A 132,238-nucleotide genomic window follows, 5' to 3' on the forward strand; every position below is an offset into this window, starting at 1 on the left:
AAGGGAATGGCTGCGTCTACACTACAAAAATAATTTAAATAAGTTAAACTTTGAAGTAGGGCACTACTCCATGCCCAGGAATGGAGTAAGGACTTCAAAGTTGGGCACTCTACTTCAAAGTTAACTTCAAAGTAAGGGAAAATGTGTGTAGACTCTCTACTGGCCACTTCGAAGCAGTGCCTAACTTCGAAGTTAACTTCGAAGTTAGTTCCTAATGTAGACACGCCCAAAATGTATTATAATGGGATGAATCTGGCAGATGGCACAATGGTCAGTTAGCCAGCTCCACTCTAAGGCACAAAATCCTACATGGACAAGTGGAAATGCTGTCCACCGTGAATCTCTGTCTAAAAAGCATTGTGGGGCTTGTGTGCTCTGATTCGTTTGGCTCAAAATCTTGCTCTTTTAGCACCAAACTCAACTTGTATTGGCAATTGCCTCTCCACTACAGTCTATCTTCTTCTCAAGCCTGGACCCCTTCTAGTGCTTCATGGGGTTGCTGGGCACTACAGCCATACTACAAAATTAAAAACTAGAAAAACTTCCTTATCTATTAGTAACAGAGAGATAGCCGTGTTAGCCTATATACTATTAAAACAAAAAAGCACTTTGAAGACTAACAAAATAATTTATTAGGTGATGAGCTTTCGTGGGACAGACCCACTTCTTCAGATCATAGCCATACCAGAACAGACTCAAGATTTTGGTTCTCTTTGGTGATCTGCTTTTATGTGTGGATACAATCTGTCAACAGAAGTTTTGTCAGAACATCTCTTCGAACAGTAACTTCTGCAGACAGATGCTTCTAGTGTAGACATATCCAGACTGCAAGCTCTTTGGGGACAGGAAACGTGTTATAATGGTTTGTGAAGTGCAGTGCAACTATAAATGCTTTGTAATAACTTGTAAGTGCCTTGAGACAGGGACTGAGGCAAGTTGGGCTGAGCACATGTCCTACACTGGAATAATAATTACGCTCACATTTCATAACCAAAGTTTTAGCACTTTGAGGAAGTCATCATAGAAGAGAATACTGCATCTCTGCCAGTTGAAAGGACAGTGGTTCCATCACTTTCTGAAGCTAGTGCATGAGAAGTTGCTGCTGCCACCTTAGTCTCCGCTACCCTTCAAGCTTGGATGAGATCCCAAGAATCAACTGTGATTCTGAGGGTGCCAGGAAGAGGGAGTCTAATTTTAGCCTGGACAAGAGTAAGATGAATCAAAAGTTCAGCAAACATTTGTGGACTTTGAAAGGACATTCCCTCCAGACGTGAAGTGAGAGCCAGCAGTATTTTTATTGGTAGGGATTTCTTACGTGAGGTGGTGAGGGAGAGGAGGAGTGGGTGTGCTCCAGGTATTGTAAAACCAGCTAAGACTAAACCAGGTGGAAGGCACCCAGGAGAAGGAAATGGGATTACACTGCATTAAAAGAGATAGGTGTTTAAGAATCTCTCTGTCACACACCACCTGCAGACAAATCTCTTCACTCCCACTTAGAGCTATCTGATTATGTGTGGATATTGAAGAAAGAATAATACTGAAACCTAAGTAGAAAAAACCCTCTGTGTTTAGTAATTTATGCCAAGACCTACCCACATCAGCATAGCCTGCTGTGCTGAAAAGCACTAAAGAGTCAATTGTCCCACACAGATTCCCCATTGCTTTCCTAGTGGGGGCATGATGAAAAGTGATTCTGGGCAAGGTTTCAGGTGTGTATTCCATAGGCGAGCAGGCAGCTAGAGCATTGAATCTGGAGAACTTTGCCTAGCAGTAGCTGTAGGGATGGTGCTTGTACCTCATGGTGTTAGTCCCTCCTGTGGCTATGTAATGGCAGTGCTGCCTGATCCACCTCAGTCCCTTCCCATGGCTGGCAGGTAGCAGCACAGCATCTTGTGCCATGATTTACCTTATGCTGTGTATTGCAGTTTTCTCTGGGATTTTACTGTACATAATTCATGTTTGGTTGGTGTAGGTTGGTAGTATCCTCAGACTTTGTTATTGTAAGCATAGTTGCCTTGGGTGATGCCCTCACCACTGTTTAAGCATTGTCTGTTATGGGAGATGGCTCTCTCCAATGGTGACCCCCGCATGAGTGTTTGTTGTACTGAGACAAGGGCATATCAGAAAAAGGTGAATTGTTTGCAAGTTGCAATGGATTTCTTGCATCTGAAACAGCACCTGGAGAAGGTCATAAAGCCTGCTCCAGCACCAGGGACCTTTTACACTTGTTCAGCTCCAGGCTGTCCTGTGTAGCTGACACGAGCTGTTACTCCTCCTGCCTTGCAATCCAGTACTTCCCCTAACAGGAGGAGAGATTATTCGCCTTCCTTTGGACTTTCTGAGGCTTCACACCCTGGGGTGAGATGATGCTTGGCATTCTTGCCTTTTTGAGCATCACCTTCTCTGGCTGTCTCCTGTGGGAATAGGATAAAGAGTCAGGTGTTCTCTGTGCAAACAATTTCCAGATGAATGACTTCCTACCTTACATAAGCATCTGAAGTAGCTCAGATTACATCTCCAACAAAGACTGCAGACCCATTCAAACAGATCTCCAGAGACATCAATAGCATTCCTCAGTAATGTTTCAGTACTGGATATTTGCAGAGCTGCTCTCTTATCTTCTGTACATACTTTTGCGAGGCACTATGTGATTGCCACTGCCTTGAGGTTAGATGCAAGCTTTGGGAAGGCAGTTCTGTCATTTGTGAGTCACCTAAGTAGAATACACATCTGCAGCCACTCAAAAAAGAAAAGAAAGTTACTTACCTGTACTGCACCTGTTCTTTGAGATGTGAGTACAGCTGGGTGCTCTAAAACCGAGCTTCCGTCTCTATTCATGATGCTTGGTGAGAAGGTACTGAGACCCTTAAATAGCCAGAAAAGGAGCTAAAGCTGAAGTGCATGAATGCTGCTCCTACAGCTACTATGAGGCAAAGTTTTCCAGTTTCACTGCACTGAGCACATGCACATGTTAGTGAACTCACATTTGTATCCACACCTAGGAGAACAACAGTTATAATACAGGTGAGCAACTCTCTTCAGCATGAAGAAGTGGCAAATGCTTCTGGTGGCCCTGAACCTTCATGGCCTGGAGGCTGAATGAACTTGGTCCCAGCTCCAGACAGCCAGAAGCCAGGGAGCTTGGAGCAGTGTGTATACATTCTATGGGGAAGCCCCTTGCTTTTGGCTGTTGATACAGCAGTCTAGTCTTTCCATCTTGTGGGAGGAACAGTGACATTTTGACTAAAATCCAGGGCTGGGAAACTCCGGACCAAGATCAAGGCCAACTTCTGAGCATGTACCCTTTGGCTGTGTCTGTACTAGCCCCCTTCTTCAAAGGGGGCATGGTAATCAGCCTGAGCGGAGAATACTAATAAAGTGCTGTGATGAATATGCAGCACTTCATTAGGCTAATTCTCCCCACAGCAACTTCGAAACTGCAAACTTCAAAGTGCTGGTATGCCGTGTAGCTGCAGGCATTTTGAAGTATCCATGCAACTTCAAAGTGCCCTTACTCCCCAGAAGTTGCAATGTGTTACTTGCATCTGAGATAGCACCTGGAGAAGGTCGTAAAGCCTGCTCCAGCACCAGGGACCTTTTACAATTGTTCAGCTCCAGAATGTTCTGTGTAGCTGACACAAGATGTGATTCCTCCTGGCTTGCAATCCAGTACAAAATTTTGGGGACTAAAGGCACTTCAAAGTTGCGTGGGTACTTCGAAGTGCCTGCAGCTACACAGCATACTGGCGCTTCAAAGTTTGCAACTTCGAAATTGCCACTGGGAGAATTAACCTAATGAAGTGTTGCATATTCATTGCAGCGCTTCATTAGTATTCTCCCAGCAGGATGATTACCATGCCCCCTTCAAAGAAGGGGGCTAGTGTAAACATAGCCTTTGAGGATTAGAACAGACTACATTTGTTTCTGATGGGGTGTTGAGAAGGTGTGAGTTAGGCTGTGGGAGAGGGGTTATGTGGCTCACCATCTTGGCGACATAAAGGGAGTTCTGTAGGTCTTCCCTCACCAGTTTTTCTGGTTGGTGGTATGTATCTGGAAGTTGTGTTTTAGCCATTGTGACGTCTGAGCCTGTAAAAGGGAATCTGAGTTCCTTGAGCTCTGATAGAGAGAGCTGTAATAGTGGATGGTCACTGAACCAGGAACCTCTATATCAACATAGACCCTATGTTCCCACGCTGCCACAGCCTCCCCAAAACCCCTTTTGGGGTCATGGCTTGACTAACTTGGTAGATTTCACCTGCTTGTCCTTCCTCCCATCACGGTAGGGGCTTTAGCACAGTCGGCCTGCATTTGCTCTTCTACAATTAACAGTCCAATCCAAATTTGTAGGTGGTGTCTAAATGATCTTCAGTAGGACAAACAATGGACAAATACAAGCATTTATTCTTATTTGCTTGTAAATGCTGCTGCAGGGAGAGGTGCTGTGGTGGGTTGGGAATACATGTTTTACCACAATTAAAGGTTAGTAGTGGGATCCTTAGAAGCTGTTGGCTCTGTCCCAGTTATTATTACTTAGTAGAGCTGGTAGCCCTGTTTACCAAAAGTCTGTCTCCCTAGCCTAGCATAGCCCTACATGGAGAAGTTCTCCATCTCTCTAGTCCTTTTCTATGAGCTCTGTCTGATATGGGTCTCTTTAGCCGTGTCTACGCGTGCGCGCTACTTCGAAGTAGCGTCACTAACTTCGAAATAGTGCCTGTCACGGCTACACGAGTCAGGCGCTATTTCGAAGTTAACTTCGACATTAGGTGGCGAGACGTCGAAGTCGCTAACCCCATGAGGGAATAGGAATAGCGCCCTACTTCGACGTTCAACGTCGAAGTAGGGACCGTGTAGTCGTTGCGCATCCCACAACATCGAAATTGCGGGGTCCTCCATGGCGGCCATCAGCTGAGGGGTTGAGAGACGTTCTCTGCAGCCCCTCAGTTCAATGGTGGCCGCGTGGAGCGGCCCCTTAAAGGTCCCCTCCCCCTCCCTTCCTGTGCAGGAAGCTGAGGGAACGTGCAGGCAGCAGCCCAGACACGTGGCCAGCCCACACGTCCCTCAGCAGCCACAGGACCCTCAATGGCCGCCCGGCAGCCCCCCCAGCGCCCCCAGGGGAAACCCCCCAAGGGGAGCGAGGGCAGCCAGCCCAGCCAGGTGGGCAGCCAGGCTGGCAAGCGGCAGCGGGGCTCCTCCTGGACGGAGGCCGAGCTGCAGTACCTGCTGGGGCTCTGGAGCGAGGAGGAGGTGCTCCAGGTAATGGGGAGCAAGAGGCGGAACGCGGATGCGTTCGCTCGGCTGGCCGACGGCCTGGCTGCCCAGGGTCACCCTGCCTGCACTCCTGATCACGTCAGGAGTAAGGTGAAGGAGCTGCGGCAGGGTTACTCCCGGGCCCGGGATGCGGCCGGCCGATCTGGGGCTGCCCCCCATCACTTGCCCCTTTTACAGGGAGCTCAGGGACATCCTGGGCCCCCGGCACACCTCCTCCCCTCCGGCCACCCTTGATACTTCGGCCGACGAGCCCCAGCAGGCCCTTCAGCTGGAGTCCGCCCCGGAGGTAAGCCCCGCACCCCAGGGCCCCCCCCGGAGCCAACCCCCGGGACATCGCGGCAGAAGGAGGGGGGGGGGGCTCCTCCTTCGCAGAGTCTGGGCTGCAGATCCTCCTCCTGCCATCCCAGAGCAGCAGCCGGGCCTCCGCCCCCCGGGGATCTCCAGACCGTGGGAGTGGACCAACAGGTATGTCCCCTTCTCTGGTGTACACCCCTGGCCCTGAGGGGCGGGGGTTAATAGATATGTGTCCAGGGCCCCCCACATGCTCACATGGCCATGGCCCCAAGGACAGCAGGGCCATGTCCCTCACAGCAGTGCATCAGCCCCTGCCCCTGCCCACCCCGCACGACAGTGCCATGCCCCATCCCCAGGGCAGGGGGGAGCAGAACCTCGAGGGGCCCCCGGGAGGAGGGGGTGGGACACCCCGCAGCAGCAGCAACAGCAGCAGCAGCAGCATGTGATTGAGTGGGGGGAGTGCAAAAGGGAGACTCACGCTAGATATGAGCAACAAGAGCCGAATAGCTCCCAGGGGCAAAGGAGGATCGTGGGGCTACAGCTGGCAGGTGACACCTCTGCCCTGAACAAAGAGGAGGGAGGAGCCGAGCTGGCTTGGAATTGTGGGGGGAGGGCGGGGGCCACAGGTAGAGGCTAGGGGAAGGGAGAGCTGGAAGGCAGCCAGCCTGAGGAGGGGGAAAGCTGCATCCCAGAGGGGCACCCCTTGGGGTCTTCTCCCCAGGACGGGTTGGAAGGACTGTCTCTTCCGACAGCTGGTGCTGTCACTCCTGGGAGAAACTGGGCATCTGTGGCCTAAGAAACCTTTCCTGTCAGACCCTGCGGAGTGAAGTGAGAGTCGCTCCCACCAGGGGACGGGGTGCAGTGCAGGGAGACCCCTGAACCCCATCCATCACAGCAGCATCTCCCGGGGACGGGGATGGGGAACCTGCAGCACAGGGCTGGGGGGACAAAGGCCACGGCTCGGGGCCCACACTAACGCCTGTCTCCATTCTTCTTCCTCCCCTCCTCTCCTGTGTCCCGCACCTGCACCATCGGAAGGACCAGAAGAGAGCGCCAGCGAGGCATCAGTGGTCCCGGAGACCCCTCCGGGGCCATCGCTCCAGGCAAGCCCCTCGGTCGAGGACCGACCAGCCCCACGGCGGGCTAGACGGCGGACCCCGCACCACCACCAGCCAACGGCGACAGACCCCCAGCTGCTGGCCATCCACCGTCGGCAGCTGGAGGTAGCGGAGCAGCACCTGCAGCTGCAGGAGCGGGCGCTGGCCTGGCGCCAAGAGGCATGGGGGGCCTAAATAAAGACTTTCAACCGCCTGGTGGACTACCTGGCTCCCCATGCTGCGCCGGCCGCCACAGCGTTCGCCCTGCCTGCTCCACCCGCCGCACCACCAGCTGCTCCGCACGTCGCCATCCCGTCCGCCGTCGCCCCGCCACCCACCGCCGAGGGCCGGAGCGCCGAGGGACCCCTGGAGCCAGCTGAGACTCGCCGGGCATATCTTCCGGTCCGCCCCGCCCCCAGCCAGCCCCGGACAGGGCTGCGGCCGCGGCGGGGCTCCCGGCCGCCCACGCCCAGTGCCAGACTTTAGGGGCGAGGGGCCCGGGACGTGGCCCCCACCCCTTGTATATAGTTGGGACTTATTATTTTGTGCCCCCTGTTTGCCCCGTCCCCCCCATGTAAATAGTTCTCCCCTTTATCATCCCTGGTTTTCTTTTTATTACTGAACACACTTTTTTATTACTATTGTTTTATTTGTACATATTACTTTGGTTCCACACATGTTGTATATAGTTTGTTCTTGTTTTATTTATAGTTAAAAAAAAACGTTCTAAAAGAAAAAGCAGTTTAAGTTCAGCCACAAGTGCGTGCTGTCATTTGTCCAGGAAAAGTAGGAGGGGGGTGCGGTTGGGTGCTCCATGGTGTGGGCGTTGGGGCAGGGAGTGTGGTGGAGGAAGGGGTGGGCAGTGGGGAGCCTGGCAGAGTTCACCCCACAGCCTCATCATTGAAGTGGGCCCGCAGGGCCTCCCGGACCCGGGTCCCTTTGGGGTCCACCTGCCGACTGGGGGCAGCAGGTGGCTGGACGTCTGCCCTGCCGGCCTCCACAGCCCAGCCCTGGAAAAAGGCCTCCCCCTTGCTCTCCACCAAATTGTGCAGGGCGCAACAGGCACCCACAATCAGGGGGATGTTGTTGGGGCCCGCATCCAGGCGGGTCAGGAGACATCTCCAGCGTCCTTTCAGGTGGCCAAATGAGCACTCCACCACCTGGCGCGCGTGGTTCAGGCGCTGGTTGAAGCGCTCCTGGCTAGCGGAGAGATGGCCCTTGTACGGGTGCATGAGCCAGGGCCGGAGGGGGTATGCCGCATCTGCGATGACGCAGAGGGGCATGGTGGTGTCCCCCACAGGGATCTCCCGCTGGGGGATGTAGGTCCCCGCCTCCAGCCGGCGGCACAGGCCTGAGTTCCGGAAAACCCGGGCATCGTGGGTGCTGCCAGGCCAGCCCACATAAATGTCCTGGAAACGGCCCCGGCTGTCCACCAAGGCCTGGAGGACCACAGAATGGTAGCCCTTGCGATTCATGTAGCGTCCTCCACTGTGATGCGGGGCGCGGATGGGGATGTGAGTCCCATCCAGAGCCCCGAAGCAATTGGGGAAGCCCAGGGTGGCAAAGGCCGCGATGGTGGCATCTGGGTCCCCCAGCCTCATGAGCCTGTGCAGGAGCATGGCGTTGATGGCACGCACAACCTGCAGAGAAAGCACATGGGACAGCACCAATGAGGGGTGAGCAGGGTGTGCGTGGCCCTGCCCTGCCCTCCCCTCCCCTCCCCTGCCCTGCCCTCCTCTGCCCTCCTCTGCCCTGCCCTGCCCTCCTCTGCCCTCCCCTTCCCTCCCCTCCCCTGCCCTCCTCTGCCCGGGCCCCCCTCCCCTGCCCTGCCCTCCCCCCGTGGGTTCTCTTACCTCCATGAGGACAGCCCCGACGGTGGACTTGCCGACACCAAACTGCTGTCCCACGGATCGGTAGCTGTCTGGAGTGGCCAGCTTCCAGACAGCGATGCTGACCCGTTTCTCCACTGTGAGGGCACGCCGCATGGCGGTGTCCTGGTGCCTGAGTGCGGGGGTGAGCCACTGGCACAGCTCCATAAATGTCTGCCGGCTCATCCTGAAGTTCCTGAGCCAGCGGTCGTCGTCCCACTCCTCAAGCACCAGCCGCTCCCACCAGTCGGTGCTGGTGGGGTAGCTCCACAGCCGCCGGCATGTGAGGCGGGGGTGGGGGCGGGGTGCTGCAGGGTTGGGGGTTGAGCCCTGCTGCCCTTGGGGCAGCTCCTTCTCCAGTGTAGCAAGGAGGTGCTCAGCTGCCTCCCGCATGGCATGGATCAGGGCGAGCCCTGCTCCTGCCGGGAGGGCTGGGTAGACGTCTGGCTGCTGCTGCTGCTGCTGCTGCTGCTGCTGCTGCTGCTGCTGGGGGTCCATGCCTGCGTCGCCCGGGGTCTGTGTGCCTATGGCTCCTCAGACCGCGTGCTGTGCAGGCTGAGTGTGTCTGGGAGGGGCCCTTTAAGGGAGCGGCTAGCTGTTGCCCCAGAAGCGCTAGTCCACCCTGTGACCCTGTCTGCAGCTGTGCCTGGCATCCCTATTTCGATGTGTGCTACTTTGGCGTGTAGACGTTCCCTCGCTGCGCCTATTTCGATGTGGTGCCGCACAACGTCGAAGTTGAACATCGACGTTGCCAGCCCTGGAGGACGTGTAGACGTTATTCATCGAAATAGCCTATTTCGATGTAGGCTTCACGTGTAGACGTAGCCTTTGTGCATTGTCTGCAGTGAATGTGCACGAGGTATGTTTAGAGCTTGTCCCATCTAGCCCCACTTGCTCAGGGAATCATCCTGCATACAAAGACTGTAGCTTTTCCCCTACTAACGTCTTATACATATTATATTTCATCTTGATTTTAAGGCCTGGTGTGCACCTAAAAATTGGGTTGAACTCATTACATTGCTCAAGGCTATAAAAAATTTCAGGTATTATGGGATATCGTTACATCCAGCTATCCCCCACTATGGCAACAGTAGATCAAAAGAATTCTTCAATTGACCTAAATACTGCCTCTCAGAGAGGTGCATTATCTACCTCAGTAATGGGAGGGGTCTATACTACAAGCCACAATTCTGTAGCTATGTCACTGTACCAGCTGTAGTGTAGACATGACTAAGAGGGTAGCAGTGATAAATGAGCTGTTCAGGGAAAGCCATCCATCACAACAAGTTAGCAAGAATTAACATACTTTCATAGTGGGACAATTTTTTTTTCTCTTACTGTGAGAACCCTAAGAGTACAGGTGAGAAATTGTCAGGACTTCAAATGATCTAGCCCCAATTCAATGTATACTAATGGACCAGATCTTAGGGACTGTACTGGAAAGAAAGACAGGATGAGAGGCAATGGGCTTAAACTGCAGCAAGGGAAGTTTAGGTCGGACATTAGGAAAAATTTCCTGCCAGGGTGGCTAAGTACTGGAATAAATTGTCTAGGGTAGCTGTAGAATCTCCAGCACTGGAGATATTTAAGAATAGGTTAGATAGATGTCAAGCAAGGATGATATAGACGGTGCTTGATCCTGCCATAAGTGTTGGAGGCTGGACTTAATGGCCTCTTGGGGTCGCTTCCAGTTCTAGTATTCTAGGAAATCTGTTGAAGAACTATGTTTTTTAAGAATGACTCTTATTTACTGAAACTTTTGGTTCACAGGCTCTGTTTTTATGCAAATAAAGAAAGCTCTTAGCTGAGAACCAATGCTACTAAATGAAAAGGTTGGACAAAGCCAAAGAACACCGCAGCTTGTGATTATCATAGTCTGTCAGCATTATCCTCTTGAACTAAGCAATGAGCCAAAGTTCAAGGCCCTATGGGCTATTCCCATTAGCAGGAGGAATTGATTGTAAGCTCAGATATTGTTGGGTTAATACCATTTATTGACAGGGAACGTACAAAGTCCTGTTTCCATGAATGTAGTGGAAATCAAACACCAAGAGACTGTCTCTTCACTTGCAGCTCCAAACACCTTTCACTTAGTACTCAGCCCCCAAGGCACCTTCTCTAGTTTTTTTTTCACTGCTTCTTCAGGCAGACTCTGGCTTTCTGCTTCTTTGTGTCTGGTAGGGGGTTCACGCTCTCACTCACACACCTCTCTATTCAGAACAATGCTCAGCAGAAACCCTCTGGCCACACGTGCCCATGTTTTAGTTGAAGACTGCTGTTGTTTCAGATTTCTGGGTCATAAAAGAACTGAGTAGTTTCTTACTACCATCTTAAAGGGTGGGCATGGACCCTTGTGGGGATAGCTTGTAGGTCTTGCTCCTTCTGTCTGAGCACCAAGCCTCCCACTCCTCCCCATGGCTGGAGGAGCTCTCACCCACGTGACATAGCCACTCTGAGCTTCTGGCCAGTTTGCTCAAGCCATTCTGGCCAGCCCTAGCCTCATGCCGTCAACCCAAGCTGCTAGGCCAAGCCACTGGCCCAACCTCCAGGCCAGCCCCCCTTCCCCAGTCCCTGGATGACAGCTGGCCCAAGCTTCAGGAAGACTGCTCAGTCTGCACTCATGTGGGCCTCCGAGGAGATGGGGTGGGGGCAGATCCTGGGGCAGAACATGGGTGGAGCCACAACCAGGGTCAGGACATGCTTAGACCGCCCTGGCTTTTAATACCCAAGCCCATGAGGGTAGCAGTTACACCCAGCAGCTTTCTATGATGCTTCACCCAGCAATGGGTGACGGTTAAACCCACCAGCTTCAATGATGCTTAACCCAACCCACACTCGTATAAAGCTAGAGATGATTTTATCATTATGAAATTATACTGCAATAGGACACAGTCAGGGTCTGGCCCCACTGTGCTTGGCATCATTCATACAACATAATTACAGTCCCTGCACCAAGCAGCTTAAAGTCTAAGTGGGATGTTCCCCCACCCTGAAGACTGGGCAATATTTTTATCTGGTGTTGGCATCTGAGCACCTCTGTACAACAAACAAAAACTCACTTATTATGATACAGCCCCTCCTTGTCTTCCTCCTTTCTAAACTGGCTTTGCTGTCTTGGCCTGCGCCTCACTGAGACTCTGAATGTAATACCGCTCCTGGGGGAACCATTTAAAACCAGCCAGATGTAAATGGTAGCAATTCTTATCGACTCTGTTGTGGCTTTTGGCCACTGGGCTTGCCCCCTTTATCATATCACCCTGTTCCCTGCCAGATTCCTGACAGCTCCAGTGCCACTTCATTATCTCTGAACACTGTGTTCAAAGGGCTGCAGCAGGTCAGCACATGCTTTCGGGTGCTCTCCTGGTGAATTGGCTGAGAAATAGCCTCCCTGTCTATACAGGACTGCAGAGGGAGTGTATAATTCAGTATGTGTTGCAAAAGTGTTTTCCTGAAGCAACCCTCAACAGATCCACTCATCTCCTTGAGTCCAGCGAGTTAAAAATCCTGGATGGCAAATGCAGGGGAAGAGCAATGCTTAGAAACACCCCTGGAGCTGGGGTTTTAAACTGCTGCAGTGCTTGTCAGCCAGACAGGTGCTCTGACCTGTAATGGGAGGGAGCTTCACTTCTGCAGCGCTCAGGAGATCTTCAGGAAGGCTCTCCCCACGCTTTCCTGTGGAGCTCGAGATGCCGAGGACAGAGCTAATGTTCGCCCCACTTCACCTCTGCAAAAGAGATCATCCCTGCATGATTCATCATGGGTTTTGTCAGGTCAAAAATGCTTCCTCTGTTTACTGTGAGTGGCACAGTGGAGAAACCAGCTGCCATCCAACAAAGCAGCCACACCTGAGTTAAATAAATTGATTTATTTGAACTGCAAATGCCAAAATCCAAAGAAGCTGAAAGCTAATGTTAGTAATGTAAGAATCACTTCCAGGCAAACATTTGCTTATAAGCTGGTCCTGTGACATTAGAGATTCGTAGCATAAATGTGCTAGGGAGGATTGGATCTGCGCAAATCATAGGTTTGGTTAATTAATAAACATTTTGTCACAAGTGTACAGTTTGGGGAATCAGTTTGTGTACAATTTATGAATGGGTGAGTGTAGGAAACAGCTGATCCCTGCCTCAGTACATGTGGAGAGTCAGTCTCATGCCTAGGACTGTGCCACATATCTCCCTGACCAGGGACAATGGATGGTTGTTAACCTTTGACAGCTCCCATTGGAGTGGCACCAATTTAAAATCTCAGCTGGGATGGCTGAGGTCTAAGGAAACCAGTTTGACCAGTTTGTGCAGGACTGGGGTTTAGAACAATGCAATTTCCCAGCAGCAGAGTTAAGAGATCAGGGGGTTTACAGTGCACAGTGAAACCCACAGAGTCTGAGAGACTCAAATGGAGCTGAGGGAGACCTACAGATGCACAGAACATTTGAGCACGGCAGGACTCAGAAGGAGGAAGAAGTGAGCGTTCTTCAATAGCAGGGGAATCCCATTTAACTGCTGGAGCAGCAAAGGAAGAAGGAAATTGTTTGCACAGGCAGGGTTATCATACTTCAGGTTCCCTAACAAGAGGATGTTACTGGAAGGGGAGAAGATCTTGAGGGAGGGGGAGGGAGGAAGAGCTGAAGTGAGGACAGTGGAGGGTGCTGGAGGGGGTACCTGCAGCAGGGTACTCCCTGATGGTGAGGGGCAGGGTTGCTCCCTGTCACAGTAGTGGCAGAGGGGCTGGCACAAGCCCAGGTTGCCGTGATATTTGTCAGTTAGTTCCTCTTTGCAGGACTCTCTCTGAGAGTCCGAGAGCCAGAGCCTGGGTGGGTAGGATGCAGCAGCTGTGGCTTGCACGGCAATTGACCAATGAGCTGCAGATACATGGGGAGGAACAATCAGGCTCTTTCTGAGCTGAACCTCCACTTCCCCAGAACACTTTGTGTTATTTGAAAACTCCACCCAGGTGGAGAAAAGAATCTCAGAAAAGAAGCCGTTTCTGGGAAAATTGAACATAAGGCAACTCTGTGCATGCAGAGAAGGAGAGACACTTCCTGACTTGGAGAAGCCCTGGGCAGTACTGGGTGGATCATGGACTCCTTAGTGGATTATGACCTAACCTCGGTGAATGCTCCAGGGTGGTGAGGATGCTGCAGCAAGGAACAGCAGACAAGTGCTTTTATTGTTTTGTCTAGATCTGTGTCTCTCTTGTGCTAGCTAGAGCGGTGGCTGGATTTTGGAACCCTTACACAGCTGCACGACTGTTTGCTCTCACTGTCCCGTGTCGCTGAAGAGTTGACTTGCAAACCTAGAGTGCCCATAAAATTGAAGTTCTGGGAATGGGTGTTGCTTAATCTTGTGTGGGCGTTGGGGGGTGTGGGCTTAGGGCAGCTGGGCTGCAAGGCCTCATGTCTGTGAAGGGATGACAGAGAGAGAGCTTGGGATCAGGAAGTGTGCCTCTTGCTATTTACCACTGGTTTGCTCCACCCTATCTAGGAGAGTCAAACTGCTATTGTTTGCACCACCCAGAAGGCTGAAGGGCTACTGGCTGCTCGGGCGCTCTCGTCCCACCTAAGAGTTCCTGAGTGTGACAGCTTGACTTGGCAGGGAGTCACACAACTATGAGAGGGGTCGGACTGCGCCAAAAGAGACAGCCCCAGAGAGACTAACTGAGCCTCTGTGACACATGGCAGGGAACGTTGGCAACAGTCAGGTCCCAGTAAAGAGGGGCAAAAGTGGTAGCCAAAGCTCAGTGATCAGCAGGGAAACTGAAAATGGAGGCTGGAAAGCCAGCAGCAGCCAGCAGTCCGGCGATAGCCACAACAAGCCCAGACACTGCAGCAGATGGCCAGGCAAGAGCAGCAACAGATGTCCCAGCACCAAGAGGAGCAATGACAGCTAGTTAGCAGCACATCACGTCCACCTGGTTCAGCAGATGGCAGCAGTCCTACACCGATCTGGATTTCCTGGCACTGCCATGTTTGTCTGGAGGACAGAGAATATCTTAATGAGGGTTTAAGGGTTGACCCAGAGACCTTCTTGGACATGTTTGAGTGGATCACCATTGTGGCCCACTAGCCTCCAGAGCACTGGGCTACCATAGTACCCCATATCTGATCAGACCTGCACAGACCATTTACTGGAACCTGGATCCCACAGACACGCTACTTTATTCCAAAGTGAAGGCAGCCATCTTGGGCCACACTGAGTTTAATCCTGAGACGCACCATCAGTGATTTCAATGAGAAAGATACCCCTGGAGATGGACCCTGGGCCGGGGTTCAGCATCTCCAGGACTACCTCTCACTGTGGTTGGACACTGAGAAGCTGGCAGGACTACAAGTGGTGGAAGGTGTTATGCTAGCACAGTTTACACAAATGCATCAATACCGTACAATGACACTCATGGAGGTGGTATCTCGGGTGGATGATTACTTAGCCACAGTGGGTCCCAAACAACAGACTCCTAATCTCAGGAGTCCCAGGAGCTGTAGTACAGATTCAAAGAACAGGGACTTTGGATTAGATCTGTAATGTGGATAGTAGCCCCACACCTAGAGCTGTCTAAGATGTTACACGTGTAGGCCAAGAGGGGCACTTCAAATGCTATCGCCCCTTTTGGATTGTAACTATGACCAAGCATTGGTGGCAGGCCCACAGGCCCAGGGGAGGAGCCCATCCAGCATACAGAGGCTTCCTAATTCGCTTAACAGACACTTGCAAAAACATTTTTTCTTCTCCTTTCCCTCCCACACCCTTTCTTCTGTCCTGTCTAGCTAGTTTGTCAGGTTTTATGTAATTTTTTTCTTTTCTTTAATTCTCTTCATCTCAGTTATCAGTTATCAGTATTCTCCAGATCTGAAGAAGCGGGTCTGTCCCACGAAAGCTCATCACCTAATAAATTATTTTGTTAGTCTTTAAGGTGCTATAGGACTGCTCTTTCTTTTGTGAAGATACAGACTAACAGAGCTACCTCTCTGAGAGTATAAAGATAAGTTTATGAAATATTGTGGTTTGGAAATGTTCCCTCATAAGGGGCAGTGTTGTGACTATGCAAACTTGGGGATATACCCTGGAGATAGGGACTGGGAGCACCACACGACTACGTGCAATAGCTCATTATAGAAGCACTCCAGTTTGGTTTGTTAAAATTGTATTCCTTATTCACTCATTTGTTATGTAATGAAGCTCAAGATAATTACGAATGGCACCCAAGTGACTGGTCTATTGACTTGGGGTGCAGCCAGACATTCATCTGGGCCAACCTTGTGAAGTCACCAAATGGGGAAGAGGCACCTATGTATCTCCATTGCACCCTGGGGGATGTGTAACCTTGTAGAACTTCCATGATAAAGCTGGTAGACGTTCACAAAGGAACGTGTTGGGTTGGGTTGGCCCTGATGCTAGCATAGCATGGTTCAGGGAAGTCATGCATGAGTGGGAAGACTTACTTCCAATGGAAACAGATCTGAGGCCATGTTAAGGAGATTCCAAAGCCAAAGCAGGATGAAGGGTTGGAGGAAGAACCCCGGACCACACTCTGAAGAGACAGAGGCACCAGCCAAAGCACGGCATGAGTGGCTAAAAGTCAATGGAGATTTCATGAGGGGGCAAAAAGAAGACCCAGTATTGAGTCAGGCATGGGAATAAGTGACTGATGATGAGGAGGAGGGGGATGATAACCAATGAGTACCTCATGGGACTGGCTTCAATGTCCTCAGTGATCACTGGGTAACAAGGGATCCTCAGACCCAAGACATACTCCAACAGCTGCTGGTGCCATGAGGGTCTGCTGTATCTAGCGCACCTTGGATGAGAGAAGGCTTTATGACATATGGCATTTCTTACTTCTGACATGACATTCACAAGGAATTGAGTGATTTTTGTGCTTCATTTTGAGAATGTCAACAAGCTAGTTCTAAAGTAATACCCAGGGATCTCTGATCTCCCTCCTACTGTGGGGAATGCCTTTTGAGAGGCTCAGTATGGACCTGGTGGGTTCCTTAGAGAAAAGTGGGGTCAGATTTCCATCACATGCTAATTGTGGTAAGCTACATGACCCTGTACCACAAAGATGTTCTGCTGTTTGACAACTACACTCACCATAGCAAAGGAACTCCTGAAAATATTCACTTGAGGTGGGACCCAGAACTCTGTGTCAGTGAAGCCTGAAGGTGAGATATTGGGTATCTGTGCTCCTTAGTGCAGCATAAATAAAATTTCCACTGCTTCCACCTTTGAAGTGCCAGAAGGAAGACAAAGGTGAGGGAGGCATCTCTGGATAGGCATTGAGTTACTGACCAAGAGAAACCCACCTGGGCTGGGAAAAATCAGAGATTAGCCCCAGAAAGGGGTAGTCCTCTCCCAAACTGAACTGCTCCAGAGCCACACAGACCCTTTCTGATTGGATCTTGTTTCTGGGTCCTCAAGCATGTCTGCCCTATCCCTTCCCTTTCTGTATGAAGAAAAGTCCATTAAGTGGAGACCAGACAGGTGTTTTCCAGGGTCTTTTGTTCCTTAACTGAAGTTTCCACTTCATTATTGACTTGCTCCATGCCTTCACAGAATATAGAATACTAGAACTGGAAGGGACCTCAGGAAGTTCGGTCCTCTCCTGGCTAAATACCTTGCATGCATTTCTTGGCACTCACTTGATAATGAGTGCAATGTCTTCATGTCACCTATTTGTAAGTCCATTGATAGTTGGTCAGCCCAATTCTGGAGTTGCAGATCTCATAACAGAAAAGGCAGGTGTTAGTAACTGTTGGAGGGGCACCAGGGCAATTTTTGATGCTCTTTTGGCCTTCTCCACCTCTCCTCATCTGCACTTCAGGAAGACCTCTCAAACTGCACACCCCCTCGTGGATAACGGTTCTCCATTGGAGCAATCTTGGGCAAGTTTCTCCCAAGTCTCAACATCAGTGTTGCACTTTTTCATGCATGCCTTCAGCACGTCTTATATCACTTCTGCTGGCCCTCAACGCTCCTCTGTTCTTCCTCCAATTCGGAAAACAGAATCTTTTTTTGGAGGCACTGATCACACATCTGAACCATGTGACCAGTCCAACAAAGTTGTTGATCAATGATCATGACTTCAATGTTCGATTGTGACTTCATGATCAATGATCATGACTTCAATGTTCGAAACTTCATGATCGATTGTGACTTCATGATCAATGATCATGACTTCAATGTTCGAAACTTCATGTTCGATTCTTCCAGGACGCTAGTGTTCATGCACCTATCCTCCCAAGAGATATTTAGGATTCTCCTGAGGCAGCGTGGATGATATTGTTGAAGTGCCTTCAAATTACGCTTGTATATTGTCCAGGTTTCATATGCATATAGTAGCGTTGGAACAACCACTGCACAGTATGCAAGTATGCACAGTATGCAAGGAGATTTGTCTTGGGTAGATGTCGTAGTTCTCGAAGACCCTTCGTCTCAGGCAGGTGAAAGCAGAGCTTGCATGGCTCAGATGATGATGGATTTCCACATCAATGTCGACTTTAGTGGGAATATGACTTCCAAGGTATGGCATGCTCCACATTTTCCAGAAATTCTCTATTGACTTCAATAGAAAGTGCATGAGATTGTCCCATCGGTGAAGATTGGTGGAACACCTTGGTCTTTTTGATGTTCAGTGTGAGGCTGAGATTCTCATATGTTTCAGCGAAGGCACTTAAGATGGTCTGAAGAGTTATGGGAGAAAGAGCAACAACCATATTGTCATCCATGTACTGGAGCTCCATGATTAAGGTCATGGAGGTTTTACTATTAGCCTTCAGTCTCCTGAGATTAAAAAGTTTCCCATTCATTCTACAGACAATCCTCACACCATCTGAAAGCTTGCCATCAATGAGGTGAAGAGTCCTGGTGATGAAGATGTAGAACAGTGATGGGGCAATAAAACAGCCTTGCTTGACTCCTGTTTTGACTTCAAAGGGGTTGCTTTGGGATCCATTGTTGTTCAACACTGTGGCAGTCATATTGTTGTGAAGTAGCCTTAAAATGCTAATGCATTTTTTGGGGCAGATGATCTTTGAGAGGATGGTTCACAGGGCTCTACGAATGACTGAGTCGAATGCTTTGGTCAGGTTGATGGAACTCATACATAAGGCTTGGCTGTGTTTACAACATTTTGCTTGCTGTTGCCGGGCGGAAAAGATCATGTCTGCTGTTTCTCGGAATGGTCAGAAGCCACACTGGGATTTTGGGAGAATTTCTTCGGAGAGTGGCCTCCTCTCTAGATCCTCACCTTGTCGTGGTGAGTGGGCTTGCATGTCCCAGTGAACCCAAGAGCAATGCCGCAGGGCATCTTGTGCTCCCACAGGGTCACCCATGCATGCATTACCACAGGAACAAACATATATACCCAACACAAAGCTGGAAAATGAGGCATTTGTTTGCTTAGCTTTGCTGCTCCAATGTGGGCCCCCCTGTCACCATATGTTTCATGGTAAATCTGCCCCTTATGCTAGGAAATGACCCAGAGAACATATTGGGAGCCAGTGGTTCAAACCCTAATAGAAAGCTTACTGGCAGCACAGAGGACTGGGTTATAAGCTGGTGGAGTAGCATGGCTTGGGTTCTCCAAGTTGGTACAGTCGATAGCTGTTATCTTTAGCTTGCTCATTGCATGGGTTTGTTTCAGAAGCTGCTTTTACGTGGAGTTATCTGTGGCCACCTCTCACAGAATGGTGTTTGTAGGGTGTAGCAACTTACTTTTTAATAATGATTGCTTAATGCTACTTGCAGTAAATCAAAGCTAGAAGCAAAATTACGCTAGTACACAATAATGAAAACAGGTGATTCTGCTTTCAGCAGTTGTGCCTCATGGTTACCTTAAGCACATACACATGATATCTCAGCAACATGCTTAAGGACAAGAATGCAAACAAAAAGATGCACATAAATATTAGCATGCACATCACATAAAATGTACCTTTTTGCAGCTACAGGGGGGCATGCACAAGGATCACAGTGGTAAATATACATATGATACCTTCTGATGTTACAGAATGTGAAAGTGGCCATTTATCTGCAAGAAGATAACCTTTACTAAGAAGAAATACCACTTAAAGGTCAATCCATGCTACACCATATTGCATCTGTTGACTATTTTGGCAATTAGATATTTTTCAAATCCCTTGTCTGAATCTAATCTGCTTCTGGGCTGGCAGTGCTACAGGTAAGCAAATATAGTTTCATATGTGCATTGTGTTTGCTACAATCACATGCTTCTGCAGTTATAATCTCTTCCTAAATGTCTCTCACGCGCAACCACAAACTATTAAAATTGATATTGTATCCCTCTATCAGGTTGACTTCTGGTGCCCTGCGTCATGTGCCTTTATCCACTGTGTATGATGCGTTAGAAATATCCTGCCAGCTGGAGGGTTTATGTTTTTTACATTTACTCTAAGAAGCTCAACCAGTCATTATGCAAATGCTAAACAAAAGCAGTACTGAGCAGTACTTCCATCTCTTGCTGTAGTCACCAGCATAGGGACAAGAGGGTTGATATTCCCCAAGGATGCGTAAGGTATTCTCTGACCACAGATGCCTAACCACAGGATTTTTTAGAGGTCATGGTAAATTGCTTAGATGATGCTGGATTTCCACATGGTAAACTGCTAGACACTAGGGATGAACCCAGCAACTGTTCTGGATTTGAATTTGAGTCAAACTTATTAAAATTCGAATCCAGAACAGTTGCTGGGTTCATCCCTAGTGTCTAGTAGTGCTAGAATTTACCATGACCTCTAAAAAATACCGTGGTTGGGCATCTGTGGTCAGAGAACACTGTGTTGATGTCTTTCTCCTTCATTGTCCCTCTGACTTTATGTAGTTCCTACCACGTTTTCCGCTTCCTGTTACATAATATACTTAATCCAGAAAGTAAAGAGTTAACTAGTATTAATGCATGCACATGGACAAAGCAGAAAGCCATGTGAGCTACTGTGTTCCTGTTGATAAGTTCCCCAGGGACAGTGAAAGGTGACACACTTGCAACTTGTGCAAGGCTGCAGCCGTCTGTTTAATTATTCTGAGTTTGGATCTGTCTGGAGACATTTGTGCTGAGAAACTGTAAGAAGGGGAAGAGTCTTTGCTAATTACAACCATCTATTAGTGACTTCCAGCTACTTGGGATCTTCTGTGCTTTAAATGAAAGTGGAGCATTTCATTAAGGATATCCAGCCAGGTTTCTTGCCATTCTGCAGTAAGTAACAAAGTACAGCGTTGCTTCATCTCTCTGCTTCAGAGCTGGGCAATCCCTGGCCCATGGCCCTGATCCTCCCCCACCCTTGAGTCTCAGGGCTCCCCTCCCCCAGCGTCCAGCCTGCAGTGGGTGACCTGATCAGGCAAGCCAGGGTTGGATCTGATCCATGGGCTCTGCCGAGGAGTGAAGGATGGCAGGAAGCGGCTCTGCTCAGTGCTGCTGCTGCTCACTGATGTTCCCCCAGCCAGAGAAGGGGGCAGGGAGCAGCAGTGGTAGTGCTGCCTGCAGGCTTCCTCCTGCTGCTCTGATTGGCTGGAATTCTGGCCAGTCAGAGCAATGGAGAGCAGCGCCCATTAATGAGGCAAGGGGCCACAGAACCATGTACATCTGTGGGTGCTGCCCAGGTAAGTTGCATTCCCATCACCCAGACCCCATGCACCAGACAGCTCCTGTACCCACCCCATTCAGATCCCTAGTCCCATCCCTTCCTGCACCCTGCCTCCACAGCAACTCCCTCCCCCTCTCTCCCAGATCTCTCACCCCCAGCCTGACCCCTTGCTTCCACACCCTGCACCTCAAACCTTCCTGCACACCCCTCCGCCCCGCACCCCCACCTCCCTCATGCATCCCCTTCTGGTCAGACCCTCCCCCCAGCCTGCTCCTGTACCTCCCTGCTACAGCCCATTCCCAACCAAATCAACCAGAGCACCCACTCCTGTACCCCCCCACCTACCTAAATTCCTCCAACTCCCAGCCCACTCTTGTATCCTTCCTCCTGCCCAGACCCGAGACTCCAAGTCCACTTCCTTCTTATTTGTGTGGCCCTGGACTGATCTGGCTATGTACCAGTGGGCATTGACATCAGTGAATTAGTGCACATTTCACAGGATGCCTGACAGTGATCACAGGATTCTATTCAGGATTGTTCAGATACTGCTGATCCATTATCTGATACCTGATGGATCCAAACTGCGGTATACAGATTGGTCGCACACCTATTAGTCAGGTATTTGCATCATGACAGCTAGATCAATTTTTACCAACTGCATGGTTTAACTCAGAGAAAGATGTAGTTCAAACTAGGCCTCTTAGACATGTTCAGACATCTCAAGTTGTGGAGAGCAAATATTATTCCAAATACGACTGTGTCTCTCTGACTTATTCTCCCAGCTGTCCATCTAGACTGAAGGTTAGAAATAAGCATAGATAAATGCCATATGTATCCGGATCAAGGACATGAGGTGAAATCAGCAGGGGCATTGCCATTGGCTTCAAGGACACTAAGATTTCAGGCATGCTGTACAACACAAGGTCCTTCATGGAAATTATCTCTGAATGTTGACTCTGCCCTGTCATTCTGGAGTAGGATGATTTTGTGGCTAAAGCTGAGCGTTGGGAAGTCAGAAATTCTTAGTTTTTACACCCAGCTCTGCCCAAGATTACCTGTGTGATCCTGAACAAATTATATTTTCAAAGTTAGCCACTGCTAACTTTTTGCTTCAGCTCTAGGTATACGGGTTGAGAAATATATGATGTAGTTTTGAGAGTACGTAGGACAGTGGTAATCAGGATAATCTGATTGCAAGTCATGAGACATTCTGCTGACATTGTTTGTCCACAGCCACTGCCCTCTGCAGCTCTCAGTGGCCATCGTTCTCCGTTCATGGCCAACTGGAGCAGTGGGAAACAGTAAACAGCACATTCCCTGCGCCCCTTCCCCCAGCTCCCACTGCCTGAAAACAGAGACTCACCGCCACTTGGAGCTGCAGGGGTTGGTGCCTTAGACAGTGTAACAGGCCAGTAGAGCCTGTTAGAAAGGGGGAAAGGAACCTCAGGATGCAGCCTGGGCTAGCGGGGAAAGGGAACAGCAGTTTAAGCATGCAGGTGAAAGCAACAGAGGACTGGAATTAAGTATTGAAAGCCAGCGGATTTCACAGCCAGCATGCTGGCAGGGCTTTTAAAAGCCATCCCAGTCAGAGAAGGATTTGGGAGAAGGAGAGAGGAGGTGAAAGAAAGACAGACAAGGAGATGAGGAAGTGTTTGCAAAAGAGAGCAGGAGGGAAAGAGTGCCTAGGCTCCCGTCCCCTAGTGAGGCTGACAGCTCTGGTCGTGCCTAGGTGAGGGGAAGAGACTGACAAGCCAGCCCAGACAAACAGAGGTGGGTGCAGCCTAAACCCTCCAGACAGTGGGAGAGGACCAGGAACTGGGCAATACAGGGGGGCACCTTGCCACAACAGTCAATGTCAGCAAAAACATCTTGCAGCTCACAATCTGATCCCCTGGTTGGGCCATGTGTGGTTGCCCACCACTGATTTAGGGCTAATAAAAATTGGGCTCACAGAGTCACAATTTAAGTTGCCAAAATCAAAGGGCAATTTTTGTAGACTTTTGACCTTCATTTCTCCATGTCTTAGTTTCCCTAGCTGTTAAGTGGGAATAATTTACTCACCTCATTCACTTATTTTATTGGTTTAGTGTATTAATGTTTGTAAATTGCTTTGAGAGCTTCTGAGGGAAGGTTCCAGAGAAGTGCAAGAGTATACGAAACAAGGAGATAATTAACATTAAGTCCCATGTATGTACAGAAGTATTTTGACCCCAAACGAATTACGGCCTCTCTGAAGCGTTACACAACAACTTAGCGTAAGTAAAGAAAAGGTCATGCACTTGACATAAGAAGAGGAAAATTAAGTTGGCAGAAGGTGATGGTCATGGGCATTTGTCTGTGACTGAAACCTCTACTCCGGTAAAAATTGCACGGAATCTTTAAAGAACACAGATAATAAGTACCCTTGCTTTTTCCTATCTAGTGTCTCTCTCCCTAGCTTTGGGCCAGCAGCAGCAACAGAAATGCAAAGAATTGTGTGTGGGTCACTGAGGACACAAACTATTTTTTAAAAAAACAAACAAACAAACAAACTATGTTGAATATGTTTAAAAAAGCATCCATGAGAGACTGGGTGTGAGATATGCTTTCTATTAAAGGAGGCTACATTTTCAAGTCCTGATTGGGCTGATGGTGTTCTCTAACACTAAACTCTTCCAACTATTTTTTATCTTTTTTGCTTTCTGATTTTTTGTCTTTAACTATGTAGGGAATGTGGCAGAAGGAACCGCAATGCTGCTGAAGGCTGGGAGGAATGTGCCTCCCAGAGGTCATCTGCATGAGAATGCAAAGGGCTGCAGGTGTGATACTGAGGCTGGGAGGAGTGTGTCTCCCAGAGATCATTTGCATGAGAATTCAAAGGTGTGCATGTGTGATACCTTTTCAGGCAAAGCCTAATGGGTAGCAAGTAAGCCATGAGATCTGGTCTATTGTAAACATGTAGTTGTAAAATCACAATTTAAGCTGACAATGCGGGAGTTGTGAGATCCCACCAATGCTCTGGGTTGTTGTGGGGGACAGGGCAGTCGCCTTAGCTGTGTAAGACATTGATTACACAGGGCTCCCTGGTTTAAAGCATTGTGAGAAAGGAGGAAAGGGGCACTGGTTGAGCCAGCTTGCTGAGTGCCATGGCCCTGCCTATGCCTTGGCCATATAGCTATAAGCCTGGTTTGACTAACCTGTCCTGCCCCCCCCACCCCCCGTTGAAAGATAGAGCTGGATGCTAGGGTGTTTGTGAAACCACATATGAGAGATACCAGGAGCTGAAATCACAAAGTGGCAGCTGAGGCCACGCAGAGCTGAAATCACAGGGTTCTGCCTTAGGGTGACCCAAGCAGTGGGGTTGGGAGTGACGACGGTGACCGGAGGGCAGCCGGTAGGAGTGACGGCGACCAGCGGGCTACGGCGGGTGGCTGGTGGCAGCACGGGGAGGCTGCAGACAAGTGGACAGCTAGTACTAACCTGGTGATGTATCTGTGGGCTTTGGGTTTGGGACTGCACCGCAGAAGGTACACCCTGTAACTGTGTGTGGGGTAAAGGGCCAAGAGCCCCAGCAAGAGACTGGGTTCTACTGCATGTGGGGATGGTATCTTGGTAAAGGGGTTTGTCTCTTCTTTGCTTAAATATACTGCATCTGTCACTGTAACCTTGGGGTAGGTTATGGTAATTAAACGAGCCATTTCTATCTCAGACTCTGTGCTTGCGAGGGGGGGAGAACCGCCTTACAGGCATCCAGCACAGGGGTGAAATTGTCCCAGGCCACTGGGTGGGGGCTCGAGCCAGTTGGTTGTATCCTTGACAGGAAAACCCCACAAGAGTTGAATCCGGCCCTTCTGGCAGGCATCTGGCATTAATAGAAGGGTTACAACTAGATCAAATAAGCACATAAACAAGACTGTTTGCAATAGTGTATGTGATGCCGTTGTGCAAACGCCAATATAAATCTCAAGCATTTCCCCTTGAATCCTGCTTAAAACCTGAAACACAAAATAATTTAAAATCTCAAATTAAGCTACAGTAAAATCTTGTTAATCCGGTGTTTGATCAGCTGGAACTCTCTGATACCTGGCATAATTCTGGCAAACCCTGAGCCATGATGAGGCTTCCATTTTTTTTTTTTTTTTTTTTTTTTTTAATTCAGACAGTCCCAGAGTGCTGCATGAGGCTCCCCACACTGTGCAGGATCTCCCACCCGGTGTCCACTGCCCTGCAAGTGTCTCCTCACAGTACGCGGCTATGTCTGGAGCCCTGTAAGCAGCTCCCACTGTTCCCACCAAAAGGTAAACAGGGCAGCAGTTGTATTGGAGCTGGTGCTGGAGGGTGTGAGGAGCTGAATTTTCTTATTTGGGGGACCACTGAGCACTGCCTGTGCTTCTCCCCACCCCCCCCCTCAGCAGCTCTCTAATGACCAACGTATTTGACTATCCGGCAACCTCCCAGTCCTGGCGTTGCCAGAAAACAAAGAGTTTACTGTATACTGAAATGTGTAGCTACTGGTTTCAGGGATTACACATTGAAAAAAAATTGAAATCACTCTCAGAACTAAGGGTCATGCTGTTATAACCAAGGCATGGATTGTAGCTGTTTGTCTGAACAGCACCTAGCCTAAGGGGGACTTAATGCCCATCAGGATTTCTGAACCCTACCACAATCCAAATGGTATACAGTCGTAGTCAAATCTTAGTGGAAATTACAATAACATGGTCATACTCAAACAATTATAATGCAGTATTACAGGTTACACAGTGACAGAATATACTGCAGCTTAATTAATTGCTCACATTTAACAGAAGACACTGCTTTTATTGTCCAAATGTGTAAACAAAAAATTAAAACTACTGCTGTGATAATGGTATGGTTCTGTACTGATCTTTGGAGCAGTACTTTGTGCTGTAATCACCTCCTGGGATAAGCTGATCACATGCCCAGAGGAGCTTCTCCTATAATTGCAATAGCTCCTCTTGCAGCTGCCAAAATCCTGTGCCTTAGGAGCAGTTTGTCAGTCTTTCCATGGTTCCTCAAACCTCACTCCCTTTCCCCACCACAATGCTTAGGATGGAAAGCACTTACCCTTTTCAAAATAAATACGGTGGTATATACAAATCATTTTTCAGGGTAACATTAACATTTCAGATCATTATGAATAAGACAGATCATTTGTTTTCCATGTTCACTGAAGATAAGACAAGTTACCAGCAGCAAGTGAGGGAGATTTAGGTTTGCTATACAGGAGACTGAGGACACTTGCTTAACTGTCCTGAAGCAGGCTTCCAAAGGAGGCTGTAGAATTCCTGTCACTGGAAGTGTTATAGAAATATATATGTCTGATTGTGAGAGAGAGAGAGGTTTTATAGGCAACTACACCCAGCAGGTCTTTGCCCGCGAAAGCTTATGCTTCAAAGTATATATAAGTCTATAAGGTGCCACAGGACTTCTTGTTGTTCTCTACACCCAGATTGTCTCTCAAAAGTCCTGCCAGCCCTACATTCCCATGACAATTTCGTTGTCATTGAATTGACCAGACTTGGACTATTTCAGAAATGTAGCCACAAGAATTATTATATTATATTATATTATATTATATTATATTAAGGTAATGTTCCCATTCTTACATATGAACACTAATTTGTTATGTTAAATTGAATGAAAGGTTTGATTGTAGCCAATGTTTCAAGTCAAGTTTCAGCAGGAGTTTAAGAGGTAGCCAGGGGATAGAATCCTGGAACAAGCTTTGGGTTGAGGGAGAAGTACAGAGGATGGTGTACCTAATGCATGGGATTAGGTGTATAGTGGGTGAGGTCAGTCCGTGCAAACAGTTTATGTATATCTCAAGATCACGTTACATCATGGATCAACTCAAATTTACATGGCGGATAAGATACGTAGGTCCTGCATCACCCCAAATGTATGCTAGTAGTAGTGTGCATGGGTTAGTAGATGACACAGGCATATTCTGTTGGGTGACAGATATGGGATGAGAGGTGGGGAAGGTACATGGATTGGGTTTCAAAGGTCCTGATTTATGTCTTGAGTGCAACCCATGTTGCTCCAGATGGAAGCGGGTGGATGTTTTAAAAAAACTCAGTCCCTATGAGACTTTGAGACTCAAGGAGTCCATTTTGAAGCACTTTGAAGAGGGGGAAGTGATCAAAAGTAGCCAACATGGATTCACCAGGGACAAGTCCTGTCTGACCAATCTGATTAGCTTCTATGACGAGGTAACAGGCTCTGTGGACATGGGAAGACAGTGGATGTGATATACGTTGACTTCAGCAAAGCTTTTGATGCAGACTCCCACAACATTCTTGCCCATATGTTCAGGAATTATGGATTGGATCCTTGAACTGTAAAATGGATAGTAAGCTGGCTTGACGGTCGGGCCCAACAGGTAGTGGTCAGTGGCTCAATATCCGCATGGCCACCAGTTTCAAGCGGAGTGCCGCAAGGCTCGGTGTTGGGGCCAGTGTTGTTCAACATCTTTATTAATGACCTGGATGGGGGACTGGATAGCAACTTTAGCAAGTTTGCGGATGACACAAAGCTAGGGGGAGAGGTAAATACATTGTAAGGTAGAGATAGGATCCAGAGTGACCTGGATAAATTGGAGGATTGGGCCAAAAGAAATCTGATGCCGTTCAACAAGGAGAAGTGTAGAGTCCTGCACCTGGGGTGGAAGAATCCCAAGCATTGTTATAGGCTGGGGACCAACAGGCTACGCAGCAGTGTGGAAAGGGACCTGGGGTTATGGTGGATGAAAGGCTAGATATGAGTAAACAGTGTGCCCTTGTAGCCAAGAAGGGTAATGGCATATTAGGGTGCATTAGGAGGACCATTTCAAGCAGATCTAGCTAAGTGGCTGTTTCCCTCTATTTGGCACTGGTGAAGCCACTTCTGGAATATTGTGTCTAGTTTTGGGCCCCCCCCGCCCCCGTATCAAAGGGATGTGGATGTGCTGAAGCAGGTTCAGTGGAGGGCAACAAAAATTATTGATGGGCTGGAGCACATGACCCAGGAGGATAGGCTGAGGGATTTGGGTTTGTTTGGTTTACAGAAGAGAAGACTGAAGGGTGATTTAATAGCAGCCTTCAACTTCCTGAAGGGGAGCTCTAAGGAGGATGGTGAGAAACTGTTCTCAGAGGTGTCACATAGCAGAACAAGGAGTCATGGTCTGAAGTTAAAGAGGGAGAGGTGTAGGTTGGATATTAGGAAAAACTGCTTCACCATGAAGGTGATAAAGCACTGGAATGCATTGCCTATAGAGGTGGTGGATTCTCTATCCCTCGAGGTTTTTAAGTCCTGGCTTGACAAGGTCCTGACTGGGATGACTTAGTTGGGGTTGATCCTGCTTGAAGCAGGGGGCTGGACTAGATGACCTCCTGAGGTCCCTTCCAGCCCTATGATTCTATGATTTGTGGACACTTTACCTACGGCAGAAAGAGTCTGTCTCTGTTCTTAGGGTTGTTGTAGAGTGCACATCCTATGGCATGGTGTATTGAGAAGCCCCTAGTGATCCCGAGTATAGTAAACATAATCCATCGGGGAGGAAGCATGCACTTTCCCCAACTTTGTCCCTCATCAGTCATCTTCTCCCACCCTCTGTGGGAGGGTACATGGGCGGGCAGGGGATAAAGCCAGTTATGCCCAGGGCTAGGAAAGGATCTCAAGAATAATCAAGGCCTGAGTCACTGTCCATCCGAAATAACCTATGTTGGGTAGAGAGGCATCCTTTTAATCTGAAAAGTTAATGGGAATCAGGGGCTTTCCTCCAGAAGCGTTAATAGAACTTGAGAATTGCAAGATGAGTAATAATACAAAGGGAATAGTCTCAGTAGTCAGACTTCTTACCAGAAATTTCCTTCATGGCTGAACACAGTATCCCCTGATGGTGATGATATCAGTGGCATATATCATAAGCACGGGGAAGGCTTTGTCACATCCCCACCCCCAACTCCTGCCTACTGTTCCCTTTGTGACAGAAGCTGGAGCAGGCAAGAAGCGGGCTGCACCGTGCTGCCCATCCTGCAGGCGCTGTTCCTTGGGGCTGATGGATGACAAAGCTTGTACTGTATGTTTGTTTTAGTGTTTACCTTTACCAGAGAGTTTGCATGATGTGTGTGACAAATCTGCATGGGTTTTACAGAAGCTGGTGCATGTCCACTTCCATTGATGAAGTGGTGAAACATGAATAAATTAGACAGTACAATCTGGGCAACCTCCGTGTGAATCAAATTTTGTGTAAATGTGGGGGTAGGAGGGGCTGGGGAGATCTTCAGAACTTCTCCAGCTGGGGGAAGAGGATGGCTGGAGCCTCTGCTCCAGCCACCAGCCATGAGGAGCAGCCATGGTGCCACTGCTGCTCCCCAGCCTTGGTGCTTGGCCCCAGGGCTGCTCCGGTGGCGGCAACTCCAGCCGTGGCACTGGAGCCCTGGGCAGCTCCATCCATGGCGCGGGTTGGTCCCAGGGCTGCTCTGGAGGCAGCAGCTCCACGGCTTGGCTTGGCCCCAGACAGCTCCAGCTGTGTTTGCCCCTCTCTGCGCCCTGCATTGCTGTGCTGGGAAGCTGCAAGGCGGGAGCTGCCTTCTAAGGTGCCCCCGAACTGGCCAGCAGTGCAGGGGTGAGCAGAGAGGTGGGGTACAATAAAGTAGGGTCCCCCCAGACTCAACTCACGCTCATATGAAAGCACGTAAATTGAGTCCTTGCCAAGCAAGGGTCTACTCTACAGTACTGGGAGCTGGGGGATTTGGCTGGTGCGTTACTTGGAGAGATTCATGAATTACCCTGGGGGCATTCATGCAATCTGGCCAGGTGTGAGGGTCCACATGTGACTGATCTGAGTGATGATGTAATCTACACACTGGCTGGGCGTGGTTCACTGTCCCATGTAGTGGCACCTAGACCACTTACACAGAGAAAGAATGAGCTTCCTCTACAGCCTTAGCTGAGAACTATCTAGCTTTTCACTCAAACTGTAGAGGCATCTGCACCATGCTCCAGAGGTCCCAGGTTTAAGTCTGCCCGTGGGTGGTTACAATGATAGCACCTAAAAGAGTTACTGCTGGTCACTAGCAAGGTACTGTGAGAGACAGGCCAGGCTGGAGAGAGCTCAGAGGGCACAGCAGTCCCACAGTCCCAGGCTTCACTCGGAGAGATCCTATCAAAGAAAGGCTCAGGATGTTGCAGGACGTAACTTGCTCCAGCATGTTCGGCTAACATAGCTGCAGATACAGTTGAAAATTGTAGTTCATCTGAGAGGATCTTCTGTTTGGTTTTATGAGAAGTAATCCCATTCCAGGCACATCCCATTTTCCTGGAACAGTCAAACCCTTATGACCCTTATGTTGCTTTAAGATATGAGACTCAAAGAGCTAGTAGATAGAAACAAAATACTGAGTCAGGGCCATGTATTTTTTTTCTATATGCTGATGTACTATTTTGTTTTTCCTTTAACACCTTTTCCTGGATAACACTAAAGAATATTATAGGCCTGAGCCATCACAAAATAATCAACTCATTCCATATTACCATAAACTTAAATCAAAGTTTCCTTCAGAAATTTGATGCTTGTCTTGTAGTCCCCAGGCTGTTTGTTAAATTTAACTTTGGTTCAGGAGGAATTTCATTTGAGAAAAAATGACAGAGACGAATAAGATAATTTTTACTGGAAAGTACCTCTAGACCTCTGACTTACCATGAGTCCTACTGTACGTTGTGTATCATGAGCTTCAGGCTCTTGTATTTTTAATTTTGGGGAGTGATGTGGTTCATTTTTGAGGCAAGAAAAAGTACAAATATTTCTAATTGATTTAAAAGAGAAATTGCCAGCCATGTAAGTTGCTTAGAAACTTGGCAATATTAATATCAGTATGGAAAATGGATTTGTGGGCAGAGCACTGGTGAGACAAACAAAAGTTCATGTTAGCTGCGGATTATCACATTTTCATGCCCTAAAAATCCTGTGTGCAAGACCACACATCTACTATTTTAGAGAGTTTGTCTGTCTGCTTGAGCAAGAACTCCTCCTAAACAGTAAAAAATTTGGGCTAGTGTTCTGTTTCAGCACAGCTAAGTCAATGCTTAAGGTCCGAAAACTAGAAGAAAATGCAATTGGAAACCTAATTAACTATAGCTTTTTTTGTTAAAATATACCAAATGATAAGAGTTAATAGGGATGAATGGCGAAATTTTAACAATACCTTTTTTAAGAAATCCAAAATAAAAAATAACTTCGTAAGACTAATGCTGTATTTTTGAAAAAACAAAATGATTTAAATAAAGCCGGTATATTTTCCTTTTTGTTTAAAAGCAAAAGCCTTTGATTGAGTTAAGAACCCAAGCAATGCTGTGTAAATCTGCTAGTTAGGGATTATATGTTGATGTAGCATGGTGCAAAGACATATACTGAAATTCACAAACTCCCATTTACACCTGCCCCCTCTTCCATTCTGAAAAACAATGAAGAAAGGACAATTTTGTAGTGTGTCCAAAAGATTAACAATTCCAATCTGACATGAATATATAAAATTATATCTAAAGACATCAGAAGCTGGCTGTCAGACATTGGCTTTAAGAAGGTAGAAGGTCAAAGTGACCTTTGACCAAGGCTCAGTTTATACAGCTCAGGAGCCCTGCTGAATATCTGAGAGATAGCAGTAATGAAATTTGATTCCGGCTGATTTGGGTTCCACACACATACAAAGTATAAATAGATAGCCTAGGGTGTTGAAAGTAACACTAAATAATATATACACCAGAAAGCTCAGTGTACAATCAAGCATGAGACTAAATGTTGGTAAAATGTAAAAAAAATGAAATATCTAAATTATTAATTGCATATATTTTAATAATATCAATAGTACCTGGTATTTAGTCCTTTAGAAATAAAATCGTGTGCTAGTTTCGGCTTTATCCTGGCTATTGTATGAAGTAGTCCTGATATTTCGTTTTCATTACATACTGTATTCAGTTTCCTTTTACAAGTGACATAACAAATCACTTTAAATATTAGAGAACTTGGGCACCTAGTTATGGTTTTTTGTGTTATGGTTAAAATAAACATTTTCACATTCTGATTAGATGAAGTACAAGAGAGACTATACTGTTCAATAATAAATAACACTCATTTGTTTATTGAAGATGACTTAAAATGACAGCAGGGATTTTCTTTTTCATTTCCATGTAAGATGATTGCCTCCTTCTCTTTGAGTTCATGTGGGTGTTTGTGATGCTGTTCAATGGGAAATCTGAGGAAGCCATGAATAACTCAGAGGTACCTTAACTGATGAAAACAAAGGCCCGCATCCCCCAAGGCGCTTATTTGTCTCTTTAGGCACCTATAGTCTCCATTTAGGCACCAATGACATTTTCAAAACTACCAGTAAGTGATCAGCTAAACTAGGAGGTACCCAAGCTCTCCAATGACATAAGTTTCTACCAGTTGGCATTCATAATGCTGCCTAAGCTTTAATGCTATTGTAACACTACACTCTATATTCTTCTTAGTGATATCACAATTATAGCATAGTTGTGATGTTTTAATGCAAGATGTCCTGTGAGGTGTTACTAGAAAGTTACGATTTTCAGAATATGATTATCCTCTTTGCATGCATGTATCATTTTTGTAACTGAAATTATTAATATTGCCTATTGTCACAGGGTATCCCATGCTTATGAAAATTGACTCATAGCTATGAATATGAGTAAGTCAAAGATGCTTTAGACTAAGCACCTCATGTAACATCAATTTTAACATTACAGTCTGATTTTTAATACACGTTACAACAAATATATCCTATTTCAGTGCATGTATCATTCTTTTATGTGATGTCAGAAGTTGGATGGCTCAGTGATCAAATCAACATCCTGTGACTAGCCTTGTTTGTCCTGTAAGCCAAAACTGTGGTTGGTCCTAGAAAGAGGTGACTATGCCATCTGGTACTGGAATCCATCTTGAACCTGGCATTTTTCAGTGTGTATGGAAGGACACCAAACAAAGGATTCCCACCCTGGGGGAAAGTCTATTTAAGCAATGGGATACAATAAGCCATTGTCTTCAACTGGCTTTTGAAATTGCCTGGCCCACTCTAAAAGGATACAAAGGACTTTGAAGAAACTGTAGACCCATGTCAGAATAAAAACCATCAACTCTGGCATGATACTTTTGCGGGAGATAACAGCTGTTTTTGGTAACAATTTGCATGTGACACATTTATTAGTGGATATGTTGGAGGGTAGGGATAGGATCCAGAGAGACCTAGATAACTTGGAGGATTGGGCCAAAAGAAATCTGATGAGGTTCAACAAGGAAAAGTGAAAAGTCCTGCACTTGGGACAGAAGAATCCCAACCATTCTTATAGGCTGGGGACAGACTGGCTAGGTAGTAGTGCAACAGGAAAGGACCTGGGGATTACAGTGAATGAGAGGCTGGATATGTGTGAACAGCATGCCCTGGTAACCAAGAAAGCTAATAGAATATTGGATGCATTAGGAACAGATCTAGGCTGTGTCTACACTATCCAAAAACTTCGAAATTGCCATGCAAATGTACATTTAGAAGTTTACTAATGAAATGCTGAAATACATATTCAGCGCCTCATTAGCATGCGGGCAGCCACAGCACTTCGAAATTGACGCAGCTCGCTCCCGTGCAGCTTGTCCAGATGGGGCTCCTTTTCAAAAGGAACCCGGCTACTTCAAAGTCCCCTTATTCCTATGAGCAGATAGAAATAAAGGGATTTCAAAGTTGCCAGGGTCCTTTCCAAAATGAGCCCCGTCTGGACGAGCCGCGTGGCAGCAAGCCACATCAATTTCGAAGTGCCGCGGCCACCCGCATGCTAATGAGGCACTGAATATGTATTTCAGCGCTTCATTAGTAAACTTCGAAATGGCCATTTGCATGGCCATTTCAAAGTTTTTGGCTAGTGTAGACATAGCCCCAGAGAAGTTACTATTCCCCTCTGTTCGGCACTGGCGAGGCCACATCTGGAGTATTGCGTCCAGTTCTGGACTCCCCAGTATAAAAAGGATGTGGATGCATTGGAGAGGGTCCAGTGGAGGGCAACAAAAATTATTAGGGGGCTGGAGCACATGACCTATGAGGTGAGGCTGAGGGATTTAGGCTTATTTAGTTTGCAAAAGAGTGGGGTGGGGGCAATTTAATAGCAGCCTTCAACTTCCTAAAGGGGGGCTCTAAAGAGGATAGAGAGAGGCTGTTCTCAGTAGTGACAGATGGCAGAACAAGGAGCAATGGTCTCAAGTTACAGAGAGGAAGGTATAGTTTGGATATTAGGAAAAACTCTTTCACCAGGAGAATGGTGAAGCACTGGAATGCATTAACTACAGAAGTGGTAGAATCGCCATCCCTAGAGGCTTTTAAGACCTGGCTTGATAAAGTCCTGGCTGGGACGATATAGTTAGGGTTGATCCTGCTTGAAGCAGGGGGCTGGACTCAACTTTGCCTGTAAACTCAGCAATGCCACCAGATATGCCTGAACTTGTGTTTTCCAAGGACATTGACAGAGGGTAGAAAAACATAAGAACAGCCATACTGGGTCAGGCCAAAGGTCCACCTGGCCCACTATCCTGTTTTCTGACAATGACCAATGCCACAAGCCCCAGAGGGACTGAACAGAACAGATAATCATTAAATTGATTAAGAGAAGCTAAGGACGCCATTCCTACCCATCCTAGCTAACAAGTATTGATGAATTTATCTAGTTCTCTTTTGAACCCTGATCAAGTCCTAGTCTTTACAACATCTTCTGGCAAGAAGTTCCACAGGGTAACTGTGCTGTGTGAAGAAAAACTTCCTTTTGTTTAAGTCTCCTATCTATTAATTTAATTTGGTGGCCTGACCCCTAGTTATGTTATGGGAACAAGTAAATAACTTTTCCTTATTTGCTTTCTCCATATCTGTCATGATTTTATAGACCTATATCATATCCCCACTTGTCTCCTCTTGTCTAAGCTGAAAAGTCCCAGTCTTTTTAATCTCTCTTAAAATGGCACCCACTCCAGACCCCTAATAATTCTGGTTGCCCTTTTTTTAACCTTTTTCCAATGCCAAGGTATCTTTTTTGAGATGAGGTGACCATATCCGTATGCAGTTTTCAAGATTTGGGCATACCAGGGATTTATACAGAGGCAATAAAATATTTTCTGTCTTATTCTGTATCCCTTTTTTGACGCTTCCTAACATTCTGTTTGCTTTTTTGACAGCTGCAACACCAAGCGCTTGTCTTCAGACTTCACTATGGCCCCTATTCATCTCAAGAGACTGTGGTTAGCAGTGGTGGTGAGGATCTATGGGCAGTGTTTGAGTCTGCAGCTTCTCTCATGGCTTATCCATCCAATATTGGATTTGCATGGTCGACTGCAATAACCACATGTCAATCTATTTCTGAATTCTTGAGTCTGAGAGCTTTTCCTTCAAAAATGAAGTTGTTTTGCGTGGCTTGCACATATACTATCAAAGGATGATGTGCCCTGTTGTAGAAATCATCACCAGGTATTTCGATCTGATGATGTAGATTCCCATGATTTTGGATCAATGTTGAACTTTTTCATGGTGTTTTTGTACGTATCCTTGAATCTTAGCTTTGGTCTTCCTCTTGTTCTCAACCCACATGACAGTTCACCAAAGAGGATTTGTTTGGGAAGACATTTGTCACCCATTCTTCTCACAATACTCAGCCAACGTAGTCTTCTGCTGTTGAGGATCACTGTGAGGCTGGGTATGCCAGATCTTGACAGGACATCTGCATTTGAAACCTTAACTTGCCAGTTGATATTCATAATTCTGCAGAGATAGCAAAGATGGAAGCTGTTCAGTTTTTTCTGCTGGTTTGAGTAGGTGGTGCATGCCTCAGAACCATATACCAGGATACTCAATACACATGCCTGGTAGATTAGCATCTTTGTTTTCACTGTCAGCGTAGGATTGTTCCATGCATGTATCATATGTCTGCCAAAAATAGTAGCTGCCTTCCCGATTCTGATGTTCAGTTCTTCATCCACGGATAGGTTTGTGGTGACAGTAGATCCAAAGTAACAGAATTGTTGAACCACATCTAATGGGCGATTATCCAGAATGACATTGGGTTGCTGAGGTGTACCTGGAGTGAATATAACAGTTTTCTTCATGCTTATGTCAAGGGAAAGCAACTTGCAGGCTCTGGACAGAGAATCCTTCAGTGACTATAGCGCATCTTCATTACAAGTGATGAGAGCTGCATCATCTGCGAAGATGAGTTCCCTAATGAGGACTTTTTTGACCTTAGTTTTGGCCTTGATTCCTGCCCGGTTATAGAGAGAGCCATCTAATCTTGTGTGGAGAAATACATTGCTGCATGAGTTTTGAAATGCGCAGTTTAGTAGAACTGAGAAGAATATGCCAAAGACGGTAGGAGCAAAAGCACATCCTTGACTCCACTGTTCATTGCAAATGGTTCTGATGTAGATCCATCATATTGCACTGTTGCTTTCATATTTTCATGAAAGGATGTTATGAGCTTGAGTAGGGTCAGTGGACAGACAATCTTGGTTAATACTCTGTATAGTCTTGATCTACTAACTGTGTCAAATGCCTTTGTTAAGTCCACAAATGCTATGCATAATGCCTTTCCTTGTTCTCTGCATTTTTCCTGTAGTTCTCAAAGACAGGAAATCATGTTCATTGTTGACCTGCCAGCCCTGAAGCCACATTGTGTTTCTGGATAGACTTGATCTGTGAGTTTTTGCAGGCATTTGAGAATGACACAGGCAAATGCGTTTCCTGTGATGTTCAGTAACCAGATGCCTCTGTAGTTGTTGCAGTCACCCTTGTTGCCTTTGTTTTTATAGAGAGTGATGATGTTTGCATCCTTTGTGTCGTGTGCGACATCGCCTGCTCTCCAACATTTTAGGAGTAAGTCGCAGAGGAAGGGGAAGAGCACAGCCTTGTTTGCCTTCAGGACTTCAGCTGGGATTCTGTTGTTTCCTGGTGCTTTTCCACTGGGGAGAGCATCAAGAGCTTGAGAAAAGTTCGTCCTCTGTAAGCTCTGCATCTAGCTCAGACATTTCTGGAAGAGTTGGAATGAGGTTGTCAAGTTCAGGTTGTATTGTACACTTGTGGAAATAAAGACTTGAGTAGAGTTCCACCCATCTGGACAGCTACAGCTTTTTGCCCGTGATCACCTGGCCATTTAAGTGCTCCAGTGGGGTGGCTTTGGAAATGTTTGGTCCAAGTGCTTTCTTCAATCCATCATACATAGTTTTCAGGTCACCCAATTCAGACTCCCTTTGAATATTAGAATATAGATCGGCTCAATACTTGTTTGCACACCGCCTGGATTCTCTCTGAAGAACAGGTCTTGCATGTCAAAGTTGATCTCTTGTGCTATGAGATGGGTTCTTTATGGTATTCAGATGTGCATTGTGTTTTTCTTTGAGAAGAGCCCTAAGAATGTCAGTATTTTCATCGATCCAGTCTTTGTTGGAGAATTTACATGTTCCAAAGGCAGATTTGGCACAATCGTATATTGCATCTCTCAGCATGGATGATGTTTCATCAATGGTTTGCTGGTCAGGTTTGTGTCCCATTTTGTGAGTGAGATCATCTGCGAAGACAGAGCGTTTCAGTGCACCCCTGGTATTGAGGGTATTGATCTTTGGCTTACTGCATTCCTCTGTCATATAGAGTTTCTTTGAGATGATTTTCACTCTGCTGATGATTAAGGAGTGATCAGTGTCACAATTTGCACTGTGATATGTGCATGTAAATTTGACATCATTGAGATGTTTCCTATGTACCAGTACAAGGTCAAGTTGATGCCAGTGACCGAATCTGGGGTGGCACCATGAAACCTTGTGACATTCTTTCAAGTCAAAGAAAGTATTAGATATGCAGAGCTAATTCTGAGAACTGAATCTGAGAAGCCTTTACCATATTCATTCATTTTCCCAATACCATGATGACTGAGGCAGATGGCCCAGGACTGATGGTTCCATCCAACTTTTTCAGTGAAGTTGCCAAGGATGTAAAGTTGTTTGCCAGTTGGAAAGGAGTCGAAAACTTTCTGAAGGTTGAAATAAAAGTGGTCCTTGTCTTCAGTGCACAATGCCAATGTGGGTGCATAAGCACTGATGATATTGACATACACTGACTCGTGGAAAGCTTCAAGGATATAATGCTTTCCGATTCAGCTGTGAGCGCATTGATAGATTTCAGCAGATTGTGCTGAACAGCAAATCCAATTCCGCAGAGGTAGTGTTCCTCTGAATTCATGCCCTTCCGGAAGACAGTGTAGTTAGTTGGTTTCTTTCACTGACCCAGCATCTGCCAGCGGGGTTTCCTGGAGAGCAGTGATGTCAACATTCAGTTTGTGTAGCTGTTGATCTATGACTGCTGTCTTCAGAGAACGACCTACAATAACTCCAAGATCTCTCTCGAGTGGTTATGACTAAATTAGCTCTCATCATTTTGTACAGAGTTAGGATTTTTTCAAGTATGCATTACCTTACATTTATCAATTTTAAAATTTGCTTGCCATTTTGTTGTTCTAACTCCCAGCTTTGTAAGATCCTTTTGAAGCTCTTCACAGTCTGTTTTGTTCTTAACTATATAGATCAATTTAGTATCACTGTCAAATGTCACCATCTCATTGTTTACCCCTTTCTCCAGATCATTTATAAATACGTTGAATAGGATTGGTTGCAGTATGGATCATTGGGGGACACCACTAGTTACCTTTCTCCATTCTGAAAACTGACCATTCATTCCTACCCTTTGTTCCCTGTCTTGTAACCAGTTATCAGTCCATGAGAAGACCTTCCATCTTATCTCATGACAACTTACTTTACTTAAAGAGCATTTGGTGAGGGACCTTGTCAAAGGCTTTCTGGAAATCTAAGTACACGCTATCCACTGGAATCCCCTTGTCCACATGCTTGTTGATCCCCTCAAAGAACTCTAGCAGAAGAGCCCATGCTTGGCTTTTCTCCTCCACCTACCATGCTGCAAGTAAGAAGGATGCTCTGAAGACTCCAAAAGAGGAAACTGAACCAATTAAGGAGTTAGGCAGTATATTCCTGAGGTACACTGCAGTGAGATGGGGGGATATTACCAGTGTGATTCATGAGTGGCTCTGGGAGGATTCATGCAATCTAGCTGGGTTTGGGGGCTCCACATGCAGTTGTGCAGAGCGATAAGAGTACCTAGGCGAGTTGTTGCCAATTACAAGCAAGGCCTTATGAGCAACAGCCGAGTCTGAAACAAGTTAAGGGTGTACAGTGATCCAAGAGTCTCAGGCTGCACCCTGGGGGAATCCCATCACAAATAGGTTTTACAATCCCTCACTTGCAAGACTAAAATGCTAAGAAGATTATTATTAACCAGCACTATCCAAACGTAGAAACAATTTAGCTGAAATAATGTTTAAACTGACTATAAACATGTTTCCTTAACTAGATTCCCTGCTTACTGTAGACAGAGGTGTCCAGGACAATTGGGCACTTTCTTGACAAATCAGGCACCCTGAAGTTCAGCAGACAGGGCTGCCCATTGTCCTGGATGCCCTGTCTGTCAAAAGAAGGCCCCCCCCCGAGTGTCCCCTCAGCTTTTTTGTCAACAGAACTTGTCGATCAAAGTTGCTGTTCCTCATCTGGGAGAGGCATAAGGTTATCAGCGGAAGTGCTGACAAAACACATTTTGTGTGTGGTCATTCCACCAGTTTTGATGATAAAACTGTTTTGTCAGAAAAACTCACTAGTGTAGCCATAGTCAGGGATGTAATTTGGAAGGAGGCAAAGTTATGCAGTATCTTTAAGATAAAGACAAGATACTTGAATTTTATGTTTTGGAAGAAGGTGAGCCACTGAGAGCAATCAAGGCGGAGGGGTGATTTTATCAAGTGTTATGGACTAGAGGAAAGTAGGTGGGAAACTTCAGTGTCAGTCACAGGCCATGGTGAATTAATCCTACATTCAGCTCATTGATCCTCAAATGGCAGCCAGCCGCTTGAGCTTGGCTGCATTTTGTAACTGCTGCCGCCAGTTGTTCTGTTTGCTAAGTGGCACATATACCACCTAGAAAGAATAAATGCACAGGAATCTCAGCTCTCCAATTTCCTTTACCCCTATCCAACTGCTACCATTGTTACCAATGAACTTCTTCCTCTTATAGAATGCTAATTTGTATTATACTCTCCTGTCACTAGGTAACATATATAACATACTTTCTCTATGTTGACTTCAGTGCACCAATTTAAGCCAGAGGACAACTAGGCCCTATGTATAGTAATATTTTTTACTTATTAAATACATTCTAAACAGAAGCTTAACCTTGACATTCATTGGGAAAAATCAAGTTCTATCAAACAATTTCCTGAGAAAAATTCCTTAATACTGGAGGTGTCATGGATGCCTTATACACAGTAAGATGCAGGACTATTAGTAGGTTTTTGTATTCTCAGCTAATAGTGTGATTATGGGATTGTTATGGTACTCTACTCTGTAGAATTAGTCTCTAAATATTTACTGAAAGATAAGAAAAAGGATCAATGTGTTGATTACACTGGTGCAATTTACTCAGTTTTTTCACATATTCTTGTGTGTAAGTTCCACGATGAAAAGCATAGTTTCTGTTTAGTCATTGATTTTCCCTTGTGACTTCAAAAATTGAATATCCATTTGGTCACGGTTAACTGACAGGGAAAATTGGAACAAGCTGTGTTTAGGGATTACAGTCATACCCCGAGATGCACCCATTCAGGTTACAAGAATTCGAATTTACGAGGAGTTTGATTTAAAACCTCTACTTCGTTTCATGAGGCATTTCCTCAAATTTATGAGGACCGATTCGGATTTCGTGTGCCTCAGCGGGACGCAGACGCTCTGCAGTGGGAGAAAGGCTGTGGCTCCAGGCAACGGCTGCCCGCAGCTCCATCCCACCTGGCGCATCTCTCCGCAGTGCCCAGCGGCGTTTTCCCGGAGCCCCTGGCCCAGCCTTTACCTGTGGCTGGTCTGGGTCTCCGCCTCAGTGCTGCAGCAGCGGCGCACCCTGGCCCAGCCGGCGGCCACGGGCTCCCAGGTCCTCCTGCGAGATGCGGCTGCTGGGTGAGCAGCCCATCCCGGCCCCACCACTGCCGCTCGCCCCCCGGGCAGCTAGGGTACCGCCACTGCCCACCCTGCACAGCTGTGCCTCAGGCGCTGCTTGCCACTTGTGGTGTTCCTGTTCATTTAGCGCCTTGGCCGCTGCTGGAGGGGGCTCTTTGCCACACAGCCCCACACGAGTGAGGCATCATCCCTTGCCAACTGGGGGCCCCCTGTGTCTGCACCTGCCTAGCTCCCCACGCGGCCAGCCCCTGGCACCGCCCCCTCCTCTTGCAATACAGTAATCCTTCAGTGGATTTTTATTCAATTTCCTCATAGTCCTCCATCATTTCACAGAACTGTAACAAGTCAAGCTGACAATGCATTAAACATCTGTGAGTGGCAAATGGTTTTCTCTTGTACCAACGTTTCTAAGTCTAGTGCTATTTTATGTCCTTACAGACACATTCAATTTCTAGTGATCCTCACCTTATGGAATCTGTTTGGCAACAAGTAACAAAATCTGCCCTTTCAAGTATCCATTGCAACTTGCATCAGCATGTTGGAACAGTGGAATGTTAGATTTTAAAGATCGTATTGGAAAGAAATGCATTTTTGGGTACTCATTGGCTGCCAATAAATTATGCTACTTACTTATGACAAAAATAATGTGATTGGCCTGCTTTGGAATTAAAATGTAGAAGTTACTCTGTCATTTGCAGTTGCGTACAGTAGTTGGTGCATGTTGCGTTGAGTTCTCCTCTCAGAGTACTCGTGGTTTGATAGTTTATAGCAGTGATAAGTGTACAGTGCGTAATAGCTACGAAAGAGCTTAACAATAGCAGGTAAACAGCCATATTATAGAGTAATTAATGAAGGGAAAATGCCTTGTTAGGTTGTGTTATGATAACTAATGTTAGCTAGCAAAGTAATTGTGTTCATTTTAATGGGATTTGGTGTTGTTTTAGCATAAATGGGTGTAAATGTTGGGGCTCAGGAACACACAAAATTTTTTCCCATTGAAATTAATGGTAATTACATTTTTGACTTACAAAAATTTGCCCTAAGAAGAGTTTTTCAGGAACGAATTACCCTCGTAAGGCAGGGGGAAGACTGTATGTTCTCTCCCCCTCTTCTTTTGCAGCAAGCAGTGCTGTCCCTGAATAAGGCTGCTTTGACACCTAGGCAGGATACAGGAGCTGCTGTTGTTCCAGTTCAACAGACAGTTGACCATCATACTTGGGCTACTTACTACAGGTTTGTGACTAAATACTTCCAGTGGTATCCTCTACCTGCATCCAACGTCACTTGCCTATCTCCATAGGGCTTTCATCAAGAAGTAAATCTTCAGTGTCAAGAGAGAGACCTTCACATAGGAATAGATTTAAGTGAGGCTGGCTTGTGAGTTCCAGCTCCACTCTCTCTTCTCCAACTCCCACCTACCATAAGGCACAGGCACAAGAACATGTACACTGGAGGGAGAGAGCACAGGTTTGAGAGCAGTTCCTCCTTCTAGGCTGCTGCACCTAAAGAGGCTTAGCAAGCTCATTCTGCCCCCGTTTGGAATCAGTTTCCCTTCTCTTAGGTACTTTTGGTCAATGGTGCCTTATTCTGTATTATTCAGGTAACCCCTCGAAATCACTCCAGGTGGCTACCTCAATCTGTCACTCTGAAGATGCAACTCAACGCTTTAATAACCCAGCATGAGGCTTTTCACACATATGATAGTACTAGCAGGAGTAAGAGATGGTGACACTAAATTATAGAGGCTCATACTTCATTAGGGAAGTAAGTCAATTTTGATACATCAGTTCTAGCTACACAAATAACACAGCTCAAATTATGTATCTGAAATCAACATATTTCCCTAGTCTAGACTTACTCTAACAGTTCTATGCTTCAGAGCAAAGACTGGGTTTATTGTGGGCCTGTCTATACTTCTGGGAAGATCAAGCCCCTCAGAGTCAATCTTCCAGAGTTTGATTTTTTCATGTCTGACAAAACAGAGATACAAAATTGATCTCCCTGGGGTTGGCGGTGTACCCCTTTACTCCGGGGAGTAAGGAAGGTGGACAGGAGAAATGCTCTCATTTAACTTCTTTAGTTAGGACAGTCACATAAGTTGATTTCAGAGGTGGATTCTAGCTACACTATTGCCACGGCTAGCAATGAGTACAGGAAATTGACCTATTTCTTCCGTAGAGCCAAGCCCTGGGTGTTGGTTGTGGTCTCTGCACTGACCATCTCCCAATCTAGCACGCATGGTCCCGCCCACAGACACGACCTTTCTGATTGAGTCTCTTGGCGGACAGGCAGCTGGGATAACGCTGAACCCGATCATAGCTGGCAGGGCGCGACCATCTCTCGCTCAAACGTGGCCTGGCAGGGCCTTTCCCTGGGGGGAAGGAGTCGCTCTGCAGCGCAGTTGCTCCGCAGGCGGCGAACAGCGAGACAGACCTACAGAAGGAGGAGGAGGAGGTGGTGGTGGTGGGCTTCCGCCTGCAGAACGCGGCTCCGCCGCTCGGTGCCATGGGGCAGCAGCCGCCGCCCCGCGGGAAGGGACCCCTCTCCGACGCACCGCTCGGTGGGACCCCGCGAGGCTTGTTGCACGCAACCGCGGCAGGTGGTCTCCAGCGCTCGGCGGGGCGGGAGAGGGGCTGGGGGACCCTAACCAAGGGCCCAGGCTCCAGACACTGACTTAAGCATCCGAAGAACTTTCTCCTCCTTTCAGCCCCCGCAGCAGCCCTGGGCCCGCTGCACGTGGAGCTCGCCCTTGGCTGCGCACGTCGCCAGCCCCAGCCAGCGCGGGCGGGGCCGGACACCCCCTCAGCCATTTCCCCGCACCAACGCCGGCTGCGAAGAATCGAAAGCTGCCGCCTTGCGTCAGCAGCGCCCGGCACGTACGATCTCCAGCCCCTCCCACCCCGCTCCACTACGTCATCAGCTCTCCCGAGCGAACTCCCCTCACCTCCCGCCCGCCTCAGGGGAGCCCAGCCAATAGAAGGAGAGCGTGGAGCGGCTGCCCTGTGACGTCTCTGCCTCGGCCCCGCCCTCTCCTTCCAACGACGGTCGAGTTCAGCGCCGGAGCCCGAGGACGTGAAATGTTGACCCCTCCCCCCTCTTTCCGAGGCTGCGTGCAGGCTCTGGCCCCGCCCTCCGCTACGTGACCTCATCGCCTCACCTCCTCCCGGCGCAGGTCGAATCCAATGGGGGGGATGTGGAGCGGCGGCGGCCCCGCCCCTTGGGGAGGCTCTTGGCAGCGCGGGGAGGCGGCGGCGGTGCAGCCCGTTTGTGATTGTCTTGGCTCGCGGCGGCCGCGGCTCGCGCTCGGCGGCATGGAACGTGCAGCGGCGGGCGCCGAGTTCAACATTCTGCTCGCCACCGACTCCTACAAGGTAGGGGCGGCGGGCCTGGCCGGGGTCACCTCTGCGGGCGTGTGCTCGACCGGCGCGTGGCGCGCAGGGCACCGGCCGGCCAGGGGCGAGCGGGGCGCAGGGGGCGCCGTGCAGGGCCCCGACAGAGCTGGAGGCCGACGCCTCTCGGGGCGGCCAGGTTGCTGCCGAGCGGCAGAGGGTCGGGGCTGCAGGTGAGCGGCCCCCGGTGGCGTGAGGCCGGGAGGAGGCTGGGCTGACCCCGGGGTGCCCCCAGCCGGGAGGGAGCTGCTGGCTGGCCCGGCGGTGACATGAGGCCGGGGTACCCGTGGAGGGGGCGGGCCTGGCTGGCTGGCGCCGCAGCGAGCTGCCGGGAAGAGGACAGATAGAAAGTGAAACCTGGGGCCCGGTGATGCTCAGCGCTGGGGGGGCGCGAGCACCGCCCGCAGCAGGGTGGTGGGGTCCGAGATATCGCGGCGCCCGCTGGCTGCGCCCGGGCAGGTGCTGAGCGGTCGCATGGCGCTCGCGCCGTGCTGAGAAAACCCTCGCGTTTGGTGTGCGACTAGCCTGGATTCTTAGGGGGTGTCCCAGCAAAGGGCCGATGCTCCTGCCTGGCCAGGAGCCTGTATGGCTCGTGACAGCTACTCCTGCTAGCTGGGAACGTGGTGTTCTGGGATCCCAAAACAATCAAGCGTGCCGTGTTGAGAAGATTGTCAAGTGAGTGTTACTCTGAGCCCGGGTCCGTGTTATTAACCCCTTAACGCAACTGAAGGAATATTCAACCCTTTGTTTTTCTTACTGCATAGCCCCTTACCCCCGCTCAGCTCCCCATCTTTCAACTTTGGACAATGAACCTGTGCGAGTTGGCTTCATTTCTTTTTGGCCTTGACTTCACAATGTTGTAAGGGAACAATCAGTGCTAACTTTGGGTGTGAGGTTCCCCAGGTAAAACTTTCAAATTCACCTGCATGCCTTCCACTGAATGAATGGGAGCTGTTCTTGCATCGCTAATTGCTTGTGAATATCCCAGCCTTTGTGTGTGTTGGGGTGGGGGGGCTGAGGGGGAGAGGGAAAGGGGGAAGTCTTTATTTGGTTTCACTGTACAAGTTGTTTGAGAGCTAGATTGCTGGGGAGAGGGGAAGAGTGTTTCATTCTAGGGTAATGTAGTATTACTGCTGTTTTGTTTTGTGGGAATACAGACTAACACGGCTTCCTCCACTCATTCTAGTGTAGTGAAAGGAAAAAGTATTTTCAACTGGTAAACTTTGTTTAGATTTGATGTATACTGCAAAATTAGACCTGATTAACTATGCCAGTAGGGATTGGAGTTTACATATAACTTAAAATCTACCCTGTGGTTTATTCCTTGTCATGGTGAGGTGGCTTGTGGTGTCAAATGACCTGGAGAGGTATGCCAGTGGGGTCTACAGCTCCTGAAAGGAAAACAGCAGAAATATAGCACTTTTAGAGACCAACATAATTATTTATTTGGTGATGAGCTTTCGTGGGACAGACCCACTTCATCGGATCAATCTCATTTCCAATACAGACTGACATTAAGTACAGAGGACCAAAACAAAAATTGAAATAAAAACTGACAAATCAAGTACATAGGACTGAAGGAGAGGGCATTACCTCAAGCAGGACATTTAAGATCCACCCCCCATCCTACAGTCCTACATTTCTGCAGTTTTGTTTTGTTGGAGTACAAACACTGATATTACTTTTACTAGTTCCTGAAAGGGTCACCCAAATTGGAGAGGTCAAAGGGTAGAGACCAGACAAATTTGGACCATTTCTTCCTAAGGTAAAAGGAGTTGGCTTAGCGTTAACAACCCTATTTGTAAAAAAGCAAAAATGACAGAAAGATGGGGGGCAGGATAGCTCAGTGGTTTGAGCATTGGCCTGCTAAACCCAGGCTTGTGAGCTCAGTCCTTGAGGAGGCCATTAAGTGATTGGGGCAAATAGATGTCAGGGATGGTGCTTGGTCCTGCCAAGAGGTAAGGGGACTGGACTAGATGACCCTCCCAAGGTCTCTTCCAGTTCTTGAAGATGTGTATTTTCAATTAAATCTAAATTAAATCTGCAAATAAACCTACAACTACACTGCATAATTGCTACAGCAGCACTGCTACAATGATAGTGCTTCTGTATAGGCACATACTTCCCAGAGAAGCAGTAGCTAGGATAATTAGAGAATTCTGTCATCAACCTTTTGCTTGTCTATAGGGGGACTTAAGTCAGTTTAGTTATTTCACTCAGCAGTGGATTTTTCTCATCCTTGACAGATGTAGTTAAGCCAACCTGATTTTTCTAATGTTGACCAGACATTTCGTGGAACTGCTTTCAAAACAGCTTTTAACCCAATTAAACCTAGTCACCTTCTAGGAACTACATCAGTACATTGATCTGGTCTCTTTTGGGGGTAGGAGAGAACCTTCCTAACTTGAACCATGTTTGAGGTGAACCACAAGCAAATCTCAAACACTGCTGTAGAAGAAACTTAAGATGCTGTTCGGAATCTTTGTCGTGTGGATGTAAGTGCTGCTGCACGTTCTTAACCTCAATCTGTACTAGATTTTTTTCCCTCTCAAATTTTCACTAGTGTAGCTCCCCAGGTGCTAACAATGGTGACCATGCCAGTGTAGTGAATCAGTTTACCAGGGTTTAACTGCTGTGTTGTTTAAAACACTGCTGACTGCCTGTGCATCATCTACAGTTGGGATTCCAGTGCACATGCTCAGAAAGGCTAGAATAGGCCCCTATTCCTTAACTTGAGGACCTGTTGCAGCTTCGTTTGCAAGTCAACATTGAATTGAAATAAAGTTGTATACGGAAACTTGTTGTTGTAATACACATCCAGAGTTCAGGGGCCGGATCTCTTCCTCCACCCCCTCAGCACTGTGTCAGCCCCAGTCCCTTCCTTGGCCAGTGGGGTGGGAATGCTGGGGGAGGACACCCCCCCACTGGCCAGGGAAGGGCTGGAGCTGCCACAGCAGGCTGCTGGGGTGCTCCATTGGTGGGCTGGGCATTGGCCAGGAAGGAGCTCTGGCTGGCACGTTGTTTGTGAGGAGCAGACAACATGGTAAAACCTTGCCCAGTTGGACAGACACAGCTAAATATACAATATAAAAATTACACAAGGTATAGCTTAAAGGTGGTAATTTGAACAAAGTTACTGCTACAGTTAGTGTCCTTCATTGTATACTAGGTACAATTGGAAACTTCTGTCTTTTTCATGCAATAAGTTTTACTTGTTCTATGCCTACCGCTAAATCTAATACACTTGTCTGTGTAGTTACATAATATAAGCAATATCACTTGCCTGCTCCCTGAAGTGACCTTATCCCTTCCTAATCAATGATATAGATTCAATGAAAGCACTTTCTGTAACAATCCCACTAAAATATGTGATAGGTTGTAACTCTTTGCAGAGGTTATAAATCAAACACTTTTATATTCATTTTTTTTCTAATAATAAAAAGCCCTGTAAGAGCTGTTACACACTTCCAATGTCCTTCACTGTATTGGCATCTTATAAAAATGGATGCCTAAGTCAGCCTCTCTGGAAGAAGCCACCTCTAGTTTAAGCTGCTTACTTAATGCTCCAATACTAGTGGATGACTTCCAAGCAACCATTGTCACTGACATGATTATTTAGCAAAACCCAGCATGAACAGAATTTACAATATGTCCTAAATGGAGCAAGACTGTACTCAACTCATTTCTGAGTGGAGAGCAGCTTGGCAACCGTCAGCACAGTGCTCTAACAATCCATGAATTTGAATCTGGGTTTCAGTAGCTTTAGTATCGTTGCTGAATGTAGCATGAATAGGTTTGGTCTGGGGAAGGACTTAGTAGCTGGCCCTCTACCTGTATAGCACCTAAGTACTGTGAAATGGACCCTGACGTTTTGCTTTAAGGAATGCCATGGGGACAATCCACATGTTGTCCCATTTTTCTATAAACACCACCCTATCTCACAAACTGGGGTGTGATACCACAGCTTGTCTGGATCCAGACCCCAAGGCTTGGGGCTCCCCTCCATAGAATCCAGCCCATTGAGGGGCGTGAAGCCCTGAGCCTTGCAGGCAGGATCAGGCTACCTTCCAGATCCAGACTATAGGCTCCTTAGGGAGCCAGGAAGCAGCTCCAGGCTCCACTGCTGGTTGCAGCTGTTCTCCCAGCATGCCCAGAGGCTTTGTACCACTGCTCTGCTTGGCTGGAATTCTGGCCAATCAGAGCAGCAGAAGGCCACGCCTGGGACAGGGGAAGAGCCATGTGCCTCTGGGGGTGCTGCAAAGAGAAGTGCAACCCGGTCACCCAGACCGCACCCCCCCAGACAAGTCGTATCCTTTTCCTGCCTCTTCCTTCCCATCCTGACTCACCATTGACACCTTGCTGCTGCCCCCTCCTTCCCAGATACTCCATCACTCTGCACCCCAGACCCTCCATCCAAGCCCACCCAGACCCCCAAACGCTCCTGCATCCTTCCTCTCACCTAGACCCACACCCCAGCCCGCTCCGACATCCCTCTCACTGAGACCCTCCACCTCCCTCCTACACTCTTACCATCCGCATCACGCATCCCAGCCCCCTCCAGCTCCATAGCCGTAACCCCTAAACAGTTGGGAACCACATCAGTGAGGTTAGGTTTTTGTTTTTTGTTTTTTGCTTTTCGCTTCTGTGACCTGACTGATTTGTCTACAGGTCAGTGGCCCCTGACCCTGTCATTAAGAATGACAGAAAAGTCCTCTTGAATTACTGAGCCAGTCTATCTAAAACTAGGGATGACGGGTTATGAAAAAAACTTGTTTTGGTCTAGGTATTCTAAAGAAGAGTTAGCATATGATGGATGATTTCAGAGGTTTGCTGTAGGCCAGGCACTGTTTTTTGCAGTGCTAAGTTGCAAGATCAATTTAGCATTATAATTTGAACCTCCAGAATTGTGCAGCTAGTGCTTCTTGATTTTGAAGCAGGATGCTAAGTTATCCTGTTTTCTTTTTTGGGGCCAATAACAAGGTAAATATATTTGTAATGCTTTACAATGTAGGACACAAAAAACAATTTGCAGAAATACATAATCATACTCAGTCTTTCAAACTTTTTTTTTTTTTTTATATTTGCATGTGTTTTGCCGCCTTGCAGCTAGTCCAAATATATAGTGCAGCTATGTAAGCCATATTCTCGGTATTGGCTACCTGTTAGATGAACTGTGGAGAGGTGCACTGTGTGTACAGGGACCACGATATCTAAGATGTTTAGTTAATGTCTTGCAGAGTGAAAATTTGTCCCTTTAATACTTCATTTATCATTCTTAAGTAAAGCTTTCAAGAGTAATGGGGCACCTCTAAATGAATCTTCTGTGCAGGGGGGAAACTGCAGTTTGACAGACTGAATAAACAAATTCATATCTGTGAAAGCCAAAAGCAGTTTTTGCAAACTACTTTTTAGTGAGGTAATGTTCTAGAGGTGCTAAAGGATCTGCAATATTGCTTCAAAGTGATACATTGTTATGGTTCTATTGTGAAATTACATAGCTGAGAGAAGGAAAAAAGTTCTTCTGATTTGCAGGTGCTAGCGGTTTTTCACTAGAGTGGGGATTCTTAAGCTGGGAGTTGTGGCACTTGGGGTCATGAGGTTTTTGCGTGCAAGCTGTCAGCCTCTACCACCAAACTCTGCTTTGCCTCAATCATTTATAAGATTGTTACTTTAAAATGCTTTTTTATATTTTTAATAGTGGTCACACTCAGGCTTGCTGTGTGAAAGGAGTCACCAATAAAAAAATTTGAAGAACTAGTAATCTACGGGGACATGTATTCCGTTGCTTTCTCTAGACTAACCACAATATATGGAGCTTCTGGTGTGCAGTCCTCCACTGTACCACACACGGTCCCCGTGTTCCTCCCTCTTCCTCTTTATTTTGGGGTTCCCTGCAACTCCCTCTAATGAATCTGTGCCTAGGGCTCTGTGCCCTTTTATTTTACCCATGCTCACCCATGGCAGGGGCCATGTGCAGCCCTAGGTGTCCTATACAAGGGGCTATCGTATTGAGAGGGGCGATAGAACCCTTGTGTAGTTCTCTGTACATCAAAGCGGCATCTTGGAGTTCCTATGTTCAACACTGTCACATAATTATTTGTTGCATACAGCATATGCCTTATGAGGTATCATTCTTGAGCTGTTGAACACTATTGCCATATGTTATATGCGCTGCTGCTGTATGTGACTTATGAAGTTTTAACACCCACAACCAGCCTTTCAAGTACAACAGTGGAGTAGTCGGACCTGGTGATAGCCCATTGAAGGGAAACCACTCCCAAACAACCATCTCAGAGCAAGCATAGAATGGAGATAGCTTGACCCATCTTATAGCAAAAACCTTTCCATCAAGCTGGAAGAAACTATAATAGAAAGGAAAACAATATCATCTCTTCCCCTCTTGTCCTTCTCAAGTCAGCCCTTGAGGACAAAGACTTTTAACGGGGTGACTGGTTTTGGCTTGAAGGACGTTCCAGCCTGTGTACTGAAGATCTGTGAACTGTTTGTACCATCTATCAGGGCAAAATGCTGATAGATTTGACTTCTGTTTAGGAGTTTATAAAACACAGGCTGCAGATTTTATTTTCCCCCTCCCCTTTTTAGGTAACCTACTTGGATCTCTGTGCTTGCTAATTATAATGTGTCTTTCTGTAGTTAATCCATTTTATATTTTACCTAAATAGTGTGTTTGAGTTCTTGGGAAATCTCAGCTCCATTTACAAAGTCTAATGTGGGTCCTCCCCACATTGAGTAGGGGTGGGCTAGGTAACGAACTTTGCTCTGCCTGAAAACCTACCTAGTGAACATGGTACAAGTAGACCCCTGACTTATGGGTTCAGGGGGGTCGGAAGTGTTGTGTTCTCCCAATCCCCGCATAAGTCAAATTTCCCATGCAACTCGGGGGAGCCAGGAAACTGAGGAAGACACCCAACCTGGTCAGTTTCCTGGCTCCAGGGAGTGGAGGGGAGCTGGGGGCCAGGTGGCAGCCTGGCTCCAGGCTCCCCTTCACTGGCAGGAGCTGGGAAACTGACCAGTACATCATTGCCTGGTTCCAGGCTCCCTGCCATGCTGGGAGCCAGGCATGGCTTCCCCCAGCTGATAGTTGAGAAGTGAATGGTGACTGTACTGTGGAAGTGCTGGATTGCTGCCAGGCAGTGGGCAGTCATTTTGGGAAAGCCACAGTGGAGGCTGCTGTCATGCAAGTATGTAAGGCCATTAGTCATTTCCCACTGTACAGGACAGTGACTTGATAACGTGCAGGACTTAGTAGATGGCTTTGCAGTAGTAGTCTTCCTGGACTGCAGTGAGGGAGAATAGATGGCATGCATATTCCTGTTTTGGCTGCAGCTCTTTTGCCATATCGTACATCAACAGAAGTGCTAGCTTCTGTGACTATACAGAATTTGGTGGATCACCTGGGAGTCTTCACTAGTATCACTGTGGGCTGTCTGTAAAAATGCATGACAAGTGTCTTAAGAACCCAGGATTGCTCAGGAAGGGTGCATGAAAGTACTTTTTCCTGTCCAATGGATTACCACTGGTAATGTTGAAATGTCAGCGTTGATTTGGGGTGTCTTGCTTGCCTCTTGTTTCCCTGATATATGAATTAATACTCCTTGCCACTGTGACAACACCAAGGAAAAATTCAGCTACCAGTTCTGCAGGTGTAGAATGACAATTGAATGTGCTTTCAGTAGATTGAAGGAGATACTGGTGGTAGTGTTTAATCATAAGATTGGATGTTGGTGAAGAAAAATATGCCAATGGTGATAGCTTGTTGTGTCCGGCATAATATGTGTGAGGCAGTGGGAGGAAAAATTTGCAGCTGTGCTAGAGAAGAGATGAAGTGGCTGTCATCTGAGTTTCTGCAGTCAGCTATTAAAAGAGCTCAGTGGGAGCTGTGTGGCCATGGTACGCATTGAAAGAGTACTTTACTGTGGCTGACTGTTACTGTGGGGTGTTTGTGCTCTGCCTGGTCCTGCTGTTTCAAGGCCTGTAAAGAGTTGTTCTACTTGATGGACTCTCATCATTACATTGTTTATCACTGATCCTATGAGTTCCGTTCTCTCACACAATAACAAGTAGTGAGTGGGTGTTTTGAGTGGTACTATGCACTCTGCCTCATCTTTCAAAAGAACTAATCTCAAAAAAAAAAAAATAGAACTTTGTGTACCAAAACTAACTTATTTCAGTTGTTTAATGTATTTTTGTAATAGACAGAACTTCACAAGGGGAAAAACATTCATAAACCAAAAGTGCCTGTCATAATCAGTGCTTGTGAAGCTGCGGTTGTATTTACTATGTTCTGGAATGGAATGGGGAGTATAGAGTTGTGGCTTATTGGTAGTACTTGGAATGTTGAGGGGTGAAGGATGCTTCTGAAATGGAGCCCTCCATTGATTGCACCAGGAGGTAAATCTGTGCTTGTTGAGCCTATAGGTCAACAAGAATCTGCAGTATTTTTGTGTGCTGCTGGAGAAGCCCTAATATGTGTTGTTGCATCCCCTTCTTTGTTTTCTGCTGTGACTCCTGGGCCTTTTTTCTGTACATTTGTTCCTCCTCTATATTGTCTGCAGAATTCACATTTCAGGCATTTGTGAAAGGATTGCAGAATGTGTCTCTTGTTGAACTCTTTTAGGGAGTTACAAAGGACTTCCCTATGTACATAAACAACTTGCTCTGCAAGTACTGTCCCATCCCCCCACATACTCAATTCTGGTGCAATCTAAGAAAGGTATGAAAAGCAGATACCAATTCTACCTGTTTTTTATTTTATTTGTACAATAAGACAAGTAAAACAAAAATCTATACTTGGTCCTGCCAAGTTGGGATGGGCTACCTCTGTACATTTAAATGTAGTATTAGAGAGCATAAGAGGATCTAGGATAGAGGGAGCCCAGAGAGAACTTTTAGAGAAGAGACATCCTAAAGGAAAGCTCCTGTGGGAGGACAAAAACATTCGAAATCTTATAAGCAGATGATTATGCCCATCCAGGACTGTGGGGAGTTAATGTTCCTTGCACATGATTTTTCTTTTGCTGATCAGTTGGAAGCAAGATAAACTGAGGGGTTGAAGGAAAAAACATTTTTTTCTAAGGGCTTGGAGTAGAGAGGGTGATGAAAAATTGTGATAGGTCTGTGAATTATGGAGGGGAGGGAGGGAGTGGGAAAAGGGGAGACACCTTTCAGACACCATAAAGTTCCATATAACTATGGGCTGTGAAAGAAAAAACATATTTTATAGGGCAAAAATAGACATTTTGGACCCTGTGCCTAGCCAAAGGCAGGTAGGGGAATATACCCTGATGGTAGCAACAGAGAGAGAGTCATGCTCGTCTATATACTATCAAAACAAAAAAAGCAGTCCAGTAACACTTTAAAGACTAACAAAATAATTTATTAGGTGGTGAGCTTTCATGGGACAGACCCGCTTCTTCATATCATAGCCATACCAGAACAGACTTAATATTTAAGGCACAGAGAACCAACACTGGTAATCAAGGTTGACAAATCAGAAAAAATTATCATCAAGGTGGGCAAATCAGAGATCAGAGGGGCAGAAGGTGGGTGGGAAATTAGGAATTAGATAAAGCAAAGTATCTAGCTCATCATAGGGGCTCTTTTACATAATTTACTTTATCTAATTCCTGACTCTTCTCCCTGCCCCCTTCTGCCCCTCTGCTCTCTGATTTGCTCACCTTGATAATAACTTTTTCTGATTTGTCAACCTTGATTACTAGTGTTGGTTCTCTGTGCCTTAAATATTAAGTCTGTTCTGGTATGGCTATGGTCTGAAAAAGTGGATCTGTCCCATGAAAGCTCATCACCTAATAAATTATTTTGTTAGTCTTTAAAGTGCTACTGGACTGCTTTTTTGTGCTGATGGTAGTTGATTTTGCCACTAGATATCCTGAGTTAGTGGTCTGATGAAGAGATTCAGCAGAATGCTAAAATCTGTGCTAGGAATGTATGTGAGTAAGACGTCAAGACTAGGAGAAATTGTTGAATTATTTGCTATTCTCTTACAGAATGAGGCTTACTGGTTAGTTAACCAGTAGGGGCTAGAGCAGCCCCCTGCCTGCCACAGCTGTTCTCAGGGACATCATGGGTGGGGGGCGGCATGGGGTGCACCAACCCGACTGGAGCAATCCCTGTCATATGGGGTGGAGAGTCGGGGAGAGAGGCACAAGGAGGGGGAATGGGGAAGCTGCAGCTTGGCTTGTCTAGAACAGTCCCCCTGCTGCAGAGAGGGGCTGCTCTGGTATAAGTGCAGTGCCCCCAACTGTGGCAGACCTTGGACCAGATGATTGTGTTAAGCGGTGAGATGGTCTCCCTGCCTTCTAAAGGCGAGATGAGAAATAATCACCTTAATTTGCAGCACGGGAAACCTTTGGTTAGACAGTGAGATCCTTTTTAACTATAGGGATAGTTAAGCACCAGAATAAACTTCCAATGGGGAGTTGTACAGTCCCTGCCACTCAAGATTTTTTAAGAACAGGTTGGACAAACAGCTGTTAGGATTGATCTACGCATCTTGGTCCTCCCTCAGTGGAGGGGGCTGTACTAGATGGCCCTTTGATGTCCCTTCCAGCCCTTGTTTTTATGATGTCCCTGGCTAAGGTGGCTGGTTAGAGCCTAATAGTTTAGCAAACTAGATTGCAATGTTCTAAACCAAAAGCATAAAAAAAAACCTGTTCTAGAACATTTTACAAGGCTGTGAGGTCACATCAGACTGGACTTGGCACTCCCAGAGAAAGCAGTGGATTGAAACAGAGTTTAAAAAAATTGTTTGGCTAACTGGCAATATCTGCAGTAAAAATCCTGCTGAACATGGCTGCCCGTTCTTCCTCTTCTGTCTGCACAAGCTGCTGTTGAAACCCGTCACCCCACTAAAATGATATTCTAGCACTCGTTGCAATGAGTTGACTATTATGTTGTCTTGTGTCAGGTGACAAACTTGTGGGCCTTTTCAGGCTGGGGAAATTTTTCAATTAACTACAGCAGGCTCTGACGTCATGTTAGTTCAGCGGTTCCCAACCTTTTCCAGACAGGGAGTCGCACTCTCAGGGGCTAGGAGTCACTCACAGGCTGGAGGGAGCCAGGGGATGCACAGGGACCCCCACAGCTGGAGGCCCAAGAATCCTGGTTGGGGCCCTGGAGGAGACTCAGACCCCCCATGGCTGGAAGTCGGCCGGGGCGGGGGTGGGGCGGGGGAGCCCTGATATCCCTATGGCTGGAAGCTGGCTGGGGCAGAGCCCTGGCCAGCAGTGCCATCTGGAGGGACCCCACCTTCTTCAGAGGCTGGAAGCCAGGGAGCTGATCAGCTCTGCCCTCCCTCCCAACCTTGGACTCAGGCCCCCATCTTACATGAGCTGGGCAGTGCTCCTCAGGTATGCAGTTCTCTGCCCTGTAGCTGAAGTGGTTCTTAGTTTAACTGATTGGCTTAACTGCCTGACAGCTGTTAATTTGGTTAAGAAGTTGAGAGCCACTTCAGTAGCCAGTACCTGTGGAGCCGCCCAGACCAACCAGTAACCCTTTTGAAATGTAATTGTGACCCATGTTTGGGTCCTGACCCAGCTGTTAGGACACATTGCCTCAGTTGAATATGTGGGAGTCTCATTGTAAACCAGCTGGCCCACGTGGCTTTTTCAGTCGTATTCACATCCTATTTTCCCAATAAGCAGTTTTCTGTGTGATTGTTTCATTCTTGAAACTAGGCCCTACTCATCATCTTGCACTGCTTACACTTGGCTTCCCTCCCCCTTCCCCCCCCCCCCGAATGAATTCTGTCTAAATATGCCCAAATAGGGTCTTTTTTTTACATCCATGTGTGCACTAGATATCTTTCCTTTTTCTTTCCAGCCCATGCCATTGTTCCCTTTTCATGTTACCTCCATCCTTTCCTGTATATTATCTCTCTTAAGAGAATGTCTCAACTAACTCTGACAGGGTTGGCCCAGGTCCACCACCTCATAAACGTGTGACAGAACCAGATAGCCTATCCCCTGTCTGTATTTGCATGTTAATCTGGTGAGAAACAGAAATTGAAAATTTGGAACTTGCAAGAGCTAGTAGTTAGGCTGGACAAAGTCATTAATTCATTTGTGAGAGTTAATGTTTAGCATGTTTGTGGTAAGATTTCATTAAATAATCTTTTAAATAAGAAATTTTATATTATCAATTTTGAAATCAAACTTAATTATTTTTTTAAATCATTGATTTTTATCCACCCTGAGCATTTCTATTGTAGAATGGTCCTTTATTTGTATGCCTGTAGTACTTACAGCAGTATTGTTTGTTTTGATTTAGGGGGAATATCTGTTTATGTATTTCATTTATTTAGTTGCTTCTCTGGGCTGGTCAATATAAATTTGAGCTTGTCTAGTAATCTAGTTTTAGTTTGGGTATTGCAGCAAAGTGTTCACTCAAGCTGCGTGTAGGCAAAGTTTAAACTATCCCCATGTCATGGGATTGGTGTAACCTTTAGAATAGGGAGAGAAGGATGTTATAGCTTTGCAGCTGAGTTCAAATGACTAGTCTATGCCTCAGGTCTAGTATGGCTGCCTTCCTCTGTGAGGCCTAGTTGTATGTGTGCGGGGCTAGGAGGAAGGGGAAATTGGCTGCCACCCGGCATATGTGGTGGCTTGAAGTAGAGGAGGATGGGCCCTGCAGCTCTATTAGGTCCCAGCTCATGGTCCTGATACAAGCAAATGGATTCCCCAATTGTTGAGTGGGAACCACCCAAAACATGCTGCCTTTGACACACAAATGTTTATTTCCCAGGTTGCTTCCTAGCCTGTTTTCCAGAGCTGCCATCCACAGGTCTCCTGGGTCTCTCCAGGGTTATCAGCTGGTGGAACTCCCATGGCTCCATCTCCACTTGGGCTTCTGTGGGCAGCCAGGCAGTCTGGTTCTCAATGTGTCTGGCCGCTGGGGCTCTGGCAGCTGCTGGGAGGGAGCCTGAAATGTGCAACCTCCTCCTTTGGCGGTCAGAGCAAACTGAGCTGGGTCGCTCCCTTTTATACAGAGGCTGCAATTGGAGCATGCCCAGCAGTGTTGAGGACATGGCTTTGTCTGCACTAAATGGGAGGGGAGTTAATTTTAGGGTAGGCAGACACACCACTCATCTGATTTAACTGCATGAGAGTTTTTTTGGAAGTTCCTTGCCTTGTTACCTTGCACTTTTCTATTGATTTTTTAGGTCATTTTAGTCTGTCCCTTTGTATCAGCACATTTTCATCCCTAATATCTACCATTTGCAATTTTTTTCCAGTTATTCCTGGGTGATAGGCTAGCCCACAGGAACTAGAGTGGTTTGTAGGCCACATAGAACATCACACTTGAGTTTCCACACATATCACTCAGTTGTTTTCCTGATAGCAGTTTTTATTCAGTGTTCTGCATTTTCTCTTATTTATCTGGAAATTGGGAGGAAAGAGATTATAACTATGTCAAAAGCATGTTACAATCATAAATGCCTTATAACACTGATTTTTTTTTTTTTGTCACTTTCTTCCTTGTTTGTATCCTTTCTGCAGTGTTTTTATTCAGTAATGTAGTGCCCTTTTCCAAGCTGTGGTCTACTAAATGTAGCCCCTATATCATTCTTGCAGACAGTCACAATGTGTATTGATATGTACTTGTAGCCTATAGACTTTACCAGGACACAAGATTGAGATGCTCTTATGCTGTGTGTTGTACGAGACATCTTGTTGAACAGATCCTTCCCCGAGATTCTGACAACTGAACAAATGAGACTGAACGGGTGGGACAAAGCAAGTGCCTAGTGTCGTCTTTTTGTGAATGAGTAATAAAATGGCTTAAAGATTTGCCCAATTTCACGAGGGCAGAGCTTGAAATTGAATCCAGATCTCCTGAGAGCCAATTCTAGCCACGTTTTAACCCCAGGACCAGTCTTCCCTTTGCTTAATTTCTAATATGTTACTTTAATACGATTACAATAAGCACTTGGAAAGCATAGCACTCTAAGGCTGTGAAATTATAGTTTTCTGAACACCGAAGAATTCTTAGGCACTTCACAAGGACACCTTCTGTTCCCTGAAGAACTTTTAGTCTTCAAATAAGAGAAGCACGTGAGAGCAATGAGCACTGTGAGTTTTAATCTGTGGGAGGAAGTATAACTTGCATAGTCATGCTATTGAAAATATAATTTAAAGATTACATAACTATAATGTCTTAAAATTTTAAAACCACATATGCCTTGTTTTGCAAAGATACAGACTAACATGGCTACCCCTCTGAGACTATATACCTTGTTCAGGCCATTTGAATTATTTTTCAGTAACCAGTGATTTAAGAATTTTTTAGTCTTAGCTCAGTGATTAGAGCATTGGCCTTGTAAACCCAGAGTTTCATCCCTTGAGGGGGCCTTTTAAGAGTCTGGGGCAAACAGATTTAAAAAAAAATCTGTTGGGGATGGTGGTAGGTCCTACTGTGAGTGCAGGGGACTGGACTCGATGACCTCTTGAGGTCCCTTCCAGCTCTATGAGCTATGCATAATTTGAAATCTGTCAATGACTTTAAAATATTTGAGGCAATATAATTAACAATTACACAGCATTTCTTTATGAATAACCCTATTGTCAAGGATTTAAAACTAAATGAAAATTTGTTGGGAAGCAGCTTGATGTACATTTTTAGGTAAGAACATTTTCCCAAAGAAACTTATGAGGGGGAAAATCCATTAAACTTGATTGATTTTTTTTTTTTTTTTTTTTTGACACTAGTAGTTTCTAGATTTAAACTTTTTTTTTCTTTTTCAATCCCCATACATAAAGAACTAATCTTGTTATTGGTAATTCTGTCTGTCTTTAGCCGGATAACTGTAGTTTACCTGTTGTGCCTTGTGTTGTGATCACATTGCATATTTCAAGCTAACCAGTGTTATGCCAGTTGAATATTTCTTTGGGAAATCTCCAAAGAACACTTTCTGTAGCTAGAGCAGGAAGTAGTGTTGCCAGTTCATTATGGCCGTGTTCTCACTGAGGCCATGTCTACACTGTGCAGCTTAAAGTACCACAGCTATGCTGCTGAAGCCTTGCTGCTGTAAAACATCCAGTGTAGCCATTCTTTGGTGGCAGGAGAGAGCTCTCCTGTCAACAAAACACAGTTGCTTTGTCTCTCCTGCCAGCAAACCACTGTTCCCAATAGCACTTCTTATTTGTCAGGAAGTGTGGGGTTGTTCATGGGTTTCTTCTGTTTGTTTTTTTTGGGGTGTGGGGGGGGGTCACGCTGGGGTCAGAAAAAGGCTTTAGAGGCAACGGTGTAGTGCATGTATTGCCTGAGTTTGTTTTGGACCAGTGGTGTATTGTTATACTAGCCTATTGACCCTAATGCCAAATTCATTACCCTGGCTGTAGGTAGTCTTAATACAATTAATACATCAATTTAAGTTTGTGAAACAGCTTGGGATACTTCAGGGTAAAAGTTGCTGTACAAAACAGAAGGTACTAGTAAATACTGGATCAGAGCCCAGTATGTGGCTGAAGTCACGTGTAGCTATAATAGATGCAAATACTAAATTTCATTATGCAGACAAACTTAATATCCATCACGTGACAGTGATGTAAACCAACAAAACTGGAAAAAAATGCCTTATAAGGGCTCTAATCTTTCAAATTTACACCTACAAGAAAATTTAATCATGTGATTAGTCCAGTTAGTTTGTGTGAAACTGTCTGGCACAGAATATCATTTGTAATAGCCATTGACTCCTTGCATCCTCTTTTTTTCTTAAAGACCAAGTAGTGTAATTTTTGTGGTCACACATTTCTTCGGATATAAACATTAAGTGGAAGTGAACATTCTTAACTTTTGTAAATTCTGTCATGCTGTGTGTGCTCAAAACTTAGGAGTTTAAGTTTTGAAGGCCAAAGATGAATAAACTTTCATTTTTTACACTTTTTTTATTATATTAAACATTCCCTTGCAGCATTGGCTACATAAGCACAGCTTTATGCTGGTATGTGAAAACCAGAAAGTGAAACTGGCCATTCTAGTTCACTGACCAAGCAGAATGAAATGCAAAAAATAGAACAGCACAAGTGATTAAAAAGGAAAATTGGATTTTAAAAATCTTTTAATCTACAGTTTTAGTAATAAAGGTAAGGGAAAAATAATTTTGAAAGTATCAGATACTTGCTGTTTAAAAAAGAGCTGGGATATATTTTTCTAGAAAGATATCATGATAAAACAGAAAAATACTTAAGAACTATTACTCAATACTCCTGGGGGTATTCTGCACCAAAAATCTAAAAATTCTGCCCACAATACTCTGAAATTCTGCAAAATTCTCCAAGTTTTTTGTCCAAATAACACTACATAATGTCCATTTTCAGTAATTGGGTAATGTATTTCCAAGTACAGGTTGCAGCTCCCTGGTTCAGTGTGGTTGCGGCCTGACCAGTCCCAAACAAGAGAATTAGCTGGACCAGGGAATGGTCCCTGTCACTGGCTCCCAAGCTGCCTCCTGCACCCTCTCAGCACTGGACTGCTCTCCCTATGTGCAGCTGCTGCCAGGCCATCACCCATGCTGCTGTGCCCCCTCCCCTGCCACCCAGGGCTGCCAGGGGAAGTTGGCTCCAACCCATGCTGGGGATGCAACTCTAGCCCTGTGCAGCTGCCCCCAGCGTCTCTGGGCTACCAGAGGAAGTCGACTCTGGCTCCAGCCCTGGTCCCATGGGGCTGCCAGAGGGCATGCCAGCCTGGGCCCTGTGGGGCAGCCAAAGGATATGGGCTGCACCCTACTGCCTGGCTCTCTGGTCCAGTGACCTCCCTCATCCAGCAGAGTGTTCATTGTAGGAGTTCCAGCCATTAGCTATCAGCAAGTCGCTCTCGCTCTCACACTTTTTCTCTCATATCCAGGAGTAGATTTTAAAAAAGCAAATCCTATGACAACTCGGTTTCCCTTTTCTCTGCCACCTTCCTTGCCCACCAGAACCCCGTTGGAAAGCCCCATGCTCCCTCCTTCCCAAATTCCAACTGCACCCTATTTCTGTGAAGAAAGGACATTTTGTGTGCAGTGTTAATTTCTTCCAAATGCTGCATTTTGCAGCAGCGCAGAATTCCACCAGGAGTACACTTCAGTGCCTTAAAATGGTCTTTGTTTGAAAGAAGTATCAAGAAAAAGTTGTTATTTATACAGGTTGAACCTCTAGTCAGGTCCCAAGAGTGCCAGACCGATTCCAAACGAGAATTTTCTGGACCGGGGAGGTCAGTATTATCTAGCAGCATGACCGACACTTCCAATGCTTATTGGGCTCTTATAAGATACTTAGGGGTAAATTACAGCTAATAACACCACAGAATACTGAAAGCCAAAGCTAGTGGTGGTAAACTTTTTTGGACCGGGGAAACTTGGCCACACCCATGATAAGTGGTTGTCTGCCTGAATTAATTAAAATTAAAATCAGGCTGAATTAATGGATGTTGCCGGATGAGTACCAGACTAGAGAGGTTCAGCCTGTACATATATTATATTGACCAAGCCTAGAAAGCTGTTCATCTAACTACAGCTATCCAAGCAATTCTTGAAGTTTTCCTTCAAATTTCTGTCCTGAGCAGTGGTGACATAGCACCTTTATTTTTCTGCTGTAAACTGTGTAAATGTATATTAGTGTGTAGTATACAATAGTATATTTTGACAAATTGTGAAAATTAGCTGACTTAAGACATTTGAGATAGCATTTACATGGTAGAATCTGTAAACCAATCCAAACTTTTGTAAATAAACTGCTTTTTCAAATTACACCATTGTGTAGCCTTCCTATTTCACATGTGGGTGGACATTATGTATAAATATCATATATTAAAGGGAATGACAGGATTGGAAGTTAAAGGCTAAAGTGGCTCATCTATGGGAAAGGAAGATATATATAGTTAGGCTTGAGGTGTAATAGATCTGTAAAATGTGCATACTAAGAGTTCCCATCAGTAGTTGAGAGAATGCTAGGCACATTTATAACCATTTGTGTTCACATGCTCAGCTCTGACTAAACATTCGCTCTTGGAGTGGAATTCCCAATGCCTGGTTTGTGCCTGAAGATGAGCTTTTGTGGAAAATTTGAGCAAAATCCCTTTAGTAATTTTCAGTGGGGAAAATGCAGCTCTTCCATTGAAGAAAACCAACCCACTTATTTAACACAACTAGCAGCAAAAACTGAGGCTTGAAAGTTGGCAGGGACATAATCAGAGCCTGAAAAATCTGCTTCCCTGTTCACCCAGGATAGATGGGAAGCTTTTTTGGGTGAGTTCCATCAGCTTCTTCAGAATCTGAACTGCTTGAGGAATTTTATCTAGTCTTATGACTATTGATAACTTACAGATGTGAAGGGAGCATAAACTGATTCAGTGCTAACTTCTCTAGAGGCAAACATCTCCCATTCCATTGCTGCTACCAAGTTTGCAAAGGCACAGCAGAGCGAAAACTGACTAGCCTTGGCACTTTTTTATTGCTATTCAAAATCCAAGTCAGTTTCACTTTGCTGACCTAGGAAAACCTACTGTGTGAGCAGAAGCAGAGATGGACACTAAGTGTATTTAGTAGATATAAAGATTGAAAAACAATAGAGTAAAAAATGTGAAATTTAGTTGAGTAACCAAGATATGTGGGGGAGAGGTACATTAGAAGAGATTTCCCCCATCCGTCCTCCCAGCTCTTATGATGGATGGTGTGGCAAAGTGAGTGTTTCTCATTGCTAGGAGCGTGAAAGAGTTGGGTAACTGAATCACATGTAAAGCTGGAACTCTGCTGAAAACGCTAACAAGTATTATTTATCTCTGATATCTTTTTTTCGGTCTGTTTTGCGGTGATATACATTTTGAGCTCTGACTGAGGTTTTTCTTAATGTAGGTTACACATTATAAGCAATATCCACCTAATACAAGCAAAGTGTATTCCTACTTTGAATGTCGTGAAAAGAAGACTGAGAATTCCAAATTAAAGAAGGTGAAATATGAGGAAACAGTATTTTATGGGTTGCAGTACATTCTAAATAAGTACTTAAAAGGTATGTCTCATCATTCTCAGATAAAACATTTCCTGCACATAAATCTCCATATTTTTCTCCAAATGTCTTATATTCTCATAGTTGAGTTTTTGGATTATCTTAGCTCAGTGTTTTTAAAATTTGAAATGTCATCTTATTCTCATGACTCTCAAATGAGATGTCATCTCTTATAAAATGGTCTTCTGCACTTGCTGCCTTCTATTTTTTGTAAGCTATCAATGAGATTCAGCAAACTAAAAACTATACCAAAGAATAACCAGTTTTTTAATCTGTGAGAAGACATTACAATGCTTTAAAGGAATATCAAACATAAGAACTTGAAAATTAGAACAAAAATAAGTTACCTGAAATCATTTTTAAAAAGCAGCAATAGATTTGGAAGAAAATAAGTTTTTTGTTTAAAACTTGAAAAATGTGCAATCTGTGTCTGTTCAGTTAAATGCCCATATTAGTAACTTTTTGTGTTTTAATGTATTTGCCTCTAAATCTAGTCATGATCTATAACAGAATTTTAATGTTTTCTGATAGCTGTGATGCATTTTTCAGACCATTTGAGGGTGTACATCTTAATTTTGCATTATAGATTAAAGTTTGGAGGTACAGTTTGTCTTTTTTCAAGTATATATCTAGTTTGATCAGTCTTCTCATTCTGTTTTCTGTTTATACAAAAAATCCTTTCAGACAGCATTGGTCACAGATTGTGCAAATCTGAACCAAGACTCCTCCAATGCCAACCCCAGTTCTTGCTAGATGTTGGCATTCCAGTAGAAAAAAAAATTTTGGCAGTCCCATATCATTCAATATGGAAAGTGTAGGATCTACATTTCCTTTTTCTTTTATCATCTTGAAATGGAAGAACTGTCCCAAAATAGTCATCTATTGAAGTCCCCAAAACCTCATTATCAGAGGCTAGTTGATGTTACTGTAACAGCTTCTACTGAGCTTTAAAAAATTAGATGCATATTAAACTTAATTCAGTGTAGTACTTATGGAAGGCACGAAGCTAGCAGTCCTGTAGTTTAAGTCTCCTGCTTAGCCATAAAGATTATGATGGAGGCAATAGCATTTGACTTCTTTGGTGTGTCCTGCTAAGGATTTAAACCTGTTTAGGAGGGATCATCAATGTGAAAGAAAAAAAGTTTAGTATCCATGGTAGTTCAAACATTGGGTGTGTTGAGTGTTTTCAGGCTCCTCTGGCCACAGGGCTGAGGGCACCAACTTATCCTATGTAGACACTGACCAGCCATCAGTTGATAGTGAGCTCAAATATTACCCACCTGGTCTGAATTTGAACTACTGATTTATAAGCGAAAGGTCTCCCACTACCATACCAAGTTCCTTAACCAGCCTGTCGTCTTTACAATACAGTTTTAAAGCCCCAAAATAAGGCTTTTTAGCCATAGTATCTGGATACAAAGTAACTTTTTCATGTCTGGGAGGAATCTTTTGATAGTAAAAACCTTATCTTTTATTCATAAGCAGTTGCATAATGCTTGGCAGCAAACAATGCAAAAAACAAAAAAAAAAAAGTGTGTTTCATTGCAGACAAAGTGATAACCAAAGAGAAAATCCAGGAAGCCAAAGAGGTCTACAAGGAGCATTTTCAAGATGATGTCTTCAATGAAAAGGGGTGGAACTATATTCTTGAAGTAAGTCTAAGTATTTTGTTTCAAGGAAAATTCTGCGTATTATTTGTGAGTGAAGGGATTAGTTATTTTTACCTTAAGACTTACAGGAATGTTCTGCTAGAACTAGTAGCTGTCACAGAATATTCAAATAATTGTAAATCCATAAAGCAAAGTAGCTTGTTCTCACCCACAATTATTTCTGATTTGAGGACGATTTAAACCTCCAGATTAGTGGAACTGCTGCGGACAACTGCACAGCCCCACAATATGCTAATATATTTATGGCTGACCTGGAACAACAATTCCTCAGCTGTCATCCCCTATTACCCCTCCTCTACTTAAGATACCTTGATGACATCATTATGAGTTGGGCCCATGGTGTAGAGACTCTAGAAGACTTCCACAGAGACTTTAACAATCTGCACCCCACCATCAACTTATGCCTCGACTACTCCCCACAAAAGATACATTTCCTGGACACCACAGTACAAATCAAGGATGGCCTGATTGGTACTACACTCTACTGGAAATCCACTGATCACTTTACTTACCTACACACTTCTAGCTTCCATCCTGCACACACAACTAGATCCATTGTTTACAGTCAAGCCCTTGGGTACAATCGCATTTGTTCTGCTCTACTGACAGAGACCAAAAACTACAAGATCTTTACCAAATACTCATAAACCTGAATTACCCACCAGGAGAAATACAAAAACAGATCGACAGTGCCAGATGAATATCCAGAGACCAGCTGCTCCAAGATAGGCCCAAAAAAGCCAAGAACAGAACCCCACTGGTCATCACCTACATCCCCCAAGTCAAACCACTGCAACGCATTATTAAAGACCTACAGCCTATCCTTAATCAGGATGCCACACTCCATCAGGCCCTAGATGACAGGCCTGTTCTCTCCTACAGACAACTTCCCAATCTTATGAGGATTCTCGCCTAGAACCAGAGTCTATACCGCAGGAACACCAGTCCTGGAACTTTTCCTTGCAACAAAGCCCGTTGCCAAATTTGTCCATATATCTATTCTGGCGACACCATCACTGGACCTAACCAGGTTATTCACAGGATCACGGGCACATTCTCATATTCCTCAACTAACATCATATATGCCATCATGTGCCAATGGTGCCCAGATGCTTTGTATATTAGACAGACTTCAAACTCTCTTAGACAAAGAATTAATGGGCATAAAACAGACATAAAAACACTCCTGATCCACAAACTGGTCAGTCACCACTTTAATGGAGTGGGCTGTTCTGTTAATGACTTAAAGGTCTGCGTCTTACTGAAGAGGAATTTTCACAACAGTCTTGAAAGACAGGCTGCTGAACTCTTTTATATTCAAATTCAACACATTATCATGTGGTTTGAACCGGGATGGGAAGTTTTTAGGTCATTATAAGGGTTCTTTTGCATACTTGGCTTAATCTAATTCTTGACACACACACACCCTTTCTGCCCCTCTACTATCTGGTTTTCTCACCTTGATAATACTTTTCTGATTTTTTTTTTTTCCCACCTTGATGGTTATTTTTGGTTCTCTGTGCCTTAAATATTGAGTCTGTTCTGGTATGGCTATGATCTGAAGAAGTGGGTCTGTCCCACAAAAGCTCATCACCTAATAAATTATTTTGTTAGTCTTTAAAGTGCTACTGGACTGCTTTTGCTTTAAAAAAAAAAAAAGTAGTTTTTCATCCTTACAAATACCAGATATGGCTTTGCAGGTAATAAGTGTTATTACTGATACAACTGCCACAATGAGTGGGGGCCTGTTAGCAAATTTCAGTGTAGAATACAGTATTTCCTGCCTGGCTGTGTCAAATACATCACTTTCTATAATTAACTGTAGTAATTTTTCTTCTAATGCATAAAGCACTACAACTTTTTGCATGAGTAGATAGTAATTGGAGAAATTACATTCTTATTGGCATATGAAAACTTGGTGTTTGACTTTTAAGTAGCAATACAAAATTTAATTTTATTATGAAATATAGAGAACAGTTAGGAATTTTTCTGAGGTACAATATCTCTAAAACTACTATCTTTAAAAATGTTTTCTTAGATTATGTCCACGCTAGGAAAAGTAAGTAGATTGCAGATATGCATTTCTAGCTATGGCAGTTGTGTAGCTAGAATCGACATATCTGCATTTGACTTACCTGGCTGTCCTCATTGAAGGTTGACAGAAGTTTCTCCCGTTGACCTCACTTACTCCTTGCGTCTCTCAAGGAAGACAGAAGTCAATGCCAACCCTTGATAGGTCCATTTCACGTGTCCCTGCAAGATGTGCGAAATTGAACCTGAGAAGATTGACCCTGGGTAGGTCAGTATTCTAGGCTAGTGTAGACATAGCCTCAGTGTGTAATTTTTTTTTCCTCAGATGAAAGCATCGTCCCTTCAAGTGTGGGCAGCTTTGTCACTCTTTGCAGTAGAATTATTTTAATACTTATTTCATTGATGTCCTGTCAATGAAGCTTCCTGCATTACCAATTTTTAGGATAAACCATTTCTTAGAAAGCAGTGCTATTCCATTAATGATCATGACTGTAGTGTTTGGCATGTGGGTATGAACATATTGGCATGCCTGGTTATCCTATGGCAACCAAAACGGACAATAAGAATGGAAATTCTCAGTTTTACGAATTGTAAAATTGGTGACAAGGTGAATCAAAATGTTTTTTTCTCCATTCTACCACTAACTCAGGTGTGCTTAAAGGGGTTTGTATGTGTATTCTGTTCCTAGGTCCTTTGAATGCATTACTACTCCTGAAGAAATCCAGAACCTAATTTTATTGTCTAATCCCCTGATTTTCTTTTTCTTCTTTAGTTTTTCTTTTTAACACAATTGACTGGTCAATAAATAATTTCTTTTAAAGCCTTCGTTTTCAACAGTTGTTACCAGGCTTCTGTCTTGGGAGGTGATAATAGGCTTGACCAGCTCTGCTCCATCTGGTTAACTGATTCTTTGCTGGATGTATATGTGATAAGATTCTTAAACAGGGAAGGACTTCTAAACATTTAGGCTGTGTCTACATTTGCATTCTTCTTTTGAAAGAGATATGCAAATGAGGTAAATGAAAATGAGGTACAAATTTGCACCTCATTTGCATGCTCTTATTTCAAAATAGCATCTTTCGAAAGAAGAAAATCAGTGTAGACACTGCTCTTTCGAAAGCAAATCCCATCTTCAAAAGAATCCTCCTTCCCTTTTTTTATGGGAAGAAGGATTCTTTCGAAGATGGAGTTTACTTTGTTCCTCATTTGCATTTTTTATTTACCACATTTGCATACCTCTTTCAAAAGAGGAATGCAACTGTAGGCACAGCTTTAGTGACTTCTTGAAAATATCAGGATTTTTTGGATGCGTCTCCATGTAAAAGTTCTGAAATTCTGAATGGAATTGTGTGGTGTTTTCTGTTTTGTTTTAGATTAAAGATTAATCAGTATGATTGGAGCTGTTGAAGCAGCATTTTGGCATACATTGGGATATCACTGGAGACCACATATTGATACTAGTTCTCAAAACTATGATTTTTCTAAATACAGTACTATTCTAGCGCATATGTTCATTTTAACACTTCTGTATGCTCTATGAAAAGATTTCTTTGGGTCTTTACAATCTGCTACTTTATTAATTTCGTTCATGCTATTTCAATGGTTTCTTAGTTCTTTTACAGCTGCTGTCTCATGATTTATTCTATTTGCAAGCAGGCTGCTGCATCGTATTCCACAGTGCTTAACTTTCAATCATGAAAATTATTCATTATTAAGAATAGCTTTAAAATTGAAAGAACATGATGTTGGGAGACTGGCTTCCATGGTCAGTGGACCAAGTAGATGAAACTTTAGTTTTAAGACGACTAATCTTTAAACTTAATCTCTGTACTGAGACATAATGATTCCATTTTGAAAATGGATGATAAATGGACTAAATGTCCAGGTAAAGGACCACAGAAAATTGCGTGCCAAAGACCTATTAAATTCAACTTTTAAAACAAAGTAAAACAGCAGGGTCTCCTTAAATGAGTGGGTTTGAAGAATAAGATGTTTAAATAGCCGTTTGTGGAACTGGTATCTTTTAAATGATTAGGCTTGGGTGCATTTGAGTGGAATTTTTGTCTTTAAATGTTGAGCTTTTCATTGTAAAGTCTTTCTTTTTTTAGCAAATATAAAGTCTGCTTGTATTCCACTGAAGTCACTAGGAGCAGGGCTGGCCACTGAAGGCTGTTAATTTCTCTTGCAGAAGTATGAAGGACATCTTCCAATAGAAGTAAAGGCTGTTCCTGAAGGCTCTGTCATTCCCAGAGGAAATGTACTCTTCACAGTAGAAAACACGGATCCAGAGTGTTATTGGCTTACAAACTGGATTGAGGTCAGTCTGCAAAAATTGAGCTTTCATGAAAAATGGATTCACGGTTATTGTATTTGGGTTTGGATAAGATCTCTGGAACCGGCTAGTTTCTGCTTCCAAAAGATCTGTCCATCAAAGCCTTCTGCAGAAATCTTGTGTGATATGCTTATTTAATAATGGGAGAAATGCACAGTAGTGCTCATATGCCTTGTGGGATTTGACTTTTGTGTTTAAATCTGAATTTTAAGCAAACTGTTTTGGATGTAGACAATATTTCTGGCATCACTTCCAAGAAATGTTTCTCGTTTTTAGAAGAGTCTAGTTGCGAGTGAACAGGATAGATTGATGGGGTGGTACTCTTCCAGAAAGTCACTTGTACAGATGTTGACACTGTTTGCCATACCTAATTTGTTTAGCCTTTGCGGACTCATATGTATTTTCTGTTGGCTTATTACCAGTAGTACCAGTTATGTTTGGCTCATTGCCAAGTGGGGATTTTGCATCTTGACTAAATATATTTAATTTTGTGCACCTGATAATAGTGTTTGGTTCATGGTTGTTTGGTTTGTTTGTTATAGACTATTCTTGTTCAGTCATGGTATCCAATCACAGTGGCCACAAATTCCAGGGAGCAGAAGAAAATTTTGGCAAAGTATTTGCTGGAGACATCTGGCAGCTTAGAAGGACTGGAATACAAACTCCACGACTTTGGCTACAGAGGTGTTTCATCGCAAGAGGTAAGACTAATTGCCCATTAGTTTGCAAAGTCTAATTTTGGTTAATGTTTTATATAGCCAGGAATTTGTGGCATTTTTGGCACACATACTTCTTTAATTATTTCAGACTTCTGTTTTTAATATCTTGCTGTGAAAGTCTGGCTACACGCTGCAGTGTTTGTTGGGAATACTTCATGAGAACATTCTCCTAGTACCTTCTGGTGCAAAATTAAAGAAACTATTGTTTACTTAACTATTGAGACCTTGGAGAGCTTTTCTATTTATGGAAATCTGGAAATTTATTTTCTGCATAGTATAAGTAAAGGGGGAAACTAGAATTAGTTCAGTTCATCAGAGCTCTTGTTTAACACTGTACAACACTTGATAATTAGGTTGGCACTGTCACTCAAAGTCGTGTCACTCTTTCTCAGACAGCAGGAATAGGAGCATCTGCTCACTTGGTTAACTTTAAAGGAACTGACACAGTAGCAGGAATTGCTTTAATTAAAAAGTACTATGGAACAAAAGACCCTGTTCCAGGATACTCTATTCCAGCTGCTGAACACAGGTAAGATCTTTTTCCCCAATTTGTCAAAACATTTGCTGAATTTCTTTGTTCCTAGTGTTAACACAACTAATTTTCCGTGTTCTTTCTTTGCATATGGAAATTCCTGCTTCACTCCATATAAGGAGACAGATGAAAACCTCTTCAGTCTTTCTATATGTATAGAAAACATGTGTAGATACTAATTCAGCTGTTAAGGCAGAAATAAGCCTTACCAGCTGACAAGGTACCAATCTGCTTTTACAAAACGTATTTAGGTTCAAAATAAGAATGTAATTGTGTTTTAAATGAAGTTGTAAGCTCGTAGTTAAAATATCTGGACTATTTGTGTCCCCTATAGTGCAAACAGTTGTTTTGGAGACCCAATTCCATAGCACAGCACTCTAAAAATACATAAGAAGGCATGAAAAGTTGGGAGTGCTGACACTGGCAACTAAGACCTCTCTCCCAAGCAGAGGCAGTTAGAGTGTAAGCTTCCCATCATGTCAGGACTCTGGCTGAAGAATTACCCTATGTATGTCATCAATCTTTGATCTCCACTCACCCTGCTAAGACAGATGGGAATGGTGATCAGTTGTAAGACTGAACACTGTAAGACTGACATGCATTCATTTCAAACATCGTATCTCTGTTACCAGGTAACTTTCAGCCACACCTGCCATATACTGGATTCTGATACAGAGATGAATGTCTCATTAACTTGTAATATCCAGTCTACCCTCGTAAACAGATAAAAATTTTGCACTACTCTGTATTATTCTTTGTTGATAAGAATCCAATGTTTAACTGTCATAAATATCCTAGTCCGGTAAGCTAGCATGCATGAATACAAAGTAAATCCAATATTAAAATTGGATAGTGGTCTTCTCTGAGCAGTAAATATCCTCTGTCCAGGTTAGTGTTTCTGGAGCAATCTAAGTACGGGATTGAATGACTACTGGAAGTAAAACTATTGTATGAGTTCATGGAAGTTCAACAGGCTGACCAGTGCTTTGGCTTTTCTTATTTTAAATTTGACAGAAGCAACTGTAAATTTAAAATGTAACTGAAGGAAGCCTGGGTTATGTCTACACAGCAGCCTTGCTTCAAAATAAGCTATTCTGGAATAGCTTATTATTTCAAAATAAAGCTGCTACTCACACAAATGCATTTTGAAATAGGCCTTAGTTATTTTGCAATAGGCTCTTTGTGTGTAGACACTATTTCGAACTAGCCATTGGATGCACTGTAGCTTATTTTGAAATAGGTGCTGTTAAGACAGGCTGTGTCTACACGGGCACAAATCTTCGAAACAGCCATATTTCGAAGATTATTAATGAGGCGCTGAATTGAATATTCAGCACCTCATTAGCATTAGGACGCTTCCGGCCATGGCACTTTGAAAGCATGTGGCTTAGTGCAGCTACACGGGGGTCCTTTTTGAAAGGACCTGCACCTTTCGAAATCCCCTTATCCCGATCAGAATAAGGGAATTTCAAAAGGTGCAGGTCCTTTCGAAGAGGACCCCCGTGTAGCCGCGCCGAGCTGTGTGCTTTCGAAAGCAGTGCTTTCGAAGCACCGCGGCTGGAAGCGTCCTAATGCTAATGAGGCGCTGAATATTCAATTCAGCGCCTCATTAATAATCTTTGAAATATGATTATTTCGAAGATTTGTGCCTGTGTAGGCAACAGCCACAGGGAATAGAGCATATTTCAAAACAGCTATTTTGAAACAGGCACTATTCATCGTAGAATGAGGTTTACCCATTTTGAAGTAAATCAACTGCTATTTTGAAACTACTGTGAAATAACGATTGTGTTGTGTAGATGCTAAGATAGTTACTGCAAAATAATTGCTGTGTAGATCTACCCATATTGAATTGGATCAGAAATAGTCCTATCTAACGTTCTATGCAGTTCATTGGCATGTTGATGTTAAAGTGAACAGCTAAAAGTAGTCCCTGTTCAAATTCTGTTTGGTAAATGCATACTGCAGCCATTCTCTCCAAGCTAGTTGTTCCAGGATCTCAAGGATTGGAGTTCTGTGCTTGGAGCTGGCAGGTGCAGTGCATGTTACTGTTATTGCCGCAGCCCCTTTAAAGCTACGTCTACGCTAAGAAATAAAATCTTTCTTCCTGCATTTCTTTGCCACCATTGCTGAGGGTGCCTGTTGGGAGAGACCTCCTACAGAGTGGATAAATATCATGGGTTTCTTTTTTTAAATCAGTTAACATTTAAATTAGAACTCCTTGTGTTGATTCTTCCGATGTTGTAGTCTTAAATGACTAAATGGCATGTTTCATACTTGTAGCTTCCTCATTGTGAGCAAAATTTCAGGTGTTCTTTAATTGTGACATTTCCCAGTAGAAAAATACTCATCTATTGCTGAAAAAGGCAAGTTCAGGGCCTCACTGACATCTCCATGTGTTAAGAGAAACACAAATTCACAAAGCAAATAACCTGTGCGTTCTTTAACCAGCACCATCTTCTGAATATTCAACTTCCAGAAGCCATAAAAACAAAGGTTTGGCTTAAACTGGAAAGCTAATGAAGGAGTAAAGCCAAAAGTCAATAAGATTACTGCTTGTAAGGTCACTTGGGTGCTTTTGAAAATCATGACCCTCCCATACATAAATCGGGGTTAAAGATTCTATTTTTGAAAATTTTGGCCTGTGTGCTTGCAAGTTAGCAATTACTTTAATGCTGTGTAAAATCTGGCATCCTGATCCTGCGAATACATGTACATTTGCCTAATGTAACGATCCTGAATCATTCCAGTTCATTTTGTATATGCACAGTCAGTGCTAACAATGTTTCCTTGCTAACACTGAAGCAGCTTTGCTCTGAAGTGATTGATTTTTATGCTACCAGGAGAAGTTTGTTTCAAATGCTACAGACATACATTGCTTATCTTCAAGCACAAGTAGCCTTGTTGTAGTTAATATAGGCGTAGTGATATAAATTGTTCTGTACCTGCATGTTTGCGGTATCATGGTCTTAAATATGCTGGAGTTTTACAGAACTGTTACAGTAAAGATGAATAAGATTCCCACCTAGTATCAGCATTTACGAAAAGTCCAGCATTCCACCCAGTAAATCCCTTCACTGTGCCATGCATCACTCACTTGTGCCACCCCTAGCTATGGTACTCTTGTAGGAGTAGGGGGTGAAACTAAGCTACTGCTGAACAGCCAGTCTTTTTCAGCCTGGAGGTTGAAGGAGCTGATCCAGAGAGGAAGTCAAGTGCATAGCAAAGCACTTACTATCTCATCTACTTCTTAGTAACAGATGACTATGTCCTTCTCCTTCCACCACCATGGCCAGAGGGATGCTCCCTTCAGGCTGGTTTCATAGGCTTATGGACACTTTTTCCCCCTCTAGCTACCTCCGCAAGAATTCTTCCTTCACTCATCTCACCACTTTCTATCTGCAAAAGGAGGGACACAGAACCTCACGCACCATTACCAGCAAGGAGGTTCTCTTCCATCCTATCTTGTAGCCAGTTCTGGGGAACTTGCTTGCAGTCAAAGCGGAGGGAGATTTTATTTATTCTACTCTAATCTACAGAGTGATTTTTATTAGCCACCAATGAGGTTTGCTCTCCAGATTTGAGAAGTGCAGACAGGAGCCCTTTAAAAGTACTGTGGACCTCCAGATTGAAGGAGATATGTGAAGTCTGTTGGGTCACTACCTAAGAAGGATAATAAGATGCTAAAGTGGAATACTTTTGAGAGTGTTCCTTGTAAAAGTACTGGCAGCCATACAATGATTCAGCTCTTTTTACATTTGAAAATATTTAAAAGACTGAGTCAGTTGCATTATCATTGGCTTTAGTTATGGAATAGCTTTTATATACAGAAAAATACAAAATATGCATTTTGGTTGGCTCATGAACTTCAGTCTAATACAGATCTTCAACTGACTTTTCCAGTACCATAACTGCCTGGGGGAAAGACCATGAAAAAGATGCTTTTGAGCACATAGTTACACAGTTTTCTTCAGTGCCTGTATCTGTGGTCAGTGACAGCTATGACATCTACAATGCTTGTGAAAAAATATGGGGTGAGGACTTAAGGCATTTAATTGTATCCAGAAGTCCAGAGGCACCATTGATTATTAGACCAGATTCTGGAAATCCTCTTGACACTGTCTTAAAGGTAATACTTTTACAGTAATCCTTCCTAATAGAATCCTATAGAACATTGAAATGGCTGTCTAACACATTTGGGAATTGTATTGATTATCTAAAACAGTTGCTACACTGGATTGTTTCATGTGGGAGAGATGCAGAAATTTATCATTTTAACCTTATTTGAGGAAACTGTTCCATGTGCCAAATAGCTTAGTTTTTACCAGCCTGTTTCTCTACTGCTTACAGTTCTTACAAAGAACCAAAAATGGTTTTTAGTTGTCTTTCAGAACTCTCTAAGATCAGTTGGTAAATATTGTTCCTGAAGCAGCTATGAAATTCAGTTGTAATGCCGAAAGATTCAATACGGCACACACTTTCGTGTCTCAGCACCTACAATAGGACTAAAATTGGAGGCTGACTAAGCATTAATTAAACACCAAGAAGTGTCATTTCTCACTGACTTTAAGAAAAGCCTGAAAATGAAGTCCCTTAACACTGAAGCAAAGAATTACACATGCTGCAAGTACAAGAAAATCTCCAATGTAAGAGGCTAATAGAGCTAAGAAATCTGAAGGGTTCATTCACTTCTTGCATAGCATGGTTACTCCTCTTTACCTATGTGATTGGATAGACTAGTGCTGCTTTTTTTTTAAACACTATTTTAAAAAAAAAAAAAAGGAGACAGTGCCACGCTTCCATTGGCAGTGTCAGCAGCCAGGTGCCCTGATGAGAAGGAGCTGTGTGTACTGGCACGTACCTCCACAAAAAAGCCTTAGTATAGATCATATTGTTTCCTAACCCATTTTCTTCAAAGCCACCCTTTCCATAATGAGTGGAGTACAGCATGGATTTGTGTTTTGAGCCACGTTCTCAGAATGCGAACAAAAATGAATTAAGTTACGTGGATTTGGTGTTTAACTTTGCTAAAATGGAAGAAGTAGAAATCAGATTGATTCAGTTTTGTTTCCCACAGGTATTGGAGATCTTAGGAAAGAAATTCCCTGTTGTAGAAAATGCAAAAGGCTACAAGGTGTTGCCCCCTTATATCAGAGTTATTCAGGGGGATGGTGTGGATATCAACACGCTGCAAGAGGTATGTGTCTTGTTAATATGTCAGATGAAATTGAAAGTGTCCTCCTTTAATCTGGAGCGTATTACAGTTTGTCAGACGTTAATGTTTTTTTACGGACCCGTTCATTCTGGACACTGCCCAGAAACCCAAACATAGAAAATATTTTTTATCACAAGAAGAATTTTTAAAAGTACATAACCTAAAATGTTTTCTAATCTAACTGTTGTAACTTAATTTTCCCACGTCACCTCACTGTTTACATTAATCCATCTCATGTTGAAACTAATTAGGATTAAGCTCAGGGAAGAGATCTATACTTTTATTTGTATTTAGTATGTCTGCCATGACTTGTTCTGTGGTGATAGTAGGAATTAACTAGTTTGGATTGCTAGGTTGCACATTTTAATACATCTGCATTTAAACTTTTTAGGTGTATTTGTGCTTTTTGAAGGAGAGACAGTTGAAAACAAATGCAGAAGTGTCTACAAACTATTGTTAATATAAAATAGGGTGAGAGACATGTTTAAAAGCCCAGCTAATGAGAATAATTGAGCTATCCAGGTTTAATGTAAAATTATACCACGTTACACAGCTGGTGCATGATAGTCTGATGGGTGCGTAATTTCTTACTGATAAAAGTGAAAATACAATTTTCAGTGATATAGAAGCCAAAGTTTGTATTACCCACTGGAAACTAATTACCTATTGTCTAATGGAAGTGCAGAGCGGGACTGTGTGATCTTATTTATGCACTTCCTTCAGTTGACATGTCACTGGCAGGTCCTCTGAGGACAGTAGAAATGAGTTGTCCTGCAGCTGGTATAGCAAGTAATACCAAATGTTGGAGGGAAGATTGCCTTGTAATGGAAAACAGCTAGCAGACTTGTACTGTGACAGCCCCAAAAAGCAAATCTGATTTTCTTGGTTTGTTTGGAAACAATGATTTGAAGAGAATACTCTTGCTGCATAAAGAAGATCTGTGTTAACAATGGCAAGCATGAAATAACTGAATCTGGGTATTCTCACTTTAATACATAACTTGCTAACATCTAATTTAAGCTTTTTTTCCAGTATCTGTTCTTGGAGATCATAAGCTCCTTTCCTAACAATTGCTCAAACAGAATTCAGGGGTGAATTAGAAATATACTGAGCCATGTTCATTCTTGGTTTTGAGTCCATTGACTCTGATGGAGTTACACCGGCAATGAATTTGGCTGACTAAATTCACAGTCTTTCCAGAGGAAGTCTAGTGAACTTCTGGTAAGACTTCCCTGAATCTGATAAAATTCTAGGAAGCCACAATTAGCATCACATTTGTCTATCACAAAATCATGACTAGACTTTAAAATGTATATGGGAAGAGGGATGGGATGCTATTCTTGAGATTATGAAAATAGTGTTTATGCTGCCAGGTGTAAATTGGACAGGAAACGATATTCTAATCCTGATGAGAGGAAATTGTTCACAAAGGATAAGTCTGTTTAAATTACTTTCCCATTTAGAACTCAAAAACATAGGATATCAAAACGTGTATTAATTTTCCCACCCTACTCCCCACACAAGCCTTTTAGCAAAACAGCATTGCGTGTGAAAGTAGTCGAAGCCACTTGCTACAAGAGAGCCAAGTTTATATTTACTGCAAAGGCATTCTTACTGCTGTTAGTCCAGATCTCCTGTGCTGATATAGAGGAGATCAATGATTGGATTGCTTTAAAGAAGCACTTTACATTTTTATGTGGAATACATTGCAGGTTTCGTATAGAAAAGCTAGTGGGAAATCATTTAAAATGTACTAATCATGATTACTTTTCTTCTGAACTCCTTGAAAGTTTGTTTTAACTTTAAACATTCCGTAGCAATGTTGGAATTTCAAATGTAACTGTCATGTACCAGGTATTGTGGTGAGGGGTATGGCATGAAAACCAGGAATGAGAATTAAATAAGAGTCTGGCTGACTGTCCAAACTAGATGAAACAAAGAGTGTAAGTCCTTTTTTTTTAAATCTTTGTTTTAATAGGGGACACTGCTAGCCCAGGTAAGGAATCTTCTGTTTGACTATTTATTATGACATTCTCACTTTTAAATCATTCCAATCTGCTAATTACAAAACTAGTAGACTTTCTAGAAATTATCTCTGCGCATCCAGTTTTCAGCCATCTTTAAATTCTCATACTAGAGGATCCTCTAGTTTGGGATCATGACTGATGAATTAACAGTGCCTACAATAGAAATGATTAGTTCAGCAGTTCTCAAACTGTGGGACCCCAGATGGTTTGTGACCCTGTTTATAATGGGGATGTCGGTGCTGGCATTAGACTTGCCAGGCCTTGGGACGAAAGGCAAACTAACAGTCCCATGGCCCGTGGCCAAAGCCCTGGTGATACAGCTCAGGTTATAGTCCTGCATCTGGCGTTGAAGCCCTTTTGGTTTTGGACCCCTCCCCAGGTTAAAGGTGCTTAGACTTAGGGGTTCCCGTATCAAAAGGTCATGTAATTTGTTGCCAGGAGTTACAGTGCAATGGTGTTTGAGAACCCTTGGATTAGCTGGTCAAAATCTGGACCCCTGAATTGTTGCCTCCGTGGGGGCTGGAAAGTACAACATGCTGCGTCCACCACAATGAGAAATTCTCTTGCTGCGTCCACCACAATGAGAAATTCTTCTTCCATGTAGCATTGCCCTACCTATGAGAGGAGGGATAGCTCAGTGGTTTAAGTATTGGTCTTGTAAACTGAGGGTTGAGTTCAGCCTTTAAGGGGGGCTATTTGGGGCAGGCTAGGTTTTAAGTGAGGCAGGGATAGCTCAGTGGTTTGAGCGTTGGCCTGCTAAATGTAGGGTTGTGAGTTCAGCCCTTGAGAGGGCCATTTGGGGATCTGGGGCCAATAGATTTTTTTTTTTCTTTAAATCTGTCAGGGATGATGATAGGTCCTGCTGTGAGTGCAGGGGACTGGACTCAATGACCTCTCAAGTCCCTTCCAGCTCTATGAGAGGTATTTTTTTTTATCTGGGGAAAGGCTGCAGACCTTGAGGTTTTAGATTAAAGGAATTTCTTCCTCTCCTCCTCCACATTTGGTGCTTCCAGGGAGGAGCAGTCTGTCACCAGAAGTCAGTGGTAGAATGAGAGCTTTGCTATAATATTAGCCATGGTCATACTCTACAACCCACCCAGTCGCTCTGACCTATGTGGATGGGCTGAAGTCAACTTTTTACCCAAGGGTCTTCTGCTCATCAGCTGAGGTAATTGAGGGTTATGCCAACTGCATAAGAAGGCTCACCACACAGAGATGTTATGGACAGGATGCATGAAACATGCAGCCAGATGCTGGCTTCCAGAGGGTCAATTCAGTAGCTGTGATATCCCCCAATCTCCGCCCCCCCCCCCCCCCCAAACCACCACCACTCCCCAATATGCACAATCTACTACAGCAATCAAGCAGAGCCCAGGTAAGCCACTTTCTGTACTGGTAATGCCTGTTAACCTGGGAGTGTCCCCTCAAAAAGAGTGGTCTTCCTAGGCAGCCTCATGATCCTGGATAAGATGTTGGTGGGTGGCCAGGTTCTAAAAACTTCTGGAGGTTGTGCTGAAAGTGAGTTTGAACATAATCTTCTACCTCCTCCTCATCTCCTTCAGTTATTTCAGAAACTCATTCTTTTTTTTAAATCTATTTGCCCCAGATCCCTAACTGTCCCCCTCAAGGGCTGAACTCACAACTCTGTTTAGCAGGCCAGTGCTCAAACCACTGAGCTATCTGTCACAGAATTGGAAGGGACCTCAGGAGGTCATCAAGTCCGGTCCCCTGCACTCTTGGCAGGACCAGGCACCATCCCTGGTGACTCAATCATTTTATCCTTCACAGACTCCCTTTCTACAAATGGCTTCCAGGAAAGACTCTAATCTCCCAAGGAGGGATACTCCCTTTCAAAGACTTCTCCTCTCTAGGGGACTCTGATTTGGACGTTACTTCCTAGTGATTGGCTTCAGAAGATAAGACGTTCATTGTTAAAAACAATAAAAGCTTTTAGATATTCAGAAGGGAAATTTTTAAGGCTGCCTCAAGGATTTCATGAAATGGAAATACAACAGGGAGGTCTGACATTCCTTTCTCCTTGTCAATTTTGAGGAATCTGTATTTGCTGGAAATGCTGTAGGGATGTGTGTGTTAGAGGGGAAATGATGCCCCTAAACATGTGATGGGAAGAAAGTTGTCAAAGTTGTCTCAGCTGCTGTGTCATGTTTGCTGCCCTTTTTTTTAATATACCTATACCTTTTGGCTTCCCTATCATGGCACTGGACTTTAACCATATTCTGTAAGGGAAGTCAGATAAACTCGGGCGCTTTAAGGCTCCTCTGTGTAGATGGTTCCCTTTTTAATCGATGCAGTGTCTATACTGCAAACTTACATTGGCTCAAGTTACGTTGGCATACAGCTGCTGCAGTTAGTATATTGCTAGGCTCCTTGCATCAGCGGCGTGCATATGTAATGCCAACAGGTGCAATCAAACCTGGGACCTCTGGAACTTAGTTCATGAACCTCTACAACTTGAGCTAAAATCCAGCTGGCTCTCAGCTAAAGCCATAGAGGAGACTCATTCTTTCTCTCTGAGTGGTCTCAGTGCCACTACATGGGACAGTGAACCACACCTAGTATGTCTGAATTAAACATACCACGAGCACTTGTCAGTGCAGAATATGGTATGTCAGGGTAGCTATCTTATTACAATTCACCACCTTCCAGCACGCAGCCTTTTGAGAACTTTTGGCAATGCATGATGGAGCCAAAACAAGTTGCAGGGGTGACTAGGAACTTGGGATTCAAATTCCCATAATGCATTAATCTCCATCCCATAATTTCATATCTCATGTAATATTTGCACCTTCTTTTCAAAATCCACAAACCAACACAGCCATCCTGGCTTTTTGACCATTTCTGATAGAAATATGGAGCCCACACAGCGCTGCACTGTTGTCACGAATGGTGCAAGCACAAGGCACATAATACTGCAGTATTTTCAGAGCCACAAGAAGAGATGTGATACCTTGGAGAGCAGACAGTGAGAAACAGTTCAAGGGTGTTGATAGAATTCATGGAGCAACTCCAGATAATGGAGCACTTGTTCTGTGGCCAGAGAAACAAGCAGTGACTTGTGAGATCTCATCATCATGCAGGTTTGGGAACCTGAGCCATGGCTGGAATAAGGAAATCCATCATGTGCTGTTGTGTGCAGGGCTGTGACTCTTGGCAGTGTGCAGGACATAGCAGGTAGATTTGCAGCAGTGGGGTTCCCAAATTTCAGTGGAGTGATAGACGGCATGCATATTCTTGTTTTGGCATGAAACCACCTTGCCGCAGAATATATCTGAGAAATGGCTACTTTTGTATGGTAATACACGCACCTTGGGTCGCTAAGGATACTTTAACAGTATTGATGTGGGCTGCTAAAGAAGAACTGTTCAGGAAGCTGGAAGCAAGGGGTTTGTTTTCTGATCAACAGAGTAGCATTGGCACCGTTGAAATGCCAATAGTGATACTTGGGAGTCCAGCCTCACATTTGCTCTTATGCTTCATGAAGCCAGACACCTCCACAGCACCAGAGAATACTTTAGCTACCAGATCAGAAAGTGTAGAATGATGTTTGAATGTACCTTTGGTCATTTGAAGGCTTGCTGGTGGTCCTTAGTCACAAGATTGGACCTTGGTGAGAAAAGAAAATATCCCGTTGGTTTTAATTGCCTGCTGTGTCCTGTATAATATTTGTGAAGCAAAAGGTGAAAGTTTTTTGCCAGAGTGTAGATGGCAGTTGGCTGTCTGCTGAATTTGAACAGCCAAGTAGGTATAAGGCTACTAGAAGAGCTCAGTACAGCTAAGAGAGACTATGAAATAGCATTTTAATAGCTAATCCGGATAGTATGTGGTGTTTGTATCAGGTCCTCCTGTTTTGTGGCCTGGTATGAGTCATGTGTCAATAGCAGTATATGTAGGAACAGTGCATGGTCAATGCACTTCAGTGTTTTGTGGATGATCCTTTTGAGTTGTGTGACATTGTGCAGTAACACGTAATTGGTTGCTTTCAGAACTGCTCAGCACCAGACGGTGTATGTTGTGAACTAAGAATGATGAATAAAGCTAAGATTTTGCCATGACGTGGAAGTCACAGGAATTAAAGAAAAATTCAGATGTCCATGACCTGTCCATGATTTTTACTAAAAATATGCATGGCAAAATGCAGGGCTCAGTTGTGGGGCCTTACAACAGTCACCAGCTCAGTACAGCAGGGAGACCCTGCAGCTTCTGGCCACAGTAGGCCGAAGTAATGGAGGTTTGCCAGAAGTCATTACATCTGGGGGCGGGGGCGGAGGCAGAATCATAGTTTTGACAAGTAATTGTATTTTCAAGTATAGAATTTCATTCTGTAACCATCTGTATAAAAGTAGTCAATTTAAAGCCTTTGAAACAAGTAAGGCCTGTCCTGTTACTACAGGGAAAGAATATTCATGTCCATTTCAACTACATAAACATGGCATGTGGCTTTTGCAGGTTAGCATATGATTGTCTTCGGTATGCTTGGGTGGAGTGGTAGAAGCGCTTTCAGTGATCCCTAATACCAAGTAGAATGTTGAGTGAAGTAATAGGGAGGTTGAATTTGCAGAGGCAGGCAAGCATAGACTTGTTGAACCCACAGGTGTACCACCATCTGCAGCACCTGTCTGCTCCTTGAGAAATCCCAGTATGTCCCGTTACATATCCCTCTCCTTTTTTCCTGAATCTTCGTCCACTCTATATCTTTCTCCACATGACAGGTAGTGCTGATCCTCCAGGCTCTGTGCTCATTGTTCAGTGCTGCACTGGCTTGCAGGAACTCCTGGAATGTGTCACCCTGAGACATCATCTTTCTCCTCCTTGTCTGACTCAGGCATTCTGCAGGTGTGGAGGGGGAGAACCTGAAGGCCACAATGGCAGCAGCGGCAGATAAATCAGAGGTACTATTAGTATATTTGTTAAGGAAGATGAAATTTAATATGCTGAACTCACTCCCTTTGCTCCCCAAAAGTTGTAGGTGCTGCATTCTCACTTCTGCTTGCAATTGTTTGTGCACTGCTCAGCACTAACCATGTTGAGTATGAGGTAGTAATAGCTCAGTTGATTGATTCCAGTGTTTCGGGACAGTGACAGTGAATACTGGCACTATTTTATACAGTTGGTGGTGGCTTTAACTGAAATTTTGCTCCTGTGGGCACCAGAGGCAGAGAACCAACTGCTGTTTCTGGTGTCCCAGTGTTGTCTAGACCCATATGTTGCCAGCTTGTGCCTGCTGAATTTATCAATGGGTAGTGTGGGAAAATGTTCTACTGCAGCGGAAGAAACAAAGGCAGTCCTGCCTAGAAACATGTGGCAGAGGATTGCAGAGCACTTCCATGTAAGATTATCAATAACTTTCTAGAGGATTTAAGGGATACCCCTGTGCATATACTGCTCCATGGGGACCCCCTACCTAATTCCAGAGTGGAATGAAAAGCAGAGGGCAACTTTCTTTCTTGGTTGTACCACTCAGTCTCTTCTAGCATGAGTGAATTAATGAAAAATCAAAACTTTTTTGGGAGTTGGGATCCTTATTTTAAAATTAAAACACACGCTTATCCAGGGTTCCTTCCCCTGAGTTGGGCTTGTCTGTGTTCAGTTAGTAGGACTGGTTGGACCATGGTGAGTCAAAAACAGACAGAGCTGAGCAGTGAGCCTGGATCTCTTCCATGCTCCTCTTCTACCACATCTTCCTTGTGGTTCACAGCAGGAGGGTGTTGGAGGGGGGGGCCTGTTAGACTCCTCAGAAGTATCCACAGTGCTGGTGGGGTGGGCTCTCCACTGAGGATAAAAAGTAATAGATCAATTGTTGGCCTTCCAATATGCTGGCTGTGTAGCTCCTTGGCTTTCATGTGGTGCTGCTACTGGTCGTTGTCGCCCTTCTCCTTCATCCCCCAGAATGATCTACTCTCTAGCGGTCCAAGCACCTATGGCTGGTTCAGAGATGTGATTGTACCATCTCCTCTCCCACTAGACCCAGGAGATCCAGTGCTATCTGCCCATCCAGGTTGCTGGAGGCCAGTAATGGTTGATACAAGTAACATAGTGTCTACCCTGAGGCTGCCTCAACCTAAGCATGTCACTCTGTTGCTCGGGAAGGTAGTGATAAGTTGGTGTAATAGGGTACTTCTATCAGTAGCAGCCCAATTGAAGTGAAGACACATGCACGGTTAGGTCAGTGCAAGGCAGTGTGCATTGACCTGGTTTGATAGCCTAAACCAGGCCTGAGACTGCTTGGAAAAGTCTGCCATGATCAGAACATTATCCCTGAATAGTGCACCCCTTTGTTGTATTATCTCCTCATACAGCAGATCTGTCTCTTAGACGGACTTTGCAGCTCTGCAAAACGTTATGTTCAGTGTCACTAGCCTCAGGCTTGCCTATTGGAAGTTAAGACCCGGAACAAACCATGCAAGGGGACAGCTGGGTGTGGTAAATATCCTGAAAATGCTGCTGAGATCTTGCTGCTTTGCTTTGCCAGATCTTTCAGTCTGCCCTTCTCCCCTAGTGAGAGAGACAAGGGGAGTGAGTGAGGCAATATCTTTTACTGGATCAACTTCTCTTTGGTGAGAGACAAGTTCACAATGAACTATTCGTCAGATCTGGGAAACATGCTCAGAGGTTCACAGTAAAACATAGTTGTTCAGCATAAATAGTTAACGTGTTTCAAGGGACAGTTCATAAATGCATAACCCACTAAACATACACTCTATCATGGAGGGGTGTTGGACTGTCTGCTTCATCTTGAATAGTCCCTTGAGCTGTGTTAACTAATGCTAAACACCTTGTTCTGCCTTGTATTTAGCTGTGATACTTAAAGCATATTTCCCAGACCAGAAGAGCCTAGAGTTACTCACCTGCCTTATCTCTAATATCCTGAGACAGATACCACAATAGCAACACTGCATATTCTCCCCCAATCTTTTTACTGTTAGCTCTTCTTCTTCCCTTTTTCTGGATGGCCTGGTTGTCATTTCATCAGTCATGACTTCAGACTTGGGATTGTCTGTGTGAGGGAATAAATAATTGTGATTGTAAATTATTTTTAATTGTGCCTTCTTAACAGAAGAATCCTCTTGCTAGGGACTTTCACTCTAGTGGTCTGTTCACAGGTAGTTAGGGGTCCAAGAATGGGAAGCTTCTTCACCTGGGGTGTAATTTGTTTTCCAAGCTCAAGTAGAGGCAGCAGTTCAGGGAAACAGCTCTTCAACCAATCCACTTCTCTGGCTATTGGAGGTAGAGCTCATACGTCAATAACGACTCTGAACTAGAGGATTCTTGTGTTATGGGAAGATTTATAATAAATAAGTCCTAAGTTGTCTGTGGATCGGATTGCAATTTATATTTTTTTCTGATAAGTCTCCGAAAACATGTCAAAACCTCTGAATATGCCAAAAAAGTCTCTCAAGAACTTTGGTTGAAGAAAAGGGTAAAGCAAATACTCTGCCTCCTGACTACCATCCTGGAGATCTCTAATACAACTAACTCTAGTTTTCTATCCTTAGGAAGAATTGCTCTATTGCAGTTCTGGGTAGAGACAAACAAAGCCCCTCTCATGGTGCGGGTGGGTGAAATGATCGCTTTGTTTCAGAATACATCGTACAACTTGAGCTTCTTTGACATCTGAAGTTGTCCCACAATTTCGACAGCCAACAGAAGGCTCTTGAACATCACCATGGCCATGTCTACACTAGCCAAAAACTTCTAAATGGCCATGCAAATGGCCATTTCGAAGTTTACTAATGAAGCGCCGAAATACATATTCAGCGCCTCATTAGTATGCGGGCAGCCGCAGCACTTCAAAATTGACGCGGCTCACTGCCACACAGCTCATCCAGAGGGGGCTCCTTTTCAAAAGGACCCCGGCTACTTCAAAGTCCCCTTATTCTCCTCTGCTCATAGGAATAAGGGGACTTCAAAATTGCCTGGGTCCTTTCAAAAAGGAGCCCCGTCTGGACAAGCCGCACAGCAGCAAGCCGTGTCAATTTTGAAGTGCTGCGGTCGCCCACATGCTAATGAGGCGCTGAATATGTATTTCAGTGCTTCATTAGTAAACTTTGAAATGGCCATTTGCATGGCCATTTCGAAGTTCTTGGCTAGTGTAGACACGGCCCATGAAGGATTTAGTTTGGGCAAGGAAACAATATTGTACTACCCTACTCTTGGGAAGTGTTTTGTATGGAGTTTATGTTGCATATTACAGTACAGATAATAGTTCTCCAGCAGTAACATTTTATAATTCTCTGACTAAAAGTCTCAGTTAAAATTAAGACAGCATGCCAAGTATTGATGTTCTACATCTGTCTTCTGGAACCTGAATGCTAGATGACTTGATTGTCTGTAAAAGAGCATCTTCTCAAAATGTGCAATAAAAAGAGTATAGAAAATGGCACTTTTAAAATATATTCCTTTCTGAGTGTTTCTTTTTCTCAACAGATTGTGGAGGGAATGAAGAAGAAGAAATGGAGTATTGAAAATGTTTCCTTTGGATCTGGTGGAGCTTTGCTGCAGAAATTAACTAGGGATCTCTTAAATTGTTCCTTCAAATGCAGCTATGTAGTGACCAATGGTCTTGGGGTACGTCCTGCTTCTTCATTCATTTTATCATAAATTGCAATAGAACCTAAGAGTTAGACATCTCAGAAATAGAAGTTATCCATAACTCTGAACAAAATGCTGCTTTGGCTCCATCAGTTTATATTCTTAGTTGAATTCCAGCAGCAGCGAGGTAGCTCTTCCAGGCAAGCATTTCCCTGGCTGAGGGGCTCATGTGGGGGAGTGGGAAATGAAAACAGTATCCGCAGTTTACTGAAAAACAAAAGTGCAGACCCCAGTGCTGCTCCTGCTATACATGCCTTGGGCTGGCAGCAACCACTCACAGCTTTACCTACAAATCTTGGCATCTTCTACTCCCTAGCAGTAAATGGGTCCCGTGCATGTGGAGGGAGCCCATGTGTGCCTACCTTCTAAGCTGCAGTGCAGGCACAGTACTGTATTTTACTTTTTTTTCATCTCCACTGCTTCCTCTTACTTCTGGTTTCACATTTGGTCAGTGCTTAGCTCTGGTGTCTAATTCTGAGGTTCTGCTTTATTTGTATTTCTTCACATTTTAATCACTTGTTAGCACCATGTGCATGAGCATTCATTTGACTGTCTCCTGTTAGACAAATGTCTTCTCACTTTGATTTCCAGGTGAATGTCTTTAAGGATCCAGTGGCGGATCCCAACAAAAGGTCAAAGAAAGGTCGACTATCTTTACATAGGACTCCCAGTGGAGATTTTGTTACATTAGAAGAAGGCAAGGGGGATCTTGAAGAATATGGTCATGTATGTATTCTGATTTATCACTTTTTCACCAGAAGTAGATGACTTCATTCCCAAACCTGAGAGAGGGAGAGAGAGAGTAGCTTAGACAATCAAGCTTGATTTGAATTTTCGTCTTGACATTCAACCAAGTAATCCCGGAAGCTCCACCTGTAGCAAATTTAACATGAATGGTATTTTAGTTACCACTTAGTTTTACGCTCTAGTATTTTCAGTTGGGAAAATTTCCTGCTTTTTTTTCTGAACCAAATGGCGTGAAGTGTAGGATGTGCTTACAATGCCACCTGTGTAATGCTCCTTTGGCAAGTGAAATATTTAAATGGCTTTGTCAGCTGGAGTATTTTTTTTTTAAATGGATTTTTAGTAATCCAATTTCTGGTAAAGAACACTCCTGGGAGCATGTCCTCACGTATTTCCTTTTTAAAAATGTTTTTTTTCCCCCGGTTTATTCATAAAAGCCAAGCAGCTGCTGTTATCCTGTTCTCCAACCATTTTTAGCTCCCTTCTGTCTATGATGCCATATCTGTTGGGTGGCATTATACATTCTGCCACTGAGCATAGCCTTCAAAACTGCTTTCAAATCCTCAGAAAATGTATACTCAAAATTTTATGGCATAATCTCTTGACTCTGCTGTGGAGGTCACAGACTATCTCAGTAATCACATTTTATTGCACCAATATCCCCCATACACACAACATAAATCCAACCTGTTGTCTTCAAGATGTACCTGGGCTGTCAATCATCCGTTTTACCACTGGGATGATTGTGGCTCTCCTCAGTGATCTGAATCACTGAGCCTTAGCACACTCTTACTAGATCTTTTAAAGGCAAAAAGGGCTGTGGGGAGGGAAAGATGGCTTCAGCCTCTTACAACATAAAGACTCTTCCCATTTTCAAAATGATCCCATTCCCAGTGAGGTGTTGTACACCTGCACTGACTTGCCAGCCAGCTCCCTGACATGAAAGCACTCTGGGCTACATGCTGAGAACTCATGTGCCTATTCATTCTCTTATCTTCCCAGTTCATCAACCCTCAGCATCCGCTTTTCCCTTCCTGCCCTTTATCTCAGTTGAGGGGAGGAGGCAGGACCCAGCTGTAGGAAGAAGTGGGGTCCATGGGAAGGCCCAGCCTCACAGAAAGCATTAGGTCCATGGCTTAGGCAGGCAGCCCCCAAAAACCAAGGAACTTGGCCAAATGCCAAGAAACACCTCCAAACTGCTTAATTTGCTGCAGGTTATGTATTGTATTATTGTTGATGCTGATTGTGGTTTACTGACGCATAAAAGCACCTGGCATTGGTCTAATTCTTTTCAGATTGAAACCTGAGACTTCCAAATAAGGATTTATAAACCTTGGCTTGCAGTGCTTCTGCCAGTTGGTATTTCTCCACTTTTCTGCATGAGAAAAGCAGAAATTAAATGACTTGCCCAAAGTGTTGTGCTAAATCTGGGTCAAATCAGAGAATATACCCAGCCTTTCTGGCTTCTAGTCTTTTCATTGTACTGCTTGTGTACATAATACCTGATGAGGATTTAAATGTTCGCTGCAGGTTGGAACTCTGTCGTGTTCACATGCACCCAAATATTGTTTAGTCTCTAAAAGTGAGAACAGGTATCTGTAGTTGATGACTAGCAGAAGGCTCCATAGCTTGCAAGGAGAAGGGAGGAAGTGGCCTAGGGCATAAACCAAGAGAAGCAGTTTCAAATATAGGGTGCAGCAAAGAAGAGAACACAGTGTCAGAAGTGGATGATGGGATATGAGTTGAGTGCAGCAAAAAACTACTGAGAGCACCGCATTGCGCTGACACTTCAAAATGGGCTCCAGAATTTGGTGTAGAAGGCCCATCTGCAGGGAGCTGAGAGATGCGTGCTCAGAGAGGAAGAGGAAACCTTAGCTTGCAGTTGTACTAACCTGGAGAGCAGGTTCGCATGAGATGTATAGGATACCAGCTGCTGCTGAGGTTTTATTAATTGCCACAGTCCTTGGTTGGCAAAGAAACATGAGATGATTGTATTTTGATTTCACGCTGAGAAAAGGACTCTCTTGGAGAGGGAGCTGTCGTTCTTGTCTCTGCAGTCACTTCAGCCTCGTGGCCATTTTCTTCTCAACATTAAGCCAGTGTTGAGGAAGCAATTGACACATGAGTTACCAGACATGTTACTCTTGGTGCAGGTGATTAAAACAGGCCCTAGCGCATTCTAAAGAATACCCTTACCAGCAGTTGTGTACAAATAGTAGGGGGTTCTTATCAGGGAATCAAACGTGTGAATTGTCCACAGCACATAGTGGCTGACAGGACAGGACAATGGATGGCAGTGCAGTTTTTTGAGGCAGAAGTGCAAGGGGGGAGATTGGAGAGTCGTGATCATTTAGATCAATTAACTGTCACCAGGCAAAGAAGTGGCTGTGTACAGGAAGCCTCTTAACCAGTATTCAATGGCAAGGATTTTTGTTCTCCAGGATACACTAACATGCCAGTTAGAGTTGATAGATTTGTGGGGAGGGTTTGCAGGACAGGCAGCTGCAGCTGCAGGATCCGGGAGGGCAGGGGGAACCAGCAGCTCTGTGGCTGGGAGGCTGCCACAGCTGGGACGCTACTGCTGAGCTGGGGCATCCTGCATCCCAGCCAGGTCCAGGCTGCTGGGTTCCCCCCACCCACCACAGTTGGAGTTCCCATGGCTCGGGCTGCAGAGCCCCAGCAGTGCAGTGCCCCAGCTGCAGGAAACTCAGCTGGGGTTGGGAATTTCCACGACAAGTTCAGTATTTACACAAAAATGTTGCCACGGGACATTTTTGTGTAGCTGTGGGACTTTTCATGGAAATTCGGGACTGTCCTGCATATTGCAGGACATCTGGCAGTGAGAGTAGAGGCAGCTTTGTCATACCCCATCACTGCAAAACCGTTTGTCGTAAAAGCTGCTTGATATATCTTTCAAGAGGAAGAGAGAGGTGCAGTTATAGACTTGCCTAGTCACAGGTAAGGAAGGCACAGATAACCATAGAGAAACAACAATAGGCAGGCACATGAATATTGCAGTGTAACAGGCAGTTTGTCATTCTGGGTTTTGGCTTCTTGTAAAAAGTATATCACTTTTGCCTTTAGATTTCTCAGACAGATCAACAATTTCTATATAATCCATGCTAGCATTTCCCCCTTGAAATTTTGTACCTTCTCTGCATCCTGTCTTTTTCCTTGCACTCTACAGAGTACCGGTCCTGCTTTTATGGACTGGAAATTTGAAGAGACTTGAAGCCCACAAAGGAGAATGTGTGTTTTGACAAGGCTTTGTGTCCCATAGCATCACATACTTACCTATCTTAGAGGTAACTACCTTTCAGTCATAGGAGGTAGGCCGCCTCACAACACAATTCACGGTCAAAATGACTAAATCCTGTTCAAAATCAGGAAAGATGTAGTCATCCATATTTAGCGAGTACAACGGATGAGGAAGAAAGATTTTTGGCTGCTTACTGTCTTGAAGTGTCTTATTCATGTCACTAAATGGAAGCTGAATACAAAATATTCATTGCTTCCCAGGCCCAGTTGACTGAAATTCCAAGTTTGCGTGATAGTGGCTACACTTGTTTATATTAACAATATGATACCAAGCTGGATTCTGTTACACTTCTAACTTAGAGCTTATGTCTTTGGTGATGCCCTGGCAAGGATGTATGCAAAGAGGATTTCAGCGAGGTATTGCAAACAAGCCTTTTCCACTAGCTGCTCCAGAAGACAGTTATGTTTTGGTCTTTCTACACACTGAGCAAAGTGATAGTTAGTTTGCACCCTGAGTTCTAATATCGGAATTACACTCAAGTGTTAGTCAAGTGAGCTTGACCTTTCTTATTGTCTAGCAGAGTGTATACAGTATTTTCCCCAATCTTAGTTTATAGGCTTTCAGCACTGGCCTCTCTCAAGAGGTTGATGTTTGTTACTAAGGGTTCATAATTGTGCTGGAAGGGCGTAACAAGTGGGATTCCACAGGGGTCTGTTCTGAGCCTGGTTCTGTTCAATATCTTTATCAACAATTTAGATACTGGCATAGGCAGTACGCTTATTAAGCTTGCAGGTGATACCCAACAGGGAGGGGTTATAATTCAAAACAATCTAGACAAACTGGGGAAATAGGCTGTGGTAAATAGGATGAAGTTTAATAAAGATGAATGCAAAATACTCCGCTTAAGAAGAAACAATCAGTTTCACGCTGGGAAGTGACTGTCTAAGAAGGACTACTGCAGAAAGCGATCTAGGGGTCATAGTGGACCACGAGCTAAATATGAGTCAACAGTGTGGTGCTGTTGCAAAAAAGAAAAAAAAAGAAAAGCCAACCTGATTCTGGGATGCATTGACAGGAGTGTCGTGAGCAAGACACGAGAAGTCATTCTTCTGCTCTACTCTGCGCTGATTAGGCCTCAGCTGGAGTACTGTGTTAAGTGCTGGGCGCACATCATTTCAAGAAAGATTTGGGGAAGGTCCAGAAAAGTGCAACCAGAACAATTTAAATGTCTAGAGTACATGAGCTATGAGGGAAGACTGAAAAAACTGGGCTGCTTTAGCTTAGAAAAGAGAAGACAGAGAGGACATGATAGCAGTTCAGGTATGTAAAAGAGCATGACTAGGAGGAGGATAGGACAAGGAGCAGTGGGTTTAAACTGCAGCGAGGGAGACTTAGGTTGGACATTAGGAAGTTTTTGCTAACGGTCAGAGTGGTTAAACACTGGAATAAATTGCCTTGGGAGTTTGTGGAATCTCCATCACTGGGGATATTTAAAAGCAGGTTAATTAGACATTTATCAGGGATCCTGCTTGGTCATGCCATGAGGGCAGGGGCCTGGACTCAATGACCTCTCAAGGTCACTTCCAGTTCTAGTCTTCTATGATTCTATGTCTTTATTTTGAGATTGTTTATACTAATTCTTTGTACTATAAGCACCGTATGCATGCATAGAAACACAAAAAATAGTCTTAGCAATTAAGACCTCAGTCTTGCAAACACTTTGTGGGTGCTCATTTTTATGTAATGTAAGTCACATATATATGAATTGTCCCATAGACATCAAAGTTAAGCACGTGTGTAAGAGTTTGCAGGATCAGATAAATATTTACACCTCTCAGTGCAGCTACCAGACATATGTTCAGCATCTTTTCTTGAAAGAGGTCCTATTTGATGTTCACTGAAACAAACTGGTGTCTGTTACAGGATCTCCTTCATACTGTCTTCAAGAACGGAAAGGTAATGAAGTCTTACTCGTTTGATGAAGTAAGGAAAAATGCCAGCCTGAAGGACAGTGAACTAGAAGTGTCACTTCATTAAGCTGAATTCCATGTCTCTGTGTAATGATTTATGTACTACATAGCTAACGAGTTTATTGTACAGAACTGTGTGTTTGTGTTTTATGATGCATTATAGCCAAATTATTTGTTGGTTTATGGACATACTACCTTTTTTCTTTTATTTTTTTAACCAGTCTTTAGACAAGATGAAATTAGGAAATGGTACTTAGAGTGTAAAATCTATTTGATGCTGAAGTGTGCTTTTTTAGGGCCCTTTGCCAGTAGTGATTCAATCTGGTATTGATCTTTTCACAACTGAGACAGAGCAGAGAAACACTTTTTATATAAAACAGAATATCACAAAATGGAGTTACATAAAATTATCATGATTACTTTGTTTATATTTAACTTGTATTTTTGTACAAACAAGATTGTGTAAAATATATTTAAAGTTTCAATAATTGTCTTTCCAACTTTTCATGATTTTTATGAGCACAGACTTTCGAAAATATTTTGGAGGAAAAAAAAAATCATTGCCTTTTGTCCATTAATCAGCAAATAAAAATGGCCTTAAAAGTTTCTTGTGACATTGTACCATTTGAAGGTTTAAATCAGGACTTGTACCTACCTAAGACCCATAGAATTGCTGACCTCACTGTTCCTTGTAGTTATCTGTAGTAGTCATTCTACATTTAAAGAAAATTACTGTTCTTGCTGGAATCTTTAGGTACTATAAACACATAGGCCTTGCTAGCAGTGTATGGTATGTAAATGGAATGCCAAATTTGAAAGAATTCTCTACTGCGATGTCTCTTGTCAAGTACAGACCACTTGGCATATGCACCTCAATGTTTTAAGAGTAAAGTTTTTAAGAGAGATCCTCTTCCACTACAGAATATACGTGTAAAATACTGAAAAATATGGAAGTGGTGTATTTTAAAGCAATTATACTTCTGGGTTTATTTTTCATATATTGTAAGTGACAGGACTTTAAAGTGAAATACTGGACTGGGTAGTGCACTTTTTTTACTTTTTTGTATTTTTTTCATTGATTTGCCTTTTATCAGACTGGATGTTGAAATTGTATAAATGTTTAACTATTTTTTGTTAAACAACTTTAATAAAATATTATGCTAGCCAAACTCCTTTTACACAGACACCCCCACTGCGGGGGAGGATACAGAAGGTAATTACGAAAACAAAAGGTATGAAAGGTACTTTTTTAGCTGCCTGTGCTTGATTTTATTCACTCTCTCTGAATATGCTTGCTTGATCACTCACTGAAAATCTAAACTGTTCATGATTTTGTTTGCCAGCTCATAGCAACGATTTCTGTAAAGTTACTCATGCTAAAGAGAAACTAAGACACTGGTCATTGTACAGGTGTTGCATTTGGTTGTGCCGCTAATCTATTAACTAATGATGATGCAGGCCAAATGGTATAGAAGAGCTCAAACAATTTAGACCAACCAGAAATAATACAAAAATAGTTTTTTAAGGAAGCTTGAAAAGCCATACTTTATTGTTCTTACTGTTGCACGAAAAAGGGCCACATCAAAGAATTTCTTGTTTCCAGGATTTGCAGTTAAAACACTTAAGCCCAATCACAATAGTTTTTGTGTGTTTAGAAAAGGAGGCTTCATTCTTACTGTGTGTAATTATATACTTCAGTGATATATCATTTCAAAACGTAGAGTTTTAAGATGGTAATCACAGACCTTTCACATCCTGGATTTGCCTTCTATAGCTGTTACCCCTATTGTTCATGCTTGGTCAGGAAAGGTTTTTAACTCCAGAAATAGGATTAATAAAAGTTACGTAGTATAGAGACTTTCACTCCTCCACATAATGTGTATTAGAGAACTTTATGATGTATGGTTTAAACAAAAAAAGCTGCTTTTGTCCTATACCAATAAAGATTTTGATAACTATTGACTACCCACAACAGATATTTTTGTAATTAAGAGCTGGGGATATGCCATGAAAGCACTGTTTTTCATTTTGTCTACCACAAGTGACTGTTTGGTATTACATCTAGGTTGCAGTTTATTTGGGATTTCCTAAACTGCACGTGTCACTTTCAGAAAGTTGTGCCATTTGTTTTTAAATAATGTCAGTTACTTTAACCACCTGGTGCTAGTCAAGCCTCACCTCTTGCCTCCACCTTTGGCAGTTGACATCCTAGGCACCAAAGGGTTGATAGTGATGTCAAATATAACCTACTACAGTGCTTGAACCTTACAATATCCTAATTCTTCCATACAGAAGCAAACAGCATGTTTGGGTTTGCTTTAAATAATTAGATTGGTAGCTACTGATATAATTTAATTATCCCCACTTAATTATAGTACAGTGTCTGTATTTAAAAATAGGAGTTGGAAGTTTTGTGTTAATACTCTAATTTATTTGTAACCAGTATTTAGCTTAAGAAATGAATTTTGTATGACTTTTTTCCTGAGATGCATGGCTATTGAACTGATGCTCAATCTTTTTGTAACAAGATCCATCTTAGAAGATGTGAGAAGAAAATAGACGTATTTATTGTTTTATTTGCCAGAATTCCCAACATAAAGTTAAAACAGTCTTCTAGTTTTACATTCCTCTGCAACTTGTTTAGTGGAGAGTAAATATTCTTCACTTAAATCCTCTGTTAAATGTACTCAACATCAAACACAAATATGTAATAAAATGGAAATAAAGTTTAGTTCTGGTAGTGAAACACAAATATCAATTTGACTTTGTTTTGAACCTGTGCTGTTGGACAGCTGATTTCCTGTATCCATTTCCAGCAGTTTACACAGAATATCATGGCACCTCAATTTCACTGTTACTTTTATAGGATAACTATACAAAGTGAGCAGTTCAGAACATGTCACTGCTGTCTTATCATGCATTTGGTGAGTAACAAGGGATTTTATGATTGCTTCAGTTTGGGAGTCCATCCCTGGCCACCAATGCAGATCCCATAGTTTGTTTCTTGGTTCTGACAATTCCGTGATGAGTACTGTATGCCAGGTGTATGAGTTTTGACTGTTGTTCTTCTGGCACAAGTAGCTGGTGTGTACCTAGTAGCACACAGCCATCATGCAAAGACAGTTCATCATGGACTCTAAAATAAGGCAGCAAAACTGGATCAAGCTTTTTAGGATTGCTGGGCCATCTTTGTCAGAAATTCTCATAGCTTTTGTTGAATTGGACGTGTTAAACAAGCAGCTTCGAATTGCTCTCTTGTAACTGCAGTAAGAGCGCATGTAATAAGCGCATCTACTTCATCCTCAAAGGAACCATCTCGTAAAGGCTAAGGCAGGCGAGAGGCAATCAACTTTCAAGTGTTGGTTTCCTGGCTTATATTCCATTTCATAACTGAAGGAGAGTAGTCTTGCTGGCCATCTAGCAATACAATTTTCTGCTCTGCCTAGTCCTTTTGTGGTCAGTAATGTTGTCAAAGGGCTACAGTCTTTGCGCAACTTGAATGTGTGACCCCACGGGTAAGTTCTCCATTTTTCAGTAGCCCAGACACAAGCAAGTGCTTCTCTTACAACTGTAAAATACTTTCAGCATCACTCTGTCCTTGAAGCAAATGCAACAGACCTTTCCGTGTTGTCCCTATGGAGTTGTGTGAAGACGGTCCCAAGTCCATAATTACAAACACCAGTAGTCACAACTGTGGGCAATGTAGGATTGAATAGTGAAGTACTGGAGTATGTACAATCAAGTCTTCCACTGTTTCCAAACTAGCTTGTGCATCTGTTGTCCACACCAAATTTGAACTTCTCTGTAGTCATGCTTGTAATGGTTCAATGACAGAAGCATAACTGGGAATAAATTTTGCATATCGGGAGGTAAGACCCAAGAAGCAATGTAGGGTTTGCAAATGTGTTGGAGGAGGAGCCTTTGAAATTGCTAGGATGTGATCTGGATTGGGTTTTAGTCTGGCTGGTGAAATTGTATACGCCAGAAAGGAGAGTTCTGTTTGTCTAAATTTGCATTTAGGCAAGTTGAGCTTGAGGCCTGCTGCACTGATTTCAGTTTACTACAGACTGCAGGTTATTTTCATGCTCCTCAGAAGTATTTCCAAATATCAGTAATATCATCCAGATAGCACTGAACTCCATGTTGATTATTTAGAATAAATGGCATTTTTGGAGGGCACTTGGGGCAGATGTAAGACTGTATGGAACACTTTTAAAATCTAATAGTCCATGTGTAATAAATGCTGTGAGGTCTCATGCAGCATAACCTGGTAGTATGCACTCTGCAAATTAAGAGTAGAAAAAGAGTAGAATTTCTGCAAATTCTTCTGAGAGGCAGTGGGTGACTGTCAATCACAATGCCTTTATTTGGCTCCCTTAAGTCCACACAAAGGTCACCACGGTAGGTGAAACCCATTCAGATGAGTCAATTTCTTCAATAATGTTCTTTTGTCTGTTAAAGTTCCTCTGAACCGGCTTTCCAGACTGCAAATGGTAAGAGCTGCAACTTCTGTCATACAGGCATCACATTATGTTGTATTTTAACTTTGTGCACAAATGCATAAGCACCTCCAAGTTTCTCCTCAACCTGGTGGTGGGTCCCAGCTGAAACTGGAGTGCATACTGCAAGAGTGCTTTGCTGAGGAAGATCAATTGTCCACTAACCACTCTGAGATTTAAAGGAGCAAATAAATCTGTCTGCTAAGGATAGGAGTGCCTTTATGGACAATATCGAATCTGCAGCTACACAGCAATCACCAAAAGTTGCCACTGCCGGGAGGCAGCCATGTACCGAAATTTGTTTTTTTCAAATAGCACACCAAGTGAAGTTTGGGGTCAGTAAGAGGCACATCTTTAAAGTGATGCAAATAGATGGAACCAGGTAGCATAGATACTGCTGAGGTGTAGTGTCCTACGTTATCTGAATAGTGTGTGATTTGCCTGAAGATGTAGCAGAAACATTTACAGTCCACATGATCTGTTCTGGAATATGTGCAGTAGTGATTTTGTCCACACCCAGCACTGTAACATCTGGTATTGTAACTGCATGCAGCTGTTGACTGGACTGACTACTGCAGCATACCTTAGCAAAATGCCCAATCTTTTTGCCGTGATTGTGCTGAGCTACTGTTGCTGAACATCTTGTGTAGCTCACAAGGTGGTGTGGGGATCCACAGCAAAAGCATGCTTTTGCTGTGCTTTGAGTTAGCTGATTCTGTGGGGTTTTTATTCTGCATTCTCCTTGTAAATGTTTGTCTGCCGTGTCAGTGGGCTTTTCTGCAAAGGAGTCACAGCCTGGGCTGAGCCTCCTGTATCCATGCTCGTTGTTTTGGCTTCTGCTACAGCTGATGCAATCTGGGTAGCAATGGTTATTGCTTTTTCCAGTGTAAGTTGTGGTCCTAGAAGCAAGCATTCTCTTACAAGAAGCATGGTGGCTTTTTTTTTCAATGAGTGGGTCTGTAATCATCTCAGTACTGCGGGCAGCACTCCAGTTAGGGGCTCCTCATGGCTTGTCCTGACCCTCTTGGGAGGGACAACACCTGCTCTATCTGCACAGCTGCAGAAATCTGCACCTCCTGCTCAACACTCAGCTGCAGCAACCTCAGGCTTCTGTCTACTCCCAGGCAGCAGTGGGAGGTGCCCAGACATGGGTCAGGTCTTGTCTTGTCTGGCTCCCTGCTTCCCCTCACCAGAGCAGTTTGCAGGGAAGAACAGATGGTGCTAAGAAGACCTCTTTCATGGGGCATTCCAAGGAACAAGGAGGCCATAGTTTTCAGGGGAAGGGCTTATTTCATGGTCTCATACCAATTTCACAGCTGTGAAAAATGGAAGGCTCTACTAATTGAGGAGTGAGAGCCACCTGCCAGCTCAATTAGCCCAGGGCTATCTAGATAGGAGGCTGGGAAGACATAAGCCAGAGGTGGTGGGGTGGAGGTGATTGAGGGAGTGCAGGCAGTGGACAAAGACCTTTCCTCTTAGGTTCAGACACCAGGTGGTGAGCACTGTAGAGCAAGAGGGTGGTGGGAGCACAAACATCTCAGTTAAGGGACCAGGTGATGACTGAACCCTCAAGTCTCCAAGTGACTTCATCTGAGTTAGCAGCACCCAAGTGGTCAGCAGTGCTTTGTTAGTCTCTCTTTGGGCCAAACTGGGAAGCGTATGAGTGGGTTTAATTTACACTTTCTAACCCCTGCAAGGTGGGGAGGACAGATTTATTTACTCTTCTTCAGCAGGGTGCACTTGTGTACATCTGGTGGTTCTGGCCTATGAAATCTGAAATTCCTCTGTGTCTATGTTTGGGTCAAACGTGGGAGGAAGGAAGCAAAAAATAACTTGTTCCACATGCCCTACATCCTGCCCATCCCTCTGCTGAAAGCTAGAGCAGACTCCCTGAAACATAGGGTGGATGCCCTCCTGGAAGACGTGCTGCTGTAGTTTGGTTCACCCAAGTAAAATGCATGCTGTGTGGTTCATAGACTAGACCAATTGGCCCCTTCATGGATACCTCTGGTGGAAGAGTTCTTAGTTAAATTAGCGGGGAAGAATGGAACATAGACAATGAAAACAATTTTTAAACTTGATTTCACTTTCATGCTCTTTCTTCAGCTGTTGCTGTCCCAGTAACAGAAGCTTTATAGGTCACCCTGCTGCATGCACCTGTGCTCCAGAAATGAACATCTACAGAGGCTTATTAGCACTGAAGTTTTTTGTTTTGTTTTTTTTTTAATTCTAAGCGTTGGGCCAGTTGCCAGGATTTTTATTGTGGAGCTCTGTTTGTGCTAAAAAGTTGCTATGGGCATGGTGCTTTTTAAACTTTGTCAAATTTCTGTCAACATCCAATTTGGTTGTTCACAATCTATGAAAATATTTTCAGACTTCTATATCTGATCGTACTTGGTACCTTCATGGTACAAGAGGAGAGATTTTTGGGAGTGACTCTGTCTCAGAGGATCAGCTAGTGCAATATAAAAACTTTCATCTCTGCCATCAGAAGTCCTTTGGCACCTTTTTGGCTGTAGTCTCTAAGGTGCCACAGGCCTGCTCATTGTTTTTGCAGCTGCAGACTAACACAGCTACCCCTCTGATACTTATCCCTACCATCACCAATTTAAACTTACAATGTTAAGTTTATTAGATGTTTTCATGTGTCAGCTGTTTGGCTGCATTATGAAAGAGGATGTGTTCTTATCACTAAAATTTCCCATCCTTTTCCCCAAAAAACTAAATTTACCTTGAAAACACATATTCTTTAACAAAGGATGTGTATTTGTGGGGGAGTTCCAGATTACCAGTCTCTAGGCTTGTCCCTTGGAAAGAATAGAGTTAGAGTACTTTTTAGTCAGTGAGGATTTTCCAAGAAAATAGGTGGACTGAAAAACTGTGCGTGCGTGCATGCGTGTGCACGCACGCGTGCTAGAAAAAAGGTCTGAGAGGTCAGGCTGTGTTAAACTACCCTGGAACTAATCAAGGAATGTTTCCTGGCATTAGATGTCCTATGCCTTTTAAATCACTTGAAGTCCACCCTCAACATTCCCCTAAAATAGGTTTGGAACTGCTCAGCTCATGACAAACAAGTTTTAATCTGCCTACACTAGCAAAAAGGTGGCCCTGAGTTAACACACCCTGATTGAAATTTGACCCATTTTTTTCAAGCCCTCTGTGAGTACTCCTTTTATTTTAAAAAGACAGTGCTAAAGTGCATCAAAAATATACCATTCTTCCCAAATAATTTGGTTGTTCCTGAATTAGTCAAAATTTCTCACTAATGTAATATTGTTCAGAGGCTCTTTGAGACGCTCATTTGTCTTTGTGAAAGCCATAATTCTTCACTGGGCAATGAGGAAATTTGCACCTCTGTATAAGGTTCTCCGTCTCCTGAAGGCAACAGTAAATATTTAAATAATTTAAAATGAAAGAAAATACTGCCCCCTTGCTTCACCAAGGGGCAGATGAACACTGGAGATACCAAGGGTTGGCCGTCTTCATATAAATTTGGCATTCATCCTCTTTGTGTAAGAATAACCTTGTTTCATATAGTTTTTGAAAAATATTAAATTTTATATCCATTCAGTCAGCAGTTTGTGGGAGTAAATACATAAGGACTGCAGGTTTGGTTCTGTGAGCAGAGAAAGTATTAAAATGGCTGCTGGGCATTATATGTTAAATAGCTGCTGTCAGAGCTGGCCTGATCGTGCTCTCATTGAAGCCAGGGGTAAAACTCACCTTGAGTGCATTGCACCCAGAGTGCCATCAGTTATTCACAGCAAGGGGGAGACTACCACTGTGGCAGATGTACTGTAAGATAAGTTCTGCATATTCAGCTTTTGAATCATTCTGTACAATACTGTAAATATTTACAGTAGACCCTCACCTTACATGGACTCAGCTCACATGTTTTCATATTAACATTAACTGAGTCCTGTATTCCTCCTCTCTGCTTACCCCCACGATGCTGCCTGGCTCAGGGGCTCCTTAGGAGGCAGCTCCTGCTTCGTGGCTGCCTGGCACTGCAATACTGGGGGCAAAGAGGGGCAGGCATGGCTAGAACTACCCAGGGCTATGGCTGGAGCTGCCACTACCAAGCAGCCCTGGGGCCAACCCATGCTGCAGCTGGGAGGTGGCAGGGGCACCATGGCTGCTCAAGCAGGAGCTGCCCTGCCCCTAATCTGGTCCTTGCCTGCCTGCAGGGGGAGCTGGAGGTGCAGGCTGGAGTAGAAGCTCCAGGCACCCACTTCTCCCAGGCAGGGGAATTCTGGGGATCTCCTCAAATACCACCCCCCCCACACACACACTCACTTTATGCAGAGGTTCCCCAGGACCCAACTGCCACAGAAATCAAGCGTTTAATGTAATCTTTGTTTTTATATATAGCAATAGCTCTATCTCGTAGAGCCGGAAGGGACCTTGAAAGGTCATCAAATCCAGTCCCCGGCAGGCCCTGTCACCATCCCTGGCAGATTTTTTCCCTCTTGCCCCAGCCCCCCAAATGGCCCCTTCAAGGATGGAACTCTCAGCCCTGGGCTTACAAGCCAGTGCTCAAACCACTGAGCTATCCCTCTCTCAATCCATGCATGTACTCAAAACAATTCCCACAGTTCTCTTCTGTTGCAATGGCTTCCAGCCCAAAGGCAAGTTAGGACAGTGCCTTGAAGTATGCCAGCAGAATCTACTCTCCCCTGAATACGAAAAGTGACTGCACCATTTGCAATGCTCTTTTCCCTGGTTTCATTGCCCCTAGCTGCAATGATTAATGCCTGTGTTAAAAGATAACCCGGGCAACGAGCATTCTCTGTAAGCTATGATGTTCCCAGTCATTATGACCTTTCATGCCACTGGCCTTCAATTTCATCACCTAGGGGAGTCAGAGTGCCCCTGCACAATGGTCTTGTCATTTCTTGTGGTACAAATCTGCACTCAGGTGACTTGGGACTTCAGTTCCTCAGCCTTTAATCCTGGGCAAGAAGGAGGTTCAGCAATAACCTGAGTGACTGCACAGCGCTCATTCAAGCCACACTGCTCAACCTAGTAAGGGAAGGAAGTCAAGAAAGTACCCTACATATTGCCTCCCAACATTAATCTGGCCAGTTCACTGTGACCGGTGGCTCATCCACATGGAGGTCATCCTATATGAAAAGCAAGAGCCCTCACTCGGGTGTCATGGAACATATGCGTGCTAATGGACAGAGTCAACCCACGGAGACCTAACAGATGTACATCACTAATTGCAATAAACTGTGCCAGATACAGCAGTGATAGGGCTGCTGTCAGTAGTATCAGCTTGGCAGACAAAGGGTCCAGAAAGGAATTCCTTTTTGGAAAGGAAGCTAGCTATCAGAGGATGACAAAATTTATGGCACTGGTTTTTGCCATTAAAAGCTTCCTAAAATTACTGAAAGACTGACCATTTGAGCAAAAATGAATGCGTAACAACTATTTTTCCTTTGGAAATTCACACTCTGCCCCTTTACCAGGGCTTATACGCCAACCACAAGCTGTACATAAGAAATAAAAGAACTATTTGATTGTGATTGGGATGACAATAATAAAGTAGCTTTAGCTATATAACGATCTTTAAACGGCTGGCACAGGTCAAGCTGCAGTGGCCAATACAGAGACAACCAAGGGCCCAATAAGGCTGCCTAAGATTTTCCACCAGCCACCAAGCACCAGCCCAGGTTTTACCCCGCTACCTGGATCGATGTCAACGGTGTCTGATCCACAGGGGTTTACAGGGTGTGTGACAGAGCCCGTTTGTTCCCCAGAAAAGATGACAGACAAGGGGTCAACTGTCCACAACTAAGTTTCTTTTTATTCTAACAAGAGCTAGGTTTTTACAATGTAGTGTTTTCTCTTTCCTATTTATTTACTATGTTACCACACTTTATTTTACTATGTATCTATTTAATATCTCTAGAAGCTACAACTATATCCTTCCCTGTTCCCTGAGTCTCAGCACAGGATTTGGAACTAGTTGACTAATAGCCCCTTTGTTGTATTTGTGTAGTTACAACGTTTAAACTATACCCTTCTTAGACTTACTGTTGGCTCCACTGGGACGCACAACTTGGTGCTCTTCCGTGCGTGTGCTATAAGGGAAAAGAAATAAACCAGAACTGATAACAACAACTCTGCTATATATTTCCTTATGTATCTATTTGAATATGTGTATATCTTTATGTTTCTCTTTATGTTATATATTAATACGTTTCTATATATTTAATTATGCCAGGTTGTTTAATCTGGTAACGGGCTTCCAGAATGTCTATGTATACATATAATATGCCAGGTTATTTAGTCTGGTAACGGGCTTCCAGATTTATGGGATATTTTTACCCGAAAAGACCCCAGCGCAATAAATTAAGACTGCGCTGGCTTCCCTTCGCCTTAGCGTCCCAAACGCTTAATTATGGGTAGTTTTGGGCTTAAAGGGACTATAATACGACGCCTCCCGAGAGCTGCCTATGTCGGACCCCCTAATAAGGGAGCCCCTTTACTGCCCTGCCTCGGGAGGAACTATACAATATTATATTCCTCTTACTCGGGGCACCCGCCCCCTTCAGAGCACTTTTCGCCTTTTAGGAAAATGGCCGGTGATGCTCTACCCTAGGTCCCCCAGCGACCCAAGGGAACAGCTGGAATTTAAAATTGCCTAGGTGAGGTTACCCCTGCTGGCCAGGCAGACGGGGCCTCTAAAAGTGGCTATGGCTACTACCCTAGGACTTCTTATATGTATACACTTAATGAATGTTAATAGGATACCTGCCTCCTACGGCCGCCTCAGGACTTATTGGCAACGCCTGAGGTCTTATGTAACCCTACAGGGATTTATTTAATATGGGTACCCCCTTAATGGGGTGTCCCTTTAAATTACTCTTTTAGTTTAAGATTATGTGTAAAATTCTAATTGGGGTTCTCCCTTTACCGGGTTATCCCCTTATGCTTCAACCCCCGCTTGGGTGAGCTCTACCCAGCGGAGGGAGCAATCAGTTCTGGGTCCCTATAAATTAAAATTCGTATCTAGTCTTCTATTATGTATGCAAAAGGTAAAGCGGCTAGGTCAGTAGACCGCCTCCTGTGCTTTACAAATGAGAACCCTGGGAACAGGGTTCCACAATTTAAGACGATTTAAACCCTTGTAATATCAATAAGGGATCAGTATTATTAATGCTAACAATATATAAACCCTAACTCTAGTGATTTAAGCTAATATCCCTAATGTTTGTGGAGAGCAGTTATTAAATACCTATCCTCCTCCTGATCTGTCAGTCCGGGCGCCGGGCCCGAGGGTCTCCACAGGAACCTAGGAAGTGAAGCCCTCACGGCGCGCTTTTTACTGGCAGCCGCGGCAGGCAGATAGGATAGATAGGGAAAAGAAGAGGAGGCCAGGGGAAAAGGCCAGCTTGGTTAACAAAAACCCCTGGCTAAAAGCAGCAGCAGCTCCGCCGCCGGCCAGCAGAGGCCGCCGCTTGTGCGGCTCCCCAGGCAGGGCACCTGCCGGCGCGGTCTGCCTGGCGAGCCTGCCTCAGGTAAAATCTGAGGCCTTTAGTGAGTTCAGCTCAGTTCTTGTTCACTGGAGCTCTTCAAAAAGGCTTCTCAGCCGGAGCTCTTCGAAAAGGCTTCTGCGTCCCACGGTGGCTGGGGTGCGTAGATTGACACGTGGGTCTGCTTCAGCGCTTCTCGTCGAATCTTCGGCCAAGGCTGAGTCCAGCTCTAAACTCAGTCCTTTTTGCTCTTCTGGGTCCGTTGTCCTCTTCTCCGCTGCTCCCCGACGGACTGGCAAAGCCGGGCTGCGCTCCAGAATTTATAGAGCTGGGGCGGACCTGTTTGAACACTCGCAGGTGTCAGGTCCGCACCTGCGTTGCCCCGGCAACCAGGATGCACGTTCCGTTTACATATTCATGAGCATCATAAATGGTCCAATCCGTGCATCTGAATTCAAACCGATGCTCATGAATATGCAATTAGCTTATGAATATGCATAGGCAACGGGCAACCCTAACGGTCACTCCCTATACCTTGCATTTACCTGGGTTATATGGTTACCTAAACAGTATTTTATGAAGTAAATTATTTTACAGTTTAAATTTATTCTTACCTAGATTAGTGGGGAAGACTGTTAAGTCCATATAAATCCTATTTTTAATTTAAAACTGCTTGACATCTCGAGGCTATCCGGTAAAGGGTAGTGGAAGGCACACACAAACCTCACAGCCCATGGCCAGGGACATGTTCTCTATAGAGGAATTTACAACATGCCCCCGTGGCCATGGCCATGGGATGTATGCCAACTCACATCCTACGCAGGTACGACTCATGAGGCCCAGGTACGATGACACCCAATAGTCAACTCACTCATCCCGCGCTCCTATTACGGGGAACCAGGTACAGTGGCACTTAACACACAGTGTCACTCATCCTGCCTCCCTAAAGAGCCCGGATACAGTGGAAGACCACGGATGACACCCATCCTCGGTCCCTACAGTCCAGCCTGCGCCCAGACAAGATGTATGGTGTTAGAGAGGACAGGCACAGCTGCGCTACATAACCGTATATGCTCACGCGGACAACTACGAATAGAATGCCCCCGTGGCACGGACAGAGGTAGCCCAGCTCACCCTGCACTCAATCACCTGCCAAGAGAATCAAGACTTCAGCAGTCTAAACAACTGATGCCAATTAGTCAACAATTTTCCCCATTAATCCTATGTTATAGTTATTTATTTAATTAATACCATCTCTCTAGAGGTCGATGGACTACGACCTCTTTGACGACGACTTTTTCCTTAGGTTTACAGTACAAGATACAGGCAAGCACTACCTTAACAATGACATAAATAACCAATGCCGATACCACGAGTAGGAAAAACAAGGCTACACCTTTCATTATCTGGGTACCTAGGTATCCCAACTTTCCCGTCACCCATGACCAGAGGTCCCACACAGGTGGTGCTGGAGGGACATACGCCACTTGCATTATGTGTTCTGCGCGGTTAAAAATTTTGTCTTTATTGTCTGGAATATAGACACAACATTGTTTGCCAAAAATAGCGCAGACACCACCTTTATCTGCCAGTATCATGTCCAGAGCTATTCTATTCTGGACAACAGCTTGCCTGAGCTCGTGCTGCTCAGTAGCTAGATCTTTCAGGGACTGGCCAGTTTCGTTTGCCACAACCTCTAGTACTGACTGGAGTCGGATGACAGCTCCACCGACTCTGGCCACTCCAACAGGTGGGATAAGCGCCCAACCTATTGTTTCTTGCATTGTCAGAGGTCTACGATTCCTGAGGTCTTGCAATGCCTGCTCGAGATCTCTCTTGGGTCTCTGACCTCCATAACTAGATGGGAACTCATTGGTCTCCAGGTGTGGAAAACCTGCAACTGGGCTCCTTTGGCGAACTAACCCAGCACCTGCACCATTTCTAGGTGCCAGTCTTATGGGAGGGAGCTTACGTCTGGTCGTTAGACGCTGTCCTAACACCAGCTCCCCCTCATCATAATCGCTGACACCAGGTACCTGTGGTCTTAAATAATCGGAACGACTCACGTGATGTTCGACACCGAAATCGATGCCCAAATGACCCAGGGCATATGGCACGGCATTACCTACTCCTCCCCTCGGCAGTGTTTTACGTAAATGTAAGGAAGGTAATAGATAAGCCAGATAACAGGAGCCATCCCAGAAAGCAGGGAGCACCTTATACGCCTTGTCGCCACACACCCAATAGTGACCAACAAGAGCATAAAGGGCTTTATTACAACCGCCGCTTCCCTGCTGGGGATTAGATTTTAAAGATTGCGCAGCTCCCTCATAATACCCTGAAAAGGGCCACGGAGCACCTCCTGAAGGTGTGCAATTGTATAACTGTGAGCCATTCACGTGTACACAGTTTTCGCCTGATTTATCGTTCTCAGACCAATAAGATTTTACATTTGGGAACCACATGTTCCCCCAAGGCTGTGGGAAAGACATGCCATGCTCCATAATGTATGTGTCGCATTCACTCCTACCCACAGCAATGCCTTTATGTGCTCTTTTTATCCACACATGTCTTTGTCTACTAACATCATAACTCAGGCTATACTGTGTAACGGGCTGTTTCCAATCATACAAGTCAGACCCGTTACAAACAAAACACCAACGTCCCTTTCGCTTCTCTACTAGCAGATAGTCAGATCTACTGATGGTCATAGCCCCCCATGTGGCGTTCTTTTGTCCTAAACATTTGGTCATGTTTCTTGTTGTTAGTGGGATTGGGAGCATCGGGATACCGACCCTGCTGGTTGCAGGAAATGCGCTGCAAATCCAGCAATCCGTTTCATTTAAGGCCGTAGCCACCAAATTTGCCATCCTAATAAATGTATTTCGTTCCCAATCTTGTAAAACACCAATATTGCCTACAACTAACATAGCTAGGATTAGAAGCAGCATGATCTGCAAAACAAGAGAAAAGGTTTGGTTATTACACAAGCTTCAAGCCCTTTGTGTTAACCAATTGTGATGGACTAACATGTTGTTTGGACTCAGATGGTACGTATTCGGGTACTCGCCAACCTCCTGAATAACACTAGGAAAAGGTTCACTTTTTCCTTCCCCTGGCAGAGTAACCCAGACTCTTTGACCCTGATGGTACATCGGCTTCCAAGGTATTCTAGCCTTGGGCTCTATCTCCGGCCATCTAGAAACTGCCCTATTGATGTTTATCAAAGCCTCGTCCAAGTAGGCATGCCACCCTTTAAAATCAATGTTGGGGTTGAGGATCTTGAGTTGCGTTTTCAAGACCCCTATTTTCCTCTCTACCACTCCATTGCTTTGTGGGTGATAGGGGAGATGGAAGTGCCAGCGGGTGTTCCAAATGCGCATCCGCTGGTCAACCTCCTTTGAATTAAAAGGTGGTCCATTATCCGATTGGATTTCAACTGGCACAGACCAGTTTGCCACACACTTGGACAGCAAACGGATAACATCCCTGGCAGTAGTCTTTTTTGTGGGAGCCGCCCAGACTTGGCGGGACCCAAGGTCCACCACTACCAGAGCCTTCGGAAACAGCTTAGCTCCTGGTAGGGGTCCCATAATGTCAACTTGCCAGGTTGTACCCGGGGCAAAATAGGCCGGATCTAGAGTATGCACCTCAGACCTAGGCCGGTTCATACGCTTGTGCGTATTGCATAGCAAACAGCCCTGGCTGACCTGCTGCCAGGTCTTGAAGGACACATATGGACTGCCCTTATCTTTTTTCCACATTTTGTTACAAACTTTAGGACCCCAGTGACCCCATTTATGATGGAACCACCTGGCCAGGTTTAGGGAATCACCTGAGTTTCCTAACAGTCTGTTTTGCTTAACCTCCAAAGTCTGCCTGCAGTACTGTTGGAGGTGCTGATCTAAAAACGTGTGGAATTCATTAGAATCTTTTCTGTGCGAAGGGCAATGTACGAGAAACCATGGTCTAGGTTTTAATTCTAGCTTTTGATAAATTGTGTCCCAATGTTCAGGGTAAGCCGTTGGCTTGGCTTCCCTGGAGAGAACCCTGATCACATACTCCGAGTCGATACCAATGACCGGAGCCTCCAGCTTGTGTTTGTCGTTTGCATGCTGGACTGCATACAATACCCCTTTGACTTCAGCTTCCTGTGCAGATGTATTAGGTTTTTCCGTTACTATTTTTAAGTAACGACATCTAGCACAGAAAATTCCTGCTTTAGGAAAATGTTTTGTGGATCCATCACAGAACAACCAAGGTTCCTGGTCTTCAGTTCGGATCACCAGGGCCTTGGGTCTGCTTTCTGCAGGGTTTGGGGTATTGATTAGCAACCAGGAAGACCACAGAGTTTGCGCTTCGTAAAGCAGCTGACTCCATGTGGCCTGTTCTCCTCCAAACTCCAGTGGGTACTCTGTTCTTAACCACTGAAGAGATCTTACCATTGGGGCTTTTACAGTACCATGGTATCCATTCCATATCTTTGCCTCTCTCAAGGCGAGCAGCATTTTGCCATATATCCCATAGTTAATTTGGGTAGGCTGTAGTTTCTTAATAACTCGGCCAACAGGTTGATCTTTTTGGGTAACTTCGATTACCAATTGATCATTAGCGAGATCAATTGATATCGCTATTGGGTCTGCTGAGTCTATACGGGCCAGTGGTTGAGGATCTTTTAGAGCCTCGAGTAGCATAGAGTAGGCTACTCTCTGACCCGGTGTCCATTTGATCTTATCTCCCTTTTTCAACTTGTTTTGTAATAAGCTTAGACCTGCAGCCAATTTAATGGGTATTAAATATCGATGATAATTTAAATACCCTAATACTTCCTGGACTTGTTTTTTAGTCTCAGGTGGGTGAGCCAACCACTTCTCTAAGACTTCTACCTCGGGCTTAGTACACCAGTTAATCTCAGTGATGGAAATCCCTAAGAAGGTAAACTCCTTCATGGGCGTCATCTGGGACTTCTCCTCATTTACCCTCCAATTATCTTTCTTAAGCTGTACAACAACTTGTTGCAACAGCTTCTGGACTGTGGATTGATCCTTCCCCACTACGGCGACATCGTCCACGTAGTAGAGGAGTTCACAGCCCGGAGGGATTTTGATTTTTTCTAGTGTTTTGGCTAACTGTTGAGTGGCCACGGCAGGAGAATTCTTATATCCCTGGGGGAGAACCTTCCACTGGTACATTTGGCCAGCAAAGTGGAAGTTAAGTACCCCACAAGGATCATACATGGGGACTTGATAAAACATATCTTTCAAATCTAGTGTACAACCCCACAGGAAATCTTTATTGCTCAGTACCTCTTCGATAGCTGGCCTATCCCATTTGACAATATAAGGCACTGCAGCAATATGGTCATTTGCTTTCCGATAGTCTATGACCATCCTAAACTTGGCCTGCTGTGGCTCAGTCCCAGGCTTAGGGATTCCCCAAGCACTACTGATATATTTAGATTGGTGTATTCTTATTAACTTACCCTCGGTCTGGAGATCTTGTAATAACTTTGTAATAGCTGCAACTCCCTCCTTGGTCTTAGTAGGGATTGCGCTATACTTCCAGACCTGGGGGTTTGTTATTTCTGGCTCATGAATGTTAGCCCGAGTAGAGACAGGCTCTACTGGAAGTACTGCTAAAACTGGCTGCAATTTCAAGTCTCTAATGGTGTCTATGCCTATTAAATTCCTAACTCCTAGTATGGCTTTGTAGGTTTTGTATCTCCCTTCGGGGGTTTTAAAGGATGTTTTTACTACAGGAGCCTCCTTCAATTCATTAACTCCCTGTACCCACAGCTTTATGTGAGTGTTTTGATGTGGGACATCGGGAGAAATGACATTTATCTGTGCTCCTGTATCTATTAGGAACTGATGGCTCTTATTGTTTTTGTCTATTAGAGAAACGTACGGTCTAGTGTCAGTCACCGGTTGTAATTCATTTTGTTGAATTTGTACAGAGGGGGCATATCTTGTACTCTCAGGCCGTTGTACCATTTCTACTTGCCCCCGGGAATAACAGCACCCGAGGGCACTCACTGGTTTTTTGGATAAAAACGTGGCGTCCAGGTGTAAAACCACCACTCTGGACGCCAGCCATTATCCAGGGCCAACCTTTCCAGTTGATTATCATTTTTACCACTTAGCTGATTCTCATTAAAGCCCTTAGTTTGCAAAAAACCCCGTAGCGCCTCACGGTATTTGGCCACTACGGACAACGGCTCTCCCTCTGACTTTTTCCCTTTCTCCTGCTGAGGGAATCTTCCTCTCTCCTGCTGAGGGAGTCTCGGGCGCATTTTTGGTGACTGTCTCCCAAGATTAGCTTTGGGAGGACCATTTCTCTGCTCTATTGTATACACCTGGTTAGTCTTATTAAAAGAAACTTTTCTATTTGATCTTTTATCTGTTCTATCTACGTTATACCCATCATACTCGTCTCCTTTCCTAAAGGTAGCTGGAAGCTCTCCCTCTAGGTCATAAAGGGCCCCTAGAGTCCGCCCTTCTAAAGCTCTTAAACACAGTTTTACCGTTGGGGACTTATAGGGCAAAGCAGATGCCCCTGCCTCAATGGCCTGGTTAGCTATCGGTAACTTTGTAAAATCTCGTACATGGACATACCATTGTTGGTCGTCTGCCTCCTCTGCAGACAGCTTTACCATCCCTCCTTCCACGGGGACCCAGGAGATAGTGGAGACCCCGGCTATGGCTCTTATTAAATCTCTTGTGGATGTAATAGAGCCTGGAGGAAGTGAATAGGCCTGCCAGGTTTTGGTAATTAAGGCTATAGCCAGAGCAGGAAGTAAAATAGGAAATCGAACGTTATCCAGCTGGTCGATGGACCCTTCTCCACCTCTCCAGCTGGATGTTCTGGCTATATAGTGGGCCTCTTTCTGGTCTACCCACTCCTGACCATGTTCTAAGATAAGACGGCCAATCCAGACCATTAATGGCTCCTGGTTTTTCCTACGTGTATCTTCCAGGAGGCTCTTTAGTTCTGCTACTGTGCGATCCTTCTGCACCATTGTCTGCGTAGTTTTACCTTTAGCATCTACAATGGTTTTGGTAATCATTACTGGGAGAGCCTCTGCCTGATCCTGATCTATGTCGTCTTGTCTGTTTTCTCCATAAAATGGAAATTGGATAACCTCCATCACAGATTTGCATAATGTTTTATCTAAAGTGGCTTCAATCCTAGTTAGATTATTAAGTGTCTCTACCCAAAGCTGAAGGAGAGTCCCTACTACAGCTTTCTGGCTGTAGGTCACTCCTCCAAACAGCTTCTTCTTTCCGAGCTGTTCTAACTTAACTTTGGCCTGATCTAAGACTTCCAGGCCCCTTACCCCTGGTTTCAATAGTTGAGATTTAATAAACAGAGTGGTATCAATTCCACTTTTTTGTAGAATTTGTTTTATGTCTCTTAGGGTCTCCTCAGGGGTCCCTCTCTCAGGTTTTTTCTTGTATTCCACTTTTTGTGGCTGTTTATCAATGGGGTAAAACGTAAGGTTCTTATGGGTATTGATGAGACACGCTAAACCCTGAATAGTAAGGGCCTCAGTGAGGCTCCTAATGTTCTCTACACCTTCAAAATCTAAATGGTACTCTATTTTACTATCTCCCGGCTCTTGGGAGTGAAACAAAATGTGGGCCAATTCCCTGCCCTGAATCTGTCCATCTCCCCAGGGACACAAACAAACGGCTCCTGACGTCACACGTCCTGTCCGTGACGCCATAACGATCTTTAAACGGCTGGCACAGGTCAAGCTGCAGTGGCCAATACAGAGACAACCAAGGGCCCAATAAGGCTGCCTAAGATTTTCCACCAGCCACCAAGCACCAGCCCAGGTTTTACCCCGCTACCTGGATCGATGTCAACGGTGTCTGATCCACAGGGGTTTACAGGGTGTGTGACAGAGCCCGTTTGTTCCCCAGAAAAGATGACAGACAAGGGGTCAACTGTCCACAACTAAGTTTCCTTTTATTCTAACAAGAGCTAGGTTTTTACAATGTAGTGTTTTCTCTTTCCTATTTATTTACTATGTTACCACACTTTATTTTACTATGTATCTATTTAATATCTCTAGAAGCTACAACTATATCCTTCCCTGTTCCCTGAGTCTCAGCACAGGATTTGGAACTAGTTGACTAATAGCCCCTTTGTTGTATTTGTGTAGTTACAACGTTTAAACTATACCCTTCTTAGACTTACTGTTGGCTCCACTGGGACGCACAACTTGGTGCTCTTCCGTGCGTGTGCTATAAGGGAAAAGAAATAAACCAGAACTGATAACAACAACTCTGCTATATATTTCCTTATGTATCTATTTGAATATGTGTATATCTTTATGTTTCTCTTTATGTTATATATTAATACGTTTCTATATATTTAATTATGCCAGGTTGTTTAATCTGGTAACGGGCTTCCAGAATGTCTATGTATACATATAATATGCCAGGTTATTTAGTCTGGTAACGGGCTTCCAGATTTATGGGATATTTTTACCCGAAAAGACCCCAGCGCAATAAATTAAGACTGCGCTGGCTTCCCTTCGCCTTAGCGTCCCAAACGCTTAATTATGGGTAGTTTTGGGCTTAAAGGGACTATAATACGACGCCTCCCGAGAGCTGCCTATGTCGGACCCCCTAATAAGGGAGCCCCTTTACTGCCCTGCCTCGGGAGGAACTATACAATATTATATTCCTCTTACTCGGGGCACCCGCCCCCTTCAGAGCACTTTTCGCCTTTTAGGAAAATGGCCGGTGATGCTCTACCCTAGGTCCCCCAGCGACCCAAGGGAACAGCTGGAATTTAAAATTGCCTAGGTGAGGTTACCCCTGCTGGCCAGGCAGACGGGGCCTCTAAAAGTGGCTATGGCTACTACCCTAGGACTTCTTATATGTATACACTTAATGAATGTTAATAGGATACCTGCCTCCTACGGCCGCCTCAGGACTTATTGGCAACGCCTGAGGTCTTATGTAACCCTACAGGGATTTATTTAATATGGGTACCCCCTTAATGGGGTGTCCCTTTAAATTACTCTTTTAGTTTAAGATTATGTGTAAAATTCTAATTGGGGTTCTCCCTTTACCGGGTTATCCCCTTATGCTTCAACCCCCGCTTGGGTGAGCTCTACCCAGCGGAGGGAGCAATCAGTTCTGGGTCCCTATAAATTAAAATTCGTATCTAGTCTTCTATTATGTATGCAAAAGGTAAAGCGGCTAGGTCAGTAGACCGCCTCCTGTGCTTTACAAATGAGAACCCTGGGAACAGGGTTCCACAATTTAAGACGATTTAAACCCTTGTAATATCAATAAGGGATCAGTATTATTAATGCTAACAATATATAAACCCTAACTCTAGTGATTTAAGCTAATATCCCTAATGTTTGTGGAGAGCAGTTATTAAATACCTATCCTCCTCCTGATCTGTCAGTCCGGGCGCCGGGCCCGAGGGTCTCCACAGGAACCTAGGAAGTGAAGCCCTCACGGCGCGCTTTTTACTGGCAGCCGCGGCAGGCAGATAGGATAGATAGGGAAAAGAAGAGGAGGCCAGGGGAAAAGGCCAGCTTGGTTAACAAAAACCCCTGGCTAAAAGCAGCAGCAGCTCCGCCGCCGGCCAGCAGAGGCCGCCGCTTGTGCGGCTCCCCAGGCAGGGCACCTGCCGGCGCGGTCTGCCTGGCGAGCCTGCCTCAGGTAAAATCTGAGGCCTTTAGTGAGTTCAGCTCAGTTCTTGTTCACTGGAGCTCTTCAAAAAGGCTTCTCAGCCGGAGCTCTTCGAAAAGGCTTCTGCGTCCCACGGTGGCTGGGGTGCGTAGATTGACACGTGGGTCTGCTTCAGCGCTTCTCGTCGAATCTTCGGCCAAGGCTGAGTCCAGCTCTAAACTCAGTCCTTTTTGCTCTTCTGGGTCCGTTGTCCTCTTCTCCGCTGCTCCCCGACGGACTGGCAAAGCCGGGCTGCGCTCCAGAATTTATAGAGCTGGGGCGGACCTGTTTGAACACTCGCAGGTGTCAGGTCCGCACCTGCGTTGCCCCGGCAACCAGGATGCACGTTCCGTTTACATATTCATGAGCATCATAAATGGTCCAATCCGTGCATCTGAATTCAAACCGATGCTCATGAATATGCAATTAGCTTATGAATATGCATAGGCAACGGGCAACCCTAACGGTCACTCCCTATACCTTGCATTTACCTGGGTTATATGGTTACCTAAACAGTATTTTATGAAGTAAATTATTTTACAGTTTAAATTTATTCTTACCTAGATTAGTGGGGAAGACTGTTAAGTCCATATAAATCCTATTTTTCATTTAAAACTGCTTGACATCTCGAGGCTATCCGGTAAAGGGTAGTGGAAGGCACACACAAACCTCACAGCCCATGGCCAGGGACATGTTCTCTATAGAGGAATTTACAACACTATAGTTATAGGTTAATCAACTACTCTGCCCCCATAGTGAGAGTTTACACCAATTAGTAGTCTGGAAGAATTCAGCCTCCCAGGATTGACTACAGTAAAAATGTTAATAGAACTCAGCAGTGCACAACAGAGGATTTATAGTGCTCTTTTTCTGATGATTACTTTTATTAGCCATAAAAAAATACAACCTCCCCCCCCCCACAAAATATATACACTTCAGGTGGGTAAAGGAGAGAGACACCAATACAGAATGCAGTGGAGACCAGTGTGGGTGGATTCCAGGAGGTGAGTGGGGTGGCATGGGCCACGTGTGCTGGCCCCACCCACCTTCCTGGCCATGTTTTTCCTCTTCCATTTCTCACGCCCACCTGCTACTTCCTCCCTAAGCACCACACCACTTCTGCTGAGTGTGGGGGCAGTCCCACCCCTTCCCTGGAGCTGCACAGCCTGAGACCAGGTGAGCTAGGAACCTCGCGCTGCTCTAGGGCTGTGCCACACCAGGGGAGGGCTGGGACCAACCCTGTACTCAGTGGAATCTGCGTGCATGTGCACGACCCTGCTATGCATCTCTACTCCTCGTCCTGACAGAAGGCATGGCATTTACGTTATTCACACCTTGCCTTGTAAAAAACTTGAATTGTTAGTCATCATCCTCACCGTTTTCATTTCCACCATCTGTGGCCATCATCCTGGTATCTCTCCCCACAGGCATGAAGATTGGGATACAGCGTTTAGAATGTGTTACACTGACACCCCAGGCTCAGAGATATTTATGCAGGTTTCAATCATTTTTCTTATTTAAACTGCCACACCACAATACTTTTGCACTGCCCTGTTTTTTATGGACTAACTTTACTAGTTCCCATTATTAACATTTATATCACTTTATAAACATAGTAACAGGAAGTCTCTGACATTTCACCTCAGCTCCCAGCTGTGATTTTGTGTCTGCTGATTTCTTACAGACATTATTATCCAAACTCAGCAGTAATTTTCAAAGCATCAGCAGGCCACAAACACGGATGCACATTCAGCAGATGCATTAACTTATATGGAACTTAAGCTTCTGAGTGGCTGTCAGCTCAGTGATACAACTGTCTGTTTTATCCATCTCTGCTGCTGTTCTGGCCTTGAGGGTTCCCTACTTCACACTGAACCTGCTGAGAAAGAAAAAGAGGAGGAGCAAGGAAACATAGGTTCAGTGAGATCCTGCAGGCCAGTGTTGCATCATACTGCAAAGAAAGGGCCTGGTGGGCCAGCTTGTCATTGAACCAATAGTTCAGAACCTCTTGAAAATCTTAGGAAAATTTGGCTGCCCCACCAAACTTAACATTGTACTTCAGTTCCGCTAAGTGGGGCCTGGAGAAGTACTCTGAAATGGTAGCCTTTCTAAACCACGACACATATCTAATGGCGTGAATCAAGGCTGTGCGTGTCCCTGGATCTCTTTGGTCTCATCTTTGCAGTCAGTCGTTCCATTCTACACAACTGACAACCTTTAACAGGGAATCTACATAAGGTAGATGGAAAATTTTTCCTTCCTGAAAGACGAAGGTCCTTGAGAAGCTCATATATGGCTAGCAACGAAGGGTCCTGTGGCACCTTATAGACTAACAGAAAAGTTTTGAGCATGAGCTTTTGTGAGCACAGACTGCAGGGCTTCCGAAAACTGGGGGGGGTCCTTTCGGAAGGTCCCATCTCCACAGGCAGTGCACCATTCGAAAAGCCGCACTTTCGAATCACTGCGGTTGCCATTATGCTAATGAGGTGCTGCATATTCATTGTAGCGCCTCGTTAACATCTTTCGAACCTGCTCATTAACATGCCCCTTTCAAAAGCAAAGGGCACATGTAGACCCAACCTAAGAGTAAAGTGTCTGTGGTTAAGACATTTTTTTGCTAAGCCCGTTTTTTTTTTTTTGCTTTTCTGCCATATTATTCTTAATTTAGAAACCAGAGCAGTTGCCCCAGGGCTTTGGACAAACAAACAATTAACATGGTCACCCAGTATCAGTTCCCTGACAGAAGACCGGGGAGACAGACTTCTCCAGGGAATCAGTAATTAAAAATCCCTTCCCCACCCTCTATATAATGGTGAAAGAAAAAAGGAGACTGTTTCCAAGTGAAGGAGATTGGTGTTATTGAAGGGTGATTTACAGAGAAAGGATGGTGGAAAACCCAGCAGAGCGAGTACCTTAGAAACAGTGGAAGCAAACAGAACAAAACCCTAATATAACAATCCCTTGGCTCAGTGGAAACTAATGGTAAGTAGTTCTCAAACGCATTAACCTTTATCTCTTCTTGTTCCGGACTCTTAGAGGTGATGGTGGCACTATCTGAGACCTGCAATCTTTGGCTTATTTATAAAACTGTGGGGAGGATCACTGGGGAATCCACCAATGTCACTGGAACGCTAATGAAGAGGAACTGCAGCTGCAGGGTAAATTGTCCAAATGGTGGATAGATGGTGTCCCTCTTCTTCCTGTTGTGTGCTGCTGGGCCTTTCCCTTCATGTTAGATGGTGAATGATAGCAGCCTGCACACATGCTGCCTTCTAGGGCATACAGCAGCTGAGTGACGGTGGTAGAATCTTTATAAGGTGTAAGAGTGGGAAGACAAGCCCATGTGAGTCCTTCGGCAGGAAGATCGCTGGGGTAAATGGAATCTTTGGGGCTCCGGGCAATTACAAAACAGCTCGGTCCAGTTTACTGGCAGTCAGTTTGCAGTAAAACCCAGCCAAAACCAAAAGCCCCCCAGAACAGACAGACTCCATCTTGAATCACCGAAATTCCATTTTGAATTGCTGTTGATACAAATATGCCCCCACAGCTCTCGCAGGGCCACCTGATCTGTCTCGGTAACAGAGAATACTGATTCTGTGGCTGAAGAGGCCAGGGGTGGGGTCCCACTGCCGCAGAAGGGCGTCAAACAAGGACTCTGCTTGTGTGAGGGTGCTTGAGCCACGCAAAGCTATCAACACTGCACCTATTCCAGGCCCCAGCCTAGAAGCATATGGGAATTCAGCAGTTAGGTCTACGCACAACAGACTGGTGTCTGTCCTGGGTTAACTTGTGACAAGCTGTGAAAAAGTTTTGTGTGGAGCCTGCTGGCTCCCATCAGCCATTCTGTTAGAGTTGGACTGCTGCTGTTTGTGTATCCTTAACCCCACACCTTAAGCTCCTCATCCGTCCACTTAGTTCATTATTTGCTCTCCCTCACCCCCTGATCTAGTTGTGTAAGTCAAAAACTTACCAAAAAACCTGCCTGTTGCGTGTGAAATAGCGGCTATTTAGTATACTCTGACTTAAAGACGAATGAGAACCTCCTGGCCCCATACAAGACATGCGGAGCGGAAACTGGGATTCCTGCACTGCATAGAGTCCTGTACTTACTTTGGAAACACTTGTCAATAAAAAAGTCTGAATATTGTTGAAATGGACAGCCACTCTCTGAATTCAGCTGGGAGCAGAGATGGCTGCCGTCCACATCCCAGTTGACCATAAAAGAAAAGCAATATATTTACGCTGAATAATTGGGAGCGAGAGCCATCTGACTGTGGCAAAACCTCCAGGAAAGTGCTGGAGGCTACCTGTCAGCTAGAAAATGTAAAGCTGCAGTGGGCAATTCTCCCAAAGAATGGAGACAGGACTAATGCTCTGGCCTAATGTGCTTTCCTGCCCTGTATCAGTGGGGTAGCCGTGTGAGTCTATATCTGCAAAAATGAGAAGTCCAGTGGCATCTTATAGACTAACAGCTAAGTTCTTGTGGGCAAAGACCCACTTTGTCAGATGCATGTAGTGAAAATTCCAGAGGCAGGTATGAATATACACGCACATGAAAAGAAGGGAGTGCCAATCAAGAAGAAGGCCAGAGTTAATGAGGTCAATGCAGTATGGGAGGATGTGGCCCACTTCTAGCAGCTGACGTGGAGGTGTGAACACCAAGAGAGGAAAAACTGCTTTTGTAGTTGGCCAGCCATTCCCAGTCTCTGTTCAATTCTAAATTGGTGGAGTCAAATTTTCAAATGAATTGTAGCTCTGCAGTTTCTCTTTGGAGTCTGTTTTTGAAGTGTTTTTGTTGCATGATGGCTATTTTTAAATCTATTATTGAGTGTCCAGCAAGATTGAAGTGTTCTCCTACAGGTTTTTTTATGTTACTGTTCCTGACATCTGATTTATGTCTGTTTATTCTTTTTACACAGAGACTGTCCAGTTTGACCAATGTATATGGCAAGACTCAAGGCCAAAACTAAGGTCAATAAAGTCCTCATCAGGGAACACCTCTTCACAGATGATGCAGCTCTCACTGCTCATAATGAAGACACGTTACAGTCACTGATGGATTCTTTGTACAGAGCCTGCAAGTTGTTTTCCCTTGACATAAGCATGAAGAAAACTGTTGTATTCACACAAGGTATACCTCAGTGAACCACTGTCATTCTGGGTAACAGCTCATAAGATGTAGTTCAACAATTCTGTTATCTTGGATCTACTGTCACCACAAACCTATCTATGGATGAAGAACTGAACATTGGAATCAGAAAGACAGCTACTATTTTTGACAGACTTATGAAACATGCATGGAACAATCCTAAACTGACAGTGACAACAAAGATACTAATCTACCAGCCATGTGTATTGAGTATCCTGCTATATAGTTCTGAGGCATGGACCACCTACTTGAACCAGGAGAAAAAAACTGAACAGCTTCCATCTTCACTGCCTCTGCAGAATTATGAATATCAACTGGCAAGATAAAAGTTTCAAATGCAGATGTCCTGTCAAGATCTGGCATACCCAGCCTCATAGCGACCCTCAACAGCAGAAGACTATGTTGGCTTGGTCACGTGAGAAGAATGGGTGATGAACGTTTTCCCAAAGAAATCCTCTTCAGTGAACTGTCATGTGGGTTGAGAACAAGAGGAAGACCAAGGCTAAGATTCAAGGATATGTGCAAAAATGCCATGAAAAAATTCAATATCAATCTAAAATCCTGGAAATCTACATCATCAAATTGAAATACCTGGCAACAACTGCTATGAGGGCACGTCATCCTTCGATGGTACATGTGCAAGCCATGCACAAGAACTTTGTCTTAGAAGGAAAAGCTCTCAGACTCTAGAATTCCGAAATAGACTGACATGCGGTTATTGTAGTCGACTGTGCATGTCCAATATTGGACAGATAAGCCACGAGAGAAGCTGCAGACTCAACCACTACCCATAGATCCTCACCACCATTGCTAACCACCATCTCGCAAGATGAAAAGGGGCCATAGTATGGGAGAGGGGCATTGCTGGCGCATGATGGCATAGATTACATTAGTACAGGGATCTGCAACCAAAATAGCGAGAAGAGCCATTTTTTTCAAATTCAGTTACAAAATCAATACTTCAAGACAGGGCCATAACAAGGGCGAGGCAACTGAGACACATGCCTCAGGCGCCAGAGCTGCAGGGGCATACGTCCGAACCTGGAGGCACCATTTTTAAAAGCCAGATGGGCTGCTCTGTCTGAGCTGCATATAGCTCAGTTCATGGTTCCCCCACCACAGAGCCAGCTGCATCTCAGCACCAGACAAGGGATCCCCCTGTAACCAGCCCCCTGTGCCCTGCACTACAGCCAGATGCATCTCAGTGCCAGGTGACGGGTCCCCTGTAACCAGCCCCCTGTGCCCCACCCCAGAGCCAGCTGCATCTCAGTGCCAGGAGAGGGGGCCCCCCTATAGCCAGCCATCTGTGCCCTACCTCGGGCACCAAATTAGCTAGTTACAGCACTGCCTCAAGAGCCACAATGCATGTGAATACGAGATGGTCCTTTAAAAATAATGTCAAACTGTACTCTTTGTCATCCCTATTTTAAGAACAGCACACGTGCGCATGCGCGCACACACACACATGCACACACACAATGATTTGTACCTTTTAGAAAGTTAAGTTACTCTCATTTCCAGGCTTTACCCACTCAGCCGCCAAATCCACCCCTTATCCCCAAGCTTTACCCTGCCCCATCCCCAGGCTTAACCCCTCTCAGGCCCAAACCCACCCCCCATCTCTAGGCCTTACCCACCTCAGCCCTCAGATCTGCCCCTCATCCCCAGGATTAACCTGCCTCAGCCCACGAGCTCTTGCAGCCATGTGCACTGCCTCTGCTTCTCACTGCTGTCACCTCCCGCCTGCTGCTTCTCCCCAGTGGGGCTGCACAGCTCCAGCAGGGGCCGACTCAGCTGCCCCTCCCCCAGCTCTCCTGCTCACTTCCCCCACCTGCAGAGTGGGCAGCTCCTTGCCCCACCATGCTGAAATAATGGAATTAAAAGTAATTGGGTTGCTGGCTGGATCCCTAACACCGCCCTGCCAGCTGTTAAACCAACTAAATTGAGTTCCATTATTTCAGCTGCAGCAGAGCTGGGAGCCACATGAGGAGTCAGCGCTGGCAGTGTCCAGAGCTGCAAGTGACTCCCTAAAGAGCCGCAGGTGGCCAACCCCTACCTTAGTGGATGTGCAGGTGAATGAGCCCCTGATGGTACAGCTGATGTGGTTAGGTCCTGTGATGGTGCCACTGGTCTAGATATGTGAGCGGAGTTGGCACTGAGGTTTGTTGCAGTGATTGGTTCCTGAGTTAGAGTTACTGTGGTGTGGTCTATAGTTGCTGGCAAGCTGTCTGTAGGAAAGGACTTGCCTGACTCCCCAAGTTTGTGAGACTGAGCTATCGTTGTCCAGGATGGGTTGTAGATCCCTGATGACGTGCTGGAGATGGTTTAGCTGGGGGCTGAAGGTGATGGCCAGTGGTGTTCTGTTGTTTTCCTTGGTGGGCATTTCTTGTAGCAGGTGACTTCTGGGTACACGTCTGGTTCTGTCAATCTGTTTTTTCACTTCCCTAGGTGGGTATTGTAGTTTTAGGAAAGCTTGGTAAAGGTCTTGTAGGTGTTTGTCTCTGTCTGAGGGATTAGAGCACATGTGGTTGTACCTTAATGCTTGGCTGTAGACAGTGGGTCGTGTGGTGTTCTCTGGATGGAAGCTGAAGGCATGTAGGTAAGCATAGTGGTCAGTAGGTTTCCAGTATAGGATGGTGTTAATATGACCATCACTTATTTGCACAGTAGTGTCCAGGAAGTGGAACTCTTGTGTGGACTGGTCCAGGCTGAGTTTGATGGTTGAGTGGAACTGTTGAAATCACAGTGGAACTCTTCAAGACCCTCCTTCCCATGGGTCCAGATGAGGAAGATGTTATCAGTGTAGAGCAAGTAGTGGAGGGGCGCTGGGGACAAGAGCTGAGGAAGCATTGTTCCAGACCAGCCATAAAAATGTTGGCGTACTATGGGGCCATGCAGGTGCCCATAGCAGTGCCATTGATTTGAGGTATAAATTGTCCCCAAATCTGAAATAATGGTGGGTGAGGACAAAGTCACAAAGCTCTTGCTGTGGCATCATCAGGGATACCATTCTTGAAAGCTTGTAGTCCATCTTTGTGTGGGATATTGGTGTGGAGAGCCTCTACATCCATGGTGGCCAGGATGGTGTCTTCAAGAAGATCACCAATGCATTGTGGGTTTCCTCAGGAAGTTGGTGGTGTCTTGAAGATAAATAGGAGTGCTGGTAGCATAGAGTCTGAGTAGAGAGTCCACATATCCAGACAATCCTGTAGTGAGAGTGCTATTTCCTGAGATTGCCAGGTTTATGGATCTGGTAGTAGATAGAATAACCCTGGTTGGGGCTCTAGGGGTGTGTTTTTGTAGATTTGTTCCTGTGCTTTTATAGGCAGTGTCTTGAGCTGATGGTGTAGTTTCTTTATGTACTCCTCAGAGGGATCGGAGGATAGTACCCTGTAGAATGTGGTTTTGGAGGGGTTGCCTGGCAGCCTCCTTTTGGTAGTCTAACCTATTCTTGATGACAACAGCACCTCCTTTGTCAGCCTCTTCGATTATAATATCACAGTTGTTTCTGAGGCCATTGATGGCACTGCGTTCTGCACAGCTAAGGTTATGGGGCAAGCGATGCTGCCTTTCCACAATGTCTGCCTGCACACATTGGTGGAAGCACTCTATGTATATGTCTAGTCTGTCATTTCACCCATCAGGAGGAGTCCATGCAGAATTCTTCTTCTACGGTTGGTAGGTGGGTATCTGTGGGTCAGTGTGCTGTTCAGTGCCATGTTGAAAGTATTCCTTGAGTTGGAGATGGCAAAAGTAGGTTTCCAGATCACTGCAGAATTGTATCACGTTTGTGGGGGTCATCGGGCAAAAAGAGAGTCCCAGAGATAGGACAGACTCTTCTGCCAGGCTGACTGTGTAGTTGGACAGATTGACAATATTGCTGGTTTAGTTAAGGGTACCACTATTGTGGGCCCATGTGGCAAGTAGGAGTTTAGATGGTTTACAATCCTTTTTCCTCTGTAGAGAAGTAAAGTGTGCATTGTAAATCTCCGGTCTTGTTTTAGTAAAGTCCAGCCTTGAGGAGGTTTGTAAAAGCAACAAGGAGGTTTGTGTGTAAGGTTGCTTTTTTATGAGAATCTCCATATTTGAGAGTTCTTTGTTTGCTGTACAGTATGCTGATCAGGTGGTTACTCAGTTTCTTTGAGAGTGTATGGCACAATCTTTCACCATAGCCTGTGTCGTATGTTGATTTCAGTGGGTTTCTCACCTTCAGTCCGTTTGGCATGATGTCCATCCATTTGCATTTGGAGAGAAAGATGATGTCTGTCTTTATCTATGCAAGTTTTTTTCTGAGTTTGTTGATTTCCACTTCATACAGCTAAATTCAGTGCCTTGAGGAGTGACAAGTATCAGAGGGGTAGGGGGTGTACAAACACACTAAAAGAGCCAGTCTCTGAAGAGACAGAACCATCTGTCTAAGCCTGGATAGAGGTAAACGTAAATCAAGTTTTCAAGTGGCATTAGGATTTCACTCCAAAAGTATTATACCCATGTTACACTTTCATGGGGATCACTTATTACCACACTTGATCAGTTTTCTGCCAATGCAGTAGTAGATATCAATGGAGCCGGGACCTTTCTTTTGTATTTTTAATAGATTATTTCTGCTATACTTCACAACTACTTGGGGTCTGACTATATACAGCTGGATAAAGATAAATTGCCCACGTTCAATGTATTGCATTCCTGCATATTTCAATTACACAGATGTCTAAAGAAAATTTCTTTTGCAACTGTTTTTCCTCTAGACTGAAAATAAGCAATACAGGACTGCACATAAGCTGTGACACCACCACTGACTCAGTGAAAGGAAAATTTATTTCACAGCTGGCAGAAACTAGCCTTTCTGTAGTGCTTGCCTTATAAACCAGCAGGCCAGAACGTTTGTAACTAAACCCTTTACAATATTTTTAGCAACTGATCCATGAGATCATTTCGCTATTTTATGTTGTTTATGACTCAATGTGTTCCAAAAAAAGCACCCTGAGCTGGAAAGAAATATGCATTGCAGGCTTCCAGCCCAGGCATGACCAGAAGCTAAGCAACACATGAATTATACTTATTTTCTGAGCCAAGTTATCCCATGCAATTGTATGGATAAAACCAGAGCATCAACAGGAGCTTTAAAAGAGGCCTGCTATTGTTCTTCTGAGACAAATGGACAAATCTAGTGCTAAAGAAGGTGAAAACCAGAAGAAGCATATGCTATGTAGAGCCCTGCATGGAAACAAAATTTATACCCACACCTGCACCTGTATCAGCAAAAATGAGCTTTAATTATCTGCATCCACATCCACAGATGCAGATACCCATGGATATAAAGTGGATATTTACGAATTTTCTGGGTTCTAGATACAAAAATTGTATCCACATCCATATCTGCAAAAAAAAATGAGCTGTGAATAGCCGCAACCACATCCAGAGTCATCAGCATTTAGTAACTGTAGTGTACAATTCTGATTAGAGCAAATTGTACTTTAAAACAATACATCAATCCAGTGGCAACCAAAGCCTTGTTCCACTATGATCATCAGAGGAGAGGAACTGGTGGCATCAGTTAGATAATTTCAACATTTGATAATTTGGGTGACATGAAAGATAGTGTAAATAAATTCAGAGGGAGTCATTATAGTTATGTAATTGTGAGACCTCATTATTTCCTTCTCTTGGATTAGCACCAGCAGGCAGAGTACCTGGAATGTTATAGGCACAAGATCACATACATGTTCTGCTGTTACTACTAGCCTCCATCCTGCACACATAACTAGATCCATTGTTTACAGTGAAGCCCTTAGGTACAATCGCATTTGCTCTGATCCAACTGACAATGACCAAAAACTACAAGATCTTTACCAAATATTCATAAACCTGAATTACCCACCAGGAGAAATAAAAAAACAAATCAACAGGGCCAGATGAATACCCAGAGACCAGCTACTCCAAGATAGGCCCAAAAAAGCCAAGAACAGAACACCACTGGTCATCACCTACAGTTCCCAAGTCAAACCACTGTAACGAATTATTGAAGATCTACAACCTATCCTTAATCAGGATGCCACACTCCATAAGGCCCTAGGTGACAGGCCTGTTCTCTCCAGCAGACAACCTCCCAACCTTACGAGGATTCTCACCAACAGCCACAGTCTATACCGCAGGAACACCAGTCCTGGGACTTTTCCTTGCAACAAAGCCCACTGCCAGCTTTGTCCACATATCTTTTCTGGAGATACCATCACTGGATCTAACCAGGTTATTCACAGAATCACAGGCACATTCTCATGTTGCTCAACTAACATCATATATGCCATTATGTGCCAACAATGCCCAGATGCTTTGTATATTGGACAGACTTCTAACTCCCTTAGACAAAGAGTTAAGGGGCACAAAACAGACATAAAAACACTCCTGATCCACAAACTGGTTACTCAACATTTCAATGGAGTGGGCCATTCTGTTAATGACTTAAGAGTTTGCATGTTACTGAAGAAAAATTTTCATACCATTCTCGAAAGAAAGACTGCCAAACTGTCTTTTATATTCAGATTGGACACATTAACATGTGGTTTGAACTGGGATGGGAATCAGCAGCACCAAGAGGGAGCCATGCTAGTCTATGTACTTTTCCATGGCATCCTTCAGTCTGCATAGACTATGGATCATGCCCTTCATAACTCCATTTAAGATCGTCATCTGCAATGTTGACTGTGGCTATGGAGGCCCACACGAGAGTGACAGTCCTTGCTACACCTGCTGCATATGTAGTGGGTGTCAGGCACGTCCTTTCTGTCCTTTCTACGGGCTCGCTTCTCCTCTGCTAGCTGTCTGATCTTCATCTCACCCTTCCGAAGGCCCTTCTGTAGTTCCTCCTTCCAGCTGCTGCGGTCATCTGCCAGCTCTGCCCAACTATCTGGGTTGATGTCTACCTCCTTGAGGTCCTTCTTACAGACATCTTTGTAGCACAACTGGGAGCGTCCGGGAGGTCTTTTGCCAGAGGCTAGCTTGCCATACAGAATGTCTTTTGGGATCCTTCCATCATTCATCCTGTGGACGTGGCCAAGCCAGCAGAGCTGCCGCTGCCTGAGGAGGGTGTGCATGGTTGGAATTCCAGCTTGCTCGAGGACGGCATTGTTGGGCATGATATCCCAAGAACGCACCTGAGGCAGCACAAGTGGAAGACGTTCAGCCTCTTTTCCTAGCAGGAGTACAAGGTCCAAGACTCACTGCCGTAGAGGAGGGTGCTGAGGATGCAGGCTCTGTAGACTTGCATTTTGGTGTGAGTGTACAGCTTGTTGTTGTTCCACACTCTCTTGCTAAGTCTGAACAGAGTTATGGCTGCTTTTCCAATCCTCCTGTTTAGCTCAGACTCCAGTGACAGGGTGTCGGTGATGATGGACCCGAGGTAAGTAAACTTGTGGACAACTTCTAGCATGAAATTGTCAATGCTGATTGATGGAGGTTCAGCAATGTCCTGACCAAGTACGTTTGTCTTCTCTAGGCTGATGGTAAGCCCGAAGTCCTTGCATGCTTTGGAGAACTGATCCAGCAGTTTTTGAAGCTGGCCTTCTATGTGTGTCACTACAGCAGCGTCGTCTGCAAACAGCATGTCTCTAATGAGCACTTCCTGCACCTTAGACTTAGCCTTCAGCCTTGCAAGATTAAACAGTTTCCCATCAGATCTTCTGTGCAAAAAGATGCCCTCTGTTGAGGATCCAAAGGCATGCTTCAGAAGGAGTGCAAAGAAGATCCCAAACAATGTCGGAGCAAGGACACATCCTTGTTTGATGACACTCCTGATGCTGAAGGCTTCCGATGATGTGCCATTATATTGGATAGTTCCTCTCGTGTCTTCATGGAAAGACTGGATCATCTTGAGTAGCCGTGGTGGACAGCCTATCTTGTGGAGCAATTTAAACAGTCCATCCCTACTGACCGAGACGAAAGCCTTGGTCAGGTCAATGAAAGTAGCATAGAGTGGCTTCCTCTGCTCCCTGCATTTCTCCTGCAGCTCCCTCAGGGAGAAGATCATGTCAATGGTAGATCTCTCAGCGCGGAATCCGCACTGAGATTCAGGATACACCCTCTCAGCAAGCTTCTGGAGTCTGCTGAGGATGACACGAGTGACCAATTTTCCAGTAATACTTAGGAGGGAGATTCCACGGTAATTGTTGTAGTCACTTCTGTCTCCTTTGTTCTTATTCAAGGTTACAATGTTGGCATACCACATATCCTGTGGAACCTCACCCTCTCTCCAGCACAGGCACAGCCGCTCATGTCGGGGTTCCAGGAGTGTGTCCAAGGCACACTTGATTACCTCTGGTGGTATACCATCCTGGCCTGGGGTCTTTCCTACTGCAGTGCTGTCAATAGCTTTCTTCAATTCGACCACAGTTGGTTCCTGGTCCAGCTCGTCCATGACTGACAGGAGCTCGACGGCATTGAGGGCTGTATCAACCACAGTGTTCTTGCATGAGTACAGTTCGGAGTAGTGCTCGACCCATTGCTCCATCTGTTTGGCTTTGTCAGTGATGACTTCATCAGATTTGGATTTCAGAGGTGCTGTCTTGTTCTGGATGGGTCCCATTGCCTTCTTTATGCCCTCGTACATTCCCCTGAGATTACCAGAGTCAGCACAGGTCTGGATACTGCTGCATAGCTTAAGCCAGTAGTTGTTGGCACAGTGCCTGGCTGTCTGCTGTACTATTTTTCTGGCTACTCTGAGTGCTTGCTGGGTACTCTGACTTGGTGAGCGTTTATACTCCAGAAGTGCAGTGAGCTTCTTTTCAATGACTGAAAAATTATCTCATCAGAGTTAGCTTCGAACCGATCGTTTGTGTTTCCAGCTCTTCTTCCAAACACTGACAAGGCCGTATTGTAGTTTGTGTCCCTCAGATGCTGCCATCTGGATGTCACATCAGCACCCCCAGGGCTGCTGTGCAGATTCTCCTTAATGGTCTCTCTGAACATTTCAGCTTTTTCTGAGTTTGCCATCTTTCTGGAATCAATGCAGGGCCTTCCAATTGGTTTAGAATGGTGCAGCTTCTTGGGTCTCGGCTTGAGCTTGGAGCAGACTAGCGAATGATCTGTATTGCAGTCAGCCCTATGGTAGCTGCGTGTCAGGAGGATGTTTTTGACATTGTCACAACTGGGGATGACCAAGTCTAATTGGTGCCAGTGTTTCAAGCGTGGGTGTCTCCATGACACTCTGTGCTGTGGCTTGGTTTGGAAAAATGTGTTTGTAATGCACAGGTTGTGGTATGTGCAAAGTTCGAGGAGACGCTGTCTGTTGTCATTCATTTTTCCCACACCGAAGTAACCTAGGCAAGAGGGCCATGAGTCACGATCGGCTCCAACTCTTGCATTGAAGTCACCCAAAAGGTACAATTGTTCACAAGCAGGTATTTGCACTATGGCAGCACTGAGCTCGTTATAGAACTTGTCCTTTGCTTCTGGTGTGGCGTTCAGGGTTGAAGCATAAGCGCTAATCAGGTGGACGGGACTGGCGCAGGTTTGAAGTTTGACCTGAAGGAGTCTTTCTGATCCAACCGTGACTAGTTCCACCATTTGCAGAAGGGTGTTTCTGATGGCAAAGCCCACACCATGCTCCCTGGGTTCCTCTTGGGCTTTGCCCTGCCAGAAAAAGGTGTAGTCCTTTTCCTTTAGGGATTTTGAAGCAGCGAGTCATGTCTCCTGCAAAGTGGCGATGTCAACTTGGAGCCTCTTCAGTTCCTCGTTGATGACAGCGGTCTTTCGCGTATCGCTGATGTCCTGAAGATCTTCAGTCAAACCGATCAACATGGTCCGTACATTCCAACAAGCAAGCTTGAAACTTTGATGATTTCCTTTTCTTAATAATTTTCTGGTTGGTTGGTTTGGTGCTCATTTCAGTCACTTGTCAGGTTTGGGAACCTTAAGCCTCATGCACCCAGTGAGACAAGTGAATTGTGGTGAGACAGTACCCTACTGGCTGGGGGCTGCCCAGCTTAAGGCGGGCAGCGACTGTCCAATGAGATGTGATGGTCTCTCCCACTGTCGGAAGCAACTCCTGGCGCTCGTTCTCTACGCCAATCGAGCAAGAGCTTATAACCAGTATCTGTTGCCTCCCGTGTTGGTTCAACGCTGTTAAGCGATGCTGGAGTACCTCTCCAGGCGCGAGCCTGGGCAATTTTTATGGAGACCCTGAGCTGCCCAGACACCAGGCACCACCTCTCGGCTTTACTGATACAGTCCAAAGGAAAGGATAACCTCTACGTTTGGGACCAGCTCAGCTGCAGGACTTGCCAGGACAGTGCCAGAAGTTGACACAGAACCGCCTTAGGACTCCCCTCTGGATTTTCCGTCAGGGTTTACTCCCTTAGCCTTATTCCTTCCCAAGATAACCCACAAGGCAGTGGGGCATCTTCCTCCGCCTTCACAGGAGTTGTCGATTTGCAGCACCACACCTCCTGGTCCGCCGTTGAGACTGCATTAGAAGAGAGAAGGAACAAGTCCCTTCATAAGGTCGGTATGTGAGACAGACCAGACCCCCCTCATTGTGTTTCACCTGCGAGCTGACACAGTTGCCCGGGGGATGGCGTCGCTGTAATGCACAACAGCTGTGAGGACCCAACAGTGAGAGTTGAGTGGTGGGTGAGGACCAGTGCTTCCGTCCGCCAGAAAAGGCGCAGCTGCCGGACAGTCAAAGGTACTACCTCTACCCCAGACACCCCATATCCACCCAATCTACATACTATCAAAACAAAAAAGCAGTCAAGTAGCACTTTAAAGACTAAAGAAAGAGACAGCTCCCTCTTGGTGCTGCTGATTCTGGAATTTTGTCCTTTCACCCAGGCAAGAAGCACCCATTCTTCTGACTTCCTTTTCAGAGTTACACCCTTGATCCAGTAACCCTCCCTTCTGGGAGAATCCACACCTTTTAGGGGTTGTTTGTAGATGAGCCACACATACAGAGACCTAGACAGCACAGTAATTTGATTACATTGACAGCACTGCATTCCAGAAAGTAGGGTTAATAGTCTGACGTAAATTATCACAGATTTCAAGTTTAAAAGCTCAACATGCCTGCATGATGTTCATCTAGTTCAGTGATAAGGATTATATCTGTCATATAAACAGACATAAGGAGCAGGGCTGCAATCTAGAGTGAGTGATCTAGAGGGAGGTTCTGAATACAGATATCTTAAGAACAAGCAACCCCTTACAAATGAAATGAGTTACACAATGTACATCACTGGCAATGAATCTTTCCATTTGTAATGTACTGGTCTCTGAGAATCATGTTAAATGATGTGGCTGTAGGAGCAACTGGTGGTGGGGAAGAGACCAGCTGAAAATGCCATCAATGCCCAAGCTGCTGGATTTTCTGTAAGCAGTACTGTACTTTTCACTGCATAGCCTATGTGGGGGGACACTTCTCAACATACTGCCCCCTCCCCAAGCATGCCTGCAGCCAATGGGAGCTTTGGGGAGCAGGGCGTGAAGGCAGGAGTACACAGAGACCTCCTGGTCTAAAGAGACGCACCCCCCCCTCCCCACACCTAGAAGCCAATGCCAAATGGGGGTGACCTACAGCCCTACACCCCTCACCCCACCCTCTTGCACCCCCTCTTGCGCCCAAACTCCCTCCCAGACCTTTCACCCTCACCCCCTCCTGAATTCCCACGCCAGCCCGCACCCCTCCCCAATCAAACTTCCTGCCCAGAGCCTAAGGTAGTTAGGGGGAAGCAGGACTCAAACTCATTCTGGGCACCACCAAGAGTTCTGCAGCCCCACACAATCTGGTGTTTGCCCCCCACTGACACCACCAGTGACACACGTTACCCCAACACAGTGGTCTGCTACTGAAATAGCGAGAAGCGCCATTGTTTTCCAATTCTGTTACAAAATCAACACTACAAGAGCTGCAGTGCATGTGAATATGAGACAGTCCTTAATAAATAACATCAGACTGTACCTTCTGTAACTGCTAGCTAGCAGGACCTCAGGGCAGTGTGCCAGGGACACCCCCCCCTCCCCACCCCCACAGCAAGCTCTGGCCCCAAAAGCAGCTGGCCCAGCCATGCATAGCTACTGCCTTGGGGCACTCAGCCAGTTGCGTGACACCTGCTGGGCTGATGACTCCTGGAGCTTGCCCCTCCCCCTACTCCTGGCTGCTCACTGAGTCAAGACGGGTGGGGAGGGGGCCCTCTGCTCTCTGAGCCTTTGCACGTGGCTGTCATGTGGCTCTGCTGTACCCCTCCCAGAACCTCGTGTGAGCCCTCCTCTGACCCCAGCCCACACGGGGCACCCACCTGCAGTGCTGGGCACCCCATTACAGCACAGTCCCCCTGTGCCTGCAAGGGATGGAGCACAGCAGTCCAGCGCTTGGCACAGGAAACAGAGAGAGCCGAGCGGCCCCACCGTGGGCCACACCTTGGCTTATCCCGGGGGGGAGCAAACCTTTTGCATCAGGCCCCACTTTTTGTCCTTGCAAATATCAGGGGTCCCCCAATGGCCCCAGAAGTGAACAGAGGTCTCCCCAGAGAGATGTGCCTTGATCCCACAGCAGGGGTAGGGGTTGGGGAAGCCAGCAGAGACTGGAGGCCTCAGCAGAGGCTTCAGGGAAAGCAGGTCAATTGTGCTGCTCCCCCTTATGAAATTCCATGCCTCGCCCCACTTTGCACACCCAGGCCCTAGGATCT

The 132,238-nt window shown here is 44.8% G+C and overlaps 1 protein-coding gene and 1 long non-coding RNA gene across 3 annotated transcripts; both read left to right on the forward strand.

Annotated features, from left to right (window-relative positions):
* The first annotated feature begins 20,522 nt into the window (after positions 1-20,522).
* LOC142024512 (uncharacterized) lies at positions 20,523-42,207 on the forward strand. 2 transcript variants are annotated; one of them, XR_012648496.1, is made up of 4 exons: positions 20,523-20,737; positions 23,833-23,923; positions 25,264-25,402; positions 35,338-42,207. It is a non-coding gene; the product is annotated as an uncharacterized LOC142024512 (long non-coding RNA). The 2 variants fall into 2 exon arrangements; XR_012648497.1 differs by lacking the exon at positions 23,833-23,923 and having other exon boundaries at positions 35,338-42,206.
* Positions 42,208-44,343: 2,136 nt separating this feature from the next.
* Positions 44,344-94,887, forward strand: NAMPT (nicotinamide phosphoribosyltransferase). The gene is made up of 11 exons (XM_075016593.1): positions 44,344-44,582; positions 63,472-63,628; positions 65,174-65,277; positions 69,515-69,643; positions 70,201-70,359; positions 70,770-70,906; positions 74,813-75,038; positions 75,987-76,106; positions 86,597-86,737; positions 87,353-87,487; positions 92,688-94,887. The coding sequence occupies exons 1-11, from the start codon at positions 44,394-44,396 to the stop codon at positions 92,799-92,801; spliced, it is 1,611 nt and encodes a 536-aa protein (XP_074872694.1). The 5' UTR covers positions 44,344-44,393; the 3' UTR covers positions 92,802-94,887.
* Positions 94,888-132,238: the final 37,351 nt, after the last annotated feature.

This window comes from Carettochelys insculpta, chromosome 1, assembly GCF_033958435.1.
Source record: "Carettochelys insculpta isolate YL-2023 chromosome 1, ASM3395843v1, whole genome shotgun sequence".
Classification (NCBI taxonomy): domain Eukaryota; kingdom Metazoa; phylum Chordata; order Testudines; family Carettochelyidae; genus Carettochelys; species Carettochelys insculpta.

Excerpts from the sequence above, each read along its gene's own strand:
- NAMPT (XM_075016593.1), top strand. The coding sequence starts at position 44,394 with ATGGGGGGGATGTGGAGCGGCGGCGGCCCCGCCCCTTGGGGAGGCTCT. Across the intron at positions 44,583-63,471 it reads TCGCCACCGACTCCTACAAG|GTTACACATTATAAGCAATA; the intron begins GTAGGGGCGGCG and ends TTCTTAATGTAG. Across the intron at positions 75,039-75,986 it reads CTCTTGACACTGTCTTAAAG|GTATTGGAGATCTTAGGAAA; the intron begins GTAATACTTTTA and ends TGTTTCCCACAG.